This window comes from Phaenicophaeus curvirostris, chromosome 15, assembly GCF_032191515.1.
Source record: "Phaenicophaeus curvirostris isolate KB17595 chromosome 15, BPBGC_Pcur_1.0, whole genome shotgun sequence".
Classification (NCBI taxonomy): domain Eukaryota; kingdom Metazoa; phylum Chordata; class Aves; order Cuculiformes; family Cuculidae; genus Phaenicophaeus; species Phaenicophaeus curvirostris.
Genome location: NC_091406.1, coordinates 3805031 through 3926926, shown reverse-complemented (window position 1 = coordinate 3926926; position 121896 = coordinate 3805031). Strand labels below are relative to the sequence as shown.

Genomic DNA, 121896 nt, shown 5'->3' with positions numbered 1-121896 from the left:
GGTTACTAATTATGTTAAATAAGAAATCATTTGCCTACCTGAAGGGAGGTTTCCTGGCTTTTTCTTTTGTATTTTACGTTCTATTCTATGAGCTGCGTCCATCCGGAGGCCAATTTCCTGAACTTTGAACAACTTGTACTTGGTTTAGTAGGCATGTTGGTACGATTGGTATAGTAGGTATGTTGATGGTTGGACTTGATGATCTTAGAGGTCTTTTCCAACCTTAACAATTCTGTGATATAGCCAGGGGTAGTCAGTAACAGCCCAAGAAACTGTAGTATAATGCAAATATTGTATGATTTAGTATTGAAGAAAAAATTTACTTACCTGGGACTTCCTTAAACTCCTTTCTCCCCTGTTTCCTTTGTCTTGTCATCTTCTATAATTTTTTTGCCATAGCCTACATTTGTTTGAGAAGAGTTCTAACCTAAATAGGTTCCTCCAGTCTGACCTCTATAGGTCTCGCTCACCTTGGCTTCCAAGTTAATCATCCCATCCTCTCTCCTGAGCTTTTGCAGCATAGTGCAAGAACGACCTAAATTAGCTTTGGTTTTAGTCCCAATTCAGAGCTTGCTTGCTTGTTCCTGCACTGCTGCCATCCGTCGTAATCTTCAGAAGTACCTAATGGCCCTGACAACCTTTATTACTTAGTGGCAGGGCGCAGCTCTGTGACTGATGCAATAAGCTTTTGAACCAGTTAACTTGAGCGGTAAATCTAGCTCCGGTGTGGACTGCAAACTTTCCACAAGAAGTAGGGGAAATGATCCAGTGGGAGCCTGTGCCTGGTTTTATAGACCCAATGCCAAAGTGTCATTTGAACTTGTGCTGCTCACCTTGTCAGGAGTGACTTGCTCCAGGCTGTGGAGGGACTTAGCGATCGGAATGTCACCAGAAATTTATATATCTTGGTGTCATTGCTTTGCTCTGACAAGGTCTTCTCTTAGTAGCACATACAAGAACCCTTTTGCTGAAATTCTGTCTGTTCTCACTAGGGGCACATTTTGTTTCCCCGCTCCTTATGCTTTCCTTTGGTTGTCTCAAAATCCTCAACTCACTTCTTCTTTCTGTTCCCTGTAACTGGCGTGCTGCTGCTCACCTGTAAATCACCAGCCTCAAAAACTGATTTTCTCTGGGTTTTTTTCGGGCTAACTTATCAGGTGCAGCTTTGAATGAACGGCAATGTATTTGCTTTCAGTAGGAAATACGTGAAATATATAATGCAGATAGGTTTTGGGGGGCTTAGTGGCATGAAGCCAGGATTATTGGAAATAAATCCTGGAACCTGGCAGCTTATTTCTTGCCCCTGACAATGCCCAGTACAGAGTGGATGGAATTCTTGCTATTTTATTTCAATTTTTTTCTTTAACATCAGCTAGAAGATACTCAAAAAAGATCTTCATAAATGTTAAGGTGCTTTATTGCATTTAAAACATTGGTTTTATCTTCTATCTTCTTGTTTTCCTTCGATCCCAGGAAGAGGGCCCCTAAAACAAGTTTGTGCTCAAAACGTTCATGATGCTGAGTTGCAAGTACATAGCTTGATCTGGAGTAATTGACCCAGGAAAGCGACAATTAGTAAATGCAGCCACTGTTGTTGAATTTAATGAAATCTTGAAGGAAAATCAGTGTGAGCATGCCACGATTTTTTTTTTTCCTGCAAACTAGATTTTCTCATAGTATTATGCAGCTATTTGAAATAGGAAAATTTAATCCCTTTTTCATTATCTAGACTGTATATGGTGAAGGGAATTGCATTGCAAGTCATTAAGTGGCACGCCTAGTTACAAGCCTATAAGCAAGCTCCAGAATATTGAAGCAGTTCTATGCATTTCCTACCTCAGTGACCCCAAGAATCAGTTCAGGTGGAACATGTTTGACAGAACAGATCCATTAAATCCTAGCTTCTTCAGAAAATTTTGGGGCTACAGTATGGTGAGTCAGGAAAGAAAGAATTTCTCTGTGAGAGTTTTTGCGAGTGGACTAAATCCTTCATAGCAGACTATAGCTGGGACAGTGTTACTGCATGCATGCAAAGTCTATATTGTGTTTTCAGCAACAGAGCTACAACTCATTAAATGGTGTTTTCAGGAACCAAGTGCTGTAATCGTGAGCATTCTCCTTTACGTTTCCCTACCTTCCTATGCAAATATGTCATGCAATTTGAATTATTTTTGTGATTGGACTATACGAGTAAAGGGGAGGTAGGGACTCAACATTGCAGTGTTATTTACTTACCTTACAAACTGTATTTTCAGCCTGATGTGTTTTCATGTGAATTTTAGTTTACTTTATTTTCTTTCAGTTATAATTGTGATTTATTGTAAGCGCTATCTTTTCTGTTCTTTGTTCTGTGCAAGTACTTTCTCTGGGAGCAGGTCTTTTTTGCATCTGTGACCACAGCTGGAGCTGCAAATGAAAAGTAGACTAAAAGTGTCTGCTTTCTTGTTTCTACCACAAAGAGTGAGGATGCACATAAATGCTTTCATTCAAATTGCCACTTTCAGAGCTTTTTTTTTTTCCCCTTGACTTGGAGTGTTACTTCCATTTTCACTTTTCTGCTTGAGTGAGAAGATAACTGGTGTGAAGGTGAGCAATGGTGAAACAGGGATTGATATCTTGGAAAAATAAGTATTTGTTTGCCCATGTCACTGAAGAGAACTTTCAAACACAATATTATTGTAGAAAACAAACATGAACACCGGGAAATATATAAATCCTTGGTCTTGTTGGTGGTTTGATGTTGTTCTACCTTCAACAGACATTTTTCCTACTAAAATTTACTTATATTTAAGTATGGTTCTTGGGGCGAGGCTGTGTGTGTACAGATGTCACAGATGACAAATTTGAAAAGAGTGAAGGCTGGCTCTAAACAAAACTTTCTTGCTGCAGAGTAACTCAGAGTCAGAGTAATCTGTTCTTATTCTGACCTTTTCTCCAGTTAGGAGAAAAAGGATGTGGACAGTTCCTGACTTGTCTAATGTCTTATGATATCCAGAATGTAAAGAAGCTCTTTAAACTCCATCTCTTCCCATTTTAGAGGTTCAACTTACTTTTTATGCCTGTGAATTGTTATATAAGGAGTAACCATTGAAAGATGCCAAAAAATAACATTAAACTTACCCATTGTCTTCTGCTTCAGCAACCTCATTTTCCAAGATGTTATTTTCACTTCTTTCCTTCTCTCTCTTCCTATATCTCTTGTTGGGAAGTGGCCAGCTGGATTTAAATAGCTGATTCATAAACTTTTCTTTATCCTTAACAAGTGAACGCCGTCATCGTCTCATAATGAATCACCACCAGAGAAATGAAAGTCATAAGGAGAGCCAGCTTGGATGCTAACTTGCTTTCTGGGGCCTATGGGAATACCTAAGAATAGAGGAAATTATGCTTTTTTTGGTTCAGCCCAGGCATTCAAAGGCTGCCTTGTATCAGCCTGCTAAGGGCAAGCCTTAGGCTGTGTATTTGCCGAGCATCCTGTGTGGACCTGAGGTTTCTCTGGTGTATGCAGTGCATCAACTCTGTTGCTGATGTCAGCCGTCCTGCCTGGGTGAGTTCCAGGTGTAGATTCCCTGTATTTAAGGAGTTTCAGCTCCTTCTCTTAGCAGCACCTCTTGCTGCATGCTGAGGGAAGGGCTTTGCCTCTGGAGATTCCCTCCCTCTCCATTGCTGCTGCAACTATGACCTCTTCCCACAGAAGTGTAAATCAAGATAGAAAAAGAGGCAGAAGGGTACAAACTTCTCCTAATCGCTGGCTCTGGGAGCACCTTCAGGCAATTTACCAAAATTTCACTCCTGCTGCCTGGATAATCCCTGGGTGGATTATGGTTTACTTCATGCCTTCTAGAAAAAAAATACTCCGTGGGCATGACTAGTGTCTCTCCTCATTTCAGTCTAAAATATGTCATGAGGTGGTAAGAAAAACATTTGTTTATTCTTTAGTTTCCTAGATGATTATCCCTCTTACGTTTTTAGTCTCAGTACCTCTATTCTGAAAGATTATTTAGACCTATTCTCTTATGATTTTAAAAATAAACTCTGCACACACAAAGTTAGATAAATACTACACAAAGTAGAACAGCCTTAATTAAACAATTTAATGTTTGTCTAGTCAGACTAATTAACATTTGAACCTGTGATCCTCTGAAACAATGAAATGATAGCACAAACAAATATTGTGAGGCATTTTAAAATTAAATGAAATATTCCTTTGATTACATTTAAGATAATGCATTTTAGAACTATTCATTTAGGAGCTGTTTCTCACCAGTGACAGCACTGATCAATTTGCTTTGTATTTCCCTGCAGAAGTAATCTTTGAGTCTCCTTGAGTCATCGTTTGATCAAAGTGCATTTGCAACTGGGTGACTTCAGCAGCCTGAGTTGTTGCCTTAATGTAAGGGTCCTAAGGGAAAGGAAAATGAGAGAGAATGTGCTTATGCATAGGGTGATAAATTGATCTGAGTATGTGGATAATTACATACAGGTAGGAAAAAGCAAAAGGTTTTGGAAAAAAAAAAAAAAGCTTATTCTTAAAAGGCTTGAAAAAGAGCCATTCAAGTAGTTATTTTTCCAAGAAAACCAAATAATGACTAGTAATTATTGTTACCCAGATATGTTTGCAGTGAAAAAACAATTCCTGGATAACAAATGCAGGACACAGAAATCCACTGCTATTATTTATTCTACAATTTGTAGTTTCTTTGTAAAATTTCCTTCAAAGGAAGAAACTGTAATAATTGCTGCCAGTGTGGGTCTGATGAGGTATGGAGGCATGGCTGGTCTGTACTTCAGTACAGACACTTGATCCATCAGGGGAAGCTCTGCAGTCCTCTGGGAGGACTTGATCAGAGAAGCAATGGCATTGCTGTCCTCACCTTTACGGGAAGGTAATACTTCAGTTGTGGAAGATTAGACTTCATTTAGCAAAATCTTGGCTATGCAGAAATAGGACTTCTGCTTCCAGCCCAAAGAAGTGGGAATGAGTTTGCATTTATACTGTTGTAGGCAGTCCCTTCTCAAAACCCATACTGATGAATATTGGCATATAAACTCTCCTAAAAAAGCCCCTCATCTGTGTAACAACAGTGTTGAAACACACAGGAAGATTTTTATAGAAAAGCACAAAGAATAAACTGCTGAAGAGTAAACAGGATGCCTACATGATGGTATTCTTGAATTCAGAATGCAGTCTAAGAATACTGAGGTTATCCGAAAAGCAGGATGGGATTTCCCATAGCTGCAACTCTTGATCGAAGTCTAAGAAAAAGTAACCAACAAACACAGAAAACCTAAAAGTCAAACAACGTAATTGGCTTCCATTAAAACCCTGTTACTGTTATTCAAGGCTAAGTGGCCTCAGACCTCTTGCTCCCAACTGACTTTGAGTAGTTTTTTGTGCCAACTCTTAGTCATTGTTCTAGACTGAAAGAGGGTGGCAGGGCCAGAACTCATAGTGTCCTGTAATATTTGGTAAGCTTCACTTTTCTGTGAATGTTTCTTAATTTTTCAGTTTTCCTTTCTTGTTTCCCATTCTTTTGGGTTTATTACTTGTGATTCAAAAAAATATGGCAGAGATTTTTAGATTAACCAGAACCTGAGAATTTGTGTAAGTGCTGTGAAGTCTGATATATGTTATGGTTCATATTGGTTCTATTCACTATAATTAAAACCACTAAAACCCTATTAGCCTTTGTGTAAGAACTTTAGCTGTGGGGCTACCAGTTGCCTTCATGGTACAACTTAGATGGAGCCAATGTTCCTTCTCCCTTCCCCGCTTAATTAATTGGATTGGTAGCTTCAATAGTTGTTAGAAATTAATGATTCCAAATGGCCTGTCAGCCTCTTGTAATTCAAATATCCAGTTTCTGAAAGTGACTTTCATCAGTCTTATATTTCAAAAGTACTCTTGGGTATGCTTAGAAAGAAAGGTAGAACAACTTCATTTATAATAAGAGTTTAGTTTCTAAAGGATCACTTAAAAAAAACTAGATAAAAACACAGGGTATTCCATTTGAGCTGCAGTTTAATAATGCATGTGAAGAGCAACCAAGAGTAGTTTATTGATTTAAGTGCCAAAATACTAATTGACAAGACAAGGCGTTATTTTACTCAGTAAGTTGAGTTATTTTACATGACTGACACCATAAGACCTTAAACTGATATTGGTAATGAGAAAGACAAGCATTTTCATTTTAACCTTTTCAGCTCTTACTGGTTTGAAAGCTCAGTTTACCTCGGCAGACTTTGCTGACCAGCTGAAACCTTAACATCCAAAAACTATACAGAAAAGCTTTAAACACCTTTTGGTTTCCTCTTAAGTCCTTCCTTCCTGGACTTCCTCAGAAATTAGGTTATTTGAGCAGTAACTCAGCTCAGACGTCTTTTCCTTTCTAGTAAGTAAACAACAGTGCCTTTTTCAAATTAAAAGAAAAGTGCCATGATTAAAAACGTGCAAATCAAAGAGCAATTTCCTGAATAATGGGACGTCTGCAAAAGTGTGCTGCAGTGGTTTTAAATATAGTGGTCGTGCAGAGCAGCTGTTTGGTTTCTGCAGGTCTGCATTTCCTTACTTAGACATTTGACTTTTCTTAACTTCAATTACACGTATGCAAGAGGCTCATTGTAACAGCACATATATATATATATATAGCATATGTGTGTATTAATGTGTGTATGCGTATATTCTGGCTTCTTTAAAGGTGACTAATATATCCACGTTGTTTATGTAATTCCAGTGTTAATGAGAGGACAGGAATTTGCTATCAAACTATGTTCCCCACTGTCCTTGGTTCCCTAGCATGAGACCCCAGTCCTGGAATCCAAAGCGGGTGATGTCTCCCCTGTCAATTGAACCAATACAGGAATCAAAATCTCTTAACGGCTCTTTTCAGAAAGAAAATAATCTAGTCATCCCAATTACTGACATTAAATAACACAAATGTCAGCATCATTCTGCTGCAAAAGATAATTAAAAACATTTTAAAGGAATGTAAGGCAGATTGGTCTGGTATGAGCTGTAAGATTACTTCAAAGCACAAAGGGCTTCCCAGCAATAATGCATATTAAGCAAAACATCAGAACAAAATTCGAAATGCAAAATGAAAGCCTCTAACCACACTCTATACCTTCATTTTGAATTTACAGACAGTTTTGGGGATGAGAATTTTAGTATTAAGACTGTAGCTTGACAGATATCAAGGATTTGAACTCCAAAGCTTGAAGTTCTCATAAATCTTCTATTAAGCTGTTTGACAAATTCTAGAAAGTCAGGGAATTGGTTCTACAGTTATTTATGTGCTACCTGATGGTAGCTAATAAGTGTCCCACTTCCTCAGAGGTATATGAAAATGTAAATTATTTTGAGACTTCTGATTTACACACCAAATTTACTGATGCGTATTTCACTTTTGCACTTTTTTACTAAATGAACATAAAAGCCTGGAGGGAGAGAAAAACCCTGTGAAATCCTACACTGCTTTATATATCCAGATATGCTTTCTGGATGCAATCCTGCCTAATTATTAAAGCTCTCCAACATTGTTCAATACAACACCCAAGAGCCGCAAGGCTAGGAAAAGTTGCATGTTGCAGACATGAGAGCAATTTTAGCTATTTAGATATTTAAACAAATAGCAAGCTTCGAGTATTTGAGCTATCCTGTTTGAATCCTGATGCCTTGGTAACTAAGGAAAAGCTTTTCATTGAAAGTAAAAAATGTGAGCGTTTTTAAAAGTACGTATTTTTCTTTATGTATTGTGGCGCATTAATTAATCTCCTTACATGCAGAATACAACACAGATGACATTTTGATTATCAGATACTGCCTTGTGACAAGTAATTGCAAATTCTCCTGTGAATTCCTTACTCTGTGGTGCAGGAAAGCTGCATGAGCTGAGACTGAAGAGGAATTGTAGAAACTATTCAACCACATTTAACATTGCAATGTAGCATTGGAATAATCATGATGAAGAGCTATATTGAATATTCCTGTGGGAAAACAGCTTTAGAAAGGGCTTATTCTTCATAACTTACTGCATCTCACATGTCTTTTGCCTCTTCTTTGCATGATTTTACTATTGCAACCTAGATATAAGAAACACAGACATCTTTCCTAGGCTAATTCACTGGGTTTCAATATTTATAGTGAAATTTTCCAAGTTACTAATAGGATTTTCCCAATGGGATTTAGTCTTGTAGTTCCTATTAAATTACAAAGAAAACCCCCAAAGTTGCTGGATGACTTTCAAAATCACAGGCTTGATGCTTTAACATCAATAATGATTTCACTCAATTGGGAACAGCAGTTCCCCAGACAGCTCATATTTTCTTGGAAAAAAGCAAATTGGGTTTACTTTCCTCTGTGGGCTAAATTCTAGAAGGTAGGTTTGTTTCATGAGATATTACATGATGCATTGCAAAAGTTTGAATGTTGTAAGCAGCAACCAGAAGAAACTGGGCAGGCTGGTGGGTTTTGGTTTTGGAATGTATTCCTAAAGCAGTACAGATGCATAAATCGAGAATCAGTTGTATACTGTTAAGGTGACAACATGTTTAAAACATTTACTTCTAGGATTTTACTTCCTCCTGATTTTCAGACGTAGGAGTTTTGGGTGGTCAGTTATGCATTCACTGTGTGCAATAATCCTCTGCAAACAGAATTTATCATGGGAAGACTTTAAATATAGTCAATATGACTAGCAACCAATAACTTGTTTCAGAAGCTGAAACCAGCCACTCCAGGTTTTCCTTACTACTGCATGAGGAGGTTAATGAAGTTTATAGAAACTCCAAATGTTTTATTATATTCTTGCCTTGAGGAGAGGTGGTTTTTACTTATGGTCAGACAATAATTATAATGGGCTAGTATGTTTCCAACATTGCGTCACAGCTTTGTTGGGTAAACTAGAGTAGGTTTTTTTTCAGGAAAATCAGACTCAAGGAAAATAAATATGGGATCTATAGGACTTGAGTAAGAATGTGGGATCTGTGCACAGGCTGTTCTCTTCTGAACCTACTTGGTGTTAGAACAACTCATGTGAAAACGGATGGTGTTTCTATGTTCGTTCCTTTTTTTGAGGCTTGGTAAATATCTTGGTCTTGGCAGTTTTACATGTTAACATAGAATTCCAGAGGGGTTACTTATTTTAAGGCTAACCTTTCCCTCCAGCTGCCCATTGCTGTGCAGTGTATCTGGTCTGTGAACATGGCTTGACTCCTTCAAGAGCTCAGGAGAGACATTTCAGACCTTAAGGGCTTTGCTAGAATCGATCTGGAGGGAATAAATGCTGTAGCAGCAAACCTTAACCAAACAACTAAAGGAGACCTTTCCTTCAACCAGCTCTATTTGTCCAATAACAGACCAATCCAGTGAAACTTGCTTGTTACCTAAACTGAGATGGGGGGAGACATTGCTTTCCAGAATTGTGGAATTAAAATAACTTGATATCTTCCCTCACCAGAATGTCATATATTCTCTCATCCTGCAATTAATCTTGGAAAAGAGCAAACAATGACATAAAATTAATCAACCACTGTCACAAAAAGACTGTGATGGAAAGATGAACCCAGCTAAAATTAATTTTTTGAGCGACAGCTGGAAGCTTAAACAAGTGGAAAACATGGTGCAAATTGTACCTAGCTTCAAGAAAGGGATTTTAATGAGAAATGCAATGGCACCACAATACTAATCAGCTATAAAAGCACGATCCACTTTGGACCACTGAGTGAATATCTTCCCTAATCCTGCATTTTCCTCTCTTGTGCAACACACTGGAGGGAAGCAAATACTACACTGCATAAATCGTCCAGCAGAAGCTGCAGTGCTGATGCATTTGTGGGAGCTGATGAGGGGATTTGTGCTCACACGCAAATGACTGAAGCTGTGTGATTACCAAAACCAGAAAGTGATTGAACTTCCCATGTGTGCTCTGTACCTTACTGGACGCAAGATAAACAGAAAGCATCCTGTGAGCTACCTTTCTGTCTATCACACACTGACAGCTGTCAGGTCAGGAGAGAAACCCTGGGATCTTCACGCAGGCATCATTCTGCAGCTGCAGACAGGACAAGCATCAGGGCAATCACATGAATGTCAGCTGGTATTCAGACTCTTGAGCCTTCATTCCTGGCTGTGCTACAGGAGACACCATCACCTTCTTATTTTTAGAGGTCTTCAGCTTTGTATGTTTTTTCATCCTTGGGGGTTGTTTTTGTTTGTTTTATAGCTGAGAAGGCTTCTGTATTCCTTATTTCCATGAATCTTCAGAGAAAATCAGGCGAGCTTTCCCAAAAAAAATATATGCTTTCCAATATTGCAAGGTTTGATGGAAGTCAAGGAGCAGCCTGCTTGCTCCTCCCACGAGTTACTGCTGAAGGGAAATTAACCCTCCCTTGTTGTAGCTGAATATCTTCTTGAATAAAGAAAGGGTGAGTAGATCGCAGCTATTTCTCATGTTCTACTCAACTGTTGTTTAGCTGTTCTTACACCTGCTGGTATTTTCTGTGTAAACGAAATACTGCTGATTTCATAGCAATGAAACAGTTGCCTTACTTTCTTTACATGTGTTTTGAAAATATAACTGTAGGGTTCCTTTCCTTAAGTTTAAGATTTTCTCCGAAGTACAAGGATGCACTTTGTTCAAGATAATTTCCAAACTTTTCAGTTTCTGAGGTTAAAAAGGCTGGTTCCCTTGAGTTCCTTTGTTGCTACAGTTTTTTTTACAAACAAAAGTGTAAAGCTAGTAAACATTTATGTAGTTGTAGTGATGATGATAACGTGATATCTCCTGATTTTTCAGACCTGTTTCAAGATTAGAAAAATCTTGTTTTTTTTAAAAAAAGCAAAGCCAAGACCACAAACCTCCTGGCAGTTAGCTGTCTTCTTTGTCTAAGTTTTGTCTCTTAGATTCATTCCTTAAGAGAATACTTGAAAAAAGTACCATGAAAGAGTGCAGTTTTAAAACTCTGCAGGAGGAATGAAGTACTTTACTGCGATAGAATGATCGATTGGCTCAAAGAATGTGTGCTGTACGTCTCACTGTCTTAGATGGAAGATGTATCTTTAGCTGATTAATGATCATGCATTTTTCTATGATTCCTTAGAATGGCGAAGATGTACTATTATAAAAATGGACCTTTATATGGAGGTGAAGATAAATGCCCGAGATGTGCATGAGATACATATTAACAGTGAATATACTACATCTCAGTCTCCTTTTTTTGCTTTCCTGTTCTCAATCTTACAGGCTCTAGAAACCGAGATCATTTAGTAGATAACTAACGAAATGTGGCACACAGTGATAGGGCTGACTCTAATGCAACACCATACTTAAGCTAGGGAGATTTTACTGACTTCAAAAGAAGTCCCTCTTGGGTACTGTTAGCAGAACAGGTTTTGTAATCAGCTCTGTGCATCTGCAGCTTACTTGCTTCACTTCTTGACACCTTCTTGCTTCCACTGCGTCTTTGAGTGATGCTTCATACGTACAATTAAGTGACAACATCTATCCCTTACCCACCTGAGCTGAGCTGTTACGAAATAACCTCTAGACTTACCCATCATCATTGTGCTGTACTGAACTTCTGATTTTCACATCCAGCAATTTGGGAGAAAACAAGTTGCTGTTGATGAGTGTCTTCCTCCCTTTGTTCTCAAATGTTAGTTTCTTTATTTTGATAAAAGTCATTGCAATTATAGGGAAGAAAAATGTTTGTCAAAACAGCACATACACTATAGCTGTTGAGAAGTCACAATATACCATTTCCTCTCTGTATCTGAGAGTTACTCTTATGTCCCTTCAAGTCTCCTCTATTACAGGCTAGATGATTCCAGTTAGTTTTAATGCTCATTGTAGGTCACATAGGTTTTCTACTCCCATAGTCATCCACCCCTTTAATTTTAAAGGATTGAGAGAGATGAAAGAATAAATTGGAATCAACTGAGACTCATACTCTACCTCCTAGGTAAAACTCTGTAAAATGGAATGGTTAAGTCTTGTGTCTGCCAAGGTATACTCCACTTTACACATCTGAATACACCGTTATTCTTTTTCTATGCTGGCATGTGTGTGATATGAAATAAATTCCTACGTTATCTTTGTTACTTCAGATATTTTACAAGAGAAATATCTTTTCCTATTCTTCTCTGTTTCTGGAGTTCATGTACTGAAATTCTTCGAAGAGCATGATTTCAACCTAAAACATATCATTTTATATTTTGCAATAATTACAATCCTCTTCTTAATTTCACCTTTATATTGTTCTCAAGTATATTTTGTTTAACTTTTTTTCAGCTGTACTGCTTAGACAAAGAAATGCTTTTCTTATGCTGCTATAAAGACATAGGAACTCTTTTTCTTTATTGATTGTAATTGCAGAAAAATGCACTCGATTGGGTGCAGTTCTTTGTAATCAAGGCTGCCTCTAGACTCTCACCGTAAATATCCTGGTTGGTGAGCCACAGCAGCTCATATTTCTTGCCCATGTCTCTCCCAGGTGGAACAGCTGTGCAGTGACATCTGAGGCTTATCTTGTCACAATGTGCACCAAGATTGAACTGTAGCAAAGTTAGGAGAAAGCTGAACTTTTCAGTGTCTATCATATGTCGTAAACTGTATTTCAGGAAAGTCTGTAGGGTAGAAATAAGAAATATTAGTGAAATTAAAGCTATAGTGAGGATGGATTATAAGGTTTTCATCTTAAAAAAATGCAGCAGAAGTCATTTAAATGACATCTGGAACGGAAAGGTTTAATTAATTTAGGTTGCATGTCTGCTTAAGCTTCTCTCTGCTTTGTAAGATTGTTTTACAGCACAGAAGAGAGCAGCAGACGTGATTGTAGTCCTCCTGTGACTATCGGTTCCACCTGTTGTATTAGTTTTTCTCTCTTCCTTCTACTGAATTTTGCTCCCATTATTTGTTTTTTGTATGCAAAAAAGTCATCAATTAAAGAATTCCTAGCTTTGGTTATTTCCACAAACACCTCTCAGAATGATACCTCAGGTTTACCTGGGAGCTGTCATTTTTCAGCCCTTTCTAGAAACCATCAATAGCCAGACAGAACTTTGTATGTGATGTCTGGGCTCACGGCTTAGGACAGACATTAAAAACCTATCTTGCTCTGAAAAGTTTGAGGGTTAACAACTGGCTCACAAACAGCTACCATCTTCTAGATAATCCTCACAGTGCCAGCTCTGGCAGCAAACAGCTGGAGAAAAGGGTGGTCAGGACAAGACGACCAACTGACTTTGGAGAAAAAAAGTCAATATGATGTTGACTGTCTATAATCTACTAATCCTTGAGTCAACATGCATCTGTATATCCCCTGGCACCCTAGCTGTGTCAGTAGTTTAGAAGGAAGGGAAGACAGAGAGAAAGGAGGACTGGAAGACCCCAGAGGAGTTCGTAAAACATCTGCTGCTCCTGTCCCTTGTGACCCTGGCATATGGACCCTCATGAGCACTGGACTTTCTGGTCTGCTTTTCAACACGTATTTGAGACCTCTGGAGACTCCCCTCTTCTGATATGCTGTGGACACACAGTTGCATGAGCCATCTGCAACAGATGTGCTCTCCAGATGTCCCTGGGACTTAAATAGAAGTATATGTGGAACAGAGGCCAGCTACACTCAGCTCCAGAGGAAGAGGGGGTCAATAACAAGGCAGTGCTCCAGAAGCTTGCCCTGATGCTGGCTTCAACTCGTTGCTCTCCTGCAGTCATTGAGACAGACTGGAAGTTTCTGTACTGACAAAGGAGAGGCTTTTCCTCACACTGTCCATAAGAGTCTAAACTTGTCCTACAATGCCACATTGCACTAGTGCAATAGGGTGTTGGAGGTCTCAAATCTGTAAGCCCATAATAGGCTGACAGGACTGTGGCTGAGCACTGTGTTGTGCTTTTTGATTTTTCCACAAAATTTATTTCTGACAGAAATTTTCTGGGCTTTAGTCATATATGGAACTGAAAGAAAAATCCAGGGTAGATTTTAGCTCCTGAAATGAAAATATTCCATGGCAAGCCTCCTTGTAAAATCTGTTGTAAAGCCAACTGCACACGTATTTATTAGTAAAAAGCAAACACACCTTGAATGTAGTTAGTGTGAGTGTCTGCAAGCCAGTTCAGTATGCAGCCTGGAGGGCTGCTATAGGTGTGTGATTGTGAGTACGCTGCTGCTGCACTGCACCCAAACTCTTCTGGAAATGACTTTTCCAGAGTACATTGTCCAGACTATGAGTAGTAATGCCTCCTAGCCGAGTATCAGTGGTGATTTTATTTCCATGTCTTTTCTGTCTCCTTCACTCAGTACTTCACCTGACTTAGTCTGGTAAGGTATGGTAATGGCTTTTGCTTGTAGGATGTAAATGTTTAGAGGATTTGAGTCTGGTGGAGGAACCAGACTGATAGTTAGTGGGGTTCTCTGTTGTTGTCTTTCAAATTCTTTAACTCTACGTAAGAAAACTTTATCTGGCTGCCCTTTTTCCTATCTGTATTATTGTTGTGATCAATATGCCTACTGATATGAGCAAGGATTAACATCCTTATCACCTCTTATGAGTGAATTGTGGTGCAACTGGAGATCTCTAGTATGTAGCATTGAGCTGAGTGTTGCTGACTGCATATTTAATGTTTGGTGGAGTTTGGACATTTAGTGTACCATTTATTGCCTCTTCTTTGGAGAATATGTCCATAGTTGATGAACAATGCTGCAGAAAAATATAAAAGCCCAACTGGCACTTTTTCTTAAGGTAAGGAGCCTACTTGTGCATCTTTTTTCAGCTTCTGCCACGAGATCATAGGAGCTGACATTTTGGAGTTGTTAGATATCTTGCTCTGTGTAGACTTTTGTAATAGCTGAGCATGAAGGTATCCCCTGGCAGAAAACCAATATGAAGATAATGCATCACTTCAATTTCACCAATTCCTCATTTTGAGAACTTAATTGGGTTTTAGGTGCATACTGGCCTTTATCTTAGGGGTGAGAAGCAAAAAATTTCTCATGTGCCTAGAAACTGTTTTTGGTCTTAGATGAGCAAATTCCTATATACGTATTTCTTAATGAAAAAGGCAGAATTCAGGAAGTAATAAATGATAATCCTGAGTGTATCTTTATTTTTGTTCCTCTAACTTCTGATTGTTTTCATAAGAACGAGTAAACTTGACTGTATTAGCACTAACAGCAGAAAGATAAGAGAAGAAAAAAGCACCATACAATCCACACAGCTTGCAGTTCCACAATTCTGAATGTCAGCACTACAAATAGACAGAGGATGGGTGAAGCAAGGAGCTGGGTCATTTTTTTTTTTCTTTTTAGGATGTAATTTTATGTGAGATGACCTACATTCCTGCTATGTCTAAATGCACCAATAGTTAAAACAAAAATACATACAAAGAAAATATAGTTCTAGCCCAGAAATACTTCAGTGGAGCCACTTTCACTTCTGATTGCTGCTTTATTTTTTATCCTTACAAGTCTCCATCAGCCAATCTGGCCACTCCTTCTGCTGGACTATTTTTCATGTCAATCATCTGCTAACATTAGCAGACTTCCATTTTAAACAGTGAGTCTTTTGTTGTCAGAAATCAACTTTATCTTCAAAACAGTTATCTTTTAAATTACTGTCATGGAAAGGATGGGGGGAGAAGGTTTATTTTCCAATTTTTCCTCCAAGAGCTTTCCTTTCATGCACAAAGCCTCTGGAAGGAAAAGCATTGTTAACACCGCATCAAGGAATCTGAAGAAAGAATAACCTTTTCTCAAAGCAGAGGTGGCTATTTAATGAACAATTCACTTAATTTTTAGCCACCTTCTCCTCTCAGATAAAAAGGGATGGAAATACATGTCAAAGAAAGCAATCATGGCAAAATCTCTGTCCAATAAGCAGAGTCTAATAGAAAGAGATGATAGTACAAAGGACTGGAAATAAAGGAGCTCTTCTTTCTTTCTCTTTGTTGTGAGCACAAAGATAAGTGCATGGCAATCAGGTGATTTTAATGAACAATCCAGTTGTTTGGTCTGGATGGTATAATTCCAGATGCAATCTGTGGAAGCTTTTCAAATATGGACTGGTTCCTTTCTAAATTTTCACTCACCTGGTAGGAGCACACTGCCAGCTGTCAAGGCAGCCCTGTGGCAGTGGAACTGTCTTCTCTAGAGGGTAAAGATATGTGAGAATGCAGTTGCAAGAAAAAGTGGGTTTGAAAGCCTGTTCCTCCACACGCTTTGCAGGGATTCAGTTTTATAACAGTGTGCAGGACCTCTCTGGTTTCGAGTCAAGAGTTCCAGCTCCACTGAATATAACATCTGTAGTGATTATAAAAATCCCTAAGCCTTGGAGCTAAAAATTCTGCTGTGTGCAGTCAAAATCATAGGTGAATACAGAGGCATAATATGATCTTTTTTTGTTACACCTGCTGGCTTGTTTTGGAAATGTCTGTGTGGGAGATGTGATGTGGAAGTGGGAGACAGATAGAAGGCCACTGATAGGAGTAATTGAGCATGATGCTACAAAAAGATTAAATTGATAAGCACACAGTAATCTTCGATGAAATTCTCTGGCAGTTGGAGAAGTCATAAGAAAAGTCTCTTTCTACCAAACACATTAAAAGATCTCTTAAAGTTCCAGGCAAGTTTTGAGCTAGTTGGGATTTGTGGACAGCATTTGCTGCTAGCCACTCTCCTCTTTCCCTCACTGCTTCATTACCACAATCTCTTTGGTGATATATTTGAAAAATCAGGCTTCAAGCTGTAGTTTTCCTAAGAGTGGCTGCTTTTCTCTGCTTTACATCTCCTCAAAATCCAAACAAGCATATGCAAAACCTGAACATTACATTTATATAATTGATTCACTATATTCTCCAAAATAAAGTATGAAGAATAGCTTACTGTACTTGGAGAAGTTGAGAGGACTTCAGGGTATGGAGGACATCCGTTTTGTTGACAGTAATTATAACGTCTTTTCCCTCCCCCTAATGATTCTATTACTTGTATTATTGCTTCTTTTCTTATGAAATCCATTATGTCCCTGTAGCTTGTAAAGAGCTGCTAACTAGACCTTGGGAAGTGAAGCAAAAATCTTATTCATCACTTGAAACAGCTCATATTGAAGTATGGAAATAATAACTAGTTGCAAAATAAAGTGATTTCCATGGCTAGTATTTTGTGTGTACTTTTGAGTGTAACTAAGGACTCATCTTGGACTTTAATGAGAAATTTATAGTAGCATATCTGAATCTAAAAGATTAAACATAGGCATTAGAGGTTGCTTGGATGATTGTTCTTAAATCTCATCTGCTGAAAAAGCTATTTTCAGCACTCCATTTCAGTAATTTAGTATTGAAGAAGTCTTTCTCTACTGGGCCTTCATATGAAAAGCATTATAACCTTAAGGTGCTGGGCTTCTTGGTCTCACAGCTGGATGTACTGAGCAGATTTAGAAAAGGCTGGTATCTTTGTGTGTTTGTGTACTACTTACAACTACAACTCATTTGCTTAGCTCTGCAGCCTGTACCTGATGGTGACAAGACCATCCTATTAGGTTGCGGAGATAGGAAATCTTAGGAGGTTTTAGGAAGGGACTCCTAGGATATTTTTTGTGTAAATAAACAGAAACATACATTTAACTTTTCTTTTCTTGTCCTTTCATTCTTATGTTCTCCTTTTTTCTCTTCTTTCGTTCCAATGTCCTCTATACCTGTTTATGCAGGAAATTCTGCAGAACTATTCAAACTACGCAGGACATGTAATACTATTGCCTACAAGCCATTACAATGATTGATCTCTCTCTTAATATGAAACAACGTGTGTGTGTTTCCATCCCAAAAAAAACATCACCAAACTTTGCATCAAGGATCTCATGGTGTGAAAGAAGTGATGGGAAATAGATAGTAGCTTTTTTTACAGCTTATTTTTGTACAGTGCAATGAACTCTTTGCCTTCACCTTAGGAAGAGTTTCTGTGTCTGCCTTAGTGTGCAGCAAGGTCTATAAGGACAGATCTGTACAGTGAAGCAGTTCTTGCTGAGAACTCATGCCATGCATTTCAAAATGTTCAGTACCTCAAAGTTAGCCATGGGAAACTCTCCTAACGGGAAGGTTACATTTAAAGTTTGACTTACTTCTACTTTTACCAGATTCAGGTTGTAACCTGAAGAGTCTTTTTGTCCTGTTAGTCAAGCACCAAAAATGCTGCAAGTACTATGTTGTACTAACCCAGTAATTATTCCTTGAAGAAAGAGATGTGTGTGATACTTCCAACATTCAGAAACACCTTTAAGAGTAGGGCTACATAATGCTGTGGTGCTCTCACATTTGCCATACAGACCTGGTCTTCTAAGACATAGGATTGTGAATTAGTTTGGATGAGTCAGAGTTACATTTATCTCCCAGGGACTTTGACTTCTTTTGGATCTGGACATTATCATTCAACAATCTATTTTCGATATCTATTTTAAGCCAGTTTTAATTTCCTTCTTGGCTATATTTGAAGGGAATCCATTACTACAGTCCATTTCCCCGGAGTATCTTGATGGATACAGCTTTTGTAACATTGCATAAATTAGAAATATTTTCTCTTTATTACTTTGTGTAGCTGTTTCATTTATTAACTTGTGTTGGGAAAAAAAAAAATTTGGATCTGATTCTTTCACTTGCAAGTAATTTACTGTGAGGTGGTTTGCGTTATTGGATTCAGAGGTAGCTTCCAATATGGCAAGGGAGAGAATTATCAGTTTAAGCAGAAACATGTATTTTGGCATCGCAAAAATGTATTCATGTTTTTACTTGGCTAATTGCAGCTTCAGCTGTTGCTGTTGTAAGATAAGAATGTTGTAGTTGTCAGAATTTCTTCTGTATTAGAAGTCTTAAAAGGGGTAAGCGAACACCGGTGTATTTCTAAAACTTAAAGGTTCCGTAGGAAGGGTAATCAGAGTAGCCTTATCTTATAATACAAGCAGTACCCTTGTAGCAGATCTCTGAGGTCATTTGAAATACCTAGAAAGAATGAGCAATCCCATGTGCCTTTGATGCTCAGCACTACAACAGGAGAACAGAAAACAAGACGTCGCCCTGTGCTTTAGATTAGGCCACCTAAGTTAGCTCGGGGCCAAGGCCTTCTGAAAATAGGAGCAATAATACTGATATTGTTTATCTTACTATAAGATCTTAAAATATCTGGATGTCTAAGCGATTTTGATTCTCTTTTCCTGCCTGGAGTCTCAGCAGTGGGCTGGCAGAGGTAGGCAGCAGCAGCTTTAGTCTTTCATCCCTTTACCAGGCATTCCATCAGGCCTTGGCTCTTCCACTGACAAATGCTCCTCCTGCGCACTTGGTAGGACATTTTACTGAGCCAAATACTGAGGACAGACACTTGGAACAGGATCCCCTGGATTACTAAGGCCTGCAGTCACAAGTCTCTAATTTTTCCATAGTCTTAAAGACATAAATTGCTTTGGTCGAAGTCCTGCAGCTCCTGCTCCCATGCAGGTTCCCCTCTTCCCACTTTATGAGGACTCAGGCAGGTGTGGTGCCACCTCTGCAGGGAGCTGCTACTGCCCTCATCCCAAAGAGGAACGGGGCTTCTGATTCCTCTGCTCTCTGGCCAAAAGCTGTAGGAGCTTCTGGCTGCTTGTGTGCTGCCACTCCCCTGGGCAGCGGGCAGTACTTATAGGAGACACAAATCCTTGCTGCCACCTGCTTCTTCAGCTTTCTTGCAGTGAAAGACCTTGAACCAGGGGCCAAAGTGAAGCCTGACTTTCTTAAGCTGCGAGGAAGTCTATTGCTGACTTGACTAGAGCTGGGACCTTAATCTCTTATCATGGAGTCAAAGAATAACTGACTGGGCTAAGCATGCAAACAAGTTTAAATTTTTTTTGTCTTTGTAAAAACTGATGCAGGAATGATTAATTTCCAATTTGAAAGCACTGGGTTGCAAAGTCAGGCAATATGTTTAGTAGATGCCTTAAGGCATCCTCTTCAAGTCATGTAATCCAGCCTGGCATTGGGCAGGGACCTTTGAACCAAGGTCTTCATTTCCTTTCAAATGCGGGTTGATGTAGAAATTTAAAACAAACAAAATAGTCTTCTCTTGGGGTGCAGAGATTGGGATCAGAGTCCCAAAAGGGTGTTTCTGTCTCTGGCTGTGTCAGTGCACTTCTATGATGCTGGGAGGAGAGAGGAAACCTCTGTGCCTGAGGAGACTGAAGTGAGATTGCAGGAACACCTTCATTAAACACTTTTGTGTGTCTGTCTTTAAATACAGTTTTTCGGTATGCAATTTCCTATATTGGTTTATAATAAGGAACAGTTTTCATGTCTGCTGCACTACGAACTCCTCCATCTCAGTGACTCATCTGGCAGTGCAGCACAAAGAAACAGTCTGGATTAAAAAAGCTTTCGTATATGGAGATGACAGAGATTTATCAATGTTTGAAACTTTCCCATCAAGAGAGACTTTTTTTCCGCTTTTCTTTGGCTGCCACTGGCTTATGTTATCATTCCTAGTATTTTAAGACTCAGAAAATCTAAACAAGAAAATTAGAGCTTTTTTTTTTAGTGTAAGAGAAGTGGAGCAAAGTTTACTGTATTTTCAGTTACTGTTACATGGTCAGTTCTCACCTGGCTGCACAACTGCACTCACAGTTTGATTAATTTCCGTACTCTTGCTTGTGGCTGTTATCTGTCTCACATGGAAACCTATCAATTCTGACACTATTTAATTTACTAATTCACCATTATTGGACTACAAGAGTAGACATGGATGCTTATGAGTGGATTTCACTATACTGAAAATTAATCTTTTTTCACACTTTCAATAAATATAAACGATTGCCCAATACTTCTAATTTTATTTTCTGGCTCAGTTGTGATCCCTTTGAAATTACTTGAATTTTGTTGTTTATCTTGAGGTGACAGGTAAGCGTTAAAGCCCTTTGATCTTTTTGCCCTTTTACTTAAGAACAACTACATGAGCATCAGGCACGTATCTAGCACTGAGGTCATGTCCCTACAGATAATTTCTAACACAGGTAAAATCGTATTGTGTATGTGTGATTACCATGAAAATCAAACCCCTGCTGTTAGAATCTTTAACAGTTCATTTTTCAACTTAAAATAATACACTTCAGATGTAAGAACTCTTGCTACTTAAGTATTATGGTCTCTAAAACTCTTTTCCCCTGGTAGCCAGGTTGAGACATACAAATAGTAGCAAGTGATCAGAAAATAATATTATTAAAGTTTTTTCTCTTTATTCTGTCATTGCTCTGTAAAAGACAGCCAAGGTTACACAATGAATTTCTAGAAAAATTGATTTAATGCAGGAAATACCACTTTATTTGCATTGTAACTTATTTTAGTTATTGTGATGCCATGAGGGTCCTGTATTTCCCCTGCATGGCAAGGCTTAAATGCCACTATTGCAGACTCTAAATCTACAGGCTGCTTTTCTTGGCATATTTTGCATAGACTGACACACACCAGACACTGTGGCTGAGGCATTTGCCTGCTGTCACTGAATAGTGGAAGGAATATTCCTCATGCTTTGCTGAAAAACATGTGGGAGGCAAGAACAGCATAAATGACACAGGTCTATTAAAGCAGAAGCTGATGTTGGTGGCAAATGGTAGTTAAATGCTGTCAGGGAGAAGCTTTTTAAGTTACTATGCCAGGTGTTGGTCTCCTTTGCCGTACTGAGAAGTCCTCGTGAATTTTTTTGGGTAGGATTCAGCAGGAATCAGGCTGCTTGGTTTTTAGAATCCTCAGGGTTGCCCAGTAATCAGGAAAACACCATCACGATCATGTAGCCTTGTGATATGAAGGTGTCACCTTCTGTTTGTTACCACCCAGAGCCCGGATGATCTTGGCTCACCGAGTAGGGGTCAATGGGGAAGCTGTGAGACAATCTCTTATTAAACCCCAAACCTCTTATGGAGATGCACCAAGTTTGACATGACTTCCTTTGGAAAGTTTCTCAAAGCAAGGAGATGTGGCTAAAAATTGCCTGTAATTGTCCGCTTAAGGTATGAGAGAGTCATATACTTGGAGTTGGATCTGTGACCTGATGCACTGCTGGCCCTCATCCTTTTCCTCAGCACTCACCCAAATACCAATGCAGCCTGGCATGGGTCCATTAGGAGATTCATCTCCTCTTTCACACTCCTCAGAAGCTCCCCAGGACTGTGTTTGGGGCTGCTGTGTGTATGCAGCAAGGGACCAGGGAGGACATAAAGTCATCCCTGGTTATTTGGGTAAAAACAAGGGAGATTCCTTATCTCCTTTCTATCATGTTTTACAATAAAAACTTCCCTTCTGCAAGAAAAGTTTTAATAAGGTCATTTTTTAGGTCCATGAGAGAAATTAAATAACACTGGATACGTGACAGAGTTCAACCCTTTGTAAAGCTTTTGATGTGCTAACTGGTATTAACTTGGTAAAACAGCACTGTACAAAAAAACAAACAAGCAAAAGAAACCCCACTAATACCAACAAGGAAACCCAAATACAAAACAAAAAAGCCCCACCAAACCCCTTGGTTCAGAAATCGCTACAGTCTTTTCTTTAAAATAATTTTAAACTGCAGCGGAGTATTCTTTTGAATGTTTCCATTGCCCTGGTGGTGCTCAAAATGATGGGGAAATTGTTTGAAAGGAAATGAAATGCTAATTATACCTAAAAATGGCAGTGTCTGTTCCATCTGCATAACCTAACTCGTATGACTGTCAATAAAATGTCAAACCTCTAAACAGGCAAGTCTAGTATTTATGAAAATAAACTTGCCTTAAAATTGTAAAAAGTGCAAAACTCTTTTAGTTCTGCATAGTGAATTTGTCTTGGAGCAGCTGATTTATTTTCTGGGAATCAGGAGAGCAGTGGGGCAGGTGCTGCTTAAATGAGGTTGGGAAAGAAAAGACTTTTAGTCACTAAGAAGTGTATATCACACTGGAAACTGTTATGAACTTAACTAACTTCATCTTACATAATGGATATTGTCAGTTATAGGTAATTCTTGGTAATTAAGTATTGATCTTTTTTGCTTCTTATGCATGTCAGCAGGAAAAAAATGCCCCCGTGCAGCTGCTCCTGCTGAGTTTATCATTTCAAAAGGCACAGTCCATTTCACTAACACTCCTCCTGTGTTGGTAGGACAGATGCAACTCCCTGTGGGTCAGCTGTACCTCTTCAGCTGTAAATGTAGGTCAGCAGGCTGCAGTTGAGCATGTTCCTTTATCCATAAAAGCACAAGTCCTCGCATGCAACTTCATGGTATGCTGCACTTCTGTCTTGCAGGAAAGCTCACTTGCTGCAGCTGAGAGTGGTCCAGCTGCTCTTGTGACATCTAAAAAGGGCTGCTAGGGCTTTTAATCTGTCCTGGATTACGTGTGTTACCAGCCCCTCGTGACACAACCACTGTCTATGGTCTTCCTGGTGTGACACAGCCATGACATCACCACGGCTAGTGCCCATCTTCAGTGCTTCATCACTGTGATGTGTTATCTTCTGCCTCCAGAGCAGACCATGGGATAGCATGTCCTAGAAAAAAAATCTCTTGTTATTGTAATCACAGTTTAAGAGGAATCTGAATTTCTTACTCTTTCCAATCTCTGCACGTTTCCAAAGGGGACATTTTGGGTTGCTAATTTTTTTTTTCTTTTGGTTTCAAACAACATAAAGAAGCCTTCTGCAATTTTGACTCATTTCGCCATGCAGATATTGCTGTTGCTTTACAGGAACCGTTGTGTCCTTCTATGATGGACATGTTTATATATTGAAACCTGACTAGGAAACTGCAGGCTGTATTTTTTACTTTAAAGCACTTAGTTTTTCCCCTGACAAAAGCCATTGACTCATATGTATTATAGCACTTTAAATCCCTCTTAATAAGTATGCTGCTTTCTCTTTTAATAGGTAACTACTCTACCTTCTCTGAAATACCTGTGTTTCAACACAAAAATGCCAAATTCATTTGGTATGTTTGCTCACTCCTGTATACAGTCTTCTTGTGCTGCTCCTCCTGACCACTTTCCTCTATTCCAATCATTTTGCCTAGATGAAAATTCACAGTAGCACTTAAATTCAAAACAAAATCAGCTCTAGGAGGGAACAGTTTTCTTTTTCTTAGGCCATACATAATTATCTACTGCTTATTTCATATGAAATTTGTTTTCTCATTAAGCATATAAGGGGCTGCAGCTGTATGTTTCCCTTCAGTCTCCCAGAAATACTCCAGTATCAGATTTTCTGCTTTCTTTTTTGTTGGTGGGGTTTTTTTGTTTGTTTGTTTTTTGGTTTTTTTTTAGCAAACCAGTTTAAAGTAAATAATCACCAGGTTGCCATATCTGACAACTGCATCCCAACGTCTATTCCCCTGCACAGGGATGATTAGTGTACCAGCATAGACTCTCCTTTTTCTTTACTGTAGTAGAAGAGCTGGTTCTATATCCAGCACAGTATGTATTGAAGTACCTTAGTGTTGGCCTCAGGAAGAAATGAGGTTGTAGTACTGATACTTTGGATTTCCCTTACTGTGTAACAAGATAAGTATGCAGACAAATCAGCAAGCGAGGTTTAATGTTTACTCAGGATTTCTGCTTAAAGACAGGAACCGGCTTTGCCTTTACCCTGACAGACTTGAATTTGATGCAACAAGGAATTGCCAGTGCTGCAAAGCATTTAGTTTTGATTTTGACATACTGAAACAATCTTATCTACATTTTTATAATGAAATAATTGCCTTTTTTTTTTTTATTTCTCTCTGTAGCCTAAACGGAATGATTTGAAAGGCTTACTTTGAACAAAACTGTGAGGTCTTCCTTGTTTAATTTCGTATTCAAAGTGAGTAGGGGCAAAAGATTCCCACCCTTCTCACAGTTAAAGTAGCAGACTGGAGAAGCAGATTGCATGCTCACTTTCTGAATGCTGAAGGAAATGTGAAAGTGGCCGTAATAACCCTTGTCTGTACAAATTACTCAGGTTTGGTTTAGGTAAAAATGCTCCCTCTTCCTGAAAGAAAAACATTTTAAAAAGGTAGTGTATTCCTTAGATGCAAGCCTGAGCAGGACCCTCAGTGCTACCTTCTAAAACCTTCCATGGAAGCCTGTTAGCAGAGGAAGCGCTAGACTTTTTGACTATAGTCAGCTTTTTTCCAAAATAAATGTGCATAAAAACATTAAAAAAAAACCCAACTCACAGTGGTCAGAAATGTGAATCAAAGTATATAAATCTGTCCCCCGTTATGAACTCAGCATCTTTGTTTATGAGAAAATGATAGGCAGGAAAGCTTCAGGAAGAGCATCTTTCACACTCTCTCAAGGTGCCATGGATAATCAGTCTCAAGGAAAGCCCTCTAAATTCAGTGGTCATTCTGCCTACTGATTTTAGGTTTATTTTAGACTTTTGGTCATGTCCTAATGCCAGTGAGCCTAAGATACTGATAAAAAGTCCCTTGGGCTTCCTATGTGTGGTACATACAGCAATAAATGGACAAACCCACAGGTTATCCCTGAAGTATCCTCTTAAAATTCTAAACTGGCGGAGGAAATAGTGTTATCTTCCAATTAGAATTTTGAAAAAGAAAGATTTCTCTCCTCTCCCATTATCACCTTGACAAATCTCTTTAAGGTGCTCCTTCTTGCCTTTCCAGGTTTCTCCAAAGAACGGTAAAAGACAAATGGCTTTCATGAATCATCTCTTATTGACAGGACTGCCTGTCTGTGCTTTGGGGAGACAAGGTCTTTTGATCTGGCTTTCAAAATTCATTGTGGACAGACTGCATATTGCAAAAATTTTAAGAATATATACAAATAAAACTAGTCATAGGAAAATGACTTACTTAATGTTATAGTTTATTGGTCTTAGTGAAAGACTTTGTCTTAATACCATGAAACCTTCCCTAATGCTTGGAATGAGTCCCAGCTGCTTCATCCAAATGAAACTACTGATGAAATCAGCCTTTTTACAGTAATGTTGCTGACATGGTTGATGTTGTTTTCTGAGTGATGTTTCCATCCAGGTCTACAGGGATGACTCCACGAGTAAGACAGACAGGTCTGTTTTGTTTCTTCAGAAAACATTGGCTCCTCTTTGAACACTAACTGTGTCAGGATGTGCTAGACTGAAAGCTGTGTTATACCGTCACGTCATCTCTGCTGCTCTCATAATGCTCTGTTAGGTGTTTGTGCAAAGATACAAAAATATTAATCTGGCTTCATTTGAAACTTTGCTCGTTCTCAGTGACTTTGTGACAAAACATCTAAAAGCTTTGTAAAGATTAGGAAAAAACGGACCTCCCTCTTTGTTTAAATGATCGTTGGAAAGAGGATTTCTATTTAATAATCTTTATTCCAGTCACCACCGTGAAACCGTAATAACAGATAAAACTTGAATAACCATGTGTTGTTCATTAAGCTGTGCAAACTCAAAGTCCATTGCTAACTGCAAGAGCAGAATCCACAGTAATTAGGTTTGGGTAGTTTTTTCAGGAAACACTTTTGCACAGTAGAGATGTACCCAGGCAGCTGCCTCGCAAAATATTGACTTAGCATTGGTTGGGATAAAAGGCAAGTTGTAATAACAAGGTTTTCTGCTCATACAGTTAATTGGGTCTCACTTTTCTAGAACAGAGACAGCAATTTTTTTGGCCCAGCTTGAAAGAGGAACTTAAATGTGATGGGTCATTGACTGTTGGCTTTAACAGGAAGGGCTGAAAGCAGTTTGAGCTTTAAAGTTCAGTATCGGGACAAAGAAAGATACAAGGTGAGATTATGATTACTTCAGTGAAGGGCTTCTAAACTGATCTAGAGTTTTGGAACAAAAGCCAAAGCAAAAAGGAGCTGTCAGGCTTCATTTGGATCAAGAAGACAATAGGATGGGTAAAATGTGAATTATTTCGTAGGTTTTCTGAAAGAAGTTTGGAAAGGATCCAAACCCCCTAAATATTGCTTTCTGGAATTACAGAAGATGAATGGCATGTCTAAATCTGGTGAATACATTTGTTTCTAATATCAGGCAATAGTTAACTCTTCAAATTCAGGAGCGTTTTGCTGCATGGATGCAGACAGGGTAAACATCTAGTGGCAAGCGTTCAGGCTGTGAATTACGCATTAGGGGCTTGAGTCTCTAAAAGTGGAATTTGTCCTTTCAAACTCAGATGTCTATAACCTTACCTGAAATCACTGTCTACGTTAATTCTTGTCAGGAGGAGAATAGGTATGCTAAGAACAGATTCGAGTCATCTAAGCAAACCATATCTCAACCCAGGAGTGCGTGTTTCTTTATGTTGACAGCAAAAAGAGGGCTGCATTTCTGGCTAAGATTATCATGACATCCTCTCCTCTGCAAACCTCTACAGTTAGGCAAGGTGAATCTCTCCCCCAAAAGACACAGAAAAAGGTAGATACTTGCTCTAGCAGCAAGCTACTTATGCAAAGCTCTCCTTTTACGAGGTGAAAAAGACAGAAAGAAGGATGACCTGCTGCAGGTGAATGATTGCCGGGTGATTCCTGGAGGATCTCGGTTAATAGAGTTGCAACTTAATTAAACCTTATCATTCAAAGGTTCTTTCACTTGCTTGTATTGAAGAGTAAATAGAAGACGGGGGCAAATAGTACAAACTCTGAAGGGCAGGGGAGGCTATATGTAGTAGAGATGTTAAATAACTACAGATGTGTCTGCAAAGCATTACTGCTCTGGGTTCAGTGTCTAATATTTATATTGCTTAGCATGTGATACACTTCAGTAATGATGTTTGAAAATTTTTTGTAGTGTGATATTCAATCCTCTTTTTGCTCAAAATATTTGCATATTTTTTACCTATGGAGACAAAGTTACTTAAAGCTCAGTCACCTAATGCAGAATTGTCATGGGTGATTATGACATAAATAAAAAATCAGAGTGTAAGTTTAACCACTTAGGTTCACAAGATATGTGAAAGGCCAGAGAGATTTCAAAACCTTTCAGCATGGTTTGAAAGGTATGTAATGTTTTTCTTGTGATAAGACAGCAGGACTGGTCTGTCTCTGTTGTTCATAAATCTGATTTTCTTGCATCCTTCCTTGCAAAACAGGAACATGCCAAGTATAACTTTAAAGGAATTACTGCTGTACTTGATGTGGTGGAATGAAAGGCCTGTTTTCCTTACTCTCAAAGGTGACAATATTGACATTTTGTTTCTATCATGAAACAAAACATGCAGTTTCAAAGATGCTCAAATGCTGCCACCTTTAAAATAAAGTGCATTTCAAATGCTCTGAGGGGGTCATTCAAAAAGCTCATTTTCCAGAATAGTAAACAGCAAGAAATATCTGCTCCAGGCACATGAAGAAGACAAAGTACATCAAGGGAAGCTTAATGCAATGGAATAGAAACTTATTTGAAGTCAATTGGCACACACATTGATTTACTGCAATGCATGCCCTGGCCTAGCAATACTACTTGGACTGCATTGATCCCCTGTTGAACTGATGTTGAAGGAATTTGCACAACATTTAACCCCTTTCATCAGCAGGTTGTTAAATAGATGCTTATAGGCTGTTTTTTCTTTGATTTCTTGGGTACTAAGAAGCCTAGTGATAATACCAGTGTGTAGCTGATCATGATTTTTTATAATTGTAAAATTTCACACCTAATATTTCTAAGCAGAGATGTACGATGTAGTTTCTGAAATGTTATGTTATGGTAGAGTTAAATAACTCCCTGTGCTGAATCTGATGCTTCCCATCTCTGACAGTATCCTGTGGAACACTGGGATGTGTTTCAAGCTTGTTTTGCCCTTTTCCTGTACTGAATCTGTGGTGAAAACCTGAATGATGAGAGAGAAACAGAGATTTTAACATCAGTTCTGCATTGTGTGGCATTGCTGGGTGCCGTCCTGGTTTGCAGCAGATAGGAGAAAGATGCTCTGCTTAGGATTGCAACTCCTTAATCCAACTATTGAAACTCAATGTGAGCTTAAAACTCACTTTTGTGAACTGAGCTGGCATCTTTGCTAATTCTCTCTTTTGTTCAGTCAATGAGTAGATATAATGTCAATGACATGTCAAACACTTCAAAAAAAAAAGCATAGGATTTCTCCAGGCTGAATGTGGTGCACTTAAATCTTCCCATTATCAGCTTTTAGTGGTGGATCTGCCTACTAAAGATCTGATTTTTTTTACCTCCGTTGTTGACTCTAGAGGTTTCTGAGGGGGACTTTGGTCTCCTGTATGAATCTCTTGGTTATTTCAGGGCTTATGTCCCTCAGATAGAGAGATTGATGAGTGTATGAGCTGATTCTTCATCACTGTTGCTGTCTTAAAGCCAAGAACAGCCATGGCCTTGCACTGAAATACTGCTGGTCCCACTGTGCTATTTCCAAGAGTAGCTGCTTTTGGCTGGTTACTGACAGTCCTGGAAAAGTCTTGAATGCTTTTCATGTTTCTGAAGTATCCTAAATGGCTGTTTCTGGGTGCTTATGTTGTTTGATTGGTTTGGTGTTATTTTTGTCTGAGATTAAAAGTTTTTTAAGTGCTGCTAGAAAGTTCACCTTCAGCTCACTTGCTTTAGCTGATAAATCCCAGAGCACTGGCATCATATCAGCATCCATAAGCGATGTGCTTTAGATAAGCTTGGTCTGGTGATAACACTGTTTACAGTAACGCTCCAGAGAGGAAGAAAGGCCAAAACCAAGCCAGATTCAGAACAATATTTTTGGATGTTGTTGTTCAAGCCCAGGACACACAGCAGGTTGCTTTATGACAGACTGGCTGCTAAGCACAGAAGTTCACAGCATTGGTGCTAACGTGTGCTAACTTAGCTGTCACCAATACAGTCTGAATCCCTTGTGTTTGCAAGTACTGAAGTGAAAATTTAATGAAAACCCTGATTTCAAGGACTAAGCTTTTTCGTTCTGTAGCTTGGGGTATTACCTAAGGCTTTTCTGAATAAGGGTAAAATTGAATGAAGAAGCAGATAATCATCTGTCCTACATTGTGTGTGGTTTCTAGTGCACAAATATTTAGGTGGAAAATCTCCTTTTAGACAAAGAGTTAATCTTGGTTCTGTTTCTTGGCTTCTTCAAATAGCTGAAGAAATTGAAAAGCCATCCCAAAGTGTAATCTAATTTCCCCTGTGAAAGAGAGAAATTGTGAAGTGCAGCTGTCTGTGGGCTCTCAGGACCTTATCTCTGCACAAGGCTCGTCAGGACCACACTGGCCATAAGGAGGGCTTGTGCCCTCTTGCTTGTTCACCTTGATGATGGTACCTGTGGGATTTCAGAGCTGCTCTTAATTACTCTACAGCACTGAGCTAATTACCTGTGATGAAAAGTGGGGAAGGAGAAAAACAGATTTGATGCTGCACCTGTTTAATCTCTTACTGTTTTGGATACCTACAGGAGAAGCTTAGCACAGCTGAGGGTTTGGACAGTAATTGGCAGAGATTGTGCTCATCCTTGAAAAGGCATAAAAAATATAGTGTTTAGGAAGAGCTAGGAACAGTTGTAATTTTTTAGTTCTCTATATTTATTTATTTTTTTACAAAAGAACAATTTTTTAAAAAAGAGAATTTCCAATTATGTTCTGATACTTACACAGAATATCAAGTTTTATTTAATGTCATTTTCGCCCATCTCAAGTATTCAGTATATAGAGATTTTTTTACTCCAAGCAACAAAAACCACCATCTTTTTCAGGGCTCTTATTTAATCTGTTCATTGCATGTATTAATTCCCATGCAAATGAAGAGGCAATAAGTCTTAAGTTGATTTTCCTATGTGCACAATATTCAGTGTTTTAGGGAAGAGTCCTAACAATAATCTTGTCCATAGGAATACTTGCAAAGTAATAAAAAAACGGGGAAAATCACATGATTATTGTGAATTCTCTGTAGTAATCACACAATTGTATGCAATTTTGTACCTTGTGAAGTTCTTCTCCCATAGGTAGTTATTTCATTTCACAGAACAGAAGAAGACTTGGCATTAACTGTTCTTTTCTATGTAATTAGAATAAAATCTTTTTTCCTTGAAATTATGCCAATTTACAATACTATGAACAGAGGAATGAAAAAATGATCAGAATGCTATAAAAATCTGAGAAGTTCTGAGAGGGAAATAAACTAATTAAACACATAATTGACTGTACTTGGCCAGAAAATAATATACATGTTTTATATTCAGACAGATATTATCTTATTGCTCCTCAGTTTCTGTATCTTCCTTCCTCAGGAAAAACTTCACTTGACTAAATCCTCTTCTGCTTCTGGAGGGAGTAATATTTAATTGAGTTATAAGTAATTTGGTACGTATCAGTAGAAATGTTAAGAATGGACATCATTGTGACAGCAGTACATATGCTCCAACTTTTAAATGCAATTAGAGTGCAATCCAGAAAGAGAAGGTATCATGGGGGGGAAATGGCCATGGGGCTTGTAACCAAAGCTACTTGGGAAGCAGGAAATGTTGCATAAAATCTAATTAAAAAAAAAAAAAGGCAGAGGGAAAGGGCGCAGAAAGGAATGGGGAGTGTTCAAGGCTAAATTAGTACATGCCTAAGTATAAGAGTAGCCATCTGGTGACTCATCTCTAACCTGCAGCCTCAGGAGAAAGGATGCAATGGTTTAGATGCAGCAAAAATAATCAAACACCTAAAAATTAGGAATAGGATAAAGAAAATTAAAAAGGTTCTAGAGAGGTTTGGCAAAGTTTGGGGAGAAACAATGAAACTGGAGGTGAACAGAAAGGCTGTTGTACAGAGTAAGGATTGGTGAGGTGTCTGCAAGCACGTAGCCTTTCGCAGAGTTCTGTTTAGAATCTTTAACAAAGCTGCAGGATCATTTCTCCAGCTGCTGTTGTACAAAAAGAAAATGAAGAGAAGGGTGTACGGTGGTTTTTCCAGACCCCAATGTGATTCCTGATCCTCAGTGTAAAAAATGATGCCAATACAGAGGAATGCAGAGTTCTTCATATTTGTGGAAGTCACTTGTGTGTGTTTGTGTGGCTTTGAACATGAGCTCAAATTGCTATAGGGGATGAATAGGGGTTTGAGTGAACACATGCAGATTAAAATCCATTCAGTTGTGTTGAATGAGCCTAAGCAAACATGGACAGACTGAAACATTTTTTGGTAAAGGGATATCAAATGCTAACACAAGACTTTTTTTACATGTAAGGATAATTTACTCTTAATGGGAAAAAAATTACATGAGATCTGATTATCATATAAATTGTTCTTGAAATAAAATGGTTTAAAAGAAATAGGGACTTGTCAGACCAATCCTATTGCTGATAGTATCTCAAATCAACTCATCGCTTTTGTTCCCCTACTGCTCCTCTTATCTGAGGGATATCACTCATTGATGATGAAATGTACCTTCATTAGGGGTAGATTGCTGCTAGTCTTAGTAAAGTTTTTCTGAAGTAATTAGGTCAGTAAGAGAAGTAGTTAAAAGAGCAAAAAATTTAACTGAAGTGAATAAAACTATCTGAAATATAATGTTGCACAGCTAGACAGAGAGTGAGTATTCAAAGTGTATTCTACTTTTTATGTTTTCTAATATGAGGACACTTTGGCATTTATTTCACTTTTTTCATATGGGGAGGATATTAGATGAGATTGTACAGCCAACAGGGTTACTATTCATAGATACCCTTGTAAGCTGCCAGTCATCACAACCAAGAGCTCTGAGGAATGGAAAATTCATGAGATGGTAAAACCAATTTGAAGATATATAGCAATATTTTCCTTTTTGTACCTGGGTCAATGCTTGTTCAGGGTGGTACCATTCCAGAAATAGTTAGACATACAAGTTGTATAGGTTATAATTATCTTCTTGAATTTTTAAAGATTATGAAAGATAGGCCTATGGGCTAATATTTAGTTATGAGTAGTAGGATGTTGGTACAGCTATTTCTACGTAGGCTTGGTATTCTTTTGGTTGCCAACATCTCTCAAGGTGTAAGTGCTGGCTGGTTTCAGCCCTTCGTTCTCCCCCACACTTTTTGCACTGGCTTCTCCAAAAGCATAGCAGAACTCTGCTTCTTTTTTTCTGGCTATTTCAGATTTGGCGAACAGGAACAGGGAGCAGTTCAAAAAGGGAAGAAAGATGGAACCTTACTAAGCTTGCTTGCATCGTTAGTGCTTTTGCTTTGTTTATATTTTAGCTGACATGCTTAGTTTGAAAAGCTGGTGCTTAACATGTAGATGAATTCCAAAGAAGGGTCAAGTCGAGGTTATCAGTGACTAAATGAAACAGTTGTCTCTGGACAAGAAGTTTTTGTAATGAAAAAATATTTATCAAAAGTTCTTCTGACAAATCATTGCTGAACTTCCACTTATGTTCTGGTTGTGACAGCAGCAAAGGGGCTGAACAGTGGAAGTTAAGAGAGAGCAGAGAGGAATCTGCTGAATGACTGAAGAATTAACTACTCTGAAAATGAATCAGTAGTTTAATACTGTGATTTCTGAGTTGTCTTGTTCCATTTCATTTAAACTTCTCCTCAAAAAATTTTCATTCAGTCGTTTATTGGTGGCATGTGTATAACTGTCTGAAGCATCAGAACTGAGCAAATAAGTAGAACTTTACATTAATTTTAAGGCATTCTCATGCAACCCTCTTTTTCCAGCATGTCTGGTAATAAAATAATATTTGGAAATAAGGAATCCTGAGTGCAATAATAATCTCAAGAGCTTTCAAAACTATAAACATTGAGAGGAATTTGAGGTCTTCATATTACTAAGGAGGATCAGGAAACATAATTGCAGCTATACAGGCACATGGAGCACTAACTCAGTACATTAGTTCCATACTTGATATTCTTTCAAGATCTATATGGGAGAAAGGTGCGTAATCAAAACAATCATGTATTCAACCCTAAAATGACTATTTTTCAGATAATCTGGCAATACTATGTATGAATAAAATAAATCTAAAAATACTGGTTTTGTCTAAACTTCACTTCCCATCTATCTAATTAAAAATAAAAAAGTGAATAAATTGACCTTTTGCAAGTATTCCCAAGCCTTTGAAAGGAAATGTAAATAAATACTTCTAAGGCAAGAGCCTGCATTTGATTCTTAATCAGTTTGTTATGGTGACAAACAAATATTGAATGGCAAAAAATAAAACCCTAAAGGGGGAAAGGACAGGCGAATATCAAGATACTTAGAGGGTTATTGGTTTTCCTTAGAGAAGAAGTTATTCAGAAGTAAAAATAGAGGGATTGCTCTTACCCTCAAGCTGCATTAGCAAGAGATTTTTGTCTGTGGAAAAATATATAATTTCAAAATTATTTCAACAGGATAAGTTGAGTATACGACTATGGAGGTGTTCTTTTGGGGGGTTTTGGGTTTGGTTTTGTTGGTTGGTTTTGGTTTTGTTTTATTCTCTTTTATTTTCATAGGCTATCTTTCCCCACAGAATACTATTTTCCCCTGAGCCTGGTGGCATCCAAATCTTTCTCACATGTTTACCCATCTGGACTCTCCTGACTTTCTCAGGGAAATAAAAAGCAATAAATGAAGGCAAGAACAAAGCAGTTAGTGCATTTTAGAGGGCAGGATGGATCAGCCCAAGAAGACAGTGTCAAAAACAGTGCAGTGAATTCCACAGGTATAGGCGTCTCCCTCAAGAGACAGAGGTTAATACACTCTTCCGCTTTATTTCAAGCCATATTTCAAGCTCTTAGTAGGAAAAAGCTCACCCTCCTCACAATCATGAGTACAGCTCAGGCTGGCAAAGGTAACTTAGCTACTTAGTGATGTGAGATGAAAGCCCTCTGCCAGCTGTCTTTAAGTCTTTCTTAAAGGTATGGTCTGGGATGCTTATACAGCACTGCTACAGAAATATCAGGTTCTCAGTGGTCCATGCTAAAATGGTTGGTACCTATGCCCATCAGTTCTCTCAGGTGCTTCCATCAAATAACATTGTCAGACTATGTGATTACACAGATTTGAGCCAGAGAGATGGTGAAAAATCTCTTAATGCCCTTATTTCACTCTCAGCTATGAGGAGGTGGGAGAGGAAGGGCTTGGGTGCAAATCTACATCCTGTCATTATCTCACATGGGCTGCTTGGAGAGGCCTGCACTGCTTCCCACTGTTGCCTTTCCAAAGAGAGGGTTTCCTTCAGGTTTAAACTCTCAGAGACACACCAGGTGAGGCAGCTGGCATTATTTGGTAATTACAATGGAGTGCATGGTGTGGTGGGGATCCCCGTGTCCAGGTAAGGAGGAAAAGATGGGTAAAGGAGCTGCAGAGATGAGGAAGGACAGGGAAGGTCATGGGCTCAGAGAGCCCTGTGTGGCTGGACCTGTGGGGGCAGCGGTGTGAGGGAAGGGTCCCAGGAGGAACAGCCTTCTCTTACTGCTCTGGATAAGAGTGCAGAAGGGTGCAATTTGAAGCTGGTATTCTGGTGGGTCTCCTGTGCCAAGCAAGAGAGGGGACTGCTCGTTCTGACTGATTATTTCACGTGTTGGTTTCATTTCCCCGCTCCACCCCGGCCACCCGCGTATACAGACCCCTCCTCCGCCGCCTCCCAGGGGAGAAGCTGTCCTAGGGAAGGCAGAAAACGCTCTCACCCTGGGCACAGCAAAGGGGGAGAAGCAGCAGGAACCACTCCCAGTGGAGGGGCGGCACAGCCCGATGAGGCAGGCGCACGGCGTGTGAGGGGGCGAGCCCCCGACGGAGCCCCCCGCCCCACTGGGCAGCCTGCAGGCAGCCCTGGGCTCTCCAGGAAGGCGCTCTGGCCACACCTGCTCTGGGGCAGCTTTGGGAAGGCGCAAGGGCACTCGCTCAGCTCCGGCCGAGAAGGGGGCGCGCTGAGAAAAAAAAAAATCGTTCAAATCCACACCTACAGGAGGACCGCGGCGTGGGAAGAAGGGGGAGGGAAGACGGGCAGGACAACGCCACTCACATGCGAACCTCTCAGCGGGCTCCTTCTCCAGGAAGCGAATCCCCGGCGGCACCTCGGGGCTAAGGATGAGGCGCCGCCTCGACCGCTCCGGCGGCGGCTGCAGCAGCGCGATCGCCGCCCGCCCCGTCCGGCCGCGCTGAGCGGCAGCAGCGGGAGCGCCGCTTCAGCACCGCGGACAGCGGCTCTTCAGCACCGCGGACAGCGCCATGGGGGCCGCGCCCGCCCCGCGGCTCTAGGCTGAAGCGGACCCGGCCCCGACGCGCACATGTAAGCTGCTGCCCTGCCCCTTCCAGAGCCGGCTCCCCTCTCAGCTCCTCTGAGAAGCGCCCTGACTCCAATGCCGGCCCCCAGTTATGCCCTGAGAAGTTTTGTTGGGGTTAGAGGTGTGTTTCGGCGGCTCGGTCTCCGACAAGCCTGGGTGTGGGTTTGGTGTGAGTGAGGTGGGTGGCTGCTTGTGAAATCGGTTTGGCTTTCTGCCATTCGAATTTGTGTGAATATGCTCGGTTTCAGCGTACCTCAAAGGGCTTGTTGTTTATTGCTGGCCACAGGGTTCAAAGCCACAATGTTCTACTCTGTTGTAGCTGGGCGAATAATTTTTTAAGGGTTTCTTTTTTCTTGAGAATAGTGTGGCCAAGGTGGAATGAGGAAAATTGAGAAGTGTAAGTACAGGAAACTCTATCATGCCTGTTGCGGGTTGTTTTGTCTAACAGTTGTAAGGAGTCCTTCTCTTCACATTTTTTCTTGTATAGAAATAACTACGACGCAATCAATGAAAAGTGTGCGGCAATAGGGGAAAATGAAATACAGCTAGAACCAAGATTTTGAGTTCTTTTCAGAGCTTTTTGTTTCTCTTTGTAATAGAACTGTTTGTTTAAAATCAGCGTTACACTGCCCCCTGCTTGCACAATCAGAAATATTTTTCGTTTCTCTTCCCAGTAGTAAAAATTTATGAATGAACAGGTATTCCTGTGTTGTGTCCTCAGTATGATTTGAGCCTGAGTTTTAAAGTGCTTCAACAATGAGGGGGAATTATTCCTAGCTCCCAAAGCCAGATTGAAAGAGTAGGACTCATTTTTATCATGACAGTTCATTTGGTGGCCAAACATGTTAATGAATGGGAGAGAATGTTAAAGTAGGCTTGATTTTGATATGTCTATATCATATGTGCTCTGAGACCATTATAATAATCAGACATCTTCACAACCATGTATTAAGAGGAAGCAAGGAAGGAATGAATAAAATGAAGCACATATATTTTAAAGCAGGAAGACATTGAATGCAGGTACTAAGGTGATTATTTTACAATATGTCCTGCTGTAAAAGTCTTGTATTTGTGCATGATGTCACTTTGGAATGGGAAAGAAAATGTCAATGCTTCATTTATGAGGGGAGGGGGAAGACAACTGAGAAGCAGTGGATGTTTTTTTGTGAAAGATGGCTGGTAGAAAGCCAAAATCCATTTCCCTTTTTTCAAACCACAAGGGAGAGCTGCCTTCTTTCTAACAGAGATCAGGGAAGATGTGGAAATTTAGATGCTAATAAAGATTCAGTGGTCTTTTCTCAGCGTTTCTAGGTTATTGGCCTCAGACCTTATGCTTCATGACAAGAAGAGGATGGGAATGTTAGTTGCATCATTCATTGGCATCTTTTAGTGAAATGAGAGGCCTTGTTTGACTTCCTGAATGTATCTTTCACTGCCATTTCTTAAAGGGATTTGAAAAGGTGGGGTTTAGCTGACTGCACCTATGCTTTCCACAAGGAGAGGCTTTTTTCCAAACGTTGACCTTGAAATATCATTTTCTTTTTTCTAGATGAAGGGTTGAAACAGTGGGGAGGGGATAGTATTCCCTGTAACTGCTTTGTAGAACTACTTTGCAAGTGGATGAACATCTGCCTGAATATAGGCAAAAAATATTCTGTTAGTTGTCTCTAGAGATTAATGCAACTTTCCAAATGGAAGAACCATGCTGCTAACAGTTCTTAATTAGTGTTTTGGCTATCCTAAGATAGAATAAAATGATACTTCAGCATTTCAAAGCATAGAAATCTTTGGAATAAGCTGCTATTAATCAAAAACAACCACCTCAGATGACGTGAGACTGTATACGTATGTGAAAATGGATATTCAGTAATATGTGGAAAAGGGTACTTAAAAGATGATACTGTGACTTAAGGTAAGATTTAGAAGGCTATTGGAGAAAAAGAGGGTATTGGAGAGCTCTAATATGTGCCCACAAAGCATTTAGAACACAAGAGTAGACTATTGCATATAAGATAGTAAAAGCGTGCAGTTTGTGTTCAGTCTGTGTTCCTGCTCTGGAGTCTGGACTCTGCTGCAAAACATGTTGCAATTATTTTAACTAAAAGATGCAACATCCTATTATTTTTTCCCTGAGTGATTTGGCTCACTCTTTTAAAAGACTTTATTTCTATATCAATTTTTGTCTGCCTGTAGAACTTAATTTCCTTAATTTTTATAATGCAATTGTTTTTCTTGTTTATAGCATGTCTCGGATCAGGTTTTCTGTGTGGAAAACAAGGGTCAGTAGAGGAAAACGGTCTATTTTATGTATAAGAACTGTGGCAATTCCAAAGAGGCCTCAGGGAGTCTGCAGCCTTTGTGTCCCCTCATTCTTTTTAGAAATACTGATGTTAATAGCTGGAAAAATAATAAGCAGAGTGTCAATCTGACAGCTTCTGAGGCTCTGTGTGAACCAAGGGTAATGCTTGCAAAATAGCTTTCAGAAACTTTAATTTCTTTTTCAATAAGAAAGAATCAATGTCTCATCAAAACCTCCTTTAATGGTTGCTTTACCCAATGTGGGGTATAGTAATGGTTACTTATCCTAAATTTCTTCTGTAGCTTCTCAACAAAAGGGGCTATTGAGAGGGCACTGGGAGGCTTCTGCCAACCTCCCTCCACTGATTGAAAGCAAATCCAAACCATAGGCAGAGACTTTAAGTTCCTAAACCTGCCTTTGTAAATGCCCTACTAATTTTTTAGGCTTTAAGACAAGTAAAAGTTGACATCATCTGAGAATTCTAGAATTGCCGCAGTACCTAATACACATTGATTTCAGTACCTATTCAGGCTTCAGATGTTTTAAAACCTCAAGCAAGTACTATTCAGCCTGTCTTACATGCTTTTAAAGTTCTGGTTCAAAGCCACATGTAAAGCCCCCAGTTTAGTCTCTTAAGGTATTTAGGCCTTTGATTTTCTCCAAGCCTTAGCCTTAGGGTGGAAGCCCTGCCATGCCATAAATTCTCATGTGGGATTAAAGAGGCTGCTGATGGTCCTGTGTGACATAGTATGGAGCACTGTGGAAAGGGGGATCAAGGATAAAAGGCATTTGTTGGAGCAGCCTCAACATGAAGCATCCCGGTTTCCTTCCTACATCTCCCCTACCCGGTATGTCTGGCACTCAGACCAGTTAAGAGAGTGTGGTTGCTAAAAAGGAGAGCTTCGGCTTCAATAGTGTTTTCAGTGACACCACATTAAGAACAAATCTCATGTTATGCCATGTTCCCTTTTCAGATGTTGAGTGTCTTGGAGCCTAGTATCATCAGTGCAAGCTGCAAGGATCTACTTTAAACCACTTTAATTAGAAGCCAAGGTGCTCCTGGAGGATGATTCGTTAAGAGCTAAATCACGTTTCAGAAACTGCTATTCTTCTCCACTTGCCACAGGAGTCCAGGCATTTTGTGGCTCCCTAAGCTGGGAAAGCTGGGTGTGCTTTGCTCCAAGCAGCACTTGGGCCCTGAAATTTTCAGTTTTATTTTCCCAGAACATTTTCTCTCCAACAACACTGCGTAAATTGGCGTTCATTCCTAGAAAAGCACAATATTTAATTGCAGTTCCTGGTAAGTTTGATTACTAGCTGTCTCAATAAAATATGCAAATACAAAGTCATTTCAATGCAAATCACCTTTAAACAAAAATGGTAAGATAAATGCAATCAAGTTAAATTACTTTTTTTAAGAGGGCACATTGCACACGCTCCGTCAATATGATTAGTTCTAAAACTGCCTGCATGTAGCTGAAAAGCAGGATACAAAAAGGCTACCATGTACAGTCATGATATTGTGGTAGGGTTCAGTCTCCAAGATCTTCAGCTATTGCATACATTACTCTTTGCACTACTGCTTCTCTATCACGATTCAGTGCTCAGGTCAAACATAATTATAACTTTCTTTTCAGAATAGGAGTTCATAGCTGAGCATTTCTCATGTAATTATTCGAAGTTAAAAGTATAATTTTTTATTCATCTCCTGTTCTCTATAAAGATGATAAAGTGCAACAGATGAGATATTGATCTTCTCTGTCATGAGCAGGACTGGGGGTCATAATTCATCTGAGGTGAAGCTTTCTGAATTATGTTACTCTTGCCCTTACTCGCAGGCAGTGGAGTTCAACTCTCTGCTGTAGGGACATCCCTGCAGAACATTTATCGTAATTCTCTTTTCAGAGGGCAGATTTGCTTGGCTGTTTCCTCTTTTTCTCACAATTTCTGTTGCTAGAACCAGTGTATGAAACCAGCACCCTCTCTGAATTGAAAAAAAGTGAAATGAAGGTTCTGTTTTGGCATGTTATAACTTACACAACAAACCAGAGTGAAAAAGCTGTAGGCCAAACTCTAACTTCCTTCCTTGAGGAAAATAATCTTAGAACAGGGCCAACAGTGTTATTTTATGTAGTTTTATGTTTATTTTGGGTATAATCATAAGGTTATCAGTCCCACCTATCTGGACTGTCATTTAGAGGTAATAACATACCAGGGGAAAAAAAAAAGCTTTGTAAGAAAAAAAACCCAGATTATCAAGAATTATGCTTGGACATCAAATACTCAAAAGAATCCTCACTGCTGGAAATGATCCATATTTCTAAGCTGCTCCCAGTACCGACCATTAAATACAACAACAAGTTGCCAAATATCTTACCAGATAATAGTTCTAGAACATAAAAATACATGGGTTTTGAACATCAGAAAAGCCTAGAGAAATTCCTCTGGCTTGAAACACCTGTTGCAATTAGCTGCCCTAAAATATTTAGGCATAAGCAATCCTGCCCAATTCTCATGGGTCATCATTGAGCAGCTACTGGAAATGGATCAGGTTCCACTTGATCCCAGCAACCGTTGCTTAAGTCATCATGAGCTCATCCTTTTGTGTTGCTTAACGTTTTAAGAGGTTTACATTAACATCTAGGAAATCCCCAAACTGCTAATGTGTAAAGTGCTTTCTGATAATGTAATTCACCATTTAACAAAGTCACAGTTCAGAAGTGTTTATTTGTATGTGTAGTCCTTACTTGAACTCAGTAACACTTCAGTGCAGGTTTAAAACTTAGATGTTCTGAAGAGCTAAGGGCATGAGCTCCAGTTTAGCTGAGCACTTGTGGATGCTGTTAAATACCATGTGTGTTAAGCATGAGTCAGTCCTCTTGACCTTACTGGGACTGCTTTTGAGATGAAAGATGATTGCTGGGGACGTGGTATGTGTATGTGTGTGCATGCATATGGGTTTGCAAAATTTAGACTTACTGAAATCAATGGAGCTCGTACTGTTGACTTCAAAGGGACCCTAATTAATCCCAAGCATTTTGCTGCTTTGGAGTCTTCTGTCTCCCTTTCACTGTTTGATATGTCAATGTTGTTGGTTTAGCTCTTATTGTTTTCTCTTACAGACAAAATAATGCAATTTTTTGAATTAATTTTCTTAATCATACCTCCTTCATTATTCTTATATCCCTCATCTCTGTTCTTCAGCTTTCAACTGTACTGGAAGAGATTAGCTTTAAGATTCATACAGCACTCTCTCAGTGGGTCAGATGATGATACATTCAGTTTCTTCCAGGTTTTTTTAAGTTGTTATACTAATGCATTAAAACTGAAGGGGACAGGTACTTAATTATGAACTTCACTTCCGGCTTTGCATGGTCACAAAACTGCTTTCTTAGGATTTGTTTAAATTTTAATGTAGCTGCTGGAAATTTGCTGTAAGACTTGCTTTAAACTCTTCAGTACTGTCTTTTGGGTTTAGATCAGTAAAAAAGTGCTGAATTAATATGTTAGATGAATGTAGATGTTTGTGCTGTATAAGAACAACTGCTTTGAGGATTTCTGTGTCCTGGCATTTTAGGTATTCTGTGTGTTTCTGTTACCAGGTTTTTGCTTGATTGCTTTTCTCTTCTCCCAAAGAACATATTATTGGAGGCAATGTATCTTCTCCACTTCGTCTCTTAGTATCTTTTCCTCTCATCAGTCATGAGAGCACTTGCAAACCCCAGTAGTACTTTTTCAGAGCAACACATGAACTTTTCATTGACTGAAGGTCAAAACTGACTTGGAGAACAGATGGAGAGTGGAAAGATGAACCTTTGCCACCCACTGAGTGTTAACACCTGCTTTGTTGTTGCATCTGTCCACTGCAGCTTAGAGGCTCCTGAAAATTTTACCAAAGTGATTTAGGATTTGCTATTGGACTGAGTACAAATCCTTTTTGTGAAAGAGGTGTTTTTACCTTTTCAGTCATGCTGCACATTCTGTGTGCTTGGCACGGCAATTAGCTCCATGTGCTTAAACTCTAAAAAAAGGGACTATGATTTTACTGAGAAGCTATTGCAATAATATTAAAAAAGAAGAGCAACATTGAAACGGCACTGAATGCAAAGTGTGAATGTTTTAAAAATACAGATAAGTCTAGAATTTCAGTTAATTCCATACAATGTGGTGTTTACTTCCCCTCAAGCCCAGTATAACGTAGCATAGTTTTATCTGGGAGGTACAGAGAGATAGAATGAGGATAGTTTGTCTCCATCCCACCAACTCCAAATGAAGACATTTCAGCCACATAATCAGGGGGGAAGCTAATTCCCCTTTCTGATCTGCCCTTTATTTGTGGTCAGATACCTGTGTTCTTGTCTTTCTGCGATAGCTCGCTGAAAGTTGTTCACTGGGAAGTGATGTGGGACTAAATGAGGAGTTATCCCAGTGTTTTTCAAGGCTGGCCCCTGGATCCAAATATTTGAATTTAGAGATGCTGTCAACTGTGTTTCAGTGAGAAAATTAGATATTCATTAAACTGCTCTAGAACAGGAAACAGAAAAATGGTATTACAAAGCATGAAAAAAAAGCAGTGAATGAATAGGTGATTTGCTTACACCAGCTGAATCTCAGCAGAATGCAGAATATATTATCCTTGTTACTGTGTCTTTAAAATGAGAAGCATGCTGTTTAACATTATGGAACATAGTTTGCTGGCTTAATCCAAGGCCTGTTGACACAGGGAGTCCTGCTAACTTTCTCCGAGGCTCATGTCCTCAAAGATACAAGTGAAGAAGAGTAATTTGGAGAAATATTGTGTCATGGATATCATTCCTAAATACTGAGTAATGAAGCCCTAAACAATAAAAATGGGAAGCAAGGTATTCACACTTTTGGGGGTTTTTATTGCTATTTCTCAAATTAAGAGTGTGCTGTGTGTCCTTCTTGAAATCCAGAAGGATGTGCAAGTCAGAAGGGAAATTGCTTTTTGTTCAGAAAACTAATCTACTTTATTTCACTTGTATCCTAAATGATTTTAAACAATGAACATAAAAAGCTACCAAGATCTGATCATAGCAAGATATTTCTAACCTTTTTTTGAGGTTATGTGCAATTATGAATCTCTGAGAAATTAACCAACTTCTTTTCTGGTTTTCTGCAGGTTGAGAAACAGCAATTATAAAAACATGCATCGGAGGCACACAACCCTTCGGGAGAAGGGCCGGAGGCAGGCCATCCGAGGGCCAGCCTACATGTTCAATGAGAAAGGCACCAGCCTGACTGCAGAAGAGGAACGTTTTCTTGATTCTGCAGAATATGGCAACATTCCTGTTGTGCGAAAAATGCTGGAGGAATCCAAAACTTTGAACTTTAATTGCGTTGATTATATGGGACAAAATGCCCTTCAGTTAGCTGTAGGGAATGAACATCTGGAAGTGACAGAGCTCCTCCTCAAAAAGGAGAACCTCGCTCGAGTTGGAGATGCGCTCCTGTTAGCCATCAGTAAAGGATACGTGCGCATTGTAGAAGCAATATTGAACCATCCAGCTTTTGCACAAGGACAGCGTCTCACACTCAGTCCCCTTGAGCAGGAACTGAGAGATGATGATTTTTATGCTTATGATGAAGATGGAACTCGATTCTCCCATGACATTACCCCTATCATACTTGCTGCCCACTGCCAGGAATATGAAATTGTTCACATCTTACTTCTAAAAGGTGCACGGATTGAAAGGCCACATGACTATTTTTGCAAGTGCAATGAATGTATCGAGAAGCAGAGGAAAGATTCCTTTAGTCACTCTCGATCGAGAATGAACGCCTACAAAGGATTAGCCAGTGCTGCTTATTTGTCTCTTTCCAGTGAAGACCCTGTCCTTACTGCTTTAGAGCTAAGCAATGAATTGGCCAGACTAGCCAACATTGAAACTGAATTTAAGGTAATTTACCCTGGTGCTTTTTCCCTTGGGCTGAATATGTTTAGGGTACTGTATGTTTTACGTGTCTGATCAAGTCTTAGTTGCCAGTTGAGAGGGGTGAGGGAGGAAAAAGAAGTTTCAGAAACTGCCAGATGTATCGATACCTCGATTCAGATCATTGTGCATTCTCCAGTTAATAAATATATGGAACTGAATATTACATATTATAACAGAGCCATCCTTTATGTTGCACACTGTGATTGCTTAGAATCTCTAGTTTGCAACAGGAATAAAAATTAGATTATTACAAAAATGGAGACTCATTTTTTCTATGAAAGGTAAGTCTCTTTAATTAAGCAATCTATTTTAGAGACAGAGCTCTAGAGGCTGGTGTAATGGCTTAAGAATCCAGTACATCTAGTTCGGTTACAAACTTAAAAGGTATAAATTAATCAATTCTGGTTCTCTGTAAAATAATTGAAATTGCATTGCATCTTAATGGTTTGGTGCTGTATCTGTATATCATGAATTTCATGAAAAAAGAGACAAATGATAAAGAGATTTTTATGAAGTTTATTATCACTTCAAACGTAAAAGTAGAACTTGCAGAACTCTCTTACAAGTTATTCAAGATTTCAATTATAATGAGTTTGTAAGTGTCCAGTGTCATTTACATTATTTCTCTAAGTCATTTACATGGCGTAAATAGCATTGCTTCCCTTTCTAAAATAAATCAGTCATCAAAAAAAATCATTTTCAGTGGCGCAGTCATCAACATAAGTTTTTCTGACTTATGACTGTTATACAGCTACAACCATGATCAGTAATACTAGAATAATAAAATCTATGTTGTGTGTAAACTGGGGTAGGATGCCTGCTAGGAATGCATTATTTTTAATTCAGAAAACTATTCAAGTGTTAAAGCACCCATTTCAGTATTTGTAGCTATACTCTCTTCAATTTAAAAGTGACAAGAAAAAAAAACCTACATTCTCAGGCTGTTCCCTTTGAAACTCTGTAGTAAGTCTTTAATGAGAAAAAAATATACAAACTATCAACCACTCCTGCCACTAAAATTAGGGCAAAATCTTACAAATTCTTTTTACTTTTACTGTGAATCAAAATTGGAAAGACACAATAATTTAAAAGGGAGTTTTTACTTGCATGGGATTCAGTTCTAGTAAGGATGCTTCATTGGGTTCAATGATCCTGTCTGCTTCAGTGAGAGTTACTCCAGTGTGAGTGTTGTGGCCTCACACCCAGAGTTAACAACGTTAATACTTGATTAATATTCCAGCTTATTTTCAGTAGAAAAAGAGCTGACAGTTTGGTCTAGACTGGCACTGGCAGGTATGTGAATCCTTCAGGAGCAAACAAGCAATCACTGTTAAATAGTCTCATGGTGGTTTTATATCCCCAACATTGGCAAATGGATGCAAGTAAATAAATACCAGAAAAATCTTTAGAAACCCTTTGCCAAATTTCTGTATTTCCAGAAGTGCTTTCCAGTTTCATTACTTTATTGAAAGGTTCTGTGCAAGCCACATATATATATACGTATGTCAGTGATATACCTCAGAAGTACACATACCACTAGTATACTTCAAATTTGTCATATTCCTTTAGTATATTAATGCTTCCAGAAATAGACATAATCTGAAGATTATATTGTATTCTCACTGTAGGAAAAAAATATTTATTCTTATTAACATACTCAATGTGATGTGGAATAGGGAATTAAAAAAAAGTAGGGTTGTTTTTTTACAGATCATGATAATTTGAGAGTTTATTTCTACAAAGGAATGCAATTCCTGAATATTTAAGTAGCCCACAAATGGTAAAAATTCATGAAAACAAACAAGTTCCAGAGGACTTTTTTTTGTGTTTTAAAATAATACTTTTTTGCTAAAGTTCTGTCATTACAATTGGTGCTCAACAGACTTATAAAATTATCACTTGGGATTGTATGAGAATAGTTATTTATATGCAATCTTAGCAATATAGTTTTCATGAGGTACAAAAAGTCCTTGAAACGGAAGGACACAAGAAAGATTTTAATAATGTAGGTGGACAAATAGTAATTAAGGGTTAGATAACCTGCCTCTGAAGAAACTCCTAGCAAGAGCTAATTAAAATATAAATGCAGTGCATCTCACCTGCTGCTTGCTGCCCCAAATCTCTTATGCAGTAGCACTGTTCAGCACATCAGACTGAGACAGTACGTGCACTACGTTTTTGGAGAACAGGAAATTTTTTTAGGTGAGTTGCCTCTTTGTAAGAACATGAAAGGTGAAACAAAACAGTCACATGAATCTCTTTAAAGGAGAAGAGTTGCATTAGCTGTGGTTGGCCACAGTTTGAGAGACTCCAAAGATGATTACTAAGTAAAAATCATTTTATCTACTTTTTTAAAAGCAGCAGAAGTTGAATAGATTGTTCTCACCCTGTATTGCTAAGATTCAGTCATACACTGACGTTCTTATGAAATGTCTTTATATAAGCATAGCACAGGATACAGTATATGAGAGTGTTGTTAAGGTGAAAATGGGAATCTGGACATTTTGTTAGATCATATTACTTGCCTTTAGTAGCCTTTCTGTTGACAAATCAATAGATCTTTAATAGCAAGAGTAGATGTTCTGGCTATCAGTCTGGAGTGGATATAGCACGCTACAGAACTCTCTTCTTGATGTGTTGATTTTGGCTCAAAAGCAAGGTCAAGCACTCAGCTACTGTGTGGCTTCCCACATGCTGTAAAGAATAATAACAGTGGAGGCTTGGAGCAGGAAGAAAGAGGGAAGTTGTCAGAGCCAATCAATTCCAATGATTTTACTGGAAGAGATGCTTTATCAGGGTAAATCAGTGCTTTTTCACTGAAGATTAGATGAATGCACAGAGGAAGAGGATTTGTCCCAGTATTTAGAACAAATGTATAGTTTGGATCAATGTTGCTCCACCAGTATTTCAAGCAAATATCAGCTTTTGCAATGCTTACTGAAGAGGAGGAAATTTAAAAGTTGTATAACGTTACAGTCACATAGGAGTAATTTCAATTTTTCCCTTAAATCAGCTGTGTCAAAGTCTTGCAAAAAAAAAAGATTTTGATTAATGGGACAAAACAAATTGCTTTGAATGATGTAGCTCATGAGTCTAGAAATAAATAATTTCCCCTCCCCAAAAATAATGTGAAAAATATTGAACTGGTTGTTTCTAGTGAAAATATCAGCAGTGCAATTGCATTAAATATCCTGGCACTTTGCCATGAAATATGATGGGTAGGAAACCCCTCAGAGGAGGATTCTAGAAATTTCAGAAGAGAGACACGTGAATGTCAGGGTCACTGTATAGGTTTGTGGGTCTATGCAATGATACCCTTCTGGAGTGGAGGCAGCCCAAGTTGAAAAAAGGACCTTTGCACTTTTTAAAAAGATGTCTTTTTACTTGTGCAACATCCTTTTTTTTTTGTGCTTTTTCACTTTTCTGGGTTTTAGGAAGAAAAGACAGAAGGTAACCTCAGAAATCTGGCCTGGTAGGCAGAATATATTCATGCTCTTTTACTACTGTTTTTATTTTTTTCTGAATAGTATCATCAATCTTGTAGTTCCTCTTTGGAGAAATAATCATCACCATTATAAACACTTATGAATATATGAAAGGTCACTACTCTGAAGTGGTCCTCTCTGTACCATCTCCAGTACTCAGTTGTGAAACAACTGCTATTTCTTCTCCTGTGGGTTTTTTTGGGAGTGAATGCCAGGTGCCATCGCATCCCTTGCCTCTGCTACCTCTTGTAGCTCTCATTGCTATGTCCCATGTTGCTCTCATTGAATGTCCCAGGCCACTGGGACATTCAGCTTTATCCCAAATTAATGCCTGATGACACTGGGATGTGATGTGGCTGGGCTGGAACATCCCTTTCAGGCCCCTTTTGTGTTGCAGTCTGTGTTGTAATTAGCTAGTTCTCTGCTCCTCCTTTTGGCTCAGTGATAATTTGGTACCTTTGGCTTCTCCAGGGGAAATCCCTGCTGCCTTTGAAGCCATCTTGATATTCAAAGTCAAAAGAATGATTCACTTTTAGACTTTTTAACTAAGTATGCATGAACCCTCAGAAAGAACAAAAACATATGCATTGCTAAATGCATTTACACTAATAGTGCACAGTCAAAAGAGTTGTGCACCTATGCAGAAATGATGCAAATTGCTATTTTTAAGGATAAGTTAGTGATCTATAATCTTTGTTTTTCAAGTTTTTTGGATATGAACTTTTCCAGGTCAATCTTTAATGTGAATATTATTTTCTGTCATAGATGCTATTAGTGATGTGGTTTGGTGGTTTTAGTCTCTAAAAAAAAGAACTGTTTGATGTTATTTTTCCCCTTCTCACGTAAAGGCCAGTTTTCTCTACTGCTTTGAAAATAGGTATGTTCATAAGCTATGATATTTTTTTCCAGTTTTCAATTGTGCAAAGCAAATACCTGAACAGATACAACCAATTAACCAACTTATAATAAAGAATCAAGTACCACTAAATGAAGAAAACAAATTTCCTATTATTAAAATTTTAACTTATTGTTGGGAAAAATTAGGTATTGGCATAAGAGGGGAAATTAAAAATGACCATGGAAATAGCCTGAGAGAGAGAGAATATGTTTAAACCTTGTAGTGAGGTTTCTGCTTGGCTCACTGAGTGGAACTCCTTCTCTACATAAGGAACTCATTCCTCATGCTGTTCCTTTTCAGAGACAAATTCATTAAGAATAGATGCTACATTGGTTTTGTCTTGATAGCTAAATTAATTAATTGTTTTGCATGGATGTGTAGTAAGGACAGTAGAAAGGGGATGTAGAGAACACTCCTTACCTTAAAAAAAACCCCCAAATTTGTGACTCTTGTATTGTTCTCTTTATTTATAAATTAAGAAACATCCTCTATACTTCAAAAGCTGTTATTGCAAGTGCTCTTTCTATGTTGTTCCCTGATTAAATAATTTTCTGCCTGGCACGTTGCCCAAGCAAAATAGGTTTAAAATATTGCATGAGAAGAAAATCTCCAAAGCTTTTCAGAGTGCTTTAGAACCAATGCCAAAGCTGCGATGCCTAGAGCTGTCTTGAAAAAAATATATTTGTATCCATGAATGTGAAGGTACGTTAACATCTGTCTATGTCTATTCACAGTACAGCAGAGTAGTAGATGCCGTGATTCATAGCGAAGGGTATAACTTGCCATTTACAACCGACATCTGTGCCCAGAAAAAATAAGACCATTATTCATGAAAGTTTTAACTCTAGCAGCAGCAAGTCCCCTGGCAGCAGTCCTGTCCACTGCCTACAAGGTCATTTAATGCACTTTATGGAAGATTGAGTGACACTGCTAAAATCTCCCAGCTAATGTTTCTCAAAAAAGCAAAAGAAAAAACTCTCTAAAAGTTGAAAAAAATACTTTCTGCAGGAAAATCTTCTCTTCGCTTTCCCAGAGGAACGAGCCCATGTCTCTTTTTTGAAAGAGTGGAGGGGGGAGAAAGACAATGCGTCAGTGTAAGAAAATTTAATATTTTAATCACTGCCTTTAGGGTTTTGCTCCCCTCAATAAAGTCTGTGGAGGAAACTTTTGGCAGTTGGAGATGGCAAAAGAGAAGCAATCCTGGAAGTATTTGACTCTCCCAGAGTACAACTGGGATGCTCTTGCTTCCCTTGATGCAGCTGCAAATGAGACTTTTGACAATGTCAGTTTGCACACTATTACTGCAATGTTTATTACCCTTTACAGCTCCTTGGGAAATAATTTCTAATCCTACTGAGCTAAGGATGAACAGCATTGCAACTGCAGCACTTACAGCTTATTGTTTCCTGTTTGATTGCAAATAACAGCCTTAACACTAGAGCAGGATTCCAGTTTAGGTAAGCAACAGAAATTATCATAAAAATGTAAAATAACATGGAATCCTATTATAATATTTAACAGGAGACAATAGGTGGATTCACAATCTGAATGGAAAAAGAAGAGTAAAGGAAATTATTCACAAAACAAAGCAGCACACTGGCTGCCTCACCACTCTCAAGCAATTCAGAAGCATTTTCATGTAGATAATTTTAAAAGAAACAATGCAATGTTTTAGCCAGGTGGAGAGGTAAGTGCAAAATTTGGAACCAATTGGAATTAGACACATTTCAATTGCTTTAAGGTTGTTTTGCTCCTGGCATTTCAGTGTTTCGTTATAACTAAGGAGCCCATCCTTCATCAAGAGTGATTCTGTCAAGCTAAACTCCCTATTAATGAACAGGTTTCTAAGGGACTTGAGGGGCAGGAGTTGGTAAGGGTGGTGAGCAGAGTTGCCTCTCTTGTGCGTAAGTAATCCAGGGAGGAATCTGTAGCAGAAAGGGGAAAATTATTGCTGTGTTTGTTCCTCCCCTGTCAGAAACATCTGATATTAAATTTCTGAACCTGAATATTCAGCACTCTAGTAAATGCATTGCACTGGGGCTGTCAGTGTACTTTCTCTCAGCATAAATGGCTGGTGATTTTTATTTTTCTTACTCTCGTAGCCTACAGTAGTGATTATATTAAGTCCAGCTTTTCCACGTAGTTCCTAAACCCTGAGTATGACAGAGGAGTTTAGAAATTAGTTTTTGTGGTATAAGGCGACTTCTATAAATCATTCTGTAGTGATAAGGCCTGGTGGCAACTAATTTTACTGAGCTGTGATTTTCAGGAAATTATTTTTGTTGGTGGGACACTCTACATTAAGTAACTTCTAGCATATTGAACATATTTAGAAGAAAGTGGTTTAGAGTCGAGAGGTCTCCTTTTCATCCTTTTTGAACCTGAAATTTTGATAGTGAATACAGGGGGAGAGCCATTTACCTTTCATACAGACAATCTCAGAATATTTCATAGTCAGGGTAAAGCATAATAAAGCTTGTAAAATGTTAATCAGGAATGTAAAGTGTTTTGACTAAGTAGAAAGAAAACAACAACTGACATGTTGAGATAAATTGTTGTGTGCAGAAGGGGTTTGTATGAAGGCAAGGTTAAATACAGGGTTCTATTAAGTTAAAGCTACTGTGATATAAAAGCAAGTGAAATAAGGTTAAATTAATTTAGTATAGTTCCCATGTGTGTTGTGAAGTCAACATATACAGCTGAGTGAAGTTCAGTAGTTAGCTGGTGTGAAGATTTAAGTGGCATTTAACTGGCTTTTGAAAGCTCTTTTAAGAAAGGTGATGTTGTGATAGCTGTACCTTAGCCTGTTTCTGCTCCTCGGGGCCAAGGACTTAAGGCAATTGTTTGAATTTGTTGAAACCACGATTTCATCCTCACCTCTTTTGAAAAAAATACGTACAGTGAAGCTGGTGGACTAACAAGTGGGTCTGATTTGAGGCTGACCACTGCTCATGAATTCCTCTCTCCATACAAATGAGGAATAATCGATCAGATCTTGGATTAAGAGATTCATCACAACAAACCAGTCGGTCAGCAGTTGTATCAGTAGGTACGATTTATGCTCTACTGCACCTTTTCCAGCATTCCGGGTTGTTCCATGGAAATTTATCTTCATCTCCCCAGTCTCTAAATAATAAAGAGGAAACAAACTCCTCTGTGCCACCTCTTGCTGTTCTGCCAGCTGCCCAGCCTGGGTGCCAGGGGACTTTCTGCTTGTTCAGGCAGATGGAGCCTGCTGAAGCGGAGCCGAACCACCCGGGACTGGGCTCAGCCACGACCCTCGCTGCCGCTCTGGAGAAGAGCAGTTCATGTTTCTCTGCCAGGTTTGCTGCCAGCTGCTAGTGGCACTGTGATAAACTGGGGAAACCATTTGGCCAGTTGCCTGTGTTTAGTTAACAGTGACAGAGTGTTTTCCTTTCTTACCCACTGAGCAAGACAAAACGAGTCCTGGTATTCAAACTGGTGCACCTACTGGAGGGTAATGCAGAGAGGGCTCCTGCCACCTGCAGCTGGTTGTTGTGAGAGGAAAGACATTGGCCCTTTCCATCCTAGTCACTGGACCCTCTGCAGTGAGTACAGAGCTTGTGTGACTCTGAGTTTGCCCTTAATAGCCCACTCACCATTCACCTCAGAAAGTTTACTTAGAGCATTTATTGTATAAAATTACATAGTAATACAATTATCCTTCCTCTTCCTCTACCAATGAATAATACCAAGAGGGGACATAGAGCACCAGAGACTACGACTTTTTTCAGAAAGAAAATTATTGATGAGGAAAAGAGACAGAAAACTGTGCAGTAGCAATAGTAGAAAACTACTGCAATAGCAATACAGAATTGGTAAGCTTTGTGTTTAACTACTAACACCAAATGCCCAAGCACTCAACTAATACCAGCACTAGTTTTTAGGGAATAGTTAGGAGCCAGGCAGTTTATTATGAGCAAGATGACTGGTGTCCAAAGGCTGCTGCTCGTTATTCACATTGGGAAAAGATATCTACCAGAACTACAAATAAGCATAATTAGGATGATTGCTCTGAATAGAATAATAGTACTAGATCAGCAGATGGGAGAATGGAGTCAGGTACATTTATCCAAGGCACTGTAGGGAATTAATATCATATTAATGCATGTAAACAAAGTAACACATTCTGAGAATCTCAAGTCCAACATTAAAGCAGATGCAGATGGGAAGTGATTTAGTTTATTCCTCATTGTGTTGTTAATTGTTGTTATTGTAAATAATTATAATGAACCCATCCTCACTGTGTCTAGGCAGACTACCCCACTGGATTGTGGATAAACAGGAACGGTATACAAACAATATTACTTTGACACAAAATGGTGCTAGGTGCAGTAGTGTGTGCTTTTGGCATTTACATGATCAAAAATGGCAATTTTCTGGAATAGAATACATTGCAGAGAACTTTACAGCAGTGCAGCATGGAAATTGCTCATTGCTAACTGTGTCATTTCATTGTCACCATCCAAGCCCCAGGAGCTGGACTCATATCAGAACAGAGAAATGTAATTATACACTTTTTATATTCATATTTCTGCTTAATAAAGTGCTGTAGCATCACTTCTAAGCCTGTTTTACTTAGAGAAAGGATGATTAAGAGGGCTCAGGGTCAGGACTCCTCAGGTGGGGCTACATTTTTCTGAAGTGCTCTGTTGTTTTTTGGTTGTTGTGGGGATAGAATTTTATCCACTCCAATGCTTGTGACTAGTTTTCCACGGAGCTGTTGTTAATGGACATTGAGAACTGTGGTAGTTGGCTGATTGAGATCAGGAAGACAAATGGTTGTTCCAGTTATTGATGTAGTTACACCGTGGCTCTCAGTTCAGCCAGTATTCACTTGCAGGCTGGACTCAGGAGTCTTTCTCTTGATATGCAGGTGCAGTTTGTAGCCAAAATTCCCATGAGAGATGAGACTCATAGCAACGTTGAACACATAAATGTTTTCCTTAAGCAAGCTGAAAGTGCCAGATTTAGCTTAGCTTAGGGGATAAGCGTAGCTGTGTTAAGCAAAGAATTGCTTTACATCTAAATCCATTATTTTCTTCCTGTTTTCCCCATCTGGTTTTCAGGAAACATAGAGTTTCAAACAGCTGAGTTGAAAAGCGCCACACAGTTGAAGGAGAACAACTAATGCAATTAGTGCAAGGAAACTATTCAGTATCAAATTGTTTAGGAAATGTGGATCTTCCCCAGTGGAGCTTCTAACAGACCGATCAGGAATGTGATAAACATATGAAAACGCCAGAGAGAAAAAGTACGAATGGCATGTGAAATGGGGAGCTCAGCCCAGAGGTTACTTTAGTGCTTTGATACACCTAGCACATTAGAGCTGCAGATTTGCTGCCTGTCCTCTTGTGTGTAAGTGATGGGTTGAAAACGGAGCCAGACAAAGAAAAAGTTAACCCCAACATTGTATTGGGCTCCTGCCCTTGTGAGATGCATCAGGGGGGCAAAAGAGGAATTCTTTCTGCATGATGATAAAAGCAAGGTTAAGATGCAAACTCCTGCAATGCAAGGGACATTTGCATTTTTAAAAATAAGAAAAGCTGTTTCTCAGTGCTATGTTCACCCACAAGGAGCAGGCAAATGTTGGAGAATAATAGAGAGGGATTGGGAGTCTTGCACTGCCTTATCATGAGCTTGTTTTACTGCTGAAATTATCAAGTTCTAAATTCTTCTTCACTGAGAGAATTAGCAAAGTATTATTTTGAAATGCATAGTCTCGGTTTAATAAAGAGAAGCTGTTGACAGGACTCAGGGAGAAAGACCCTCTCCTTCACTGAATGTGTGCATTCCCTGCATTTTGCATGCAGAAGCATTTACTTAAAGCCTCTGTATTGCCTCCCCTGTTTATGTGACATCCAGGGACTCAAGTTTATCTTCTGAAAACAGGTGTTCAGGATAAACATTCAAATGAGCTTGGGAAAATCTGCAAGAAGGTAAAAAAACCACCTTTCAATTAGTTCAGGAATCAAAAGCATGTGGCTTATTTGTGATGTGGGTTTGAAAACCAGCTGAGATCATATGAAAGAGAAGTACATCAAGCATCAAATGCCATCTTATGCTGAAAAGCTGCTATGCCATCATTGAGACTTTAAATGCTCTAGGCTTAAAAAATTATTGTCAACCAACATGATTTAAATATCTTCAGAGACTTGGAATAGGGTGTTAGTTCTATGCTGAATAGCACTGATGTTTCTGCACACGTGCATGCTGTGGAGATGCTCAGTAATGATCCTTGTCAGGAAGAAGGTGACATTGTGGGAAACGAGTAGAGGAGATGGAGGTGTTCTTATGGCAGCTTCTTAGCCATGTATTAAAAAAAAAGGATTGAACTCTGTTCAGAGTGAGAACTTTAAGTAAGTCAAGTGATCCAGTAATTTCAGTGCAGAGAGAGTTCACACTTACAGGAAACTTATTTTAAGTTTCAAATAGAAGAAGTTCAACGTAAGTAATAAAAATAGTTGAGAATAGACTGCTCATGAAATTTCTTATGCTAGGGAATTGAAAACTTTGGCTAGAGAATCAGGAATTGTGTTCAGTTCAGTCTCAGTCCTTAGCTTTCTCCTAGGATTACGTGAATGGATTCCTGGCTTTACTTCCCCAAATAATCCATCCATTCATTTTAGATTAAAAAAAAAAGAGGGGGAAAAAAAGCATTTTAAAGAATTGTTTCGTGTTTCTATAGGCATGTCTCTGAATATGATATGTCTGCTGAATATGATACAGTACACCCAAATCTCCAAAAAGTCACTGACAGGACAAGAGGGAATGGCCTCAAGCTCCGCCAGGGGAGGTTTGGGGTGGACATTAGGAAAAAATTCTTCACAGAAAGGGTCATTGGGCACTGGAACAGGCTGCCCAGGGAGGGGGTTAAGTCACCTTCCCTGGAGGGGTTTAAGGCACGGGTGGACGAGGTGCTAAGGGGCATGGTTTAGTGTTTGATGGGAATGGTTGGACTCGATGATCCGGTGGGTCTCTTCCAACTTGGTTATTCTATGATTCTATGATGTGCTGCTACTTAAGAAGCAAGAGAACGCAAAACAATTGGATGTTACGCTTTCTGGAAAATAAACTCTGCAGCCTTGGCATAGCGTATGCATGTAGACACTTAGTCTGGAAAAAACAGAAATGCACTCAGCTGTTTTCAAACGTGTCAGCAGTTATGTGCACAGTCAAGAGAGATCTTTGGAAGCGGTGTTCGGTGCACTTCAGATAATAATGTGGTTACGCCTGAGCAAGATCAGTGCAGGGCCCTTTCTTGCTGTCTTCTCTCATCGCCTTCCCTCCCACGGGCCTCGTGCTTTTTTTCCATTCCTCAACATATGGCCAGTCACAGACAGTGTAAATACCCAGAAGGAAATTTGTCCAACAGCTTCTAAACTGGCTTGTGCATATTTCATGTAATATCTAATTGGTAAATATTTGTCAGTACTTTGAATGTTTGACATGATGGTTTATTTAAAAAATTAATTTCAAAACTAGCATGTAATGTTACTGGCTTTCTGCCCCCTTTCTCTCCCTCATTTCTGTTTTCTTTCTACAAGTGTTTTTATTTGGCAGGGGGGTCTGTTCATTTTTAGAGTTACTTCTCCATTTTGTTTTCTGCTGATTCTCCTCAAAATGATAATTTAAGCAAAGCAATATTTCCCTCCACATTATATGTGTACGTGTTATGTAGATTAAATACAAAGAGCCAAGAGTTTCAAAGAAGCATAAAAAAAGAGACTCTGTGCAGCGTGCCTATGGCTTTCATTTGCACAGCAAATTTAATGCTAAGCAGAAATGCCAGATTTCCTGTTAAGTACACAGCTCCTGCACTGCTCACTGACAGGAGATGGGATTCAGCAGCTTTGTTCCATGCAGTTAGTCTTTGAATGCCCTGAGAGTGCACAGAGGGGTCCTGGTGCTACAATACCCACCCCTCCCCCTGCCCCCCTCCATCACAGATGCTGGACGTTCATGTCCACAGGTTCCAGAAGCCTTGGATTCCTGCAGAAACCCTCAGATTCCAGTGGAGCAGATTTATAAGAGACAATGTGCCATGTATAGAGCCCTTGAAATGTGATGGCTTTTAATATACAGCCATCACCCTGTGTGTGCTAACGTTTTCCTCCTTTTATTCAGCAAAAAAAATGTGTGTATTGATAAGCAGCATTGGTTTCCATTCTTTTCCAGAAATAGGTCTGTAGATTAAATCATTTTGAGACATATATGTTGCTATGTATTCGAAGGGAAACTCCTCTGCAATATTAGAACTTCTGCTAACAGGACTGACCCTAAAGCTTTAGTATAGGCTAACAAAACTATTAGTTGTATAGAGGATGGAGGTAAAAATGATGACTCTTGGAATGCTCTTCGGTTGGAATATCTAGTGGGGGGTTGTGATTCCTGCTCTGCTCTTTACTGATGTCACTTAGAAGCAATTATTAGAGAAGATTTAATTATATGTCCTAAAAGGTAACACGTGGAGTGACTTTCATGAATAAGCTCTTGTACATGTTATTCTGTATTTCTGTGTCGTGCACTGGCCTGTCGCCCGTTTTCCAGTAAAAACTGTGCAGTGAATAGTCTGCAGTGATTGCACCAAAAAAACCTGCAGGCTGATTGCAAATTCACCCCACTTTGAAATTCCTGAAGCTCAAAAGAAGATTGCTTTGGTGTTTCACTGAAATACATGCATCCAAGTATTTCATCGGGATCAGCAGGGCTTAGATGTAAACCCAAGCGTGTTCCTGAATCTGGGATTGGGAAGGCAGGAGGCTCAGGAGTGATTTTGAGCTGGAGGATGTTAGTGACTGCGTATTAAACGGTTCAATCTTCTTATTTTCTGAGCCATTGGCCCCACTTCTGTTCCTGGTGGAAGTTTATTTGTGCTGAGGAGTTCAGCTAATCTCAAACCTGCATATGATATGATGCAGCATCGAGGCCAGACTTCTCTATGTGCCCCCAAAGTGCACCTGCGATGCTGGCGTTTCTGAGGTAGGCTCCCACGGATGAGGTTGTTCCTTTTCAACCCTTGATTGCGATTTCTTTTGGAATACTTATTTTTTTTCATTCATGAGCCAAGATAGTTTGCTGGTCTTACTTTTTCTCATTCCGTTTAACTTTTTACTCAGACTGTCTTACTCTGATAGGAAACAGCGCTTTTCTGAAGAAATCTGAGCGGTTTTGAACAGATGTGGAGACATGACTGAGTTCATTTAGAACAGATAATAATAGGGTACTCAGAGAAATTGCAGTGAACGACAAGTACCGTCAGCCTTTTCAAAGCAGCAAAATTAGACATTTTTAACTCCACATGCACAACAGCATTAGAAGAAGCAGGAAATGACTGATTTGGAATCCTTTTATTATGTTCTAGTTTTCAAAAAATGGAATTGTTACATTCTCAGGCATTATCCTGATCCTCCTCTGCTCACTGTCTCTGTAGGAAACAAAATACTGTTCTATGTGTTATTTGAAGCAGGCTGGCTCTCTTGTGCACTTAGTTGTATCCTTCATCTTCCTCCCTGCGGCCTGAGAGCACTCAGCTTGTCAAGTTGAGGGCCCAGCATCTTTCATTACTGTAAAGATCCATTTGTTTTATGGAACTGATACTCCTCAGACTTCAATAAATTGGTAGCTAATCGGAGTACTCAGGATGGTGTGGGTTATTGTCATTGCCTGTGTCTGCTTTTGCAATGCTGACAAAAGGGCTGAGCTAGATTTCATGTCTCCAGCTGTGAGCTTCTTTTTGCAGTAAGAGGGAGGACTTCTCCTTGCATCCCACTGCCTGGTCAGGCTTGGGGCTAGGATGGGTGCCCCCTAGAAATGTATTTAGACCAGGAGGACCATGCAGCGCTTGATTAGGAGGTTGAACCCAGCTGTCGGAGGCAGGAGTGGAGTCGGGACTGGCTCTTTGCCCCCCCGTACACAATGGCAGTTTGCTCCTCCGCCTCCTGGCAGAGCCACCAGGAGGCCTGAGGGCTTTGATCTTCACAAAACCTGGCGTAACAAAAAGTAGAATCATAGAATAGTTTGGGTTGGAAGGGACCTTAAAGATCATCCAGTTACAAACCTCCTGCCATGGGCAGGGACACCTCCCACTGGATCAGGGGCTCCGAGCCCCATCCAGCCTGGCCTTGAACCCCTCCAGGGATGGGGCAGCCACAGCTTCCCTTGGGCAACCTGTTCCAGTGCCTCACCACCCTCATGGTGAAGAAATTTCTCCTTATGTCTAGTCTAAATTTGCCCCTCTGCAGTTTATACCCATTGCCCCTCGTCCTATCGCTACAAGCCTTTACAAACAGTCCCTCCCCAGCTTTCTTCTAGCCCCCTTTAGGTATTAGAAGGTCACTCAAATACATCATTTTTTTCCTTCACCTCTTCCTCCTGAATCTTCCATCCCTTGCTAACCTCTGCCTTGGGATGGAGCCTTCTGTCCTATGCAAAAACAAGCCCCCCCACTGTCACAGCTCTCCTTTGTGTGGGGTGTGCAGGATCTCAGATGCTTCCAGATGTGTGAAATGCAGGCAATTTATACACTGCTGGCACACACACAAATACAGCTTGCATGCTGCTTGTAGATTTTGGGTTCCTTGAGTTTTTTACCATGTGTCATGACTTGCAATTCAGTATTTGATAAGCAGGTAGGTCATTTCTGCCTGCGTCATCAAAGCTGTGCAAGCCAGGGTCGGGAGAAGCTTGGCTGTCAGTCTCCTGCTAATCTCTGTTATTAGTAAAGATAGAGCCAATAACCTGTGCTTGCAAAGAGAGAGACAGTGATACGAGGAGAGTCACTGACTGGCTGTGTTCCCACCATCAGACTGAACAGGATTTTCTATGCTGACTGTGAGCATTAAGGAAGCCAGAACAAAGATGACAAATGCTTTTGTAAAAAGGATCATCAGAAGAAAGAGCAGGCTCAGTGATCATTGAGGCTTGTGTTAACGTGTGAGTGAAGCCTCTTGAGAGTGGTGAGCAGCTCTCCTGCCTCACTGTAGATTGACTGGAATGTATTTTATTTTATTTTATTTTATTTTATTTTATTTTATTTTTGGACAGCCTGTATCTGGGGTAGATTGCTTTGCTGCTTTTGTCTACCTAGAAATTGGAATAAATGATTTTGAACAGAAACATCGTTCAGAGTCTCTGCCAAGGTACTTAACCAGTAAAAACATAAGGCTTGGAGATGTGGATAAAGTTGGGTCTTGTTGGAGTTTGCCAGCTGCGAGTGTGCCATTTACAGTTGCTTTAGAAGCACTTTCCTCATTGATAACTGAACTGCTTTCCTTAAAGAAAGCAGAAGAGGAAAAATTACCTGAGCTAATACAAACTAGCTGCTCAGATAATGTGGAAATGGTGATGAGAATTATCTAAAACATGCTGTCCGAGAGATAAGCTTGTGAACCTTGCAAACAGTAGATAAAGAATGGTATTAAAGCTTAGCACAGTTCTCACCCTTGTTATTTTTTTTTAAACCTGCTGGGCTAATTAAGCATCTCCATCACCTCTGGCAGCTGGGCACTTCTTTCCCGGCTTACATTTATTTTCAGATCTATCTATACTTGCTGTCCTACACAACTCTTGTCATTACTTCCAGGCTGATATTTTTTGTTTGGGCATGTATTCTCTCGGTGAACAGACCAGCTTTCTAGGTATTGAAATTCATCTTATATGGTGAAGATCAAAGCACAGAATCCATAAAGTACAATCTGTCTTTCATTTACATTCCAGACCTTACTTCACACTCACTCTAGTGACCCTATCTCCACGAAATTATTAGGTACTAGATTTAGATGCAAATGTAGAATCATTTCTTACCTGAATCTCAAGGATGTCTTTAATCTTAGTGTACTAAATTGGCACATATTTAGAAGTATCGATGCCCCAGCTGCAATACTAGAGGTAAACATCTGCTTGTTGTTATATTATGCCTCCTTTTAATGAAGATCTGAAGTTCTTGCTGTTCTCCATTTATGAACATCCCAATCAGAACATGAAATCTGATTACAGCGCCCAAGGAGGAAAAGGGAAACCCAGATTTCAATGTTTTTGATAGATAGAAGGATGTAAACATACAGGTACCACCTCACAGACGATCTCAGCACTAAAATATAGGATATTCCCCATTCCTTGTCCTCAGCCCATTCTCCTACACAGCTATCTGAAATGGCATCTTCCCATCTCTGCAAGGATGCTCTAATCCTAGCCCTGAAGGGCTTTCTGGTTCCCTCCAACTATTGAATTTTTTTTTTTTTGCTGAGCAGAACAGCATTTTGTAGCCTTCAGCATACAGAGCAGCGAAGTTGGGGGTACAGACACACACATTAGAAGGAACCTCAAACCTATGACAAAGTCGTTAAACCAACTTATTTAAATAATTTTTATTATCAAGAGTATCTCAGTTCTGAAGGGGAAAACCTGTCCAAAGAAATCCAGTCACCTCTAATAACATATTTTAGACAGTGCTCTTCTATCTAATTATAAACTGTTTGTTCAGTGCTTTGAGATCTTTGCCTAACAAGGAAATCCAATACGTTGCTATGTGTAAATGTTAAAATTAATAATTTAGGAAATATAATAATACAAAGCCAGGTTACTCTTATCATTTCATCAAAGCCAGGTTTAACTATCTTCATTTTTTTGGCTGCTGGCTTAATTAGATAAGCTGCTGAATTTAATTAACTCATCAAACCTAATTTGAAAAGATCTCTCAAGTCAGTAAGAGCTTGTCTTCTGCTTGTTATTTCTATTTGTTGCATCGAGTCTTTAATATCACCATTTTGTTAGGATGTTAATGGTAGCCTTAATTGTGTTCTAATTTACTCTATTTATTCAGATGGTGGCATTTTCCTCATTTTTTTAAGTGTCAGCATGTGAAAATCAATCACAATTTAATTTAAGGCAGTGAAATTGCTCTTCTAGTCCTCTATCAAGTCAGCTACATGCTATCTCTTCTCCCATAAGCGCAATTTGGGTTTGCAAGGTGAAATTATTTCATAGGAGATCACGTTGAGCTTCTGGAGCCACATTTCCTGGAGAAGTGTTATGGCAAAAATGATCCTCTGGATGCTCTTTTGGGACTGTTTAACAAAACTGGTAGGTTATAAATTTGAAAATAAATTGGTATTACTACATAATTCATTTGAGCACATCTGTCTGTGGTGCTCCAGCTTGTTGTACCAGTCTGAAACTCCTCGAAAGTTACCAAAGAATTGCTAGCAAAATATCTGAAGTCTAAACTTTGCTGTAAACTCTAAGCTGTTAGCAGGGTAATTGGCCATATTTCCACTTTTCTCAAAGAGATGCTACAACAGAGAGGAGAGATCAAACGATCACTTAAAATCAGGATTTCCCTAATAATTATTCACTTATTGTTCTGTGAAGTGTGGTTTACTGTAATGTAAACTGTGCTGCTGATAGAAGCATTGCTGATTAAGTCTGGAGGAGTTCACGTGTATTTGTGAATGGCTAGCTACTTCCTGGGTAAAATCAAGTGCTTTCTTACTATTCCAGCCAGGCTTTCAAGTGCACAGTTAAATATCTCGGTTTTCTCTGTTTTACCCTTAGAACGACTATAGGAAGCTATCTATGCAATGCAAGGACTTTGTCGTGGGGGTGCTCGACCTGTGCAGAGACACTGAAGAAGTAGAGGCTATTCTGAATGGAGATGTGAACATACATCTGTGCCCTGAGCACCACCGCCCAAGTCTGAGCAGGATTAAACTTGCTATTAAATACGAGGTCAAAAAGGTAAGCTATTTTTTTTTAGTCCCTGGTAGATATATCTTAACATATAAATTATGCTTCATTGATGTCACCTGGAAAAAAAATAAATGAGAGAGAGATTTCAGTGGGACCAGATCTATATCTTGAATTTTGATGTTTTATGGCCTGATTTGCATTTTCTCCCATACTTTAATGTGGAGGTGGATATTTGCCAGGGACACATTACAGCAGGTATAGCCTCTATTTTAAAGTGATGGACAGGAAAGTATAAATGACCCAAGGGACTGCACAAGAATCACTGCAGTGATTTGTCAGACCAAACTGAGGCACTTTCTGCACTGTGATTTACATAAAGGTGAGGGATGAACCCGGCAGATTCTATGGTATGTTTGGCCACAAATTATTAAAGCAGAGAATTTAGTCCTGATCTCACTATTCCCAAACCATCTGTCTTTCCTTGAAACTAGATCCTCTGCTTAGACTGAGGAAATAGCTGGACTCTGCAGCCTCACTGAAGTCCACAGAGCAGTCTCCTGTGTCACCAGCTCTCGAATGCTCCATGAGCTTTGATTCACATTATGGTGTGGTCTCCAAAGCCACTTCTAACAATCAAAAATGTTACTTCTTCTTTAGAAATAACATATTAAAACAATTTCAACATTGACATAGTTAAGACCTTTCACTGCAGTGCAACAGAATGTGGGATTTAGATTTAAAAAAAGTTTTGTAGTTTTGTCATTTGTAAATTTAATGCTTGGATTTGATGATCTTAGAACCCTTTTTGCATCATAAACTATTGTCTGATTCCATAATTTTATTCAGAATTAGATCAAAACCTCAAAAGACAGTTTCTGATTAAATTGGAATTTTGATTTTTTAAAAGCATGTAAATATAGATAAACATTGTTTTAAAAAAAGATAGATTCCCACTCTCCTAAAGCTCTAGTTCCATATTGTGAGTTCGTATTTCCACCAAATCTATGAACAAGAAGGAAGATGCACATTTTAAGAAGAAACATGAAGACTGAAACATAAAGACTGATTGACTTTTAGAGGTATTTTAAACACACATTCAGCTTTACAGAAGTATGTTGTGTGAATGGAAAATTTGATTTTGGCAAATTCTAGGCCTGGGTGGTCCCTATTAATTGCTTTTACAATATGCATTGATGGAAACTGGGCTCCTGCTGTAGGACTTGAATAGCATTCCAAATTTTCAAGCTAACATCTGCTCTCTCTTTTCCCACCCCACAAGCCCACCACCTGCTTGAGTTTGCCTCTTGACTGTGTGGCTTTGCTGGCTAGAGAAGGTCTTTTCCTGTTATGAAAGCCACTAATTAAAGAGAGTCCTAAAACTCTTATTTGAAATTAATCACTTTCATGCAGGAGCACGTGGTATGGAGCCAAGTATTCCCTCCTAGGATGTTGTGGGTCTGCATCCTTCCAACACCAAAACTGATCATAACATCTCAGCTCACTGTTAGTTAGGTGCCTTCCAACAACCTGGGTCAAGTTGAGTTATTGCAGCTGTTGCTTTGGTAACAGGTGGCCAGACTTGCTCTGGTGATCTCTCAGAAAATGAACTCATCTCCAAGACCCTGATAGCACTCTGTCAAGGAATAGGTCCCAGTGACCTGTGGTCTGAGGATTACTGTGAAGTTGATCAGAACCTTAAGCCTTCACAATGTATGAAGTCTTCTGCATTATTTTGCTTGTTTGTTCTTCTAAACAGTTGTATCATCTTTTAGATAGCAAGACCGTTAGTGGGAGCTGAATTACTGTTGGTTATCGTGCTGCTTTGAGCATGTTTATCCTAGCTTTGTCGGATTCAGAGGAACATTTCCTTCATTTCTTATATTTTATATAAGTGCATTATGAAATAATGCGTGAACACTGACCTAAAGCATCTGTGGTAGGTCACATACAGTGGGTCTTTTTGCTTATAAATATCTTCCTATGCCTAGGAATGCCGAGCATCCTTTCTGGATCACAGCCACCTCTTACTGATAATAACTGCTAAGCTAATTACAGAACATAAGCGTGAGCATTTGTCAACCTCATTTTGACTCTCAGGCTAGCACTTTTCAGAATAATCTTTTCAGCAGGCAGTACATGTTTATGTGTAAGATGAGCATTTAACTGCTAACTCGAAAGTAAGATCGTTTCAGTTGTAGGAGGCAGAGACATGGTAAGATAAATGGCTTTGCTTATTGGCAGTGACTTATGATAATAGACTGATATTTATCAAGCTTGCGGAACAAAGACATTGTGTTATTGTAACACAGTAATGATTTCCATAGAGACAATAGGTTTCAGGTGCAAGTTTTTTATCCAGCTGAGAGATACAGGCTTGTGTATAAAACCCCTGTGGTTTGAAATGTATTTTCATTTTAAGAAAATACTATAACAGAGAGGGGGGAGATGGAGAGTAAATTGTTATACCTATTTAATGAATCAATTCTTGGGCATCAGTTGGTCTGACAGCACTACCTGCCCGGGGCAAGTCTTGGTGCTCAAATGTGGGTGGCTCTGACTCTTGTAGGAATTGTCCCAGCGATGTGGACTCCTTTCCATTTTTTTTTTAACTACACTCTAGAACAAGAATAACACAGAAATAGTTGTTTGCCATCTTTTGTTCTCCTGGAAGTTTATTTGGCAGGGTAGGACTACTAAATGGACTACAGCTGTGCCTGTCACCCCTGCTACCGAAACCTCCACACCTTTATCATTAGCACAATGATATTTTTATATTATCCAGCACGGCAAGGTATTGATGAATTAAATAAATAAAGGTGTGCTTACCTAAATGAGCACAGAGCTCCTGAAGTATTTTACATTCATTCTTTCTCATGAACAGCAAGAAGAGTCTTAGACATAACAAGATCAGGGACTTCATAATGGTCTAAGAAAATAAAAGAGGCATTAGTTGTTATGGAATTTTTAAATTAAGTTAGTGTCAAGGCTAATATTTGCATTCACAGCTGAAATTTTAAGGAATGTTTGAATTAAAAAAATAATCTATTTCTACCATTAGCTTCTTAATTCACATTTATATATTAGTACTCCGAGTGCCTATAGTAGGCTTTCTTTGGTGAAAATTACAATTTATATTGAAAATCATTATTTAATACCCGTAATTTTACTTTTAGAGCTGCTGCTGTACTTTGCATTTTATCAGACTTTTATTTCATACTCCGGGAAAGATGTCAAGGGCTCCCATTTTCAGGCAGGAGAGCAACTGCATCTGCAGAGCTTCATCTGGCCTTTGAACAAACTTTTAAAATCTTCCTCGTTCTTCTAAATTTCTCTGTTACTTCATTGTCCTCACAATGGCAATATAAAGGTGAAACAGGTTCTCCCTGTTTGTGAGCACATTCTAATTAAGCCAAGGTGTGATTTCTACCAGTGAGAGTCATAGGTGCACAAAGCCTGGGGAAACTCTGTCTTGAACTCACCCCTGGGACAGCCAATAGTGAGAAAACACAGGTTCTGATGTACCACAACAAAAATGATTTTACTGGTGTTTATCAGCTTTATAGAGCACTTCATATTTATTGTTCCCATTTTTGTCTGCATGTCTATGCTCCTTTCTTGTCACCCTTTAATGCTGGGAGGGGTCCTGTGTGTCAACATTCACCTTTAAGTCTAAAGCTGTTGCTTCTCAGTAGGAGGTGTCATTCATTCTCTCTTTCTGAATGTCAGAATTATAATTTTTGTATTCTTTTAATTGCAAAAGTTTAGTACCTACCTCCTTTTTCTCAGTTAGCAGCTCAGTTCATAGCCATCATAAAGCCATAGCACCTTTCTCTTTCGTGAGTTTTAATTTAATTATGTAAGGCATACAAATTGGGTTTGAAAAAAAAAAATTTAATAAGAATTAAACAGAAGACCAGATGGCTGTGTAAATCCTACTTAATAGAGAGCTGGAACAGGAACTTTTCTCATAACTGTATTATTAATAATTAACATATGGAGGATGCTCCAAACAGAATACTCATGGCTGCATTAGATTATAATTTTTCACTTCATTGGTCACGCGACTCAGTTACTCAAGGGCATGAGAAGTCCCAGCTCTCGTCAACTGCTGCAGCAACCTCTGCTCCCTATTCATTAGCTCAGAGGGTGCAGTCTTGTGGAGTCATTGATGGTTTGGACTGTGATGGTGGGATGAAGGGTCTCTTGTCCCCATCACTGGGGAGCCAGTTGATACTGTACAAGTGTAGTATGATTTCTATGTGAACAGTAGAAACACTGTGGTCATTCTTGACTCCTAAAGTTATCCATGTAATTTTTCTTTTTATTTTTCTAGTGGTGTATTACAGATGCTTTATCAGACATTGGAAAGGAAAGGAGTTACTTCCTTTCCTCACAGAAAGTGTTTCTGTGTTTCCGAGTATTTCATTAACAAAGTTCCTTCCTCCCACTAAAATCTGTGGTTCTGATGATTTCCTTTTGCCCAGATGTTTTAATTTCTTTTCCAAGATGAATCTCATTTTATTATTTCCTGACCATACATCCATCCTCTCAAGACTTAAATGAATCAGATCTCCATCCTGAGTGGTGTTTTCAATATTCCTAATTTAATGTAATATGCAGACTTAATTATTTTCATTTGCAAAGTGTCACAGGGTCTTAGATGTCCATCAAGGCATTGACAAGAAAGCCTGAGAACACATCAAATCCATTGCATGGCTTTCCATCACAGATGAAAAGAGTTAAAATTACCTTTATTAATAATAAAATTCCCTTAGAAAAGAGCAATTAATAAGATCTGCTATAAACCTGACCTTAGTTGCCCCCAATTACGGCTCCATCTATCTCCCTGTAGCCAGCATGCCTACTAATGTACGCTTTTGGTAGAAAGTCACACGAGGAAAAATAAACCCCCTCAAAAAAAAAAAAAAAAATCAGTATTTCAAGTTACTGAGGGAATTTTCCTGAGCAGGATTCAAATTCGTGTGTCTGCATGGGTACTGAACCAGGGTGCATCTCTCCTACATGGGGCTCCTGTCAAACCCCTGGAGATGTCTACATTAGAGTACATCTGGGGGACTCTATACCTTTCTCTCCATCGGCTCTGCTGATAATGAAACAATTTACACCAGAGGCATCTGAGTCCAAGCATCAGACCACCCTTTCCTCACTATGTAACTAAGGGAAAGTTTCTCTCTGACTCTTCTGGGTGAGGAAGAGGCTATAGCATCTTAAATTTCTCCTTCTGTGCCCATTGTGGAGGGTTTTTTTCACAGATATCAAAGGGAGCCTGTTGTCTGGTAGCCTTTTATTGAGGCATGTGTTCAGACAAATAATGAAATAATAGGTATTCTTAAGTGATTTTGATTCTGCACACATATGAAAATGCTGGAATGTTAAAGGCTAGGGCTTCCAATTAATTTGCTTGTTTTCAGATAAATAATTCGGTGACAAGATTTATTCTTGCATGTAAAACAAGAAGAAATGAAACATTAGCAATTAATCTATTCCAAAACCAGAATACGAAAGAAAGTTTGCTCAAGAGCCAAACACCTTATTCACTTCCTTACAGAAGAGTGCTTAGCACAAAAAAGAACTTTTGTCCTTATCTCCAAGCAGTAAAACTCTAAAGACAGTTTAGGCAGAACAAGGTTTAAGCTGAACTGATGAAATAATTTGTATAAACTCTGTTTTCTAGTTATGCATCTGAAATATTTCAGACTTAATTTTATATAATGACTTGAAGATGTACCGGAGCAAAAAACCAATCATCCTCCATTCCTTCCACTACTAAGAGGATTATTAATTTTGTGTTTTCACTCAGCAATGGGAATAATTTCTGCCAATAGGCAAATTGCATTTGAAATAGTCCTGGCAGTTTTATTTATCCCATTACTTTTGTCGTCTATTAGACTAATTTGTTTACTTGTGTTTTATTTTGTGCCTGTTCACCATTCGGGTGCCTGGTCAAATCCTGTTTTCATCCACATTGCTCACTGAAATGGGAGCATGTCATCATCTTAACAGAGTTGTGCCACACAGGTGGGTTTAGGAAATTTAGCAAGCATTGGGATGCTGGGATGACCTCCAGTGCCTTGTTTCTGTCTTCTTGTCACCTTTGCAAAGTGAGATCCCAATCCTGTTAATGTACCCACCTTTTTGGCAGGGATCTATTCCAGAAACCACATTTGCTTTTGTAGAGCAGACTGAATCTTACAAAAGAGATTTGCTTGTGAACTGCAGATATAATAAGGTTTTAAGTATCCAAAATCAGAATTTTGGATTAGATAACTTGTGTCAACAGGCAAGTGGATCCATATAATCAATTTCCATAAAACTGGGGAATATGTGAGCACTTGGGATTTACTTCAAGCATGTATTTTTTGGTTAGGAAAGGTACATGTGAGAGATTTTACAGAAGATGTAAGTCATTAATAAAACTATAATAAATATTTCAGGTTTAATATCTTAAAAGTAACTCAGAGTCTGTGGTTGCACAATTTAGTTTTATTTTTTCCTGATAATTCCAGTTCGTCTGGGCTCTGCCTACAAATATAAAGCCTTTCTCTTTGCCACCAGGTTTATAAATGCTGATATCAGGCTCTAGGTACCAGGTCTGAATATTCACTGAGACTGCTACAAAGATCATCTACAGGATGAGCAAGAACTTCATGAATAAGTGTGTGATGCCATTAGACAGGCAAATGTACCCCAGGGACAGAGGGAAAGATGAAGAAATCTTCAGGGCAGGGATGTTTCCTTGCTTCATGTTCTCTGTGTGCATCTGCAGGCACTGCAATATCTCAGAGGATCTTTTCTCCTGCATTGTTTATGCTGTTGTCAGATTCCATTGAAACGATTCTTGATCAGTTGAAGCTTTTCATCTGAGTTGGACAGGATTATATAGACTTTTTTTTGCCTCTGAACGAAGGAATTTGGACTTGCTGATTTACTCTGCTTTGTAACACTACTGTGCTGCAAATTGCTTTAAAAACTGGGCTTGTGGCCATGGGCAGAATTTAACTACAATTAAAACAGGTCTCTTTAGTGAAAAGGTCACAGTCTCACAGCATGGATAATATTTTTCACTCATAAATAATAGGGCAAGTAGTTTTCTATTTCTTAAACTTTCTGTAGTTTTATTTGTGCTCCGTATCAGGCACAGCAGAAAAGGGTGAGCCAGGTTCAGGCCATATTTACCCTCTGACAACCTCGCTTGTCATCATTTAGTAGCACAAGAACTGCTAAAGGCAGATTTTTTTCCGCAGTCTGGATTATGAAGTAAATATATTATAGCCCATCTGTTAAGGTGTCTCAGAACAGCTTCTTCAAAACAAAAGGCTCTTTGTTCTCTTGGAGGTTCGCAGAACAGGATACAAGTTGAAGATAAGAAAAGTCACATGCATATATTGCCCTTTTCCTGGGCTATGTATTTCCTAGCAAGCTTCAGTAACATCCACTGAGGTCTGTTGTCCCATGCTCTATTTCAAGTCAGGTGGATCTTCATAAAATTACCAGGTTGGAAGAGACCCACCGGATCATCGAGTCCAACCATTCCCACCAATCTCACCAATTCCCACCAATCTTTCACCAGATCAAAACTGTTATGACTCATTTTTTCATGTTTGGGGGTTGTTTTTCCCATAAAAAGTCCGTTTCAGTTCAAGCAAAATATTTTATTCAGCCTAAATCCAGAATCTTTAGTTAGGTTTCAAGTCTTAAAAATGCCTAAAATATCGAAGGAATGCTCAAAATTGAAAAATGGCTTAAAAGCAAAGTAATTATATTTTGGTTTAATATTTTCCCTGCCTTTTTGAATTCTGTGTGCATGTGTTTACCCTTTAATTCTTCTGTTCCTTTTCAGTGAAATGCCAGTGTAGTTTTTACCCTTCAGTGAACAGTAGTAACATCCTGCTTCCACCTTTCCATGAATTTCTTCTATCACTGCCAAATTTTGCTGATACTCCCAGAGCATCTTCAGCAAAAGGATGATTGCATAGCTCCTTTGATGAGGGTTTCACTGGGAGAAACATGATGCTGCTTGGTGTGTGGCTGATAGGCTTGAGGGAAATGCAGTTTTCTTCGTAAATACCACACGGTATAAGGAAAAACCACTGCCATCTGCTGGGGTCCCTGTACCATGGGCCCAGAAGAGCTGCCACTGCAGCTTCTGAATGCAGAAGCATTGCAAAAATCTTGCTTGAGCTCCCAGATCTTGATGCGTTGCCTTTATCAGTTTGCAAAGGACTCACTCTGCCCATGAGATAAAGCTTTTAAGGGTCTCTGCTTGGATCTGCACAAGCCCTTCCACTGCCAGTGCATCCTTTTCAGGCAGCGGTATCTTATCTTTCTGCCCAGCCCTGGCCACACTGATCTTGTTGCGATGTTTTTACCTTCCTCTTTTTCTGGGATACAACACAGGAGCAGCCACAGTTTGCCCCTAAAAGGCTCCTATCCCCATTTTCCAGCACTGAAGAAAGGGAAATAGCATTTAATGGTAACTTTGAAAAAACATCACAGCAGTTAAGCCTCTGAAATTCAATATATTATATCACCAATTCCATTACACTTTGAAGCATTCTGCCTCAAAGCTCTTGTCTCAAATACAGTTCTTTTCTGTGCCTGTGACACTAAGAAAAGCATTAGTGTAATCTTTGACTTGGAGCCAGTGCCCTTTCCCAGAGAAAAGAGAAAGATAAATGGCTCTGTAGCATCTGTGATGAGATCCAAGATCAACTTCTGAAGTTTTGATAGAGCCAGGGTTGTTATTGTCCAGGGGTCACAACATATTTCATTAATATCTGGTGGAGCAAACACAATGAAAAACTGTACTGCTTGCTGTAAGCAAATAATAGGTCAAAACTAATTCATGCCTTTATCCTTCTTATCTTGATCATATTTTTCCCTCATTTTTGTAATAATTGGGGTAGGATGAACATCATCAAGCCTCTGTGGCATGTTGCCAGTCTTTATTGCCTTGTAGAAAATAAATTGTTCCAATGAACTGGGTTTTATGGGAACTTCTCCTCAATTTTTTGATATTTGTATTTTCATTGTAGCTGTTCCCAGACAAAGTGAAACAATGAAGAGATTAAAATGTCTGATGAATTCTCTGAAATGCCAACCAGCAAAAGTCTTTGACTGTCTCATCGCCAAGGACAACTGAATTTCTTTGTCTGAATCAATTCTTATAACGCAGTGAACAATTACAAGAGTAGGAGGAAGCCTGGCTGTGGCTTTGCCATTTCATCTCAGAACTCTGCACATCGACCAGTGTAATTTTCCTTTGCACAAGTTGCTAAAATTGTTGTTGAATTCATCATATCAGAAAATAAGATTTACAAAGGGAATCAATTCTCAGTCCAGCTTCCTTCCAATTCATCTTTCTGTCCATTTGCCAGAATGATGAAAAGCCCTAGCAGCATTAGCACAAACATAAACAATGAGCTTTAGGAAATGTCTCCTTCCAATACTGCTGTCACCACCTTAGTCTTAAATGTTAAATGCTCAACATGACCAGGACTGGTGATTTATAGATTATCTTTTTTGAAAACTTTCTTTTTCTTGAAAGCGGCTTAAAAGAAACCATACTAAAATATTATTATTTCCAGGAAAAAAAAAATCTAAAGGCTAAAGAGGTTAAAAGTACCTGTCAAATGTCTTCATTCAGTTTGATTTATTCAGTGGAAGGGGTAAATTCTTATTTTCTATTTTTTCTTTTTGAGAAATGATGGCCCCAAAGCCTAATACATCTGAAGAAGCACATTTTAAATAGCTGTTAATGTGCTGTTAAAGAAGGAAATGCGCTATACCGCAGCAATCCCAATTACTGTGCAACTGTATTTCATTCTACAGTAGCAATAAAACAATCATTAAACTCACAGTAACAGTTCTGTTATTACACAAACATCTAGAAAAGGCTCCATTAAATTCCCAATTTGATCATCGTTTCACAGATAGTGAAGATGAAAGCACAGTTTGAGTTTTCTCTGCTTTTCGGTCCCAATAAAACTACAGCCTACAGCTGAAATCCCTGGTACTGGCTGCAGCTGAAAGGCCACATGAAGCCCTCTCATAGCCTCTGCCTTCCTTCTCTCTTTCTCTTCGAGCTCTTTCATCCTCCCTCTCACCTCTGGAAAGCTCTGCTTTTTGAAATAGTAAAGGGTTTTATGTTTGTCGCCTAAGAACATTTATTCACCTGTAAAGCATATATGAAGCACTCAGTTCTGCTAATGCAATCAGCTATATTAGCAACGTTTTTATTTTTCGTTTTTTCTTTCAGTTATTTTGCCTTTTAAGTATCTGTGTGATTAAAAATAGTCACATTATAAATTCAATCACTCTGAAAAAAACAAAAAGAAATAAAGAAGTTTAATCTTTTATTTTAAAACTCTTCCGTGGGATTCAGTGGTGCTGTAATTGTACTATTAAGAAAATGCCTTTCCTATTTGTCTGCCTCTCACCTTTTCTTTTCCCTCTGCACAATAAACTGAAGAAGAGTCTCTGTTACGGGATATAAAACATGTACTTTCTATACCAGAGCACAACAGCTTTTCCTTCTGCTTTTAAATTTGCCTTTTTGTCCAATTAGTAAAGAATGAGCTGTCACTTTTCGAAAGGTAATCTGAGATAAAGCATTTAAAGTAGCAAAATTCCAACCAGACCTCTTCTAGTTTACGGAAGAACCGTACAGAATGATTCACTTTGGGTCTGTAGGCAGTGAATGGAACAATGTAATATTCGTGCTGTGTTGAGCTGCTATTTCAATGTCCTACGGTCTTTAGTAAGTTATCACAGGGGTTTTTTTAAGCTTGACATCAAAGTGTCTTTCTCTGTCTTTCTGAATCTCAGTGTAAACTGCCTCAGATAATAAATGCTGACCCTGCAGGGGCACTTTGTCCATCCTGGCCACTTATGAATGTTACAGTTGGGCCTAGAGGGTGTGCTATGTAACGAAATTTTATCTAAAGGAGACAAGAAGCAGAAAAGAAACACATTCTGCACGTACCTGGGGAATTTGGGTGCCTGGCTTGCAGTTTTCTGTTTGTGACACCATAAGTCATATTGGCCAACAAAGACATGACCTGTCTCGCTCCACTGGTAAGTTCAGCGGGTTATTCACTGAACTCTCAATCTCTTCAGGCAATGCTAGATAATTCTGTTTCTGTTTATCTTACAGTTTGTTGCTCACCCCAACTGCCAACAGCAACTGCTCACCATGTGGTATGAAAATCTCTCAGGCTTACGGCAGCAATCTATAGCTGTGAAGTTCCTGGCTGTCTTTGGGGTCTCCATTGGCTTGCCCTTCCTCGCCATAGCCTACTGGATCGCTCCCTGCAGCAAGGTACAAACTCATTAAGGTGCATTTTTTTTCTATGATCATCTCTATCCAGGGTCTGGAATAGTCGCGAGTGTTTCTGTAACGCTGTTGGGAAAGTGCTGGATGCAATCCTCTAAGAGTGCCCCAGAGGACAGCAAACTTAAGGTGTTGTTTGTTATACACAAATAGAATTATTACATATGGTTTGAGGCTCCTCTTCACCAGTCATAAAGGAGGGGTAGTGGGGGAAGTAACCACTGAGGCAGCGAATGACAAAAATACGAATAGGTTCAGGAAGAAACTGGATAGGACATAATAACATAGAAGCGGGGTCAAGAAAGCATAGAACCACCAAAACAGGGAATAAATAAATGAGTGGATTTATCTGCCCTTTCAGCCAACTAGGGATGTTTAAACTCTTGTGCCTGTTATGCCCTTTTTGTTGCAGGTTTCTCCCTTCTTCAGGGCTCCTTTCTTACCTTTCCTTCCTCTTTTAAATCTTGCAGTTTTAGTTAGTGGAGCATTATTATAGCATTTGGGCCTGAAACTCTGGCATGCCCCGGGGTGTGGCTTTGGTGCTGAAGAGAAGACTAGACTCAATGATAGAGCCTTCACAGTTCTGAGGGAAAAGATGTTGGAACTTGGAAAACTGCTGTACCTAAATTCAGCTGTGCTACCTCACAGCATCAGATGGAGCAGGAGAGTTTTGCCAATACCTTGAGGTCAAAGGACCAGAGCCAGCCATTAGATTAAATAAAAGCTTGAATTGTCTGTGATATGAAATCTGTAGTGAGGTTTACACCCTGAGAGAGTCTGCTCAAGCAAGCAGAGATAAATAGGTGCGTGGCTGAGCAGTACATATATTTTTCACTACCCTTGCACAGAAGAAAGGAGTGGCAGGGAAGAAGATTATTTCCCACTCAGCAATAACCAACAACCTTATCCAATACATGGTAGATGTCTTCAGTAGGAGGCTTATCAGAGGTACTTAAATTTGATCAAAATGACCCCAGCGTTGGTAATTTATTCAGTCTTGAAAGCATCTTCTCCCATGTCCTTTAAAAGCCACGGAGAAATCTTTTCTAAATTTATCAAGCTCAAGAAATTACGAATCCATGGATGGGCATTAAGGGAAGACTATAATTTGTAAAGATCTATGATGGTGCAATCAGCCATACCTTTCGAGAACTGTCTTCCAGTGCATCTGAGATAATATGTTTAAGGCTTGATGGCCTTCAAAACATTTCCAAGAAAGTAACTCCCTTAAAGTAATTGAGACATAACTTCATTTTATCAAGGCTTATATTAACACAAACCCCCACAGCTTTTATGAATACTGGGTAGCACTCCCGCGTTTCACAGAAGAAGTGCACAGGAAAGCCAGGCTGTGTTGTGAGTGGTTTGGGTTAGATCTTAGTGGTTGACTCCATTAGGTCAGATCCCAGTCTGCTAGGAGTTCATGAAGTTGTTTAATTTCCTTCATCTCTGTTGAATGTGCTGCGAGTTGGCGTACCAGCCAACAGCAACACTTGTGATGTATTCTCAGAATTACAGGGACTGCATTTCGATATAGCAATAGGTAGGGAGAACAATTGTACTAGAAATAAGTGGAAAATCAAATGAGAATCATAAAAAATAAGGGTAAAAACTGAGGCAAAAAAATCAAAATAAATTAGTTTTACAGCAGAAAGAAGAAATTAGTGAGAAAGTTATTTGGTCCTAATTTCTTGAGGTAGTAGTATTAAAATTAAATGAAAAAAAGGGAGGGAGGGAGACTGAACTTCCCCTTGACTGCGATTTAATTACACTAGACTTTTTGTGCGTCCTCATTTTTCAATATCTTTTTTTTACCTCATTTTAGACTGTAAAAAAACACGTAGTCTTCTATCATAAAGTCAAATTGTGAGTTCTTTCAGGCAGGGATTTCGTTTTAAGGCATGTCTTTGCATTGATCAGAACAATGTAGTGCTGATTTTTGATTGGGACTTGTGATATGAATAACTAAATAATAACTGCATTTTCCCCCGTGAATTGGTACCTCACCCAAAATCATCATTATCAGGTTCAAGGGCTGACGGTTCATGCTTGAGCCTTATATCCTTTCACAGCGTTGTTGCAGACAATTTTACATAGACAGCATATCTGACAAAAGGATTGGTGATGTTAACAGAAGATTTGCATGTGGTGTTCTGAGCAGTCCAATTTTGTCCAGGTCAATTTTACAAGTGAAAATATCTGAGATTGTTACTGCATGGGATGTTGTTCAAACATATCTCATCACCCCATCAGCTCCGTACTGCAAATATAGCTTCTGCTGCAAAATGTACATCTACCCGACACCAGTCATAAAAGGCTGTTAAGGACTAACACTACACCAAGGTTTACAGCAGAGGAGTGAAAGAGCATCACAAGTGCTGGAACCTGTTTTAACACACTTCATTTACTCCTACATCTCCTATGAAATTCCTAGAAATGATGAAGGAATCTTGGGGTTTGATTTCATGCAATATCTACCCACACTTACACACAACCCTACTGACCACGCAAGCACGTTAATGAGTGATTGGGGACAGATAAGATTTTTTTCGTATTGGAAAGTCTTTCTGGTATTTAGAAACATGCAAATTTTCCAGTAGGATTTACTATCCTATCAGCTTCATAAAAGACTTATTTTACATTTTAAAGATTCAGAGAAGAAAAAGAAATAAGAACTAGAATCATAAAGCTTCCTTTAATTTTCTGCTAGATCTAAAGAGTTCTGCTTTTAAAATACTTTCTGCCCTTTAATAACCAGAGACCTGGGCTTCTTTATATAAAATTGCTATTGGAGATAAGTGAGAAAAGTGAGGGTTTCCTTGTTCAGTCCTTTTTCATAATTCTTATGAAGTTTAATGATCAAATCAGTAGATATTAAGAAAATTTTGAGGACACCTTGCCATCAAAGGAAATTAATCAGTTAGTAATATACGGCAAAAAGAAATGTCATTGGTTTTGAGGGGGCTTTGGAAAGGGGACACACAGGACAGCACTTGCATTGCACTCTATTGTGTCCAGTGCCATCGACATCTGTCCTTTCATTCCTAAAAATGCCGCTGCTGTAATATCTTTCTGGAGTAACTTTTTCTTAGATCACAGAAAATGTAAAATGGAAGCAGTGTTGTTTAAATTAATTAGCAAACAAAGCTCTTCAAGAAGAACAGAAGAATATTAGCTATAGTGAAGAGATCTGCTGCTCTGATTCATGGCTTAATGTATTGAAACAAATCCTTGTGTTCTAAGGAGAGATGCTCCAGCTTGTGTAGTAGTTATGAGAGAAGACTATCATACCGAAGAATATTAAAAGCATTACTAAAGAATCTTTAAACAGAAGGCTATTTCTTACGCATCATTAATGAACCAAGAATTCAGCATTAGGCATGAGAAGTGGGCCCATCATTGGGATTGATATTAACACACATAGATTCATATAAAATGTATACATGCAAACATGTCTCTTATATAAATGTCCTGTCTCTTCATTTTCGACCTACCAGATGGCCAGAACAAGTAGATATTATGTGTGAATATAAAGGAGCACTATAACATACTGCCATGCATAGGAAAATATCCAAAGGGCATAATCTGAACTGCAATACATAATATCTACTAATAACAAAGAAAATCTTCAACAAACCTAACCTCATTTATTTAATGATCTGGAATTCATTTCTGATTTTTTTTCTTTTTTTTGGGCAAATGTTTCAAACTTTTATAGGAAAAATACTTACAGGAGGTGGATGAGGGGAAAAAAGTCTAACATCTTGTGTATGTTTCATTGCAGTTGGGACGGACCCTCCGCAGTCCTTTCATGAAGTTTGTGGCACATGCAGTTTCTTTCACAATCTTCCTTGGACTCTTAGTAGTGAATGCTTCAGATCGGTTTGAAGGAGTAAAAAATCTACCCAACGAGACCATCACGGATCATCCAAAACAGATATTTAGGGTGAAAACAACTCAGTTCTCCTGGACAGAATTGCTGATCATGAAGTGGGTATTGGGTAAGCAAAACCACAATGTCTACAAGTCCTCCAGGGAAATCCAACATGGCTAGGAACAGCATGATAGACAGGGGCAAGACAAAGGATAAAAGCTCCAAACAAATGAAACTGAAACAATCAACAGCAAAAAAAACCCCACCGTTGGGTTAGATTATGGGTTGATGAAAGTATTTAGATTAAAACAGTGGCAAAGAAGTCGTTGATCTTGGTCAATGCTTTTGAAAATACTGAATAATGCTTATCAGATTCTTACTTTCCTGACTTTCTACTTTCCATGGTGAATACTATAGATGCTGTCTGTTTATTTCTGTTGGTTTAACCATTGCACCTTAAAGAAGGTAGCATAGTCATAAGAACTTATAGCTTCTTTATAGGATGCTGCTCTGTCTAAAGCTAGTAGGGAGAAGAGTGTCCATAGGGATGTGAGTAACCAGAAGCCTGTTTTATTCTCTGCCATTGGGTTCTATTATATTGTTGTTTGGGTTGGTTTTTTTTTTTTGTAATATGCTCTGAGATCTAGTGATGAGAATTTCCAAGTATATGAGCTGGATTTTATGAAATTCATAGTATGAAATTTGTTACTGATGAGAGGAGGGCATAGCACTCAAACTTTTAAAAGAAATAAATTTATCCAAGAATTATAAAATAGGGGTTTATTTGGAGGAACTCTTCAAGTGCAGAAGTACGTCACATGCACAAGTTAAACTTCCAGGAAGTTTTCAGCAAATTCAGATGAATTACTTTTGCTACAGGCACAATTTATTACTGCAGATCATCTGTGTTGAACCACTAATCGAAACAAGCTGGGAAGGATTCATTGGGAAAATGAGTTCGTCAGCTCTGCAGAAACTTTATCTGACTCTTCTATAATCTATTTTTACTCATCATCATAATTTTGATTCTTTTCTCACAGCAGGACAAATAATTGCACTGTTCAATAAGCACTGATGGCATTAAAATCCCCTGAAAAATAGGATAGGGCTGCCCTATCTGATGACTTCCTGGCCACCATTTCTTTGTTCCCTGTCCTCAGAATAATCAGAACTCCATACAGGATATTAGGCTAGAAAATACCAAATAGATGTCAGACTGGATAGTGTAAGTCCGTAAGATATATTTTTAAAATTATATTAAAGCAGTTGGACAAGATTATTAGATTTTAGACTAGGTATTCTTTTCTTACAGGCAGTGGCTATCTGTCTGCCCAGTGAGTTCCTGAGAGATGATGAAGAAAACATTTCATTTAAAAGCAAAGGTTTTCACTTTTCTGGGAGAAGAAAGGTGATTCATTGCACAGACTGCTGAATATAATGAGATTTTGTAATGACTGCCTACATCAGCATGGAGAGTCTTCTCTGGCCATTTTACCTGTCTGCACACATTAAGCTGCAAGTAATATTTCAGCAATAGTAAGGTGAAAGTTTGGTGCACGTGGCCTGCAGGCAGCTGGCACAGGGGCTTGGGCACTTGCTGAGCCCTAGATGTGACCCTGAATTTTAAGATTTGTAAAACCACTAAGGGCAGTGGACTGCCCAGCCTTTAAATGCAAAAATCATTTAGGTACAGGTATATGTATATGCAAGGAGAAATATAATTAAATAGAAGTAAATGCTTTAGATAAATATCACCAGTAGAGTTGCCAAGTCATGCTCTCCAAAAAGGCAAACATAAGTAAGAAGTAAGAGTATGTTGAAGCTAACTCTCATATCCTTAAGAGACATAACTATGTTTAATCCTGCTTGGCAACACCTGCAGTTGCTGTCTTCAGACTCAACAGTGTAGGTGTGCTACCTACATTTTGATTAATAGTAAAATCCAAAAGTCCGATTTTATTTATGCTCAGTTTGTAAATCCCTTCTGTTTCTATACTTTTTCTTTTCTTCTTTGTGCTGTGGAAGCAATGATAAATGCTGATGACACATTACTTGTTCCAACTGTAGCTGACCGTTTTTGAGAAATTAGTTTACAGGTCCCTGATCTTGGTTCTTTTTTGGGGAGAAAATTGGCTGGCTGTGTTATCTGGCTCTCAACCATGAAATTATGAAGCATGTTCAGAATAGCCCTATTCGAGGATTATGTTCTACATTAGCATAGCATAGCATGGCCATGAGTGAGTACAACCTCTAACAGCACTCCCTGTGATTAATCTTGCTACAGATATGAAAATTGACCCACGTGTATATATTTTAAGAGACAACTACCAGCAGGAGTGTTTCAGAGTGAAGTTAGGCAAAAAGATACCATTGCCATCTCCTGCTTCCAGCTGGAAGGTAATGCAGGAAGGTAATGGAGAAAACTGAGCAGGGGCAATGAATTTCAACCAGGCAAGCACTTCATCCTGCTCCAGAAACCCTTATCAGGGGTTTTCTCTTCCATTGGACTGCATCTCAAGTTGGCTGTAGGCTGCCTCTGATTTATCTTTGGTAGCCTGTTGAACAGCCAAATAAACAGCAGCATCTTAGGTGGAATTTTAGCCTTTTTGATCTCATTCTTCATTGTTATGAAAGAACATTTAAGGGCTTCAGGTGATAAACCTGTCAGCATGGAGAGGTGTCATGATGATCTGAGAGGAGAACTTGCCCCTTGGTACACAAGACAGAAATTTCAACTCATACATCTGAGGCTCGTTGCGTGCCTTGGCTACTTCACCACCTGAGGCCGGGTCTTCTCATCTCTTGCATTCAAGTGAGGAAAGCTGATACTTTCCTCATGAACAATATAGACAAATGTGTGTACTGGAAGCGGAGAGGATTCATTTAGACAGACAAAATCCCCACTGCAAAAGCAGCTGAGGTAGCAGTTAAGCTCTGGGTAGACACAATCTGAACACAACTCACTTTCTTAATCCAAGAGCTTTTGGAGGATCTAAGAAGGCTCAAAGACAGCTCTCCAGCACCAGCTGCCTGTGATTTATGTACCAAGCCAGTGCATATGTTTGCACTGTTTGGTAGGAACGGTTGGACTCGGTGATCCGGTGGGTCTCTTCCAACCTGGTTATTCTGTGATTCTGTGATTCTGTGATATAGAAGTCTGACGGACTGTTCCTTTTTGTGCACAGGTGGTGAACAGCTCTTCTTGCATACTTCCATTTTTCTTCAATCCAGGCTGTGCCTGTAGCTTTACTCTCCTTCTGCTGAAACCAGAAATGCCCATTAAGGTTACTTTTCTTAATACCCCCAGCTGTGAGAGAACAAGCATAAGAGACCTGTGGAATCTGAAGAGCAGAAGCAGCTTATGTCTCACCTCTCTGCATCAAACTCAGGAAAAAATGCCTCTCCCAGAGCTGCTGGGGGGCCTTAGAAACACCATACTGGCATGCAGTCTCATCCTGGCAAATCTGCTTTGCCTACTTTCCTTCCCTTATTTCTTTTCTTACATCCTTACTTACATCCCATCCCCTGAATTTAGCTACTTCTCATTATTTTCACTTAAGGAGAAGCTTTGAATTACTCTCTCACACCACATATACAATTACCCAGCAGTACTAAGTGGATAATTACTGTAACTATTCTACTTGTCCTGAAAAGACATTTTTCCATATGTATGGATAAAAAATGATTGCCACACAGTTGGAAGAAAGAATGATGTAAATTATAGGCCAACAGTGTGATGCTTTCACAGAACGACTCTAATTTTAGTCAGTCTGCTGAGTTTTAGATGTTCCTTATTTCATTAATCTGTGACTTGGGTATGTTAAGTGACCGAGATTAGAAATAAATTTGGATGGGAGAGTTAATATTTAAACCAAAAAAGACATTTCTGGATGTCAGTGAGCAAGTATTCTGGTCGACAGTGTCACCATGCATGTAATGTTTCCTGAAGTGCTTTAGTAACTTTGAACGACATGCGTGCATAACACGTCTCTTATCTATCACTTCTGGGATATTTTTTTTCCTAGCTAGAAATGTTTCTTTAATATTTCATCCTTGCTCCAGGACAGTTCCTGAGAAACTGATTCTTCCACCTTCTCCCTTAGGCTATTTATTATTAAATCTTATTCATGGTGAATGATGGTTGGGATGAAGTTCCCAATTTCACTCAGCCAGGCACTCGCAGACTCAAGGAGAAAACTTGGGAGGCTGGTCTCCTGCCCTCTCTCTGGCTCTGCTCAGCACTCAACAGACCCCAGTCTCTCTCTCAGGTTTATACAGAGCATATCAGGGTACATCTCCGAGGATCTGTCTGGAGATTTCAAGGGTTATGGAGGTTGCAATTCAGCTGTGTCTTGGCTGCTGCTGATATAAATAGCTTGGCTTTCCTTTTTCTTTTAAATCCTTCCCTGTGCACAAGGACAGAGGCAGCTCTTCGTTCCTCCAGCTAGATTCAGGCTGACTTGTTTCTATCCCTATGGTCCAATCTTTGACTGCACCTCTCGGGACACCATGTGCTTCCAGGAGTCTCTGAAATAGCAGAGCAAATGCATTGACATGACACACATTGCAGCAAAGAGGATGAAGAAGGGTTCACAAAAAGGACAAGGTTGCAGGAGGCCACATGGAAATTGGCAGGCACTGCTCCAGCTTGATTAAACATGAATTTTGCTGCTTCTATGGAAACAGGATTGGGTAGATTGCGGGAAATATTTATCCGTGGATTAAGTATTCCATTCTTATAGCTATTCAAAAGTAAAAGTTTGACCCTGGAGCCGTGCTATGGTTGAATGTCTGGCAAGTTGGTGAATTTTACTTGAGCTCTTGAATTCCCCTGTCCCCCTCTGGACTTTCCAGTAGAACATGGGTGTCAAAACTTTCAAATTTTCTGGATTTGGCATATAGGTTTATCTGTATGTCTACTATCAGAAAGATCCTAAATTTCAACTAAGCTCAATATTTTCAAAGTGGTGGATCAATCTTTAATGTATGGAAATGTATTATTATTTAATATATAAACCGTTATGAAAAGTTCTAAGGGCAGACCTTCTGTCTTACCTTTCCTCTGATTATACTGCAATTACTTCTGGATCAGATTTTCTCTCACTGATGTGTTTCCATTCTCAAAACAGACCCACCCACTGTTCCAGGAAAGGAGGAAAACATCAGCAGAGAAAATGATACCAACTTCAGTTGCACAGCTTAGCAAGGAGATTAGGGGGACAATTGAGGAAGTCTACGTTATGCTCAAACAGGATTTTCCAATGTCTTCAGTATTTCTGAACCATGCTTTCACTGATATCACCAGAAATCTACTTTACCATAGCCAAATTTGGGGATTTCTGTCTCATATCAGTAAAGGGAAATATAAGCTTAGCATTTTTAAGAATTTTTAAGAAAAAATTGACACGATCCATTGTCATGAGATTGAGGTTAACTGAAGAGTTATTTGTTTTGGTCTTAGAAGCTACTCTTAGCCAGGAGATGGGTTCATGTGAATATAAAAAGCACCATCTGTGTTAGCTGGTTAAATGTGCTGTGGGCTTTCCACAGGAATGATATGGTCAGAGTGCAAGGAGATCTGGGAAGAGGGTCCACGTGAATACGTGGTGCATCTCTGGAACCTGCTGGACTTCGGGATGCTGTCCATCTTTGTGGCATCGTTCACTGCCAGGTTCATGGCTTTTCTAAAAGCAACTGAAGCACAACAGTACGTAGATCAGTATGTTCAAGACGATGACCTCAACAATGTCACCCTTCCCCCTGAAGTTGCTTACTTTACTTACGGTAAGATGCTTTTTGCTATTTAATGCTTCCTGTTCTTTTAGGCTGAGGTGTGGCAGTGCTGAAAGCAGCTTTATTTTTGTGATATTTATGTCAGGGTTTTTTTTCTAATTAAACTAAATTATTCTTCTCAGATCTACCCATTTCAGCCGTCTTTCTAAACCTTTGGGAAGATGCTGAGGTCTGAGCCTTATTCAGTCTCTGATCTTATACTAAGGCTACGAACAGGCCAATCCCATTCTAAATAAACAGCCTGAGTGACAAATAATCAAGAACTGAAAGTGAGCAGAATGTAATTTAAATTACAGATGAACGAACCTGCTTGCTTTTCTGAATGTTAGGTGTGTGAACAAACATAGAGTCTGGAGCTGCTTTTCTAACTGCTGGTGTGCTCTGCACCTCTGCTCAATGGCTGCAAGGACAATTATAAGCTGTATTAATATAAATTTTTAGTAGATTAGATAGATTATGCATATCCGATATGAACAAGAAGCTTGTTAAAAATAAAAATATTAGAATGACTAGACTGCAATAATTGCTTTTAATTTAAAGTTGATAACAAGATGCTATGCTTTGTGGTTATATCTGCTTTATCTGAATAAATCATAACTCTCTTATCTAAGGGTAGAGATAGAGATCTCAGACTCCCTAATGCTTCCTTTCCAGACATTGACACACTGCCATGTACCTACATCCATAGCCTAACTCCACTGCATTGTGGTTTTGGTTCTACATCTCAAGGGTTCAGATGGAAAAGGCACAGCACACTTAAAGTTTAACTGGGAAACAGAAAATAACCAGTTTGTTCATAATCATGATATTTATTTGCTGTGTGACTTTGGTAAATCCCAGTGACTGGCTCATTCCTCATTTTTACCATGTGAAAAATAAAATTAATTCTTCTTACCTGTAGTGTACAGTACACTGAGGATTTCAGAGGCCAGTTCCAAAGTCTTTTTTTTAGTTTAACTCCTGACCAAAACCAAGATTTAGTCTTGAAAATGGGTCATTTATCATAGAATCATAGACTAACCAGGTTGGAAGAGACCCACCAGATCATTGAGTCCAACCATTCCTAACAAACACTAAACCATGCCCCTTAGCACCACGTCCACCCCTCCAGCTAACACTTTTTGTTACTAATATCTCATGTACGTGTATTGTTTTAGCCAGGAACAAGTGGCTTCCCTCGGATCCTCAGATCATTTCAGAAGGACTGTATGCAATAGCTGTGGTACTCAGCTTCTCCCGCATTGCTTACATTCTTCCAGCCAACGAAAGCTTCGGCCCCCTGCAGATCTCTCTGGGGAGGACTGTGAAGGATATCTTCAAGTTCATGGTCATCTTCATCATGGTGTTCCTGGCCTTCATGATTGGAATGTTCAATCTTTACTCTTACTACCTTGGTGCAAAATACAACCCTGCATTTACAACGTGAGTACCTGTAGATAAGAAGCTGCTTTTCTGGGGCTCAATCCATTCTGGTCTATCCCTGCTCTACTCAGATAGTTTCTATACCAGCTTCCTGGGGAAGATTGTGCCAAGGAAAATCATACCCCAGCCTCAAGGCCTGAGTGTAGGAAGACGTGTAGTTCAGAAATGGTTATTTCTGGAAACCAAAATAACAGATCAGGAAAATGTTTCGTGAGATGTTCAGTTTAATGAGTCACGAGAAGCATTAGGGAAGAGGTTAGACCTAAGATCATTGTTCTTGACACTGTAAGCCAAAATGTATGTCATGTAGTGCTTGTGTCTGAGGAGCTTCCTAGGTATCCACAGGAAAACCTCCTCCTGTGCCCTGCCGCGTGGCACCAGCAGAGCACCATGGCAGTCAACGTTATGTCTCAGGAAAGCACCATGACTTGCCTTTTAAGGACAAGGTGAGGACTTTCCTTTCCACACACCCATCTGGGAGGGGAGAGGAAACCTTGGCATAATGTTTTCCCCTTGCTGTGATCTGACTTGCAGGCAACCACGCCACATTTGTAATATCTGAGCCCACAGCGTTCACCAGACACAGAGCAGACAGCAGCTGGCGGTTGATCTTTCATTTCTCTAGCATGTCACGCAGCAAGCTGGGGGCTTGGCTCATAGCTCCTCTAGGAGAAATGACCTTTTCAGCATCATTTCTGTCCTGCAAGTGGCTGTTTTCCTCCAGATGCACCAGTGCCATTTTTACCACAAAACCCTCTTGTGCAGCATATAAACCTTGTAACATAATGTTTACTTTCTCTAATTGAGCCAAAATATGCCTTCTAGACCTCTCCTTTAACCTCAGGATATGCATTAATGGAAGGACTGACGAGGCTAGATGCAATTACATTTATGTGCTTGGTAGTAAGGTAGAAGAAAATTGAGTGTGTGGGATGTGACTTACTTCTTATTTGAAGAGAAGGAGATGCCCTTGAAGCACAAAACTTAATGAGAAGTTGAGTCGATACCATCCTTGATTGCCTGGTGGCACAATAACCCTCACTTATTGTATCCCCCAGGCACGTCGCTAGAGCATGTCACTGACAAATTCCAGTCTCTGATGCAAAGTCGTGCGGTACTTCTCATTAGCACTCATTACCTAAGTGAATCTTCCAGTAGTTACTGCCTTTTGATGGAAATAATGAGCAAACACTGACTAAAATGATGACTGCTCACTGGAGTAAAGATTGCTTAAGTGCCCAAGGGATGTCTGGATTAGAGGAGTGTCTTGTCAAAAGGCAGTGCTCTTCCTCCCTAACTTCTGCTTATCCTGGAGGGGCTTCCTGTTGTTATGAAGCAATTTTTCCATGAGCATAAATTTTTCTTTTAAGTGTTTGGAAGAGATTTAAAATAGGCTTACTTGCTTCTGATTATTTAAACACGCGGGAGTGTCAAATGATGATCAGGGAAAATAAGTCCTTTCATCATATGAGACAATTAGAATAGATTAACATTCATCCTGAAAATCCTTTTCAGATGTCTCATTCAATGAGCTAGAAACCCTGAGGTATACAGTCTCAAAAATTTTTAATAGTCTAATGACGATGTTATATTGGCTGATGGGCAGCTACCAGATCTCGTGTTTCCTTTTCTATTCTTTGCTGAGCGTGGCAGGCTCCTGCTGCCATTAACTTATTCATGAAAAGAAGGGAAATTTCAATATTAGACATGAATAAATACCTCAGCTTTTAGGAAAAATTCACTGGGATAAGGAGAGATAGCGCTTAGTTTGGTGTCCTTATAACCATTCTGTGGCTTCAGTGACTTCACTGAATGCATTTCCTGGTGAGCATCTAAGGAGAACAGGTGAAATTTTACAGAAATTAAATTTTATACTCAGAAATGGGGCTATTTGACCATGGGACCCGATTCTCTGAGATCACTTAGCTAGTCCTGATGGAAAGACCCATTGGATTTGTGCTCTAATTGGGTATTGAATTGACGACTCACTGGACAGCCTCGGTGAGAAACCTCACAGGCAAGGAGCTACTTGCTGAAACAACTTTGAGTTACACATTTAGGAAAAACACCGCTTCCCAGAAAAAAGAATGCACTCCTGACTAGATAATAGCCAGAGGGAATTGTTTGCTTAGTTCTCATGACAATAATCAATGGCTGTTTGGCATGGCCTAGCTTTCACCTTCCCTTGCAGTTGCGCTTCCGAAATCATGTGCTCAGTTTTGTTTATGTTCCCATCTAGAGGAAGCACTTACTACCCCAATGGCCTCTGGGCCATGATGTCATGCAACGTTTCTGTAATATTTTCCATTCTAATGTTCTTGATGCAGAGGAAATAAAATTGCAGTGGACCTTACTGTTAAATACAGAGATCATTTAGCCAACCATGCTATACTTTCTAATGTTTTATGAAGTTCTTCAGTGCTGAAAAGCAGACCGTTTTCACGTCTGCTGCTGCCGACCCCAGCTATGTTTATCTATTTGTTTTATGCTGTGTACAGAACACAGCTCCCAAAAAAAGCCTGTAATTAAGAACATCCTATGCAAACAATATCAAAATGGAGGCAGGACTGACTGTTCTGCATCACAAATCAGGCTGGAGGCTGCAATGCAAGGTTTTCTGTCTCTCTCTTCCCAAAGGGAAATGTGACTCACTCTTCAGTACCAACGTTATGTTGAGGCTTGAAGATTTTTTTTCTTCTCATTTTGTTATGTCAAAATGTGATGTTTTTATAGTTTGTATTGACTGTACTGCTTTTTTGGCAGTGTTAAACTTCAACCAATCAATTTAAGAAAATAATTCAGTCTGAAAGGATGCCTTAAGCTTTCTTAAAGAGAAGGACATAAGACTGACGTGAAATCATAGCCCTGCCATGATCTTTTTTTATGTACAGCACAGTGCTGTTTGCAAAAAAGATGGAAATCTGCAACTAGATGATTGCCTATGGTCTGTTTTGTTCCTTGATGCAAAATCTTTGTTTAACTTTTACAGATCTATGTATATAGGAACAAAATCTCTCTCTGTTATCTCCTCACTGCAACAGTCAGCTCTACCTAGAATTCGTAGGTACCTATCTCCATAAGGAGCATCAGTCAATCTGCCACTGCCAGATTCTCCTGCTGCCAGGAGCTGTTAGTCTGGGCAGGACTCCTGACATCCTTAATTCCTTCATTTGTTTGCCTTTGAGAAAGATAGAACATGTGCTGACCTTGCAGGAAGGGGCTAAGTCGCTTAGCTGGCAATGATGAGACATATCAGCATCTTAGGATCTTTGAAGATTTGACTCCAAACCTCCTCATCTGGTATTTATTAAGATGCTCTCAAAAAAAAAAGGAAACAACTGAAGTTCATGGATTCATAGGATCTTGTCGCCTGTCACACCACCTTCCCAGTCCCACCACCATCACAACTAGTCCCTTACCTGACACAGGGAATAAAGACATCTGGAGCCCAGTGCCCTGGCCCTTGCCTGCTTCCTCTCTGCAGCCTACAGGGCAATCAGGACCACTTGCAGTCCTTAATTAACTTTTCAAGGAAAACCTGGCACTGCTCCAGAACAAAGGTTAGTGCTTAAGCTTCAGAAGGGGAGCAGAGTTGACATGTTGTATTAAAATCTGCTGGCAGGGTGGAAAACTAAGGGAACCTTTCCAAATTAAAAAAGGAAGGTTAATAGCAGTGTACAGCGGGGATCAAGGCTAGGGGTTATGGGTTTTATTAGTTTGATCACTGACTTAGGTGGTGAGTTTCAAAGCCAGAGATTTTTGCTGTTATATGTGTTCTTTAACTAGTAAGTACATTTATGGAATAAGCACTGGCCGGATTGTTACTGTGATAGTGAGGGGTATTTGTCACGTTAATGTCAGCTGCCCTTTGCCACAGATGAAGGCAAGAGATGAGCAGATTATTACAAAAAAGGAAATGTCCACCAGGTGAGAAAGGGATAGCACTTGTTTGCAGCAACAGTCATAGCTAATCCCACATCTTTTTATGGTGTCCCAGCCTCATGCAAAGCAGCAAGGGGTAATGAATGTGGTTTCAGCGACTCTGAGTATCATGAAGACCCAGTAGAAAGCCACGAAATCATGTTGTGCAACATCTGGTTGAAACAACACTCAGGTTACTCCCTGAGTCAATGCAGCTATACTGACTGAGAATAATATCTTAATATTGACTGCAGTGTTACTAATTCTTGTAAATGGATGTGTGATACCATGGTTTATGATAGAGGGTAAAAAAGACTTTGCTTTTACAGAAAAGAATTCTCCAATGTTCTGCACTAGGCTTTCAAAGCATAGAAACTAACTTCTCTTGCATTTATGCATGGTGTAATTGATACTGGAGTTGTTGTAAAGCTTATTGTTCCCCTAGGATATGTTGCAGTTTGTGCCTATATTCTGTTTTAATCAACAGATTTAGCAGGATTAGGCTGCCATGTGAATAAAGAACTTTTCATCAAAATAGTTTGTGAATGGCATTGTTTTCTTGGAAGGCATTTACCTTCTGGCAGACAGGGAAAGAGGGGAGATAATTAACTATTAGCATGCTAGGGATTGTTCAGTGAAGGTAAAATTGCTTCTAAATTAGAAATCAAGCAAACTTTCCAAAACATATACTCGTCCTCCCTTCCTTTTCAGCTGTGGCTGCTCCCCTTCTGCCTGCTACGGTTTTGACTCCTCTGCATTAGACTCTCCCTTCTACCTGTCAATCCAGCCACATCCTTTCCAGCCCCACTTCTTTTTGTTGTTGGCTTATTCCCCTCTTTTTCTCTTATCTTTCACCCCTTTTATTTTCCTCTGCTTCCTTTCTACTTTCAAGCAAGTGTAACAATCAAATTAAAATGCTTCTACCACTCTTTAATTTCAAATGCTTACTAGAAATGCTTGAATATCTGACTTGTTTGCTGTCCCAGAGTGGAATGGGAATAAAATCAGACTATGGACTGACTATATTTGCATTATGTACTCTTTATATCAATGCCATAAATCAGAACTTCACAGTCATTACTCCTGGGTGAAAATGATGCTTCTCTTCTGCCTTGGAAACCACGTATAAGAAGGTCAAACTAAGTTCCTTCTTCCCGTTCCCAGATAATCTCTGCTTGTCTTCTGTGGATGAGAAAAGGGCGAGTAAGTAGAAGTAAAAAGCCCTGGTTCAAACTGCAAGTTGCCCATGAAGTCCTTAATAGGGACAAAAATCCAAGTGACAAACAATACACCTGAGAAGAACAGATGGAGCAAATAAGGGGACACTGTAACTTCATAGTATCAGTCAGTAATTGTGTTTATCAAAAAAAGGAAATATGATTTTTTTTGTATCCCTGGTTTATGATAATGGCTTACGATGCTTGTGCCAAGGCATCATACTTATATTTTTTATTTTTTTATTTTTGTCTAACCTGGTGTCAAATTTATAAGGTGATTCTTTGTTTTATTTTCAGGGTAGAAGAAAGTTTTAAAACCTTATTCTGGTCAATATTTGGCTTATCTGAAGTGATATCTGTGGTGCTGAAGTATGATCACAAATTCATTGAGAATATTGGATATGTACTCTATGGAGTATATAACGTGACTATGGTGGTGGTGCTGCTTAATATGTTAATAGCCATGATCAACAACTCCTATCAGGAAATTGAGGTAAGATAAGAAATTAGATTGCAAACTCAATGTGCTTAATTATCACTGCTAATGAAAATGTTAAAAAAAAAAAAAAAAAAAAAAAAACAAACAAGGAAGCTGTAGCTTATTCTGTACACAAGATTTGTGCTGTGAAAACACAGATTTTACAGAGTAATTGTTAAGGCTGTAACTGTCCCCAAATTATGTTTGAATTAATTATTTACATTAATAATTTCTAGAATAACTTCAACTTCCTTTTTAATGACTGTGAGCAAACAGAATTTCCTTTACATGTTTTTAATGATAGCAGTTTGTGGTATTTTTACACCTTGCGTTTGTTGTGATAATTTATCCACATGTGCTACTTTAGCTGTGGTGTTTGGTTGTAATAGATCCAGTCATATTTCATCTGACTTTTTGCCCTGTTCTCTAGTGGTTAAACACCAAATCCTATCTAGATCTGAAACTCACGTATGCATATTTAAAAATTCCATATATACCAACTACCAAGGATACAATCTTGCTATAGATATTTTTGAGGAGAGTCTAGCTCTGCAGGACGTAACTGCATGAACATTCACAAAGAGCAACTTTTAAAAGATATGAACATCGCCCTCAAGCAATGTGAATAGGTTTCTGCAGTTTACTCAACTTTGTTCAGTAGTATTGCTATCAGGAGACTGGATTTGCTAATCGCTTTGGACATAAACAACTCCCTGCTTCTATAAATATAGGCAGGAAAAAAACCAAATAGTTGGATAACGTTAATGCTGAGTCACTTCTTTCTATTCTTTTGTTAAATACCACATTTCTGTAGTTGCTTTTGTATTAATTATTTGTTCTAATCCCCCTCTGAACCTGACACTGCAAAAGGCCAGAACCAAAAATATTTTTCTCACTGTAATGTCTGATTCATCCATGCACTGTGGTGCAAATACAACTCTATTTTTTTGTGTGCTGTAACTAAGTCTAAATGTCAAAGAGTCCTTATAGATGTTCTCTGGCCCAGAAGATTTCTTGCATGCAAAAAGCAGTCATTTCCCCACAGGTTCCCATCACTTAAGATCAAGCACCTTCCTGAATCCTCTTCAACTGAAACAAGATTTACTTTTGAATTAATCTCACCCTCTTACTGCATTTTTCAGTTTATTGTAAGTAAGTAGAGATGCTCTTGAAACATTTATGAAGATCGCTAAAAATAAATTAACAGGTGCCCTATATTAATTTTCTAGTCTGAACTCTGTGATGACCAATTTCCTGAAAAAAATAAATGTTTTATCATCCTTCTTGATTGCATGGACATTTTCAACTTTGCTAAAGATTACTTGTAACTATCAGCAAGCAAAGTAATTGTGAGCAATTTGGCCCAGATCCTCCTACTTGAGGACTGGGAAAAACTAGTAAATCCCACACAAATTCATTTCTAATCCTCAGTAGAAGGGCGATTAAAGGCAGAATCTACTGACTGCAGAGGAAGTATCTTTGGCCAACGTGTTTATGTGACAACAGCAATGTCAGTAATGACAGAGGATGGTCATTACTTAGAAACTCAATTCTATTTTGGTCAATGGAGTCATGCTTTACTGTAACCTGAAGTAACAAGATCAAACTCTCGTGCTTTCCCTTGAACATCTCTATTCAGCTACTTCTATTTTTCTTCTGTTTATGCCTCAGGTATTAGTGCTTCCTGCCAGCTTTGTATTTATGGAAAGAAAAAACAATTTTGCCAGCCAGAAACCAGAACTATTTTCATCAGTAGCTTCTTAACAGAAAAGCATTAAAACTATTCATATGTGATTTCTACTGTAATTAATCTTGAGGCTTCTGGGAGGAACAACCTGAAACAATGAGAAGACCAAACTGTAGAAGTGAATGCTGGTCCATTGGCAAAGATATTTCACTGTAACAGTCACAAAATTAATCTCAATTGTGCTATGCCAGTTTTTGACTGAATTACAGAGGTACAGGATAATCAGAGGTTATTAATTACAGCACAACACAGATGTACATGAGTATGGGGTGTTGGCACACCATGCTGCTACTGGTGCTTCTGGCCTCCATATAAACCGAAATGAAAACAGCTGTAGAGCAACTGTGTATCATCCTTTCTTTTGCCTGATAAATGGTCCTGATATATGGCCCTGACTGTTTTAGTGTTTGATAGGAATGGTTGGACTCGATGATCCGGTGGGTCTCTTCCAACCTGGTGACTCTATGATTCTAAACAAATGCCAAGCAGATTCATAAAGTATGTGCTAACCTTGACCTGGTACTTGGAAGTGATCCTGGCCCACTTTGACAGTTCTTAAAGGAGATTTGCAAGCACTGACTTTTTCTCCATCTTCATCCACTGAGGTGAAGAGTAAGAGAATGAAGGTGTATTGATCTAGGCACGCGTGATGGTGAGTGCAAATGGGATCTGTGAGGAAATCTGCTAATGACAGAAGAACTCAGCCTCTTCTGTGGGGGATTATTGGCAAACACAGTGATAACAGCTAGCTGGCAGTTAGGTGGCATTGCAGTTAAGCAGAGACAGTCTTTGCTGTTGTGCTCACAACAGTTTCTTCTGCTTCACATGACTCTGTATTTGTTCTGACACATTCTTTTGTCAGCATAACATAAGCACCAGATTGATACCAGAAGACGACGCCAAGAAAACAGGAAACAGTCTAGTGTTTGGAGGGCTTATACTCTCTGTTTATCCATTGCTTTGTTCAAATTTTCCTTGCTTGACATTAATACAGAGAAGCCCACAAAGACACATTGTGTACAAGGGCCTTGTTTTGGCAAACAGAAATCTGATTCTAGTTAAATTCCACCTGTATGTTTGTCCTTATATATAAATTCCTTCCTATTTACTAATTATGCTTTCGGATGTTGTGGTTTTTTTCTCTTCCCTTCCCAAGGAGGATGCAGATGTAGAGTGGAAGTTTGCACGTGCCAAGCTCTGGCTATCCTACTTTGATGAAGGAAGGACTTTACCTGCTCCTTTTAATCTAGTGCCAAGCCCTAAATCATTTTATTATCTCATACTGAGAATAAAAATGTGCCTCATCAAACTCTGCAAATCAAAGGCCAAAAACTGTGAAAATGATCTTGAGATGGGGATGCTGAATTCCAAAAAACGGGTATGTTGTATATTCAATTTTCACCTTTGTAGAAAAGATTCACACCAGGAACCTTCTGCAGGTGGCTGCATGATACACAGGTAGATCAAGGACAGCACAGCCTCTTACTCAGCCTCATTATTGCTTGTTGTTTGTATTCCATTGCACCTAGAGAGTCCTCCGAGGCTTGTGGCCTCATTATATGAGGCACTGTCTGGACATCAGGAAAAGAGCAACTTCTATAAAAGCAGGAACTTTTATAAGGGAGTTTCCCAGGGCCAGATAAGCAAAGTCAAGGACAAAGGGCAGAAGCAGAGGTACAAATAGGATCCTAGTTTGTGTGATTTCTCATCTATCCAGCAGGCCTTTATGCCTTTTCAAAACATTCACCTTCCTTTAAATGATTTCCAAATTAATATTAATGTCATTCCAACATTTCCTGTCATTCCAACAATTATTGCCATTCCAGAAGTTTACCTATGGGGTTTACTCCAGGTTATCAATTAATTTAACTACATTAGATGGTGAGCATTTCCAAGAGAGAAAAGCATTTGGGAGTCTTTTGCTCTATGAATTCATTTAACACTACCATTGATTTCCGAAACACTCACTAGAACAGTGAAAATAGAAGAAATATCTGTCCTTTAACTATCTCAAATAATGATTTTAAAAGATAATGTTTTAAAACATTGTTTGAATCTCACCACATAAAGTTTGCTTGTTTGATATCTAATTTCTGCTTCAAAGTATAAACCAAAGTAACTAAAGTTTTCTCTAAGGCCCTCCTCCCCCAAGCCACCTGAGTGGAAGCATCTGGCTTGCCCTTTTTCATGGAACTCATGCAAAATTCATAGTTTCCATGGCTTTGACATAAACAATTAATAGAATCAGTCATTGCTTGCTTGCCTGTTGATTTTGTTCACAGATCATCTTCAAAACAGTCTCTGTAAGACCATGGTACACCTGAGGAGTGAGAAATAAAAAAATAGTGATCACTTCAAGCTTTTAGTGCAATTCTTCTGCTAAAAAATACTGATCTATATGTAAAAAAATGCACATTTTTCTTGAGTTAAAGAGGTGGCAAATGGTTGTGCTGTTTAAAAGGATTGGTGAAAATCAATTCTATTTCAGAACTTCTTTCTTCCTTCCTTAAATCATGTTCTAAATTGATAATCACCAATCTATTTAAGATTAACTTATTTTGTGCCTCTTAATACTTTCTTCTCCAAAACTTGTGTGAGAATGCTGTTTTGGTCTAGAAAATTTATAATCCAATTGTTTTTCAGTAATTTGTGCATTTGAGGCTGAGATCTGTCTTTCAAAATTTTACGTATTTAGATCTGAATGCTTTTATTCTACTCAGGCACTGAATAATTTCTTAGTGTTTTTATAAAACTCTATTTAATTTGGAGCTCTCTGGGTATGAGAAGCTGTCATTGATTTAATTATATCATGATGTTTTATAATTTCAGAAAGTTCGTTTTCAGTCTAGCACTCGAAATACAGAAAATTTTTCTGGGAAGAATGCTTATAACAAGCCCACAAGATATCAGGTAATCACAGCATGAAAGCAAGAGCCAGGGAAGAGATCTGTCAGTGAGCAGCTCTTAGCTGCAAGAGTTGTGTTTCCTTTCTTCCAGTTGATGCCATCAGGTGATGGATGTGGCTTAGCGGAGTCAGGGGACTGGGCTGGGGCACTTCACGTACTCTGAGGCAAACTCAGCCTATCACCCATGGAAAGACACGTGATGTTAGTGTTTGTCCTGTTGACTAATTTCACTCAAGGTTATTTAATTTAATATAGGAAGTATAATTTAAGCTTTAATCCTCCCGCCTTGCATTGGCAGCATTTCATTTGTCATAATACAGCATCACCTCTCCAGCATCTGCTTTAACATTTGCATGTGCTTCCTCTGGCAGTGACTTGTCCTACTGAGCTTAACCTGCAATGTGGTACAGTTCAATAGTACCTGTGGCTACAGCAGTGGCATGGGGTACCCCAAACCATCGTGGGTCTGCCTTGGCTGGAGTGTTTATGCCAGCAGATATACTATTTCCTGTACAAACGTGTAGTTCTTGTGCAAAATGTGCTCCATGAGATTATTTTTCCTTATATTTTAACATAAAGTGAAAAGGAATCTCGTGGCAAGTGGTATCCCTGAAGAAGCCAACATTAAAGAGAGTTGAGGAAAGCAATAATTAAGTCTACTAGCTTTAAAAGTTGACCAGATTTTTGTCCAGGATAGAAAGTGTATCTGAAAATCTAAGTTAGAAATGGGATGTGTTCCCTCTGGCATCTGGAGTTAGTTGGCCTGGTACCATCAAAGACAAAAGAAAGAAATGATTGTGCTCTGCTCAAAATGGCATGTCAGAATTTCTGAGCTTTTCCACCCATTCAAACCCACAGGTAATGGAAGGATGTGTCAGCCTCTGCTGGACTCATTCTTTTCCTGTAGCTGTTATTTCTAAATGAGACCACCTAATGTTTGTGGTACATTAGACCCTTATTTCCAAAGTTTAAATAGCCAATGGCAGCTGTGAAAAGTAGATAGAAAAAGGATAAATACCTGTTATTTTAGTTTGATAATGCTCCTACTGGTCTTGTCTTCAAATGATCTTAGAATGTTTCAGTTGCTGCAGGAAGAATTTGTCCAAATAACATAAGGGAAGTGTAACAGTCTTGATTATCTAAGTATAAAGAACAAAGAATTTGATAATCCAGGCAGCAAGCTTTCGTCTGCAATTGGGAAAATCTTTGAAGTTGTAGCTTCTCGTTGAACTGTTTTCTTTAAAGCTATTTATCAAAAGATGTATCTGCAGTCTATGTAGTTGAAGTACATACAGACAGTTCTATTGAAGGAAAATAAAAATATGCAGAAAATAAGCATGCAATAAATCGAAGAGTAGGAAGTACAAGTCAACATACAGTGCCAGGATCTGGGAATAAAGTACTCTAGGCAAAATGATGCCTTTATCAAACACTTCTGAGCTGAGGCTTTAAGATGGAACATTACAGCAATGCGTGCTAGGCTCACAAGTTTTTGCCACGTTACGCACTGGCAGTCTGTCATGCTGCCAACAACGTCTTCATCTACAAAACTCAGGAAAGAGTTTGTCAGGAAAAAAAATAGAAAGAATATTTTGTACTTTCAAAGGCTCAGAAGTTTATTTTTTTTGCTGTTTGGAGATTCAAAATAGCAAAGAGGAGAGTTTAGTATTAGGTTTAGTATTTGATGGGAATGGTTGGACTCAATGATCCGACGGGTCTTTTCCAACCTGGTGATTCTATGATTAAATGAGCAAATTCCTTTGCTAGCTTCTGTGTTGAGCTCTTCTGCTGCCTAACTGAGAACATTTACATTTGAGATCACCAGGTTAGAGATCTGTCCTCTTCTTCTTGTTTTCCCTCTATGCTAGAAGGTGTAGAAGGCATTCAAATAGCTGATGGCAAATGCTGAGCTTGAAGGTTGTGCCAATAAATACATTAAAAAGATTGAATTCAAGGCAGAGTTATAACTTACAAATGTCTGACCTTTTCCTAGAACCCATTCCATCTTAAGACCAACACTCAGTAGCTGAGTGTTGCACAGTATAAAAGATCTCCAGGACCTGAGGAATTTCCACTAAATTTTAGATAATGATAAAACAGAACTTTATAGAAATCAGATGTCTTTGAATTGTTTCTAATTCAGCATTGTGAAGAGGCTGCCTGGAAGTTTTGTTCAGCGTCTCCCTGGAGTAACCAGGATTATTTTGCCAAGAGGCCATTTCATCTATTGTAGCTAAAAGAAGCAGCACTGGGGAGAAGTGGAGAAGAAAATTTAGAAGACACAGTGCAATATTGAGGCAAAAATTAATTACTTTCCTAAAGCTATTGGCAGAAATATCTACTAAGTGGCTAAGTAGATTCTTGTTAAAAAGTGGTCATATTTTTAATATTTAGTTTTGTTAGACAAATCTAACTACAACTTGTCATTTGATAGAGCAGGCGCCCTCAAGCTTGTGACTCCTGCAACATACAGTGGTTAATACAGGATAGCATTTGAATACTGTCCATCAAAAATACAATTTTTACGGGAACTGGAATAGCTAGATGTTACGTTATCATATTTTTCCAGATAAAAAGAGAATTCACTGTGTGTTGATTCTTTGTTTTAGTCTAGATTTCCTCTGTTGCCTATTCTGAAAAAAAAATATTTCTTTTTGGATCCAGGATTTCCCTACTTTCCCCAAACATTACTTCATTTATGTTTTCCCAGGTGACAACCCTACCTCCCTCTGGATTCTACTACCTTGGTCATCTTCAACACACCGTACGTGCACTGTGCCTCATCTCTGTTGCCTTGATGACTCACCTGGCTAGCTAGATGCTTCTTTGATACGAGGACAGTCTTAGACATGCCTTATTCTATGCCTGCATGACCTATATAGAAATGACTGGATCCTTCTTTGACGTTCACATGCCTTTTGCACTACTATAATTCATACCTGGCTACTAGGGGGAAAAAAGAACAGATGTACCTATTTCTTAATTTACATTTCACACTCTTTGCAGAGATGTGATTTCTCTGCGAATATGCGAGCTTGTGCTGGGAGAATCTCTACCCTTGAAAGTGGCATTGTGGTCAATGAAAGGCACTTGTGTATCTGTTCTTGGGTGCTCACTGAGCTCTCTTCTGTTTGCAGAGGATGTGCCTAAGTCATTGTTTCCGATAGAGCAATCCTTTTTATGTTTCTCATAGTTAAAATTACATTTCCTCATCAATTAGTGAAGAACTGGCAATGATGAGGGCCTTCAGCTGTAACCCTGTGTGTAGCCCAGACCTACCAAAAGCTACATTCATACTGGATAAATGTAACATGCATTTTTAGAACAATATCACATTGCAAGTTCATATCCATAATCACCTCATCTTCTTTCCAAATATGCTGGTCTTTTACTAACAATCATCTCCCGTTTTGCATGTCTACATGGCTCTATTTTTTTCCCCTGTGCATGCCTACTAAAATCTGCCATTGCCCTAAGAAACATCTCTCACTTAAGCAGAGTTCTCCACTTCTGTCCAAACTCTCTTTTCTCTATCCTTCACTAGATTTATTTTTCTCTCCTAAAATCAAATTGCCAGGAAAACAGAATCTTTCTATAAACCTCAGGTCAGATGTTTAGTTTATCATGAATGAGTTTGCTATCATTAATTAACAATTCATCTCTTCCTGTAAATTATTTTTATTGGTATATTAAACAGGAACATGCTAAAGGAAGGCTCTGGAACCCATTTCTTAGCTTGATATTGGATCATTTGTGTTTTCTTTCTGTCTGTGGGACATATTCTACATTTGTGGGCAGCCCACAAAATACCCCAAAGTGCCTTTTAGGTGGGCTCATTATGGAATAGCTGTCAATCAACTATTGTAGTGAAAGTTCATAATATAAAGTTTAAAACAAATGGGAAGGCAATAAAAACCCTCTTTGCATCCTCTGAAAACTGGGTTTTATCCATAGAGAAGTCAGGTGTTCGAATTGCTCATAGTAAGTCTAAAATTAAGGCAAAGTGGATAAGCTCATGTTAAGTGTTTCTACTCTCTTTTCAGAAAATAATGAAACGTCTGATTAAGCGGTATGTACTGAAGGCTCAAGTTGACCGAGAAAATGACGAGGTCAATGAAGGCAAGTGGATTTTTATAATTGATATAGATCAGAGCATGTAATGTGATGCTATTGATATAGCCAGTAAGAGGGTTTGACTTTGATAACATCCTCTGCAGAGTGAGTGTGTGCTCATTCTCGCACTAAGGTGAGCAGTGTTAACTCTGAGCAATCTTTAGGTTCTCCTCCTACCACCTCTTAACTGCTACCCTCCTGCAAATACCCTGAGTAGGTGGAGATCTGTATGTGGAGTGGGAATACACTTGAGACAAAAGATGAACTTCCCATACATAGTTGCTATCAGCACCACTACTGCAATTATAGGTTATTTCTTACAAGCCAAATATTAAGTGCATAAATGCAGGGACATCATATGGAGCTTCACACATATTCATGACCAAGGACACCAAAATCAATACTTTCTCAGACCTTAAAATCACAGGGATTAGTTATTTGGTTCAATATTGCTAACAAGAACATTTTCTTCCTTTTAGGAGAACTTAAAGAGATTAAGCAAGATATTTCTAGTCTCCGCTATGAACTTTTAGAGGAAAAGTCACAAGCTACTGGTGAACTGGCAAAACTAATACAGCAACTGAGCGACAAATTTGGGAAGAACTTAAATAAGGACATTTGATGGTGAACCCAGAAAGAGGCAACTGGTTTTCTAAACATTATTCATTCTCAACCAGCATCTTAGGAGGGCAAAAACCATGCAAAAGAAGGGCACTGCACACTCAGATTTTGCTAACTAGCAGATATTGGTAGGAGCACTTTGCATTACTCCTATGCTCAGTGAGTTAACAGTTGAATCTTGTATGTTACAAAAGTGATTTACTGGTAAAAATCTATGCCCTGTGACATCAGAAATAGATGCACCATAGGGAAGGCAACTCTAGTGGAAGGCACCTCTAGTAAAAGGCAAAAAAAAAAAGCCAGATCTCCACCCATTTGACTCTAGTGAAGACACTACAACTGTGCTCATTTGTATCAGCTGAGACTGTACCAATCAGAATTGGGTGAGGTCTGAAGAAAATGTGCACCAAGCATATTCCTTGAAAAAAGTGAACAATTCCTACCCTTGGGTGTGTACTCTCCTTTTATGTTTACACGAACAACCACGAAGATAACTCTGAAGAGCGCTGCAGTTAATGAAATGCAAACGAGAAATCTGCAGCTGAAATCACCAGGGTTAAGCACGGCAGGTAGAGGTCATCTACCTTTGAGACTGGATGGGAGCATTGCAAAAAATCAGATTTGTTGGGTAAAGCATCTTTCCCAGCCCCTCTGCTAGAACCTGATAAAGGGATTCCAACCAAAAGCTCCCTTCTGACTTTTCCAGCTATATTAGCTAGTCCACTAATGGATATGGTCTCCTTTGTGCACACCTGATCTCTCTTTTATCCTTAGATGACCCCAGCTTCGACAACAGTGTATGAAAATTTCATAACGGTGTGAAACCCACTTCTCAAGAATACTCAGAAATAACATACCTTGTGCTAATGTGTTCAGTTCAAGGAATAATGTTGATCCAGTGACAGCGATGTAACCAAGCTCAGCTTTGGATTCCAGAGGTCAAACCGCAAGCCATAGGGTGAGGTAAATAACAGAGAACAATGCCCAGTAGTTTTAAACCTTCAAATCAATATGAAAAGGCTTCAATTCCACTGAGAACATTCAGACAAAAAATGGAAAAATCATTGCAGAGATTATTGTTTTATGTGTTTGACTCTTAAAGAAGACCAGGAAGGAATTAAAACTGTTGAAAAGTTTGCAGTAATAGGACTTGGACTGCACTTTTACAAGTGGAAAGTGATGAGTGCGTGCAACAAAACTGCAAAACTGGATTGCTTGGGTTTTATATTTAGCTACATGATTTCAACTACTCAAAGCACACCTTACTACTAGGGAACCACTGAACTCTACTGTTTGTTTACAAGAGACACCTATAAGATGAACATCACATTTAGGCATCAGCTGAGAAAAACATGCAGAAGCAGAAGGTGACCTGTGATCAGTTCTTAAGTGCCAGATGAGAACACAGATAGCCTAATAGAATAATAATTATATTTGTAAAAAAAAAAAAGAAAACAAAATAAAAATGTGTACAGTACGTAGATCTGTTTAGAGAAAAAGCAAAATACTGTATTTTTACCTTTAATAAATTATCTTGTATACTGTAATATTTTTACCTAAAAATGGGAAAAAAATAAAATTACCTCATAATATTTTGTTGTACACTGAGTGAAATATTTGTCTGATCTTTTGACTATCCAAGACATGGACCTTTTTTTCTTTTCTGAGATGTGTGAACAATGAAATTATGTGAAGCAATTTTTGCCATAGGAATTCTGAAGCTCAAAATCATCAAAATGCAAAACTTAAACTAAAATACATGTAAAATGCATAAAGGTAAGAAAGTATTATTCTGTGATGAACTACAGTCTGCAAAAATGAATCCTTATTTGTGGTGCTTAATTTGAAATTATGATATCATTAATGTAACTGCAAAATCACCTTCTAAGAACAAAAATTCACCTCAGTTGCCTTCACATATGGAAAATGCTGGTACTGAGTGTGCAATCAAAACTCAAATGAGTAACATTGATGTTTACAGGCTTTAACTGCTACAACAACTGAAACTGCATTTGCTCCAGATTACCCCGTCTGGGTAAGGGGGAGTTGACAGCTCTCCAGCACAGGGTGGCATTTCCCATGTTTTTTGTGCATATGGGAAATCTGTTGCTTTCACCCAATACCTCTTGCAATGTAGAGTTGTGGTGAAACACTTAAATGTCAGCGTTCAGCAGAGAGGACCGCACACTGCTGTAAAACACACTGCAAGTAATAATATTTGCAAGAATACCTCAGCTCTTTGGGCTGTCTTCCACTAGTAAAACAAGAAAATATTGCTGATTTCAAATATTCATCTTTCCCCATAGGAAGAAGGAATATCTTTCATGGCAATACTGCTTTTTCTACCCCTTCCCACTTTCTAGCAACTGCATAAAGCTCTTTTTTCAGTAATGGAAATCCAGCCCTGTTTCCACAGCACTGTCTTAAAAATCAATTCCCTTACAACTCCACACCTGGCTCTTGGACCAAATCATTGCTTTCCCCTTCTCGCTCAGTGTTTTAGCACCCCCTAGGATGCAAAATTATTCCAGGTAGAATATAATTCCCATTTCACATGATATTGCATGCCAAGTCTCATGAGAATGGCAGCTGGACGTGTTACGATGCACTTACAATTTGTCCATTTAAATGCAACTCAATAAAAACACCCGTGCTAAAGTCCAGTAACACCAACAGAAATGTTCTCCTACTGCTGATTTTTGCAGTCAATACATGTTTTGATCAGCAATACTGTACTGCGAATAGCTTTGCTGAATTATCTGGTCCAGGTGGAGGTGTAGCTGTGTTCCATCAGCCACTACCTGCTGCTCTTATAGCATCAGTGTAAGTGAAGTACTGCAGTCCTGCTACTAGTTAGGATCCTGCTCTGCATTCCAGAATTTGCTGTGAAAGAGCATAATATTATCTAGGACTTCAAAAATAAAAGATGCATAAAAAATACTGCTAAAAATTATCTGCTTCCTCTCCTTTTACACTTACATGCCAGGAACCATCAGGGCACTGAGGCTTCTTCTATAAATATTCATGGCAGGCAAAATCCCACTTCATCAGAGTGCTTCTCTCATCTGGTCCCAGGAACACACCCAAGGAAGCCGCGTTGTGTATTAATGTGCTATCAGCAGAAACAATGTTATATTCATGGATTGTTCTCCAAGCTCTGTTTATAAGGAATTAAAATTAAGAAGCCTTACTAAAAGATCCCTGAGAGAACTTACAGACGTTGCAGAGGATAAAATAAAGCAAGTGAGTCCCAGACTGGATTAGACCCGAGATGTGCAGGTCCCATCTCCCATCAATCAATCAGTGGAAAGTTGTGGCAGGCCAGCAGCACATCAACCCACCTGCTGAGTGAGGCTTGATCCAGTCTGTAACAGCTCTTAGTTTTGGCTTTGAAACACAGGATTTAATATTTCTTGGACAAATTCGTACAGTGAATGACAGGAACTTTGTCCTAACTCCTTTTGTAGATACGGAATTATGACTTTTTATGGGAAATACATTACAGAAAAATGAAACTAACCTGATACCATCCACATGAGGGTGATTATTTTCTAAGATGTTGTCCAAATTCTGCAAATCCAACAGGCCAATCAAACTAGAATTTAAATAGACACTCTGTGGAAAATCAGAACAAAGCCATTAAGTAACCAATATTGATTTGCTGACTGCCCAAGCCTTCAGACAATGGTTTCACACCTTGCAAAGACCAAATCAGTCAGTTGCTCCTAAAAGAAAGCAAGCAAACTGCAGAAACCATTAATACGCTTTTAAAAACTGCAAGGTTTTAAGCCAGGAACCCCTGCTGACCAGAGGTGCAAATCCTGAAACAAAGGAGCTGCTCGCGGGCATCATGCCACTGCTTTCAGCAGCATGGGATGGGTTTTGCAGCCCACAGCGTGGAGGTGATGTTTCTTTCATTCACAGCTTCTCTCACAGCTAGACCATTTCTGCCCTTAACTTTACAGAGAACAACTAATGACTAGTCCCCAGAAAATATGGTTTAAAAGTAAATACGAAGCGAGAACAGTGTCATGAACAATGGCTTAGAAGACTGCCTGCATCCTGACCGGAGCTCACGGCACATTAAATTGTCAGAGCTAGGCTTTGTTTTTAATTAATCTCCATGAGAAAAGCACTTCCAGCAGGCTAGAAGAAATTGTCCTAATTAAAAGATGTAAGAGATAAAGAATTACTCAGCACGGACAAGCTGGGACTCAGTCCCTCGCCACAAATACAGAAGACCAGAGCAGCATGGACAGGGTTTCAAACACATCTCCAGCTGCCAGCAGCTCTCTGCCTGCACCAGGGCCATGTCTGTGCTCCTGCCCTGGGCTGGAGGTGGGGAGGGAGGTGGCAGCATCAGTCCTGCTGCTGGGTAGCACTGTCCACAGAGCATCTCTGCTGCTTCCCATGCCCCAAGCTGGCACCTACCAAACAGGTCTTTCAGTACTAGCTTGCTCTGCATTTGCTTCCTTCACTAACCGACAGGCAGGGAAATGAAAGCCCTGAATTCACAACCGAGGCTACCAGAACTGTCCTCTAAGATGACTTTCAGATGGGGAGGACTGAAGTTTACTTCTGAGGAACAGCTGAGAGAGCCTGGAGAAGAGGAGGCTGAGGGGAGACCTCATTGCTCTCTCCAACTACCTGAAAGGAGGTTGTGGAGAGGAGGGAGCTGGGCTCTTCTCCCAAGTGACAGGGGACAGGACAAGAGGGAATGGCCTCAAGCTCCGCCAGGGGAGGTTCAGGCTGAACATTAGGAAAAAATTTTCACAGAAAGGGTCATTGGGCACTGGAACAGGCTGCCCAGGGATGTGGTTGAGTCACCTTCCCTGGAGGGGTTTAAGGGATGAGTGGACGAGGTGCTGAGGGACAAGGTTTAGTGATTGATGAGAATGGTTGGACTCAATGATCCGGTGGGTCTTTTCCAACACGGTAATTCTATAAGTCTATGATTCCTCTATCCAGACGTTATACTTTCCTTATGACCCAGCCTGACCCCTAAATCATCTCTGCCCTTGCCTTGGCCACAACTCTCACTCCTACAGTTAGATGGTACAGTCAGCAAGTCCCATTGCTCCCTTCTTCACCCAGTTGGTTCACACTTGTCGTTTTACCTTGCCAGTGACTGGGCTGTAAACCCTGCAGGTGGGAGACCTACTGCTGGGCACCAGCCTGCAAAAACTACGGCCTTGAGGAATGAATTTACTTGACTTTTTCATTTAAAAGGATAGAGAGGGCACAGGAGAAATAGCTCTAACTTCTAGTGAAGGAAAGGAGGTGCAGAGAAATTCAGGATTTGCCTTGAAGACATGAAAGTCAGGGGCCAAAAATAGGGTTGTGGTTCTGAATCTTATTTGAGGATACATGTACCCATTATCTTTGCCCTCTCTTGATCCCTGTTCTATATATTTATAGGACACCTCCTCCCGTGTAAGGGGTAGGATCTGGCAATGCCCCATGCAAGCAGCACAAGAGCAACAATAGGAAAAAAGAATCGTTGCCTCAGATATCATATTTCATTTTAGGAAGTGAGGTTTTAATGTCTCCATATCAAAAATTAGATAAGTCTTCACTATAGCTTTATTTGAATAAAGCCAAACAAAAAGTGAGATAATAAAGGGGTAAAATAACTAAAGAAGTTCTGGAATTTATAATGCCTTTAATAGCATGCAAAAGGGGACTCGCGTAAGGTCATTTGAGACAGATATTTAACACAAACCTGCAGTGTGATAAAGGGGATTTGGAAGGGCTTGAAAGGCTAACGAGTGTCTAATGAGCTTGTTAATATATTAAGTAATGTTTACTATTATACAGACTAATATTTAATTCCTTTTCTAACGATTAATTATTTTGCTGCAAAGGTTTAATTAGGGCTTACACGGCAGGAGTGCAGGGGGATCTGATGCTGAGCTAAATCTCTGTGCCACAGTCGCTGGCCCCAGCACCAGGCTCTCCTCCAGCAGGCACAGCTTTAGGTGGACAGGCACAGGGGTTGAGGGAGCAGGAGACCTGATGGCCGAGACCTTCCTTACCACGAAGGTCATTCTCTTGTCCATTCAAATAGGTGGGACATGGACTTCACAGAAAGTTGAAACCGAGCAGCCAATTCCAAAAAAGAAGCCTCTACCTGTACCCCAGCAACTGACAGCATCCCACAAGGCAGCCGCGCTGTCACCTCAGAGCAGGTCTCCCAGTCTCATATTGGGACCCAGCATCACTTCTGATTTCAAGGGCTGTGGAACATGGATTGCGGTAACTCACTCCAAGGTTTTCATGTGAAAATGGGAGCTTCTTTCAAAGTAAAAAGCTGATGTTATGCAGAAGAGTTTCCTGTACAAAAACGTGCTTTGGGACAAATTTACATGATGATTCCCAAACACAAAGGACAGAAGCTCATTCATCCTATAAAGAAGGTTGTGGGGCACATACATTTAGAAACAACACTGATTTACAGTGGTGTTTACGGTTTTTCCAGTTATATTTTCCATTGTTTCAGGATTTTTTTCTGGCTTTTGACTGTAAAATTCAAACCTCTTGTCCCTGCAGAGAGCTGCAAAGTGTTTCCCTGTGTATTCTTCTGAGTAAATGCTCTGCATCTCATAGGGATTTCAGTGCGTGTATCCATTCCCAAGGGGAAATCACTAACCAAAGCATTCCCAGAGTCAAACAAACTCGTGCAGGTGACAAAGGAGGAGGATTTGTGTCTGTCGCTGCTGGTTGCAGCCAGAGCCAGCAGGCTGTGCTCAAGAACAAGTAATGCACAGCTCTGCCTCTGTGATGCTCCAAAGTAAAATCAAAGCTACAGGAGAGAAAAAAAAAAAAATCTTCCTTCTGTAGGGTTTTTTGTCAGCTCATTTCAGCAACCTGCCTACGTACTCTAACAATGCAGAAAGGATCTGGCTCTTATTAGGCTGAATTATTACACAAAAGAAATGTTGAACTGCGGCTTTCCTGCTAGAAGAGTATTTTTTTCACCTGACTCTTATTCACTTGGATAGGTTTTTTTTTCTTTGTACTGCCTTACTCTTTTTTTTGGGAAATGTGCTCCTAGTGGACGACATATTTCAGTATCTCACACTTATTCACACCTGCACAAAGTAAAGATACAAGTTCCATCTTGTTTAGGACCTACTGCGTCCAAATCTTCACCTGCTGCTTCTCCAAAGTGGAGATTCAGCTATTTATACTCACTTGAAAAATATTTATTGTTCTATAGTTCTTGAGTGATTCTGGTACCCATGAAGACATAGGAGTGAAAACACATTCTTCCTCTCTATGCATTACATGCTAGACACCCTTAAATAGCTCTCAGGACTGGCCCACAGAACGGGACCAGAATGACAGTGTGAATCACCACTGTCTGACACTTGAGATATTCCTGCTTCTGCATTTGCATCTGTTTGAGTTGCATTGTGCATAATTCAGCACAATTGTACACTTTTCTTGGTTAATGTACTCAAAATAAGCCTTACTCAACTCGATGACTAGGTCTACGTTTACAGCCATCTGGATGGTTTATTTTAGAAAGTTATTTGGAAGAGCAGCCCTTTATTCATAATTATTACGAGGCCTCTGAGAGAACACAAGGGCTGCAGGGATCTAACTCCTTAGCGCATCTTACCTTTCTCTCACTGCTTTCCAGTTTCTGATGTAGCTTAGCAGTTTCAACATTTTTTGAAGGAGGAAGATAACATTTATCATTAACCACAGCACACTCTTATCATCAAACTTTGAACAGCAACACCATAAAGGCCACCTGGCTCCAGAGATGACTCACCATTAACCCACCTATGAAGAGGTGCCGCTTACACACCGCCAGCACGTGTCAACATGTGCTGGGCTGCAGCCAGGTAACAGAACGATGCTGAACATCAATGCAATTAATGTTGAAATGACACACTCAGGCCTTTTCTGGAAGTGCTGCCTTTCAGCGTACCACTAGCTGCAGCTGGAGAAGCAGTCAGGATGCCATCGACATAGGTCCTGCAATGCAAAAAGGGAGAAGCACTACAAATTTAGGAAGGGTTCTTACATATCTCAGTCAAGCTTCAAGGTACCTCTGTGACTTAGCATGCATTTGCTGCATTGTTCATTCATAGAATCATAGAATCGCCAGGTTGGAAGAGACCCACCGAATTATCAAGTCCAACCATTCCCATCAAACACTAAACCATGTCCCTCAGTGCCTTGTCCACCTGCCCCTTAAACCCCTCCAGGAAAGGTGACTCAACCCCCTCCCTGGGCAGCCTGTTCCAGTGCACAATGACCCTTTCTGTGAAAAATTTTTTGTAATGTTCAGCCCAACTTTCCTGATGGAGCTTGAGGCCATCTCCTCTCATCCTGTTCCCTGTCACTTGGGAGAAGAGCACAGCACCACAGAACATAAACTGGTGCCTCTGCCACGGATGTCATACATCATCCTAGCTCCAATGGCACCTTCCACTTTTCTTCCAAAGGGCACATACTGTGCTATCTTCAAGGTAAATACATTTTCCCTCAGGTGCAGAGATCCCCTTGGGTGAAAAGGCTCCAGTCAACCTCCAGAGAGGCAGGGACGTGCCCAGCAGCCATGGCAGAATGAGCTGAAATTATCATGAAATGTCCTGAAGGAGTTGTTATTATAAACATATTTCTGGTCACTGTGAATAAGCAGCTGTTCTACTAATCACAGGGTATTTATGTGGCCAGAGGGTATCCACGAGGCATTTATATACTTTGGAGGTACTGCTGTACCCTGCTGGAGTGGCTTTCTCCTTGGGAGAGGCAGGCTTGACTGTGGAGCATTTCCCGTCTCTGAACCACTGAAGACATCAGGGACTGGCTTTGCTTTCCTGCGCTGGCTCCTGCCATGTGGGACAAAGCCTCTGTTTTTCCCCTGAGCCAATGCTGCTTGTTTAAAAATTGTTTCCATCTGTAATTACTGCACAATGGGACAAAGCGAGGGTGCTTTGATCAAGCATTCATTATATCTCCCCTGCTTTGAAGATAACTCTGTGGAGTGACAGCATCTGTTTTAATCCCCAGGTGGTGCCAATAAATACAGGAACTGGTAGTTTAATACAACACTATCTGTGGCCTCATATTCCTTTAATAGCTAATAATAGAACAAAACTACAAAATATAGCAATGATCCCACAGCTGCAAACTACCCATTAAACCAGCACAAGACACGTAAAGGGTGAGTGTTAGCACTCACAAAGCTAGTGTATCATCTAATGCCCTCCCATCAGCACAAATGACTGCAGGTTTCATTTATTTCTCTAATATCTGTTAGAGTAGAAAAAGAAGCACATTTTAAACGGGCATCAGAAATTATTACTGTCAGGATCAGGATGGAACCTCTTAAATTGTCAGATTTCACAGCAGAGGCTGCCTGATGCTTCTGAAGGGTTTTCATAGCCCTGCCACGCTGGAAAGTTAGAGGGCAGCTTGCAATTTGATCTGTAAGGGAATTGCTAATTGGGAAAATAAGCAACACCCATTATATTTCACAAAGAAAAAAAACCCAAAACAATAACAAGACAGAAGATAAATTTGGCTTGCTGAAACAGGTGGGTATTCCCTCAACTACACTGCAAGCATCAAAAGGTGCACCAGTTTCCCTCCCACTGTGGATTTGTAATAAAAGGACTAGAAGCAAATAAGTAGGGCTGATACCATAAGTCTGCAAAGGCATCTGTGATCTCAAGCAGGTAATTTTGCCTATAGTGCTCACTGTGTGGTTTCCAGGGATGTGTTCTTACCTGGCATTAATTGGCATGGAAAGTCAAAGCAGCCATATGTATAAGCCAAGATTTTGGCTAGGACTTTCTTTTCCTTCCCCTACTCTTGCATAGAGATGTTGTACACTGACAAATTGCTCTTGGGATGATAGTTACTGACTTCACAGTCCCTCCAGTAAACTGATTTTTCCTTAATCCCCGCTAGAGTTGAAGCTTATGAAGGTGATTGTGGCTCCTGGATCTCTGCCCATTGCTACCCCTGTGATCAATACCACATTCTGCGTCTTACAGACTTAGGATTTTAAGAATATGGTGGGAGAAAGTCTGAATTTTTCAGGCCCCAGGGATTGAAAGGATTTTGAGAGCCGCGTTTTTCTTGTGTTGTATTAGACTATCCTCATTGATATATTATTTTACCCAGACTTTGCATTTCAAATAAGAATCCTTTGGGGATCCCCCATATCCAGCTTTTTTTAAACACAGAGAAACACACATGATTTTTTCAGCTCTTTCCCCTGACAGTCTACCCCTTTTTAGTTGTACCCTCCGGTTTCTTCTTCTCTTATTTAAACCTGAATAGCTTACTTCTCTTTTATTTTTTTTTATTTATTTCTACTCACCTTTTCACTTGCTTTCTACCGGTTTTTGCATTTCTCTGGTGCTGCTGTGAGCATCCCACAGAAGGCAGGTCAGAAGTCATGCAATCCCAGCAGACTGGTTCTCTCTTCCAGGACCTGTGGGGTTGATTAACGTCCCACGCTCTTTATTGGAAATCTGTTGAAGGCTGAAATAACAAATATGACTCTCAAACATGCTGACCTGTTACACACACGTTCAAAAAAACACGTGGATGAGTAAGACTGGTAGGAGATGTGGGTGGAGAAACAGCAAGTCAGTAAGTGCCAGTGCAGCTCAGACTAGGACTGGGCACCCATCACCTCACCTTGTCCCAGTCATAGGTAGTACGGCAGCAAGTGACACACCTTTCACTGAAACCAGAGAAGAGCTATGAGCACAGGCTTAGAACCATCCTTGCAGAAATCGTTTTGTTTTTTGCATTCTGCAGAACTTTATGTGCTGAGAACTGTCTCCTATCACTTCATGGTAAAAGGGAGGGAAGACGTCTTCCAAGGACAAATGGATGTTCAGCAGCAGACCTTGGATAAATCTCCTAGAAGGCATAATATATCAATGAGGATAGTCTAATGCCACATAGGAAAGACATGGCACTCAAAATCCTTTCAATCCCTGGAGCCTGACAAATTCAGGCTTTCTCCCACCATATTCTTAAAATCCTAAGTCTGTAAGATGCAGGATGAGGTATTGATCACAGGGGTAGCAATGTGCAGAGATCCAGGAGCCACAATCACCTTCATAAGCTTCAACACTAGCAGGGATTCAGGAAAAATCAGTTTACTGGATCCCAGCAAATATGAAGCATAAATCACAACTGGGGCCATCCTGTATGTGGTTAAGAGGTGGCTAAGCTTACCTCTGTTTTCCCTCTCAGTGGCATCTTCTCCAGCCCAGCGTCAGAAGGATTCGCTAGATAGCAGCCAAAGCAGATAGGAACCTACAGCTGAGATAAACAATACAAACAAGGAAAACAATAAAATCATTACATGGATTGCACTTATAAGGGAATGAGAGCAGTAACAGTAGAGTAGCCAGGCTGATGCAACTCCAAAAGCAAGAGTTTGTAAATGTCCTGAAGAAGAGACTTTCTACTCAAAATCTTGTATTTTCCCAGAATTATCACCTGCTCTCGTGAAATGCTCTGCCTTTCCCTACAGATTTCATGTAGGACAACATTTCATTCTGGCTTAAGCAAGTATTGGTCCTCAACTGTTGCCATGTGCAGAGGTGTCCTTGCTGGATGCTGCTGCAGTCAAGGGGCAGAGGAGGAACACATCCAGCCTTGGCTCTCTAACGCTGCAAAGCAAAGGACAAAACGAATCTGACTTAATGACAGTATCCAAAAAGAAAGCGCTCAGATGTCTGAGGATGTAAATCATTCTATCAGACATTGCTCCTGGCATGAACTGTTGGCATGGAGACTGATGCAAGATGTAATACAACGTAAATAAAATATTAATGATACCAGAGAAAACATTAGTGATTTAAAGAGATACTGAGCTGCCAACCAAGCCACAGTTTGGAATTCACTATACAAACAACAGGGAAAACTATGATTAAAGCTGTAAAGAGCAATGAAAAATAGTTCCATTCTGCCAAAGTCTTATGGCAATAAAAAACACCCAGAAAAGTCTGATTTGGAAAAGGGATGAAACAGGTAACTTCCTAAAAGTGCTTTTTCTTTTTCCCAAACAAAAATGAAAAAAAAAAGCTGCTGCATCACAAGCAGCAGGGCTGGGCCAGCAGGCTATGGGACATTGGGACGTGGCTTAGAAGAGCTCCAGATACCTCACAGCACTTACCAAGATCACAGAAATGCTCTTATAGCTCTTGCCCCACGGTCTTTGCAAGAAAACCAATACTCCCAGAGTAGGAGAAAGGACTTTACTGAGGTGGGCTGTCCAGAACTGGGAGGTGGGAAGCATCACTGGTTCCATTAGTATGGAAGTGCACCGGGAAATTCTGACCCAAATCAAAATTGTTCTAACAGGTTCAGTTGAGTGAGAAACTAGCCCCAGATTAAGAAAAACAATGTTTAGGTGCTCACTGGGGAGAGGAAAAGGCAGTGTGAAAAATGTATCCTGGTCTCCCACACCCTGAACAATTACCTTTCCCAGCAGATGTGTTCTTTTTACTGGCATACTCCCAGTTCGAGAAAATTTTTCTTCTGCAAAGTTATTAATTGAAAAATTCTCAACGATCCCTATTTCTGAATTCTCACACTAAATATTTGAAGTTACATGCATCCAAACCATGCAAAGATAATGAGCATTTAGTATAACCTAAAGCATAATGGAAAATACTAAGTGAAAGGCAATTCTTACATAAGTCTTTCTCAGGCTCAGATAATAGCAAAGCTGTTGATAAACTGTCAGAGTCAGCAGAGGGGCAGAAATGATCATAACAATTCATAAGCTGGTGCAACCAACAGAGAGCTCAGAGCGAGACCAAATTTATTGAAATAGCTGGTCTCAGTGGATTTACATCATTGGACACAGAAGCAGAATATCATCCCAGAACAGCACATTTCTTATTTATTAATGTTTAAAAGAATGGGACTTAAGTCCTCTCTGCTTAAATTGCTTTCCCTTTTGCAAGGCTTTGGGATCCACATCACTCACTCCAGATCCTCTTATTGGTTGGAGGTAAACAATATTAAAAAAGAAATACATTTTCTGAAGCCTGATAATTTACTGCTTATATAAATCATAACAATTTTTCTTGCATGAATTGGAAGAAAAAGACTTATGATTTGGGAATAATGTAAGTCTTCCTAGACTAAATATCTGAAGGAAAACTGGAGATGAAAGACACCCAAATACAATGCAAAGTATTAGTCATAATTTAAAAGCCCTGTCTCCAGCAGATAAAATTTTCCCAAATAACTACTGTAAATGCTGAATTTCTAATATAGAACTTGCAGCTCTTCTTATTGAATGCTTTGTGCATCACATAATAACATTACAAAGTGCCACTGGAGGAGGACATTATGTTGGGTGACAATGGAAACCAAAGCATAATCACTGGTGATTTGCGTCCTGTCATTAACTTGCTATTCAAGATGAACCGGAGACGGCTGAGAGATGCACATCCTCCAGAGCCAAAGGGCAACAAATACAAGGGCCTTTTTCTGTTTGCAGGTGCAGATACATCAACAGTGAATTTGTGCGTGTGCAAAATTTGTCACGGTGGATTTTGCACAGAGTTGTATAGCTCTATCTAAAATATTTTAAGCATAATCTCATTGTACAAGCTTACACAGGCAAAGAAAGTACTAGGAATATTATATTGAAACAACAGAAAATAAGTTCACATTTCTATCAGTTATTCAGTGAATGAGACATAATATTTGTGCCAGTTCACAGCTAATTACACACTATCTAAAAAGCTGCATGAGGTGCTTATTGACTCATGGGGATGCAGGGAAATACGGGAGGATGGTGTGGAAGTGATCATTAAAGCGTTTAGCGCATGCACCTATTGTGCTTGTTTTCCTTCTATTGTCTCTTGGGCAAGCCAGGAGGCTGGGCTGTTCTGGGAGAGAGGATGTTTGAAGTCAACATCAAAAATATTTTCCTGGGAAGTGGATACTGCGTCTATAAACAAAAGTACTCTCAAATCTGAAGTCAAGTGTCCTTATTGCTTGTTTTAACATCACTGCTACATCTTCCACCGTCCTTCTGAATTCATCCCACAGAGGATAAGCCTTCCACCTTACTTGCTGTGGATGGGCTTCACTTTGCAACAGGGATGCTGAATAACTATTCTCCCTACCTTCTCCATATAACTCCCCTCTACAGCTCTATATTCTAGACCAACACGGTCTTTATTCAGAATTAACTAGTCTGCAACTCTCACATCGTCACAGAAGAAAAAAGACAATGACATCAGGATGTCTTACTAAGAGCAGCCACCTCTGTAAAAACAAACCTGGTTCGCTCTCAGTTTCTTTTTGACTGTGCTCATGACCCCTAGCCTGACCATGCTTCTAAAAATGAATCCTTACTTCCTGGTGCCCTGTATTCTCCTTCTTTCTACAGGAGAAGAAAGAAGGAGAATACAGCGTCACTATGATCATCCTTCTCCCTGTGCCCCTGGCCTCTTCGTGCTCTTGAGAGCAGTTCTCTGCACTGTAAGCTCCTATGAACCCTCACTACCCACCTGTGGTTCAGATCTTGAGACATTAATCCCACTCAGGTCAGTCTTGCTGATGTTGTTATCATGCTATCATGCTGCGTTATATTTCCATTACTATACCTTCAGACGTTACTTTAATCTCATTAAGTGCTAGCAAAAGCATTTATGAAAGGCTCATTTCAAGGCAGATGGGTCTCAACAGCACTAGGGGCCTTCTCCCTGTAGAAGGAGAGGATGATTAGAGATGAATATCCGGGAAGACTGATTCCAGCTGTACCCAAAGCCGGACCCATTTTCCTCCCACCTCATTGAATTCTGAATACAGCGAGCACGGAGAGCAGCCCCTCCACTGCTGATCCTGAGTACTTGTACAGCCCTGTGATGTATTTTTCTAGAGCAGCGTCCCACAGGACTGTATTTTCCTAGCTACCATCTGCTGTACTGGGCAGAGCATCAACAGCAACCTTTGGAGTGGTTATTGATAACAATTATATATGTGGCAGCACTGCGACTGGCAGCACTGGAAGAGAAAATCAGCAAATATTCAGTTTGAAACAGCAAGTCAAGAGCATGTGAGAAGTGCAACAAGCAGCCTCAGCAGCATTTCATATTTTTCTCAACTGCTTTGTAACACCATGCAAAAGATCTTTCAGCAATCCTACCAGAAACTGTTCCCTAATCTGCCTGCTGAGCAAACCAGAGACACTCACCAGCACCAGGAAACCCACTGAGTCTGTTGCCCTCTACTTCCCAAACAGATCACGTGCTGTTTCTACGTATTTCAACAGTGTGCTGTTTATAAATACTGGTGCAAACACCTTAAAAGCATCGGCATTTTATCGGACTCCTCCACAGGAGACTTGCCTAGAAGAATTTAAGAAGTTATTTATGTGTTTTCCTTCCACCCCAGCCTTAGGGCTGTTTGCTGTCACCTGGAGATGCAGGAACCATAAGAAACATTCTCCCAACCTCTGTGCTAGCTCAGCTCGGGGGGTATCAGCCACTAATTGTACCAATAAGGGTTGTTTAAATAAAGCAGGTGATTTTGTACAGAAATAGTAGCCCTTATGTAGTTTTGACAGCTTTGGCTGTGACCGTGGTTCTCATCAGCTGAGGAGTTGTAGCAAGCATCAAGTGGAGATGGTTTCTGCAGCTGTTTCAACAAGATCACAGCAAACCTCCTGGCTGTGCCCCTTAAATGATTCTCTCATTGAACATTCAAAAGCTGAAGGGCTTACACACATTCTCTGCCCGTATTTCATTCCAGCTGACCCAATAACATACAAAAGGAACTGATTTGCCTTTTGAATGCCAGATTTTGCAACTAAGGCAATATGCAAATGTGTTTCATTTCTCAGTGAATTTGGTGGTAAGTGAGCAGTATCAGCTGGGAAGGACTCACCAGGAGTGTCCAAATGCGCTTAATACAAATTCTCTGCAAGGGGATTGGCAGCTTCGACGATTCATACTTGTTAATCTACTTAGCTGAATTGCTGTAAGCTTGGCTCATCTTTTAAGACTTGCTATAAGCTACCAACCAACCCTGCCTGGTTAGTTTTAGTCATTCCAGCACAACTTTTTGAGTCAGAAGAAATTAGATTGTCTATTGCACAAAATGATATTTTGCAAAGGAAATGTAAAAGCCTCCTTGAGACAGGCAACAAAATTCCTCCAGGTATATTGGTAAAACTTCCACAACAGCTCTGTTACTGCTCTCCAGTGAGATTCGTTTTTGCTGAGCTGTTTGCACTGCAGACATAAGCACAGAGCAGCTCTTCACTAAAACTGCTCTTGCTTTGCAGCATTTCGCCCTCCCACATCCACCCTCCCTTTAGTGTGTATTTCCCTGCTCCAGGTGCAAGGCAGCAGACTCAGGAATGCAGAGCAGACGCTGCGCCTCATCTCCTAACCCACTGGAGTGAGTGAGTGAGTGTCTTGTCTTCAATCCCATTCCAACTCGCCTGCAGACTTCGAGCCTGGCACTTTCAACAGTGAAAGGTGGAGACAACAGCTCTTCATTCACTGTTTTAGTCATCAGGCAGAAATTGTTTTCATATCCGTGTACCTACCAGGAATAGCTACAGGAACATGCTGGCAGCATCCTGTTGTTTCTGAAAGAGAACTGCCCCACAAGAGCGTTCCCATATTACCTCACTCCTTTGCTGTCTCTCCTTGCTGTCTGTGAGAAGCGTTCTGGGAATACAGAAGGGCTCTGGGCTTCCCTGACAGTGCTCAGCGACACTTACTTCTGCTACTTGCCAATTGCCATGCACATCTCTGGCTTTCAAACTCCCATGTCTTATAGGATGTGTGTGTGTGGCTTCAGAGAGCACTCCCTGCTCTTACACGGGGTGAACACTGGAATTGTTCTTCCCCCTCTCTTGCCTCTCTCTCTGTCTGGCCCACAAACCTTAAACTGCTCTCCCGTGGCAACCCTTTTCTCTCCGTGCAGCCCCCAAACTTGCAAAAGCCCACAAACGAATGCAATTCAGTAATGAGTAGCTTAAATGCACTAACACACACTTACAACGCAGAAGCTGCTGTTGCTAATAGAAACAGATGCTCCATTTCTATATATGCAGTTTCCTTGGCAACGGATGCCAAGACAGGGCCTGATGCTGCACGGTGCTGACTGCTCAATGGGAGCAGAGAACCATGTAGGAGGTGCTGAGCGTCTTTCCATAAACACCCTAATAAAAATAGGCAGTGTCTGTAACTGTTTTAAAAGCATATTTTGATTTTCCTATAGTGTGAAATGGTCACCGGAGGGATGGAAACATCCCTTCATAATCAGGACACTTGAGCAAACACTCTGATGTGAGAATACTCACTAGTTTGCAGCACACAAGCAGTGTCACACCTCTAATTTCACATTTGAATATATCATGGTGACTTGGTGCTACTGTTGGACATTAGCTTCAGCATCAAAGAGCAGAAATGCCGCGGGAATTAAATACTACTGAGGAATTTATCTAAGCGTTTATCAACTAGCATGTAAGCCACACAGCTGAGACTCTCTCCCTGTCCACACTCATTTGGGAGTCTCAAGGAATCCCTGAGGGCTTTTCTACAGCTCTGGAAAACTACGGAAACTCATCCAGTTGTGATGTGAATGCATTCACAACACAGGTTTCCCTGAGTTTGCCTGAATATCATCTAGTCTTGATGACTCTTGACAGGTTATTGGACAACATAAAATAAAAAATTATGATATCAGCACTTAATCTAGTTTGAATGGTAGTTTCTCCTCTGATTTCTATAGATGAGCATCAAGTAATAAGAAAAAATGTGATTTTACTGTGCTGCTTTGTGGTGTGAAGAGCTATTACATTTTCCTCCCTCTGTGCTCAGGTCTGCCCGACACCTCCTTAAAACATCAGCCACTCTTTATCTTGATGGGAACTAAACAGAGTGCAGAAGCTACGGCTAAGTGCAGGCTTGCCTCTCCTGCAGCCACGGGAGAAGGTCCCTGAGGGATGAACAGCCACCACAAAACCTCATCGGTCTGGCAGGGGAAGGTCTGTGGGTTTGGGGTCAGAGCCCTCCCCTGATGTGTCCTCCCTGCCCCAAGGTTTTCCTGACAGCCAGTTTAGTGTTATCTGTGTTCACCAACAAGGTACTGAGGAGTTACTGTGTTGACTGGCAAGAGACCCAGGAGGAGATCTTACCTGTGAAGTCTCTACCTGTGGCATCTCTGCAGGCTGCTGTGAGATGCAGGCAGACAGTGGGGGCCATGGGACATCTCATCACGACCAGAGCTGGAGGAGATCTCAAGGAGTCATCTCCCTCATTTCCACCCCAAAGAGCAATAACCATACCAGTGTCACTTCTGGCAAACGATTCTCCAGCCTATCCTTAGATATCCTGGTGACAATGTCTCCAGACCCACTTCCCCGAGTTCATATTCATGCTGTTACCCCCCCCAGTCACTCAGCTGTCTTTTGCCACCCTCCCTCCCAATCAATCACGTTTTGTCTGTCTTTTTTGGTTTTGTTCTGCTCTTTTTTCTGTTCTCTCCTTGTCTGTTCTTTCTCTAATTCCTGACATTGATTTGTTTCTCTTCCAGCTTTGAGACTCGGCTGAGCTTTTTGACACCTTTTGTTCCTTCTCATTATTCTTTTCCTTTCCCCTGTCCCAGATCCTCCTCGTGTCGGTCTCAGGAACAGACCAGGCTGTGGAAGGCAATCGGCTCTGAAAGCCTTTCTGAATTGTATTTTCCCTCCTGGAAAGAGTCCCAAAACCAAATAATAAATGTTTCTTTTAATTAGTGAGAGACCACTGACCTAGTATTAACATCACCTTCTGCTGACAGGATGTATTTAACTGACTGCTGATTTGCTCAGTCAATGGGGCTGCTGAATTCGTTCATTAATTCCAGACAAGGAAAAAAAAGTCACACAACAGACTTGGCTCAGCACATAAACAGCACCCATAATTACGGCAGCACATCTGTAGTTAAGGTTAAGCCAGTCTGATTCTGCAACCTGTGATTTTCCAGGCCTCTAACATGGCAAGAATGGGACCTGCTGAACCAAAATCTCCGCGCTTCACCCCTCACAGCAAGTCTCACTCATCTGCAGCAGCACTCCAGAGAGGCAGGAATGCACTTTTAAGCCAAATGAACTAGCAATTAAGGTAACTTCCAACCCATCGTGTTAGTTTTCTCATCAGACAACTGAAGTGAATCAGGGAGCTTGACCCTTCGCCCTGTGCGCAGGCTCATTGCTGCGACTTACAGAAGTCTTTCCCCAACCTCTATGTCAGGATCTATCTTAGATTTCCTCAGAAAACAGAAATCAAGCATGACTCGACCTGAAATTTCTCTGACTCCCTGAGGCAGGACAACTCACTTGTTTCATCTCTGAAAGCACCTTCTCTTAGGACCAGTAATTCCTTGGTTTCCCCATAAAGGTTTGTAGATCATTTGGGAGGGGATCTTTTACCACTGTCATGCACTGTATCCATTGTTGACCTTTATCATACCGCATTACCCATGCTTTTGTGTCTTCCTAGCCATGGGTAGGCTTCAACGAGAGGCGCTGAGCAAGTCCCTGGCATTTGTGAGGAGATCTCCATCCAGCCCTTCAAAAGCCTCTGACTCTGAAGGGATGAGCAAAACAGTATTCATTGATTGCACCCTTTCCAAGACAGAGCCTTAAGCTCAGGAAAGCAGATAGACTTGCTTTGCTGCAAGGCCCCGCATGCAACTGCTGCCAAAAACCTCTAGGGGAGATGACCCCTCCAGACTTACCTTCTGGCTTGGCCAAGACCTGCAGAGATGCTGAGGTGAGCGCTGGTAACGGGGCCAACACGCCCCAGGCAGTGGGGCCTCTGTTCCTTGCAGCCACCTCTAGGATGAGCCCAGCAAACAAGTTGGGTTTCTTTGTGAATCATCACTAAACTAAACCTGCACCACGTTACCCTGGGTAGCCGTCCTGGCCAAACACCTCCAAATTATACCCCTCAGAACAGTTTTTCCAGACGGTCTTTGCAATACACACACTCATAGAGCAGGTGATGCTGCTTTTGATGGAGCTGCTCCAGGAACCACTTGATGGTAGAGAAGTTTCTAACCTGTCTACTGAATTGTTGAAGGCAGATTTAAACAAATTCCTCTTCTATTTTTACTTTCTAAGTTTCTTTTAAATTACAAACTCCTTGTCTCCTGATTCATGGTTAATATCTCTCCTTGTTTAAGAGAAGAAGCCTGGATCTGAGACATCAAGTCAGCCTTTCGCTGGCTGACACATCCCTCTGGACTGAGACAGGCTCACTTGATGTATTCCTATTGTCTTGCAATAGGAGACGTAGCTTTATTTGTTATGCAGAAGTTGTATTTGAGCATCACGGCTACTGAAGGAGAGCAAGGGACTATAGTTGAATAACTATCATAAGAAGTATGCAGGTTTGTCCCAATGGGCAGTTCTCAAAATCAATAAGATGGCATTAAGTCCCAAATCGCTATAAAACACTAATTCTTTAAAACAGCACCACCCCCCCAGCATCCCATCCATTTGATGGGTAAATGTAACAGCCAGCTAACGCCTCAGTAATTACACATTCCAAAGAAACAACCACTGTTTGTCACTCTCGAGCATCATCAGAGAAATATTTGGAGTCACTCAGCTACATTCCCCCTCAAAATAAGGAAGAAGATTTCCAAGGGCTGTGTTTGCAGCTCACCTTTCTTCCAGCAAGTCACCAGGTAACTCTCAGAGCTGGCAACCATCAAGTTGAAACTTATGCTTCTGACAAGCTGCTTGGTAAAGGTCAGCCACTTAGTAATAAGCCATATACATCACCAGCACAAAGACAATACAAATGACAAGCAGTTCTGGGAAACAGCAGTCCCTGAGCAGCACATGCCATGCTCTCTGTCAGCAATGGCCCCTATTTTTAATTTAACCCATGCCCTCAGCAAAGGGAATCAGAATAAATCATGGAGACAGGATGGGAAGTCATCTGTCCATTTTTCTTCTGCTCAGTATCAGACGAAAATCATATTTGAGGCTTTCTAGGAAGAGGTTCAGACTGGAATCCACTCACTTTGTGTGCCACACCTAACACCAGGCACATGCTGCTAACACCACACTGACTCTGAGCTGCCACCTGGCCCTGGAAACAGGGACACTCATGTGGCTTTGTCCACTTTCCTCTCCACACTGGTATCTCTAATGCCTGATTTCAGTCGCTCCTTGTCTGTCTCCTATTGGGAAGAGAGCAGCTCTTCATTTCTTATGAGCCAGAAGAAATCCTCTTAAAAGCAAATGCCATGATTACACACGATAACACATCCCTGAGGATGCCACAGACTGTCCTACAGGGCTGGGGACACAGGTCACCTTGCAGCAGGTACTGTAGAGGCTGTCATGGCTCTGATGGACTTGTCAAGATCTTAGATGGATCAAGCATTGCCCCATGAATTATCTTTCTTCTGATAAATATATATAAACACACACACACATGCATACACACATAACCATGAATACAGACTGTGTAAAATGAATCATAGTATTAGACCTGAGGATGTGAACCTGGAATAATGAAACAAGGCTGCAATTCATTTTTCCCTACAGGAGAATGGTATTTAACAGAATTGCAATTTAAACATTATTTATAGGGTAACCTTGTCTCTAAAACCTCTTACAGCAAAAATAAATTAGAGCTTATCCATCATGAGCAAATGCTGCCATTCCAGTCTCCTCTGGCACAGTTTCATACCAGACTAGGCAATTTTCCTGGATTTCTCCAAGCACCTGGAGCTGATCTGAGCTCGTCCGCCCTTGGCCATGCTTGGCTGTATGGTTAATTCATCCTGCCTGCACAAACAATCCAGATGAAGTCAGCACAACGTTAAAGTAATCCGGACCTGCCTGATTCAGATAATCAGTGTCAGATCCCCCCGGGCTTGTCTCCACTGATAATTCATGGCAAAACATCCAGGATGTGAATTATCAGTGCTACGAGCA

The 121896-nt window shown here is 39.8% G+C and overlaps 1 protein-coding gene and 2 long non-coding RNA genes across 5 annotated transcripts; 1 reads left to right on the top strand and 2 right to left on the bottom strand.

The window, feature by feature from the left end:
* The first annotated feature begins 10300 nt into the window (after positions 1 to 10300).
* TRPC7 (transient receptor potential cation channel subfamily C member 7) lies at positions 10301 to 99397 on the top strand. Of its 3 annotated transcripts, XM_069869026.1 has the most exons (12): positions 10301 to 10425; positions 43578 to 44355; positions 62350 to 62532; positions 73661 to 73825; positions 77622 to 77838; positions 83262 to 83495; positions 84662 to 84926; positions 90362 to 90557; positions 93446 to 93667; positions 95119 to 95199; positions 97906 to 97959; positions 99239 to 99397. In XM_069869026.1, exons 2-12 carry the CDS (start codon positions 43603 to 43605, stop codon positions 99353 to 99355), a joined length of 2487 nt encoding a protein of 828 aa, XP_069725127.1. In that variant the 5' UTR covers positions 10301 to 10425; positions 43578 to 43602; the 3' UTR covers positions 99356 to 99397. The 3 variants fall into 3 exon arrangements, with proteins under 3 accessions (XP_069725127.1, XP_069725129.1, XP_069725128.1); XM_069869028.1 differs by lacking the exon at positions 95119 to 95199; XM_069869027.1 differs by lacking the exon at positions 97906 to 97959.
* Positions 99398 to 102723: 3326 nt separating this feature from the next.
* On the bottom strand, positions 102724 to 104231 carry LOC138727123 (uncharacterized). Its single transcript, XR_011338524.1, has 3 exons — positions 103450 to 104231; positions 102909 to 103086; positions 102724 to 102812 (listed from the first exon to the last, which is right to left on the bottom strand). It is a non-coding gene; the product is annotated as an uncharacterized lncRNA (long non-coding RNA).
* A 4164-nt stretch (positions 104232 to 108395) lies between these two features.
* LOC138726924 (uncharacterized) lies at positions 108396 to 110646 on the bottom strand. The gene is made up of 3 exons (XR_011338499.1): positions 110598 to 110646; positions 110275 to 110388; positions 108396 to 109754 (listed from the first exon to the last, which is right to left on the bottom strand). It is a non-coding gene; the product is annotated as an uncharacterized lncRNA (long non-coding RNA).
* Positions 110647 to 121896: the final 11250 nt, after the last annotated feature.

What these genes read in the sequence shown, in the direction of transcription:
- TRPC7 (XM_069869026.1), top strand. Translation starts at nt 43,603, where the DNA reads ATGCATCGGAGGCACACAACCCTTCGGGAGAAGGGCCGGAGGCAGGCC. An exon ending in ACATTGAAACTGAATTTAAG is followed by an intron (nt 44,356 to 62,349) that starts GTAATTTACCCT and finishes TTTTACCCTTAG; the next exon opens with AACGACTATAGGAAGCTATC. An exon ending in GATCATGAAGTGGGTATTGG is followed by an intron (nt 77,839 to 83,261) that starts GTAAGCAAAACC and finishes GGCTTTCCACAG; the next exon opens with GAATGATATGGTCAGAGTGC.